The sequence below is a fragment of the Salvelinus namaycush genome, chromosome 3 (genome assembly GCF_016432855.1).
Source record: "Salvelinus namaycush isolate Seneca chromosome 3, SaNama_1.0, whole genome shotgun sequence".
Lineage (NCBI taxonomy): Eukaryota > Metazoa > Chordata > Actinopteri > Salmoniformes > Salmonidae > Salvelinus > Salvelinus namaycush.
The window spans coordinates 97,738,768-97,840,356 of NC_052309.1; the positions used below are offsets into that span (position 1 = coordinate 97,738,768).

Here is a 101,589-nt window from a genome sequence, read left to right on the forward strand (position 1 = left end):
CTCCAGGACCAGGGACGCCCCTGATGATGCCTCTACGACCAGAGATGCCCCTGATGATGCCTCCAGGACCAGGGGCGCCCCTGATGATGCCTCCAGGACCAGGGATGCCCCTGATGATGCCTCTACGACCAGGGATGCCCCTGATGATGCCTCCAGGACCAGGGATGCCCCTGATGATGCCTCCAGGACCAGGGACACCCCTGATGATGCCAGGAATGCCACCAGGTAAGGGCTGTCAGGTTAAGACACCTGTACAAGACTGCAGAAATCCACTCTAGCTTCACACACCATAGCTCTGCAATGAAACTTTGAAACCCTCTGGTCCTGCATCACAGATACACAACAAGAGTTGTGCAGCATGTTTAACCATTTATGTCTCACATCGCCACAACATTGACATTACGTCCTTAGTACTTTTCTTCTTCTGGTCACTTTGATCATCACAATCACTCAAAAATGTTATGCTTATATAATCTTATATGAGAATTATAACCACCTTTTGTTTCTGTGACATTACCTGTCCTGTGCTGGGGAACATTGGTTTGGTTTCATTATGTTACAGATGGGGACCCCTGTTCCGAGGACAAGTGCAGACTCTTCCCTGAACATTTCTCTCCTCATTTTACACTAGGAGATATTGTTGTTTTTCAGCTAAAGTTTTTAACAGGGTTTTCAAGCCTTTGGCGATGATTGTGGACTACAGGAAAAGGAGGACCGAGCACACTCCCATTCTTATCGACAGGGCTGTAGGGGAGGAGGTTGAGAGCTTCAAGTTCCTTGGTGTCCACATCAACAACAAACTATCATTGTCCAAACACACCAACACAGTCATGAAGAGGGCACGACAAAGCCTACTCCCCATCAGGAGACTGAAAAGATTTGGCATGGGTCCTCAGATCCTCAAAAAGTTCTACAGCTGCACCATCGATAGCATTCTGATTGGTTGCATCACTGCCTGGTATGACAACTGCTCAGACTCCACTAAAAAGGGTTAGCCGGTGGCCAAGCTGTGGCCACTGGGGCCAAGCTTCCTGCCATCCAGGACCTCTATATCAGGCAGTGTCATTGGAAGGCCCTAAAAATTGTCAAAGACTCTATCTATCCTAGTCATAGACTGTTCTCTCCGCAACCGCAGGGCAAGCGGTACCCCCTGTATATACAGTTGAAGTCGGAAATTTACATACACCTTAGCCAAATACATTTAAACTCTTTTTTTCACAATTCCTGACATTTAATCCTAGTAAAAATCCCCTGTCTCAGCTCAGTTAGGATCACCACTTTATTTTAAGAATGTGAAATGTCAGAATAATAGTAGAAAGAGTGATTTATTTCAGCTTTTATTTCTTTCATCACATTCCCAGTGGGTCAGAAGTTTACATACACTCAATTAGTATTTGGTAGCATTGCCTTTAAATTGTTTAATGTGGGTTAAACCTTTCGGGTAGCCTTCCACAAGCTTCCCACAATAAGTTGGGTGAATTTTGGCCCATTCCTCCTGACATACCTGGTGTAACTGAGTCAGGTTTGTAGGTCTCCTTGCTTGCACATGCTTTTACAGTTCTGCCCACAAATTTTCTATAGGATTGAGGTCAGGGCTTTGTGATGTCCACTCCAATACCTTGACTTTGTTGTCCTTAAGCCATTTTGCCATAACTTTGGAAGTATGCTTGGGGTCATTGTCCAGTTGGAAGGACCCATTTGCGACCAAGCTTTAACTTCCTGACTGATGTCTTGAGATGTTGCTTCAATATATCCACATAATTTTCCTGCCTCATTATGCCATCTATTTTGTGAAGTGCACCAGTCCCTTCTGCAGCAAAGCACCTCCACAACATGATGCTGCCACCCCCGTGCTTCACGGTTGGGATGGTGTTCTTCAGCTTGCAAGCGTCCTCCTTTTTCCTCCAAACATAACGATGGTCCTTATGGCAAAACAGTTATATTTTTGTTTCATCAGACCAGAGGACATTTCTCCAAGAAGTACGATCTTTGTCCCCATGTGCAGTTCCAAACCGTAGTCTGTCTTTTTTATGGCGGTTTGGGAGCAGTGGCTTCTTCCTTGCTGAGCGGCCTTTCAGGTTATGTCGATATAGGACTCGTTTTACTGTGGATGTAGATACTTTTGTACCTGTTTCCCCAGCATCTTCACAAGGTCCTTTGCTGTTGTACTGGGATTGGTTTGCACTTTTCACACCAAAGTACGTGCATCTCTAGGAGACAGAACGCGTCTCCTTCCTGAGCGGTATGACAGCTGCGTGGTCCCATGGTGTTTATATTAGTGTACTATTGTTTGTACAGATGAACGTGGTACCTTCAGGCATTTGGAATTGCTCCCAAGGATGAACCAGACTTGTGGAGGTCTACAAATTTTTTTCTGAGGTCTTGGCTTTTGATTTTCCCATGATGTCAAGCAAAGAGGCATTGAGTTTGAAGGTAGGCCTTGAAATACATCCACAGGTACACCTCCAATTGACTCAAATGATGCCAATTAGCCTATCAGAAGCTTCTAAAGCCATGACATCATTTTCTGGATTATTATAAGTGAAATAATCGGTCTGTAAACAATTGTTGGAAAAATTACTTGTGTCATGCACAAAGTAGATGTCCTAACCGACTTGCCAAAACTATAGTTTGTTAACAAGACATTTGTGGAGTGGTTGAAAAACGTTTTTTAATGACTCCAACCTAAGTATATGTAAACCTCTCACTTCAACTGTAGCCTCAGAATTGTTATTTTACTGCTGCTCTTTAGTTATTTGTTACTTTTATTGAACATTTTTTACTTATCTATTTTTTACTTAACACTTTTTTTCTTAAAACTGCATTGTTGGTTAAGGGCTTGTATAAGTAAGCATTTAACTGTAAGATCTATACCTGTTGTATTCGGGGCATGTGACAAATAACATTAGATTTGATTTGATTAGCTTCATGATGAAGCTGTTGTCAAGGGACCACCAAAAGAGCCACTACTCCATCAGCAGTACCCTTGAACAGCATTACCGGGAGTAAAAGACTTCAGTGTCTGATTACATTCAATGGGTGAGCACAGGCTTAATACAATGAATGAAAAAAGACTGGTAAACACATCCATGATAAGCATTAGCTGAAGTCTGCTCAGTGTGGTGCTATTAGTATAACCTGTGTATGGCCTGACAATTCTCATTATTTATTTCAAGCGAAAGCTGACGAAACTTTACTTTTCAGTCCAGTGCAGCGGATATCTGCCCACTCTTGCTTACAAATATTACTCTATGTTTTAATCTTTATTATATCAATCTAAGGCCTTGGTGATTTTGATCTGGTTGTGCAGTAGAACCAGTTGCTTCTGGTAAGAAGAAGCCAATTGTTACACATGTATAACTATTTATAATTTTTGCTTACCGTAAAACTTCAATTAAAATTGGGCATCGGAACACAAAGCTTGTTTCAAATAAACACTGGGTCTAAATGAATTGTTTAAGATGTTACCATGCTCTGATACTCCCACGGTCATGTGAATAGTATTATAATTGTCTCTTTATTCTGTCATTGTTGCTAGCCATAGCGACACTAAAAAGAAACAGGACATCAAATTCGCAGTGCAAAATTCAGGTTAGGCAATAGCCAGGTAAAACACAAGCAAGAGTTATTTGAGAGAAAATGAAGTTGATCAGTTCTGTTTGGTCAGGGTCATTCCTTTTGGGGTTCTCTTGATACATGGCAATAATCTCCTCTAGCTTTTTGCCACATCTCTCATTCTTCTGATCAGAGAGCAGGGAGAGGATAGTTGGGACATTACCACCACCCAGCTGGTAAATGTTCATTTGTCTTTTGAGTGGAGAGACCATTCCAGTGTCACTGCAGTCAGACATTGGACTGTCTAAATGTGAAACAACATTACAGAAAAATCCAGAATAAACAGCACTTTTCCTTGTAAGCCATTTTCTTGGATTGCTTACTTGTTCAGGTTCTCTTGTGTCAAGCTCCTCCTCTTCCTCACTTATATCTGTACGATAGTAACTGAGATCTTCAGAAATGCACTCAAGAGCATTGTAAATACTCTTCTGCATTCCTTTTAACTGACCATGGAACTTAATCCGGGGTTTTTTGACAGCATCTGGTATGTAGTCACTCAGCAAATACCTCATTAGTTCAGACTTTCCTTCTTTTGTTGAGAAAATATTCACTGATGATGAGTTGAAGCAGCTGACATCCAATGTCTACTTCCCCAAAGTAGGAGTTGTTGAGACTGACTGCCTCCGATTTCTGAACTTTTTCAGAGGCACGGAAGGCAGCAATTCCTTTCAGAGCTGTACCAATGGCTTCAGGGATCTCTTCGGGCCTTAGTTCAGCTTCCTCCAGAGCATCATGCTATTCATAAAACACTTCTTGTACACCTGCCCCTCCGTATCAAGGATGAAAGTGTCATGTGGAAGCTGTGCTTTTGCTTCCTCCGCCCAGTGTTGGGCTTAAATGAATCTTCTGTTTGTGTAAAGCAGTCGTGCAAGCTTCTGGGCTACAAATGCATTCTTTCCAAAGTAAGTGTAGGCTACTTCTAAAAGTTTTGTTGCTTTTTGAAGGCCATCCTTCTCTGTACAGACAGGCTCAATTAGAGGAGAGAACGAACTGTCGTCGGGATCTCCTCTGTTTATTTTGTTTCATCTGATGAGCAGATCTCGGATGAACTTCAAAAATTCATTCCTACCAAACCAATGATCCAACAGCACCTTATCTAAGAGAAGCTTTGAGGCTGAATGAGACAGCTGTTCCAGAATTTCCTTTGCTACGAGAGGATGGATTCTAATTGATGAGATTTGTGTTGTACTTTCTCTTAGGTGTATGAAAACAAGTTTAGCTTGGTCACTAAGATAATTCACAAATGTATGGTAATGGAACCGATCCATTTGGAGATGTTGGTCAATTTCTTCAACAAATGATCATGTCTATATAATTATCAAACATACATTAGTAATGGAAAGGAAATACAGAGTCGTTGTTTAATTATGAAAATACTTCTTCAGTAATTCAATTGTAGGCAGAAGTTGGTGCAGAGTACAGTATATAATAGCTCTCCCCAGGTTCTGCAAAATGTCTAAGACATCCTATAACTCATATAGCCTCTCCCAGTCCTCCTTGCATGACTCAGTCCTCCTTGCGTGACTTTCCCTGGCAACAACATTTTAATAAATCTAACCTCCCCCTGACTCCAGCAACCATCTTATCAGCAATTAAAAGCTCAGAAGTGGGTTTGACCGAAACTTGACCTTTCATCACAAGTATAGAGTCATAACAAGGTGAACGAGTCCAAGCATCTTCTGACAGGTGGCTGTTTTCATCAGGCCTGCAGTAGCTTGGTGTTCTCAGAAAACCAGTCGTATTCTCAGATCTTCAGATAGCCAGGTGGGGCCCAGACAGGAGGAGTAGGAACGTACTGTAAACGGTTTCCGTCTTCTGATAGTGTCTGAAGGGCACAACACTCAAAACAGATTTTAACACACACACAGAGGTCTCCTGGAGAGGAGACCTTACAGTTCATCATAACACAATGTATTAACCCTTTAAAAGGTATGAGGCCTTGGTTTCACCCTCTTCAGATACCTAAGCCCAGGGAGGCCTCACAGTGTGACACAGATATGTAGGAGTTCGGAACATAACAGTTCAGCAAGGCGACAAATCGGATAAGGCGAGTGGTGAAAGATGAGTGGTCAATATCCTCCAGTAGGTTCTTCACAAAGCCCTCAATGTAACTCTTTTGGTATTCCTCACTCATGAGTACAAAAGCTAGAATGGACTCCGGTTTAAACATCAGTTCCTGACGTTTCTTTTTGAACAGAATCTTCTCCTGGCTGTGTGTCACTGGTTCTGTCTGGGAAGGCATTGTTCTGCTCATCTTTTCTGGGTTGTGGCATCTTTTGCAGACAAGAAGGATAAAACATAATACAGAAGGATTGATCTTCATGGTTGCAATTCCGTTACGTAATTCACGTTGGAACTCATCTATTTACTCTGCATTAAAGTCATCCAGCAGCAAGAACACTGGGAGACAGCTATTTTTGTCTCTCTCTTCATATTCTCGAAGGCGTACTAAATGCTGACAAACAGTTTGAATTTGGATTGATTGCTTAAAAACTTCTTATGGCTGCAATCCCGGTAACGGGATGATATGACAATAGCCAGTGAAAGTGCAGGGCGCCAAATTCAAAACAAAAGAAATCTCATAATTAAAATTCCTCAGACATACATGTGTCTTATACTATTTTAAAGGTAATCTTGTTGTTAATCCCACCAAAGTGATTTCAAATATGCCTTTCAGCGTAAGCACTACAAACGATTATGTTAGGTCACACCAAACCACAATAAGCACAGCCATTTTTCCAGTGAAAGATAGCAGTCACAAAAAGCACAAATAGAGATAAAATGAATCACTAACCTTTGATGATCTTCATCAGATGACACTCATAGGACTTCATGTTACACAATACATGTATGTTTTGTTTGATAAAGTTCATATTTATATCAAAAAATCAGAGTTTACATTGGCGCGTTACATTCACTAGTTCCAAAAACATCCAGTGATTTTGTATAGCCACATCGTTTCAACAGAAATACTCATCATAAATGTAGATGATAATACAAGTTATACACATGGAATTATAGATATACCTCTCCTTAATGCAACCGCTATGTCAGATTTAAAAAAAACTTTACGGAAAAAGCAAACCATGCAATAATCTGAGACGGAGCTCAGAACAATAGTCAAATTACCCGCCAAATTGGAGTAAACAGAAATCAGAAATTACATGATAAATATTCCCTTACCTTTGATGATATTCATCAGAATGCACTCCCAGGAATCCCAGGTCCACAATAAATGCTTGATTTGTTCGATAAAGTCCGTTATTTATGTACAATTAGCTACTTTGGTTAGCGCGTTTGGTAAACAATTCCAAAGTCACGAAGCGCGTTCACTAAAACCTGACGAAATGTCCAAAAGTTCCGTAACAGTCAGTAGAAACATGTCAAACGATATATTGAATCAATCTTTAGAATGTTGTTAAAATAAATCTTGAATAACGTTCCAACCGGAGAATTACATTGACTTCAGATGAGCGATGGAACAGAGCTGCCTCTCATGTGAACGCGCGTGGTCAAAGAATGTTCACCTCATGGCAGTGGTGACTAATTCTCCTCTCATTCGGCTCCCCTTCACAGTAGAGTCATCAGACAAAGTTCTACAGACTGTTGACATCTAGTGGAAGCCGTAGGAAGTGAATACTCATTCATATCTCGCTGTGATTTCAATGGGATCTTGGTTGAAACTCGACCAGCCTCAGAATTTCCACTTCCTGTTTGGATTTTTTCTCAGGTTTTTGCCTGCCATATGAGTTATGTTATACTCAAAGACATAATTCAAACAGTTTTAGAAACTTCAGAGTGTTTTCTATCCAATACTAATAATAATATGCATATATTAGCAACTGGGACTGAGGAGCAGGCCGTTTACTCTGGGCACCTTTCATCCAAGCTACTCAATACTGCCCCTGCAGCCATAAGAAGTTAGCAACTGCACATCGCAGTTTTGTTCTTAAATTCCATGACTGGTATCATAAAGGTGTTATGACTGGGATAAAGGTGTTATGACTGGTATCACACAGGTGTTATGACTGGTTTCACAAAGGTGTTATGTATACCTCCTTCATGTAAAGTGTTACCCAAATATCAATATTTTAGGCTGGAATTCAATTTGAAGATAAGTTATTCCACACTGCACTTTCAGAAGTGCGTTTGCTCTTGCTGTTTTCGGTTTCCTGCATGCATGTGCTCACAGCCATTCAACAAATACGGTCCTGTTTCCTCTCAAATGTATTCATCTAGATTGTTGACAGTTGGGGCTTTCAAGTCTTCTTCCTGTGCTGAGCTCATAGGTGGTAGGACTATACATGTACACAATGCATAACCGCAGAGCTTCACAGGTTAGTAGCCTATAGGAAACAGTCCTCCTCACATGCTTCAACATTAGGGTGATATGCTAGAGCAGGTAATGTGGATCAATACATAAGTAAAACCATGAAGACCAGCTGGTATTTAATTTGGATATTCATTCTCACACTGATGATCAGCACTGGTAAGTGGTGAATTTCTGCTGCAGCACTTCCATTGAGGGGTTTCCTCCGGGGACTGAGGTTAAAAACAATGTTTTGTAGGATAAAAGTTGTGCTTGGCTTTGTTGGAAAATATATTGATGATCATTTATCCATTCAATCATATCGTCTGCAAATACCAAAAGGTGCTCATTAATATACAACAGAGGTAAAATTTTATGAGTAACTTGCATGAGTTTTAATTCATTACCATCACTAACCCACAACCGTCTCTCCAGCCCGTCAGGAGGTGATGTACATAAAGGGGTCAGAGGGGCAGTCAGTGGATCTCTCCTGTACACCTGAGCAGACAGGTGGAGCCCCTGTCAGTCTCTACCTGACCCACAGGTGTGTCCGGCCTGAGAGGGAGGTGCTGTTCATGGCCAAGGACCGGAGTCCCGGGACGGTGAGGGTTAACCGGAAGTACAAAGATCGTCTGAAGGTCACAGGCGGATTGAACTCTGACCTGCTCAACGTGACCATAGCCCGTCTACAGCGCACAGACACAGGCCTGTACATCTGTGAGTTTGTCTACACAGCGTACCCCTCTGGCCGAACAGTCTCTGGCAGTCTGGAATTCTTCCTGTTTGTTGAAGGGACAGGTACGTAATCATGATTTGGCTATAGCACTGAGAAGGAACTATCAGTGGTCACCAACCGTGGTACTGGAGAGTTACTGAGAGTGACGGCTTTAAGCCCTGTTCATCCTATGTGTCCACATTCTCATTGGAGGGAATTCAGACCCGAGTTAAATGCAAGTAAATGGAACGTAATTCCCTTTTTATGCACTGTTATCTTCATGTATTCTGACCTTAAATTTAAGCATGAGAAAAGAATGCTATTCACCCCGCTATTCGTTGGGGTGGAGATCAATGAAATGAAGTTGTGGCGGAGATGTGTCTACAGATACTCTGTATTCTGAACTTGATTTAGCGCTTTATTCAATTTGTAAAGTTGAAGTGTTACAGATTCCGCGATATAAATGTAAAGGTCATTTCAGATTGAGCCGAGATATGCAGTGTTTACCGTGAAGGCAGTCTCAAATCCCATCACGGGCAACTTTACAACTACTTACTACTTTTTAACTACTTTGCAAGTACTTAGCATGTTAGCTAACCCTTCCCCTGACCTTAAGCCCTAAACCATACAAAACATATCATACTAATTGGAGTGTCCCGGATTTACGTTTACTATGTATTTGGATAAAAGTGTGTGGGTGTTGATTGTGCAGAGAGCGTGTGTCAGTGCTCCAGCTACCCCCCACTGATCTACGCCATCTCTGCAGCAGCTGGCCTGCTTCTCCTCGTCCTCATCTGGCTGTGTGCAGCAGAGTGTGTAAGTAGCCTAATCAACCTGAACCTTACCACCATGCCACAACCAAGCATGTTAATGTGGAAATCTAAAGGAAGGGGCAGTCCTCACTGTTACTCTCAGAAGTACTTCAGTTTATTTTCAGACACATGATGAACATTGTTTCCACATCTAATTTTACTCAGGTATAAAGTCATGAGTACATTTGTCAGTATAATAGTATACCTCATATCCGTTTCAGGCTAAGCTGAGAAAACGTCATAAAACACAAGCCCCCATCCCCATCTATGAGGAAATGAACAGTGGGTGTCGAGGAGCTGGAAGTGCCCAAAATAACCATCCTGTGCCTACACACCTGGAGGAAACAGAGTCCCCGGTGTACGCCAACCCCCAGGCCAGACAAGCACAGGAGAACCACTACGCCAGCCCCCGAAAGATCACTCTGAAGCCCTGAGCGAACCACGCTGAGGGTGCGTGTCATGCCCCCCTAATGTTTTTTAAAAGGGGAGTGGACACTGATGGCAAAAATAAGAGTAGCAGAGTTTCAGATGTAGATATAAATGTTCTAACCCACTCTGACAGGTGGTGGGAAAGAGTTTGACTCTACCGGATCTGATGTCATTGCTTTTTCAAGTGTGTGCAAGATCATAAACTATTGGTCCCACCTCACCTCTCTTTTCTAGTGTCAAGGAGTCACCCAACTATGGTTGCTCAACAAACCCACCTACAGGATAAGAATGGAAAAGACTTACAGAGCTAGTACATAGGTCACCGTGCCTGTATAGTACATAGGTCACCGTGCCTGTATAGGTGTACTAGTGGTGATGCCCTTATGGCACAGCTGCCCTCAGAACAGGATCTAATAGAGAAAACTCCAATCTGCAAACTAATTGACAAACACCAACATCAAGAACTGACCACAACACCCTTTAACAGACCAGAAAAAACTGCAACTTTATTAATAGTTTGAAAGAAGCTCCATAGTTCATGAAAACATTGTTTTCGGTGCATGTCATTTAACAATCACATTCTATGAGGAGAAAGAGATACAGAGAAAATAAATCATTACAAGCCACTGACTTTTCTTTAAATCTCAGTAGACATTTTTCCTTAATATTTCAAAAATAAAAAGGCAAAAAGCAGCCCTAACCCCAAATCCCCGTCCCACCCATCATCCCAACAAAAACAAAATAATTGAATGACACGACAGAACATACAGATAGCCTTGGGGGTGACGGGCACAGTGCTAAAGAGTAAGACGCTCATTGGTTTAGGAATACACAGTATAGCAATGTAGCGCGAGGTCAATCTGAATACACAGTATAGCCATGTAGCGCGAGGTCAATCTGAAAACACAGTATAGCAATGTAGCGCGAGGTCAATCTGAATACACAGTATAGCCATGTAGCGCGAGGTCAATCTGAAAACACAGTATAGCAATGTAGCGCGAGGTCAATCTGAATACACAGTATAGCCATGTAGCGCGATGTCAATCTGAATTAAGGAAGCCGGATGTTGGGGTCTTGGGGTGGGGGGGTAGGCCTACCCAACCAAATAAAAACAGTGGATCCCAAAACCCCTGCATAAAATGTGCCTTGTACCCATCAAAGTCCCCCCCCCCCCAACGTGTGCATAGATCATGATCCTTTACAACCAGCTAGTTTTAAAAACATCCTCCAAATAAATGCGACGTCAGTTTTTTCCCCTGTTCTTTAATACCCGCCATAAGAGAGAATGACAGAGGAAAGACAGAGTAATGCACAATGGTCCTTATTCAGTCAGGACAGGACATCTAAGAAAATACAATAAAGATTCAAAACATACAGAATTTGCATGTTCTTTCACGGTATTTTTTTTGTAACAATCAAAATCAAATGATAATTTTGTTTTTAAATGTAAAGCAATTTTAATAAAATGTATATAAAGCACTCCATTTTTTTTAAAGTTCATTTAAAGTCCATTATTTGGTTAATATGTACAGTGCCTTCATAAAGTATTCACACCCCTTGACTTTTCCCACATTTTGTTGTTACTTAGTGGGATTACAATGGATTTAACTGTAATTTTTTTGGCAATGATCTACACATAATTCTCTAATCTCAGTGTACGAAAAATTCTAATATTTGTACAAAAATCATGAAAAATAAAACATGAATATATCTTGATTAGATAAGTATTCAACCCCCTGAGTAAATACATGCTAGAATCACATTTGAGTCTGAGTAAGTCTCTTTCCACACCTGGATTGTGCAACAGTTGTCCATTATTCTTTTCAGAATCCTTCAAGCTCTGTCAAATTGTTTGTTGATCAATGTTAGACAACCATTTTTAGGTCTTGCCATTCAAGCAGATTTAAGTCAAAACTAACTCGGCCACTCTGGAACATTCACGGTACGCAATTCCAGCGTAGATTTGGCCTTGTGTTTTAGGTTATTGTCCTGCTGAAAGGTGAATTCCTCTCCCAGTGTCTAGTCTAGTGGAAAGCAGACTGAACAAGGTTTTCCTGTAGGATTTTAACGATTACAAGCATACCCATAACAAGATGCAGCCATCACTGCTTGAAAATATGGAGGGTGGTACTCTCAAACATAACACTTTGTATTCAGGACAAAAAGTTTATTGCTTTGCCACATTTTTTGAAGAATTACTTTAGTGCCTTGTGGCAAACAGGATACATGTTTCAGAATATTTGTATTCTGTACAGGCTTCCTTCTTTTCACCCTGTCAATGAGGTTAGTATTGTGAACTAACTACAATGTTAGTGATCCATCCTCAGTTTTCTCCTGTCACAGCCATTATACGCTGTAACTGTTAATGTCTCCATCGGCCTCATGGTGAAATCCCTGAGCAGTTTCCTTCCTCTCCGGCAACTGAGTTAGGAAGGACGCCTGTATCTCTGTAGTGACTGGGTGCATTGATACACCATCCAAAGTGTAATTAATAACCACCATGCTCAAAGGGATATTCAATGCCTGTTTTTTTTTGTTTTTTTAACCCATCTACCCATCTACCAATTCCTTTGCGAGGAATTGGAAAACCTCCCTGGTCTTTATGGTTGAATCTGTTTGAAATTCACTGCTGACTAAAGATAATTGTATGTATGGGGTACAAAGATGAGGTAGTCATTCAAAAATCATGTTAAACACTATTACTGCACACAGAGTCCATGCAACTTGTGTGACTTAAGCACATTTTTTACTCCTGAACGTATTTAGGCTTGCCATAACAAAGGGGTTGAATACTTATTGACTCAAGACATTTCAGCTTTTAATATTTTATTAAATTTGTCAAATTTAGAAAATCATAATTCCACTTTGACATTATGGGGTATTGTGTGTAGGCCAGTGACCCAAAAAAATCTAAATTTAATACATTTTAAATTCAGGCTGTAACAACAAAATTTGGTAAAAGTCAAGGGGTGTGAATAGTTTCTGAAGGCACTGTAAACTGCTACGGATTTAAAAACAAAGGATATTTTCTCTCTTTCTGAAATCTCTCTTTCTGAAGTTTTTCAGTGCTTTTTTTCTTTTCTTTCCATACATTAAAATGGAGTGGAGTTGGAACCCTGGCCTTCCTGAGACAAGATCCACTTTATGTGTGCAAGATAGTGAGCAATTATGTTTTTTTTTTTCTTTTTACAAAGGAAAAATGTAATCAATAAAAATGCACAGGCTTTAGATAGTCCATGAAATCAACATAGAACAAAGATGTCAAAGGTCAAATATAACATGACAACACTGTTGGATCCCAGAGTTCTGAAAGTAGCACAATATTAAAATCTTCATTCTGTAAAGTGTTTTTGTTATTCTTTTTAAAATGGAAGTATTTGTCCTTTTCTTGTGTTTTTCCAACATTTTCATACAGTTAATTCCTTTTCCTCGAACTTCAGAAAAACAAAAATGGTTGTAAACCGTCAGTGGCCTTGCAGAAAACAAGCAAACATAACATGAGATTTTAACAAAAATGAAACTGAACGAAAGCTAACAAACCAAAAAGGTAGGCACCTCTGAAGTGAGCCTTGTAACCAACCCTCCTTCTGATGTCTTATCCTTCGGTTTCTCCCTGAATAGACAGGGAGAGCTACAAGTCTCTCTACCCAAACTATGGCCACAGGTCTTCAAAAATACTTTTTTTGTAATGTTTTTTTTTCAATATTTGTTTTTTTTGTTGCTTTTCTATACTTTTTAAGTTTATAATCTGAAAAAATGGTGCAATACTTATAATTAATAATCCATATTTTTTCTTGGATTATTCCACAATGAAAGCCACTACAAGGTAGATAAACATATTACAGATTAAAAACACTTATTTTCTTAAGTCCTTGAGTAAACATTTACACGTGAAGTCGCCGTCTGCCCCCAGTACTTTATCTGGCGTTGTTCGATTAGCTTGAGGGCAGGGCTGACACTCAGTGCAACGCTAGAGTCTAATAACAATAAACATCAGAATATACTTTTGATAAGCCAAAAATAAAACGTAAAACTAATATACTGAATAGAAATAAAATGAATAAGCGGAGATAATTCCCGCTGTAAATCACAGGCTCACAATCGTTTGAAACCTCATACACACTGTCTGTCAAACAGACACATCCATCCATACATGAACCATACAGTACAGGCAACCTTGTGCAAACACTCAGATACAACAGATGTCATTTAGCCTTTTTTTATACCAATCTTTGTTTTTAACAATCCTCCTTTTTCTAATTTAGTTCACTCAGAACAGATGTTCTCAAATATCCAGGAAGTGTATGAACGAGACAAAATGATTACAAAGTGTTCACATTACAATATTGGCGCTTCTTTTGATTCAAGTATTTGTATTCTTTATTTTTGTATTACTCTGATATGTTAATATTATATTTATCTTCTGTGAAATATACAGAGAAGGAGAATACATAGGGGTAAGGTTGGACCTGGGGCAGAGACAGCGGGCTTAGGGTCAAGTGGAAAGAGAAACCTAGTTGTATACATATATACACACTTGGATGTATACATGTATATAAACTAGCATGTGCATATTCAACCCAGGCCCTTGAGAAAGATACGTTGTTTTGTATTCCTCTTGAAATGGGGTCCCTACCCCAGAACCTACTCTGGTCCATGATTGACAAGCATACTTTGCTTAAACTCCAGTTGCCTTTGAGTGATTTAAAAAGGGAGATTCTCTTGACTTCCTACAACAGTCATCCATGGTGTATATTGGTGGGTAGGGGTGGGGGGGTAGAGTGACAGGTGGTCTCTCAGTGCTGGTGCTGCACAGAGAATCCTGGGACGCCTCTGAGACTTGACCCCCCAATCCCTTTTTTGTGACCCTATTCCAGTCTGTAGCCTCGGGAGCCCAGCGTGGAGCAAAACAATTCAGCTTTTTCAGAAACAGGCAATTAGTGATTGTTGCTAATGTCACACGACAACGACGAGTACGAAAAACAACTCTTGGAAGAGGGCCTTTCCCCTTTTAAGACTTGGTACCGAACAACAAAACTGTGAGGTGTGTCCTGGCCCTGCTGATGCGGTGGGCCCCACCTGGACCCTAACCCAAAAACCCAGATCTGTGGCAATGTTCTGTTCTGTGGGTGGTGCACTCGAGGCTGGAGGTCAGAAATGAACACCATCGATACAGTGTTCCAGAAGGTAGCCCCAGTCAGAGTGCCACAGTTGGGGGGGAAAAGGCTTGCAGAGAGAACGAGGCCTCTCAGCCAAGGAGTGCACAGCAAAAAACATACTTTAGGACTTTTTTAAACACTTTTTTTTGTACTTTAGTTTCTACTTTTTGTTAACCCCCCAAAAAAGATAACATGTTTTTGGTTTTATAAAAGGTGTACCCGATGTGACCCATCAACAGTACACACAGACTGCCTGTTTTCTTTTGATAGCTGGGACAAGGGACTGCCTCATATGTCCTGGCCCAAATATTACCCCCTCCTCCCACCCCACATTCCTCCATGACCATGTGCCTTTAAGTCTAGGATTCAGGCAGAAATGTAGTCTCAAAACAACTGAATCATGGGAATTGAAGGCTCATTTGACAGCAGATACAACTCAATGGTAAATGGCAGGGCTGAAGTATATATTTTAGTCCAGTTGGCACATGACACATGAGGAAGGACTCCCAGAAACCCCCATCCCCACCACTCATACTTCTCATACCACTCAGCAGGTCATTATTAGTGTTCTCTAAAAGCTCTTGAAATCATCACAATGAACAACTGTACTTTACAGATGTACTTTACACAATGCTAGAGCGCCAACAGGGGAACGCAGTCTACTCAGTGGTCCTCCTGAGGTGTGTATGTATGAGGGATATCAGTGAGACTGAATTACAAAGACACCACAGTGATGGAGCAGTGGGGAGGGTAGTTTGGAGTCTGCCTAGTGCTGGCTGGTATGAAAAAATGCCGGGGGGGGGTGGAAAGGAGGGGGTTAGACAATTGGCAGATGGTTGGTGGACTGATGGTTGATGGTTCTGAGCGCGAACCTCTGTCTTTGCATAGAAATCGAGTGCTGCGTCAGTTTATATGGTATTCAGGTTGACGGAGAGGGATAGTGGTATAGGAGTCTGTCTTTTCATTCTGCCAGAAAGCTCCTAGACAGCCTATGGAAAATAAAGCACCAGTGTGAGCGAGGCCTGACGAGTGGACGATGTGTGTGTGGAGAGAACAACATGGGGATGGGAAGGGAGAGAGGGTGGGCTGGGCAGCAGAGGCTGTGAGAGAGGGGGAGCAGGGCAGGCCGGGTAGATAGATACCCTCTGAATCTCACACCTGATCTGACTATACATTAGAACCATCAGGTCCGCTCCTGAACCAAAACACTGACTGTCCAACAACCACACCAAATGAACCACCCCCACTGAGATCTGCAGTGTCCGTATCCATAACATTCCTGTGGTGGGCTGCGTTTGCTGAGGTGCGCGTCGAACCAGAAGTATTTTAGTTTCTGCTTACGAGCAGTAAGAGCAGGGGACAGGAGAGCAGCTGAACACTGCATGGAGCCGTCGAAAAAACATCCATAAAAATCATTGTAATCATCATAAAACAAACATCAACAACAGCAAGTTTGACAAAAACTAAAATAACTCTGGCGATTTTTCCAGAAATGAAAATAATAAACCAAAAAAATTAAACCAAAGAAAACTTAACACGATTCAAAAACCTCTCCATCTCTGGCTAAAGTGATCCTTGCATGAGAGACAGAGGGCGGGATAGAGTGGAGGTGATGAACAACAGAAGAGAGAGGGATAGAGGGGAGGTGATGAACAACAGAAGAGAGAGGGATAGAGGGGAGGTGATGAACAACAGAAGAGAGAGGGATAGAGGGGAGGTGATGAACAACAGAAGAGAGAGGGATAGAGGGGAGGTGATGAACAACAGAAGAGAGAGGGATAGAGTGGAGGTGATGAACAACAGAAGAGAGAGGGATAGAGTGGAGGTGATGAACAACAGAAGAGAGAGGGATAGAGTGGAGGTGATGAACAACAGAAGAGAGAGGGATAGAGGGGAGGTGATGAACAACAGAAGAGAGAGGGATAGAGGGGAGGTGATGAACAACAGAAGAGAGAGGGATAGAGGGGAGGTGATGAACAACAGAAGAGAGAGGGATAGAGGGGAGGTGATGAACAACAGAAGAGAGAGGGATAGAGGGGAGGTGATGAACAACAGAAGAGAGAGGGATAGAGGGGAGGTGATGAACAACAGAAGAGAGAGGGATAGAGGGGAGGTGATGAACAACAGAAGAGAGAGGGATAGAGGGGAGGTGATGAACAACAGAAGAGAGAGGGATAGAGGGGAGGTGATGAACAACAGAAGAGAGAGGGATAGAGGGGAGGTGATGAACAACAGAAGAGAGAGGGATAGAGTGGAGGTGATGAACAACAGAAGAGAGAGGGATAGAGGGGAGGTGATGAACAACAGAAGAGAGAGGGATAGAGGGGAGGTGATGAACAACAGAAGAGAGAGGGATAGAGGGGAGGTGATGAACAACAGAAGAGAGAGGGATAGAGGGGAGGTGATGAACAACAGAAGAGAGAGGGATAGAGGGGAGGTGATGAACAACAGAAGAGAGAGGGATAGAGTGGAGGTGATGAACAACAGAAGAGAGAGGGATAGAGTGGAGGTGATGAACAACAGAAGAGAGAGGGATAGAGTGGAGGTGATGAACAACAGAAGAGAGAGGGATAGAGTGGAGGTGATGAACAACAGAAGAGAGAGGGATAGAGTGGAGGTGATGAACAACAGAAGAGAGAGGGATAGAGTGGAGGTGATGAACAACAGAAGAGAGAGGGATAGAGTGGAGGTGATGAACAACAGAAGAGAGAGGGATAGAGTGGAGGTGATGAACAACAGAAGAGAGAGGGATAGAGTGGAGGTGATGAACAACAGAAGAGAGAGGGATAGAGTGGAGGTGATGAACAACAGAAGAGAGAGGGATAGAGTGGAGGTGATGAACAACAGAAGAGAGAGGGATAGAGTGGAGGTGATGAACAACAGAAGAGAGAGGGATAGAGTGGAGGTGATGAACAACAGAAGAGAGAGGGATAGAGTGGAGGTGATGAACAACAGAAGAGAGAGGGATAGAGTGGAGGTGATGAACAACAGAAGAGAGAGGGATAGAGTGGAGGTGATGAACAACAGAAGAGAGAGGGATAGAGTGGAGGTGATGAACAACAGAAGAGAGTGGGATAGAGTGGAGGTGATGAACAACAGAAGAGAGAGGGATAGAGGGGAGGTGATGAACAACAGAAGAGAGAGGGATAGAGGGGAGGTGATGAACAACAGAAGAGAGAGGGATAGAGTGGAGGTGATGAACAACAGAAGAGAGAGGGATAGAGTGGAGGTGATGAACAACAGAAGAGAGAGGGATAGAGTGGAGGTGATGAAACAACAGAAGCTGGCGCAGTAGTAGTAGTTAATACGAATCGGACAGTTCTGACAGCTGCTCTTGGGCACCAGAGGCCCGGGAGGTCCCTGAGGGAACCAGTCTGTGAGGCTCCCCAGGGAGGGAGAGGGGAAGGTGGGGTGAGAGCTGCTGCAGAGGCCTGGTGTGGAGCTTCTATGAAATCCACCCCCTCCGCAGCAGGCAGGCACTCAATGGCCACACGATCATACAGGTTGGCAGGGCTTGTGAAAAAGGTTGAGATAGAGAGAAAATGGCGATCCCCCTGCAGAATCCATCCACAGAACATTGCCGCTGCATCTAGTTGCGTCTCCAGACAACAAGGCTAAAGATTTTCAGTCATGTAACAGTGATATTTACTTTGAAAGAGTGAAAGGGAAAACAGGCGAGTGCTTCGGGGTCTCACACCCGATAGTGCCCAAAGTCTTTCATTCTTTCTTTCCTTTCCATCCCTTCATTTTGCTACCATTTCAGAAACTTTCCTGGTACCACGAGAAAGGGAAGGTTTAAAATAAAAATAATATGAAAACTGAAAATAGTTTCACATCTGTGTTACAGTTCATAAAGAGTTACGGAGAAGCCACGTCGTAGTAGATTGCTTGTTTTTTTTGTTTGAGTTTTTTCTCTCGAGTTTTTCAGTGTCACACGCTTCTCCTCTTCTGATTCGTTGGCATTGAAGTGAAGGAGCATGCCGCTCTTTGCTAAGTGCTATGATAAACCACCTCTTTTTATAAAGCAGTTATATATTTGTTCCATACTTTTTTGTACCAAATACAACAATGGAAAGAAAAAAATGCATGGTTTCGTCTTGTGGGTAGATAAGGAACAAGTCTCGTTTTGGTATAATGCCCCATACACCCCCTTCCTTAGCCCTGTGCCCCTCTAGTCAGTCACTGTTGTGTGCGGCTGGATTAGAAAGACCTAGTCCAAGACTGAATAACAAGTGCTTGTTGTATATCCTTGTGTTTCACGGATAAGTGGGTCCAGCCAGCTCACACACCCAGGGGGGATGGATATAGAGAGTCCTTGCTGATTTTGTCTCTGCTCTTGAAAGAGGTTTGTGAGAGAAACCCTTTGAGTACTTGGGGTGGACGGTAGTAGAGAGTAGTCTGTGGCTTATATTGCACGTCACTTGAAATGGTGTGTTGGTGTAAAGGAGAGATTAGTGGACAACGGTAATGACTGAGGTCTTCCGCAGTCACAGAAAGGGGGGAACCAGACCACAAGTTCGTCCTTAAACGAGTTGAGGTGCATTTCAAAAGTGTTTTGTTACAGTTCCATAGAGCAGTGGTTACTAGACTTCAACAAGACGGTCATACACGCATGGAAACACACGCCCCCGGAAATATTCACACACTGGAGTCATATTTCTCTTCGCTTATTTTGCGAATGGTTCGGGGAAACAAAACTCCATGACAAAAATGGCTTTAAAATGAACAAGATGTTTTGCGTTTGCATCATCAATCCCTTTAAGAGTGGTGGGGACTGAATAATATGCTTGTGACCGCCGAGGCTTCCAGTTGAGAGCTGCTGTGGCCTCAGTCTCTTACAAGCACATCCTCTCCCCTCGGTTTTCGCTGGCTCAGAAATGAGTGTGCAATTCTCAGTACGTTTTCTTCAGTAAGTACAGAGTGAGTGAGAATCAGTGAATAAAGGAGGGGAACCAGGCCAGGAGGGAGGTTAAGGCTAGTAATTAGTGCCGAGAAAAAACAAACAAGAGAAATTTCGGACTGGTAGAAAGTTCTGGAACCTTCCCGACAGGAAGGGGATGGGCTTTGGGAATGATGTGTATATATGGTTTCTCTGAGGTGTGGATTGACTGCTGTCAGGCAGCAAGGGATTATGGGAGTTTTGAAGATGGCAGCTCGTTGTTTGAAGCAGTTAGTCTAAAATACACGTTTCACATGACAAATAGTTCTCAGAGTAAAGTTCAAATGTTTCTCTTCCTTTGTTGTTTGAGTCAAAGGCATACTCGTGCTTTTCCCAAAGTCCCAACTTTAAACACTGCAACCCGAGCCTCTCGCCGAACAAATCTAAAATGACATGTTTTCTTTTAAACAAACAGAAAAATTGGAAGAGGGTGAGCAGCGTGGACACAGAAGAGTCACCTTGTGCTCCTCAAGTCTGTCCCTCGATCATCCCACCCACACTGATTATCACCACATTGATCTGCTTGGTTTTTGCTCTTCTGTCTGTATACATGTATATATGTAGTACTGTGTAGTATTCCTGTGTAGTATTCCATTCCTCCTTTTTCTAGCATGGAGCTCTGTGACGTGGTCCTACATGGACTCCCCGCTCAGCAGGTCCCCAGGCAGCAGCGTGTTGATTGGAGTAGGACTCCCCATGACCCGCCCCTCCTCTCCGCTGGGCGGTCCCCATAGGCTGGAGTACTGGGGCACGCCCCCCCACAGCAGGTCTCCGCCCGTCTTGGCTCCACCTCCTCCCATGCCGCCACCAGAGTTCCAGTGGGGATGGCCAATGGGGTGCGAGGATCTGGGCCCGGAACCGCCCATCCGCGTCTGATTGACGCCTGGGTCAGCCTGCCAGCTGGTAGTTGAGGCTAGCTGCTGGCCCTGTGCAAAGAAGCGCTGGACCTCTTCCTCCCCAGCAAACTCTGCCAGGATGGTGGTGTTACCCAGAACGCACCTGGACAGGAAGAGAGACAAACAGAGAGGTGTTATTTAGTTAGCCTCATTGAAGTGGCCATTCTCATACACCACGTGTGATGCTATAAATACTGTTTTTTACCCTTTGTGGAAGCAGGCCGGGCACCCACTAAAAGATCTCTCTAAGTTCACATTTTTCCAAATTCTAAGCTTTCCAAGTTCTCCCAGTTCTAAGTTCTTTCACACCTGACAGTTGACATGACATAAGTGTTTCTGCCTACGAGCAGTGAGAGGGGCAGGAAAACTGCCAACAACATCTCCGTACATGTGCAGGGACTTCTGGGCCTTGGCGGCCTCCTCCTTGGAGCTGTAGCGCACCAATGCGTTGCCCTGGGTCAGGTTGAGGTGGAATGTGATGAGGGGGCCATGCTGCATGCATAGCGTCCGCAGGGTGGACCCGTCTATCTGGGGAGTGAGGTTCCTCAGGACCAACCAGCTACTGGTCCTGTTGGAGCTGTCTGTACTCCATGTGGTAGCTGCTATAAGGATAGAGGGGGAGGAGAAGGAGAGAAGAGAGGGAGGAAAGAGCTAAATAAATCTAAAATGCAGAATTGCTCTATATCTAACACCATGATGTCACAATGTCAGAAATGCTAGGAAAGTCAGTCAGTAAGATGGGTGGTGTATTCTAAGAAGTAAGCTCTGTAGTTTAGGTAAACCACAGTGTCAGTTGATCAAGAGAGGTGCGTTCAACCACAACAAGGCATTCTCGGGGTGTTGTCTAGACCGCCTTGGCTGTACCAAAAGGGCAAGAAGTCTCTGCCTGCCAGGCTACAACATACACGTCTAGAACCTGGCCTTCTCTTTTCTTACATGGCACATATTGCGCTTTTACTTTCTTCTCCAACACTTTGTTTTTGCATTATTTAAACCAAATTGAACATGTTTCATTATTTATTTGAGGCTAAATTTATTTTGTTGATGTATTATATTAAGTTAAAATAAGTGTTCATTCAGTATTGTTGTAATTGTCATTATTACAAATAAAAACATTTTTAAAAGTTATTTTTTTTATTTTTTATTAAATCGGCAGATTAATCGGTATCAGCTTTTTTTGGTCCTCCAATAATCGGTATCGGCATTTAAAAATCATAATCGGTTGACCTCTAGTCTGTATCACATCACCTCTAGAACCTGGCCTTTAGTCTGTATCACAACACCTCTAGAACCTGGCCTTTAGTCTCTATCACATCACCTCTAGAACCTGGCCTTTAGTCTGTATCACAACACCTCTAGAACCTGGCCTTTAGTCTGTATCACAACACCTCTAGAACCTGGCCTTTAGTCTGTATCACCTCTAGAACCTGGCCTTTAGTCTGTATCACAACACCTCTAGAACCTGGCCTTTAGTCTGTATCACAACACCTCTAGAACCTGTCCTTTAGTCTGTATCACCTCTAGAACCTGGCCTTTAGTCTGTATCACCTCTAGAACCTGGCCTTTAGTCTGTATCACAACACCTCTAGAACCTGGCCTTTAGTCTGTATCACAACACCTCTAGAACCTGGCCTTTAGTCTGTATCACCTCTAGAACCTGGCCTTTAGTCTGTATCACCTCTAGAACCCGGCCTTTAGTCTGTATCACAACACCTCTAGAACCTGGCCTTTAGTCTGTATCACCTCTAGAACCTGGCCTTTAGTCTGTATCACCTCTAGAACCTGTCCTGTAGTCTGTATCACCTCTAGAACCCGACCTTTAGTCTGTATAACCTCTAGAACCCGACCTTTAGTCTGTATCACACCACCTCTAGAACCTGGCCTTTAGTCTGTATTACAACACCTCTAGAACCTGGCCTTTAGTCTGTATTACAACACCTCTAGAACCTGGCCTTTAGTCTGTATCACAACACCTCTAGAACCTGGCCTTTAGTCTCTATCACAACACATCTAGAACCTGGCCTTTAGTCTGTATCACCTCTAGAACCTGGCCTTTAGTCTGTATCACACCTTAAAAACCTGGGCTTTAGTCTATCACCTCTAGAACCTGGACTTTAGTCTGTATCACCTCTAGAACCTGTCCTGTAGTCTGTATCACCTCTAGAACCCGACCTTTAGTCTGTATCACCTCTAGAACCCGACCTTTAGTCTGTATCACCTCTAGAACCCGACCTTTAGTCTGTATCACACCACCTCTAGAACCTGGCCTTTAGTCTGTATTACAACACCTCTAGAACCTGGCCTTTAGTCTGTATCACAACACCTCTAGAACCTGGCCTTTAGTCTCTATCACAACACATATAGAACCTGGCCATTAGTCTGTATCACCTCTAGAACCTGGCCTTTAGTCTGTATCACAACACCTCTAGAACCTGGCCTTTAGTCTCTATCACAACACATCTAGAACCTGGCCATTAGTCTGTATCACACCTTAAGAACCTGTCCTTTAGTCTGTATCACACCTCTAGAACCTGGCCTTTAGTCTGTATCACCTCTAGAACCTGGCCTTTAGTCTGTATCACCTCTAGAACCTGGCCTTTAGTCTGTATCACCTCTAGAACCTGGCCTTTAGTCTGTATCACAACACCTCTAGAACCTGGCCTTTAGTCTGTATCACAACACCTCTAGAACCTGGCCTTTAGTCTGTATCACCTCTAGAACCTGGCCTTTAGTCTGTACCACCTCTAGAACCTGGCCTTTAGTCTGTACCACCTCTAGAACCTGGCCTTTAGTCTGTATCACAACACCTTTAGAACCTGGGCTTTAGTCTGTATCACCTCTAGAACCTGGCCTTTAGTCTGTATCACCTCTAGAACCTGTCCTGTAGTCTGTATCACCTCTAGAACCTGACCTGTAGTCTGTATAACCTCTAGAACCCGACCTTTAGTCTGTATCACACCACCTCTAGAACCTGGCCTTTAGTCTGTATCACACCACCTCTAGAACCTGGCCTTTAGTCTGTATCACACCACCTCTAGAACCTGGCCTTTAGTCTCTATCACAACACATCTAGAACCTGGCCATTAGTCTGTATCACAACACCTCTAGAACCTGGCCTTTAGTCTGTATCACATCTAGAACCTGGCCTTTAGTCTGTATCACAACACCTCTAGAACCTGGCCTTTAGTCTGTATCACCTCTAGAACCTGGCCTTTAGTCTGTATCACCTCTAGAACCTGGCCTTTAGTCTGTATCACAACACCTCTAGAACCTGGCCTTTAGTCTGTATCACCTCTAGAACCTGTCCTTTAGTCTGTATCACCTCTAGAACCTGGCCTTTAGTCTGTATCACAACACCTCTAGAACCTGGCCTTTAGTCTGTATCACCTCTAGAACCTGGCCTTTAGTCTGTATCACAACACCTCTAGAACCTGGCCTTTAGTCTGTATCACAACACCTCTAGAACCTGGCCTTTAGTCTGTATCACAACACCTCTAGAACCTGGCCTTTAGTCTGTATCACCTCTAGAACCTGGCCTTTAGTCTGTATCACCTCTAGAACCTGGCCTTTAGTCTGTACCACCTCTAGAACCTGGCCTTTAGTCTGTATCACAACACCTTTAGAACCTGGGCTTTAGTCTGTATCACCTCTAGAACCTGGCCTTTAGTCTGTATCACCTCTAGAACCTGTCCTGTAGTCTGTATCACCTCTAGAACCCGACCTTTAGTCTGTATCACACCACCTCTAGAACCTGGCCTTTAGTCTGTATCACACCACCTCTAGAACCTGGCCTTTAGTCTGTATCACAACACCTCTAGAACCTGGCCTTTAGTCTCTATCACAACACATCTAGAACCTGGCCATTAGTCTGTATCACCTCTAGAACCTGGCCTTTAGTCTGTATCACAACACCTCTAGAACCTGGCCTTTAGTCTGTATCACCTCTAGAACCTGGCCTTTAGTCTGTATCACCTCTAGAACCTGGCCTTTAGTCTGTATCACAACACCTCTAGAACCTGGCCTTTAGTCTGTATCACCTCTAGAACCTGTCCTTTAGTCTGTATCACCTCTAGAACCTGGCCTTTAGTCTGTATCACAACACCTCTAGAACCTGGCCTTTAGTCTATCACCTCTAGAACCTGGCCTTTAGTCTGTATCACCTCTAGAACCTGGCCTTTAGTCTGTATCACAACACCTCTAGAACCTGGCCTTTAGTCTGTATCACAACACCTCTAGAACCTGGCCTTTAGTCTGTATCACCTCTAGAACCTGTCCTTTAGTCTGTATCACCTCTAGAACCTGGCCTTTAGTCTGTATCACCTCTTGAACCTGACTCGGTACCGGTTCCCCCTGTACATAGCCTCATTATTGTTATTTTATTGTGTTACTTTTAAAATATATATATATTCTTTACTTTAGTTCATTTAGTAAATATTTTCTTAACTCCATTTTTGTTAAAACTGCATTGTTGTTTAAGCATTACACAGTTAGGTCTATGCCTGTTGTATTCGGCACATTTGACAAATACAATTTTATTTACCTGAGGAGTAGGAGCTGCTCCAGCCTTGGGCCAGGCCCAGGGAGTTGCCTCCCCAGGTGGAGGAGTGCTTGGTGGGGTTGGTGAGGCCCGGAGGGGGCCGCGTGGGGGCGGTTGTGTTACTGCGGGGCCCCTGGGGGACCTTCCACAACTCATGGGACAGAGAGACTTGGGAGGGGTGGGAGATGGGCCCCGGGGACCAGGTGGACTTCATGTCCGACAATTTACCTGAAAGAGAGATAAGAAAAAAAACACATTGATTGCTGGGCAACAACTGGAGATACTTGGCATTCTTCTATCAACAACACACAGGGAACTAAACAACCCAAAACACTAGTCAGAATAATATCCTGGTAGAGGGGTTGTTGACGGTAGAGCAGAGCATTCATTCTGCTTTTCCTGTATGTGTTGAACCAAAAACAGACAGCGGTCTGGGACCACACACAGTCCCAGACCGCACAGTAAGGACTACAGCACAGGGTCAGTCTCAGACCATGCCTCACAGTATGGGACAGATCAGGCCAGGAACAGAGTTAGACCTCTTACTAGAACTATACTAAGATATAGTATATACACCCTCCTCCCAGTTCCCCCCCTATTCTCTTCTCTCCCCCCATGCTACACACAGGGGTGGGGATACATCAACACCACCAGAGGGAAGATGTATGAGGGGTACAACTAAAGAGGGAAGGGCACACAAAACAGATGCGATGGTAAGGATGGGGTCCTCCTCTGGACCAGATACTGAGCCACCAGAGACAGGGCAGGGAGGAGGAAAGGGTAGGGTTGGGACAAGCGTCAACACTGATGGGGGGCAGGGGGACAAACTAGCTCAAAGCGGAAGTCACCCCTACCCACAGATCTAGGACCAGATTATCATATCACCTGATCCTAAACATAACCACTCGGAATATGGTAGGATATAAGATTTGACCCTGTATCAGTGGTTAGAGGCGACTTCCGCCCTCTCCGACAAACTGTGTACCTGGGTCGTCCGTTTCCGGGGACGACAGACTGAACGAGCTAGAGTAGGCACTGACTGGCCAATCGGTGGAGGGGGGCAGGGCCTCGTTCTGAGATGAGGTGGGGGAGGAGCCTATGGGGGCATCGCATCCAGCAAAACAAAAACAGAAGAAGGGAATGGAAGAAAGAGAGAAAATCTAATAAAGAAACAGAATAAATGAAAGTGGATGACTGAATAGCTGTGGTGTTATGTGGCTGTGTGATATGGGAGAGTTCAAAGTGTTAGGAATAAGATGACCTAGTAGTGTAGATATACGAGTGTCAGATTGTACATGCAGTTAAGTGAAGAAGCAGCAGGACCAGAAGAAAAAAAGCAGGCTCCCTCCAGTGACTGAACTGTTACAGATAATCAGTCTCCCCAACCCATTGGGATACATTGCAGGCACAGTATCTGATTTGGCCTGCAGCAGTTTTCTTTGAATGATTCAGGTCATCTCAGACCCCCAGCTCTCCTCTCCTCTCTCAAGACCAAGTCTACCAGAGGGAGAGCACCGTCATTACGTATGTATAGGACTACTTACAACATGAACACTCCCCTCCCTCCCTCTCTCTCTCTCACCTGTCCTTCTCCCCTCCCTCCCACCTCTCCTTTCCTTCTCCCCTCCCTCCCTCCCTTACCTCCTCTGTCCCTCTTTCCCTCTGTTTCTCACCTCCCCGTCCCTCTCCACCCCTAACTCCCCCGTCCCTCTCCACCCCTAGCTCCCCCGTCCCTCTCCACCCCTAGCTCCCCCGTCCCTCTCCACCCCTAGCTCCCCCGTCCCTCTCCACCCCTAGCTCCCCCGTCCCTCTCCACCCCTAGCTCCCCCGTCCCTCTCCACCCCTAGCTCCCCCGTCCCTCTCCACCCCTAGCTCCCCCGTCCCTCTCCACCCCTGTCTCTCACCTCCCCTGTTCCTCTCTCCCTTCCTTCTCCACCCTCATCTCCCTTTCTGCTTCCCTCGTCCTCCGTCCTCACCTCCGCTGCGGTCTCTTTGCAGGTAGCGGTTGACGTCCTGGATGTTGGTGTTGATGGTGGGGCCACTGGGAACGCTCCCCGGGGTCATGTTGGGGTCGTTCTCCGGGTCGATGTTCTGCAGGCCCTTCCAGGGCACGCCCGGGCAGAACTCTGGAGGAGGAAGTGATGGTACAGGAAGTATTACAATTGTCATTCCTCTCATTCATTTATATGATTACCTGGTTTAGTAATGTACAAAATAAAAAAATACTAAATGTGGTGCTTGCAATGAAACTAAACCCTTCTGATAAATTCACTTGAAAACAGAACTCATTTGGCTACATCAGTCCCATGATCATCATATTAGGTGAATTGGTTTTTGGCTGGACAGTAAGCAGTCACTGTAGCTGTCCAGGACTGTTTTCCACCATCCCAGTCTAACTAGCCAACTAACTGACCTGGAGGCCAGGTGATGTTGGCGCCGTTGACCATCTTGTCGTTGGGGCTCTTGCCCTGGCTCCAGCTGTCTGGGGGCACCAGGGGGTTGGTGGGGGACTCGGAGCCAGGCATCATGCCGTAGGGGCTGTACCCATCCTCCATTTGGGGGGGCTTCCCGGGGGGGCCCAGGTTGGAACCTGCCAGAGACAAGAGGGGAACCAGGAAGTTGGTTAAGTAGAATATAAATTAGAACTAGAGAATGGAATACTTAGTCAAGTTTAATAGAAACCAATACAGGAGGGGTTGGGTTAAATGCGAAAGACACATTTCAGTTGAATGCATTCAGTTGTACAACTGACCGGGTATCTCCCTTCCCTTTCCTAGAACATATAGTAGCATTGAGATGGAAATTACAAGGTTCCACTTGGAAAACTACATTCTGAAGCTGCCAACTGAGTGTCATACACCATGGTCCTTTCATATTCCCCAGTTCTACTCAGTCCAGCTCAGTAGAGTTCAATAAATCTTTATTGTCCCAACATTGGGCAATGGTGTCAACAGTTTGTACCGTGCTTGTTCAGGTTGGGCTCCAGAGAGGATGAACCTCCAGAGAGGCTGTCCATGGAGTTGGGGTGTGTCCACTGGGAGAGGCGAGACTGGGGCTGGGGAAGCTCCTTCATGGACAGGCCTCCCACCTCTATGCAGGTTACATTCATGTTAGGATTCAGTCCAGCTGGGAGATGGGGAGAGAGAGGCAGGGAGATGGGGGGGGGGGGGGGGGGGGGGGCAGAGAGAGAGGGAGACAGGCAGAGAGGGAGACAGGCAGAGAGGGAGACAGGCAGAGAGGGAGACAGGCAGAGAGGGAGACAGGCAGAGAGGGAGACAGGCAGAGAGGGAGACAGGCAGAGAGGGAGACAGGCAGAGAGGGAGACAGGCAGGGAGGTAACACCAGACAAGACAAGTCAATAAAGCATTAAGGATGAATCACTCGTTTCTTGTTTTGCACTTTGTTGCTATGGTTCTTTATATAAATCCAATCAATCGTAATGCCTTTGCCACAGGATATCTGTTAGACACTGAGCAAGTCCCAACAGCTGTATTTGAACACAGACAGATATTGACCAGAAAGATGATCTGTTTAGCACAGAAAGGGCACACACAGGTCTTGGACCTGTAACAATGATGACATTCCCAGTCCTGCTATCAATCAATCAAATGTATTTATAAAGCCCCTGTTACGTCAACAACTCTCCCAAATTGACAAGAGCCCAAAGAGCAAACAGAAGCACAGTGGAACTACTATATGTTGTGCACATTGTGGAACAGAGTTCACACTCACAGAGAGGGTAGGGGCTGTAGGAGTTGGGGGACGACTGCTGCTCTTTGGTCTGCAGGTCGGGTAGGCCCGGAGCCTGGGGGTGGCCTGGGAACAAGTCCAGGGCTGATTTGCCTTGGCCGTGGTGCAGGCCGGAGGAGGAGAGGGAGCCGAGGGTCTGCTGCTGCTGCTGCTTCATCAGCAGGGCCTGGGCCAGCTGTCTCTGGTGCTGTTGGATCTGCTGCTGCATGTTATTGATTGTACGTGCAACCTGCAGGAAGAGGAAGTGACATCGGAGAGAAACACAAAGCTGGTGGTCAGTTTATCTGTGAGCCAGCAGAGACCACAGGAAAAATGTCAATGGGACAGTTGCTGGAGAGAATGGCAAGTATAGCCCCTTATACATACAACATCTGCTTCTACTAAGGATTAACCACCCAGGTTATCTCAAATTCACCAGGCTAGGAACCCAGGTATGTCTGCAAAGCACATACCATTCTACTATAGCAGAGGGGGTGTAAAACATTTGGGTTTTACCCCAGTATGAGGCATGGCCGGGTTCAGGATCAGTAGATATGAAAGGCAGAGATGGGTGAAACTAGTGGGCTGTATTTGAGAGGGAGGGACACAGAGGGACACTCACGTGCTGCTCTTGCTGTCGGATGGGAGCAGAAACATTACGCTGCGCCTGCAACATCTGCTGCTGAATTTGTAAACGCTGGTACGCCTGCAGAGGAATACACTTTTACACACAAATCCACAGACACATATGTACATAAATATGCACGTGCACACACACACCATTTTCTAGTTGCTCCAGAATGCGATCAGTCAAAAGCCAAGGGTTTTTCCCATCTCTAAGGCAACGAGGCAGTGGAGAAGGGTATGATATAAGTGTGTACAGAGTGTATCTGCATAGTGTTTTATATGGAGGAGTCCTAAAGTAAACTGAGAGGAGACCAGAAGAGGACTCACCAGTTGCAGCTGGTATAGTTGGTTCAAAAGGGTCATATGTTGAGGGTTTATTGGTGAGGTTAAAAGTGCAGGATTCAGACCAATGTTTTTTGCTGCAAATTGTAAGAGCTGTGCTTGAACCTAGACAAGAGAGAGACCAAAAGATACGGTTTTAGAAACCATAAACTAAGTACGAGAAAAAACGGTGGACAGGACTGAGGCGCTTATGCACGTAAACTATGCTGAGGGGAGCTGAAAAATGTGTGTGTGATTCTATATATGAGTGCAAGTGTGTTTGTGTGTGTGTGAATGAGTGAGGGGAGATACTTGGAGGGGGCTGAGAGGTGTGTGGTATTCCCCAGGTCGTATTCATTAGGCACTAAATACAAGACAATGAATCCTAACAAGGATCCCTCCCAACCTGGACTTGTCTAATAACAACCTCTCACGTTCGCTGTCCTTTGAAAACTGTTTTACACAGTTTTCCCATAATGAATACAACCCTGGTCCATGTTGTGTGTGTGTGTGTGTACCTGAGGGGAGAGAAACTGAGGCACTTGAGCGCGTAGACTAGGCTGGGAGCCGAGAGGCGGCACTGACGGCTGAGGAGGCTGCTGCATGGCCCGGGCTTGTGCTGCACCGCTACTGCCCAACATTCCACTCTGCATCTGGGAGGGAGGTGGAAACGAGGGTGGAACAGCATGATGATAGGGACCCACTATTCTGCACTGTTGAGGAAGAACTGCAAGTCTGCATGTCTCTGAACCGTTTACAGCCACGTGACCAATAAACTTTGATTTAGATTCATAAAAAGTCCAACAAGATTTAACAGGCTAGACAAAACCCAAACCTCTAGCTCTGTCTGTCCCCTGCCAGTCCGTCCGTCCATCCATCTCCCTCTCTGCCTATCAGTATGCCAACCAGTCCTTCCTCTTCTCACACTCCTATCTTTTCCTAGCAGTCTGTCATTCAACTCCACATTACCCCCAATTCTGCTTATGGCACCTGTCTGTTGCCTGTCTGCTGTCTAAACCCCACATAGCCGTAGACAGTGTGCTGCCTACCTGTCTGTTGCCTGTCTGCTGTCTAAACCCCACATAGCCGTAGACAGTGTGCTGCCTACCTGTCTGTTGTTCAAGTTTTGCATGGCTAGGCCCTGTGGGCCACCCAGGCCCTGGCTGGATAGAGGCAGGGCAGTGCTGGGCAGGGAGGGGAGTTTCAGGCCGAGGGGGCCGGGGGAACAAGGCATAAACGGTGAGGAGGTGAGGACGTCCTCCACCAGGCTACCAACACCGTCCTGCGCCCACACAGACAGCCACAGAGGGAGAGCGTCACCATTACACTCTCAATGGGTGGATACATAGAAAATGAACCTTGCCCGGCACAGAACAGAAACGGTCCCCTCATAACTAGCGAAGAATGGAACAAACACACTATTGAGTGACTTACACAACAGTGTGATTGATGTACAGTATTATACTGTTCATTTTTGAAAATCATTTTGGCTTTTTAAAAAACTTTTTTCCCCCTGATTTCCTTGATAAGCTATTTTCCATGGTTCCCCAGAATAATATGTCTGCCCTGGCTATACAGCATATTCTCATTGAAGAACCCATGGACAATATAGGAGTGTGTGATGTTGGGGAGGGGGTCAGGGGTCATTACCTTGTCGAGGAAAGGGGAGCGATCTGAGGAGGACTCTTTGGAGTGGAGGGGAGGCCGGCAACCCATTGGTCCCTTGTTGATCAGATAGTTGTTGTAGTCGGACATGCCGATCCCCCGCCTGTCCAGCTCCGTCTTCTTCTCCAACAGAGCACCTGAGAGAGACAGAGTCCCGAGAGTAGTGACAAAAAGAGAGCAGTGAGAGACAGAAAGAAAGAGAGAAAGAACACAGGGATATGACCAACACTGATACAGTCAGTGACAGTGATATGGAGTGCATCGGGAACAAGGAGTTAACAGAGTGTATTGAGGACTGGGAGAAGAGACTTACTCATGGCCTGGTCCAGGTTCATGTTGTTCCTCTTCAGAGCCTCCTCGGCTGGATCTCTCTGGACACACACACACACACACACACAAAGGAACGGCTGTCAGCAGAAATATCTCACAAACATGCATGTCTACGTGTGGTCCTGTGTGGCTCAGTTGGTAGGAACATGGAGCTAGCCACGCCAGGAAGGCGGGATTCCCGCGGGGGCTACCAAAATGTATGCATTCACTGTTGTATTAAAGTGTCTGCTAAATGGCATGTTATATTATCAGATTTCTATGTATACAGATTACATCAGTGTGGAGTTTGACCCCAGAGGTAGTAGCAGGTAGCAGCACTCACAGGGAAGCCCATGTCTGTCAGCTGCTTGATCAGGCGATTCATGATCCAGGCTTCCTCCTGCTTGCCCGGAATCTTCCCCTTGGGTGGGCCCTTCCTGGGTCTGTTGCCCCAGGAGTTGCTCTCCTGGGAGGCCTGGCTGCTCCACATGTCCCCGTCGTCAGGGTCCCACTGGCCCCCAGACAAACCCATGTCCTCCCCCCCACCGCCACCTACGCCGCCACCCCAGCCGTCTTGCATAGATTTGGGGGCTGCAGACGGAGAGAACGAAGTGTTTTGTTACTATCTTTTCAAATTCATTTTTATCCATCATCCTCCACAACGTTTTAAGTCACCAGCTGCCACTGATTATGAGATAATATATTTGTATTGGTTCTGACAGTGGTGTATTTGTATTGGTTCTGACAGTGGGGTATTTGTATTGGTTCTGACAGTGGGGTATTTGAATTGCCAGTTGATTTAGACTCCTTTTAGTATAGCACAGCCATGCACTGGTAAGAATGTGTATTCAGCCTGCCACCAGAGGTCAGTGTAGCTGCATACTAAATAGGGAGTCAATTTGTTTTCAGCAATTATATTTCCATGACTTCAAAACTTGTTTTCTCATGGCTTTCTTGTTCCTCTGCAGCAGACATATGGTGAGCAATATGTCTCGAACATCGAAACGCAATAAAATCACATTATCAATTCGTATTACACATAGGATATGTATTGCGATTCCCATGATTCTATCAGCACGCATTGTAGCCTGCAGGAAGCCTAGCGGTCCAGGCTACCTTGCGTAGGCTGCAGGTCGTTAGTTTGAATCCTTGAGGTCGTTGGTTTGAATCCTTTAGCCGACTAGGTGCAAAATCTGTTGACGTGCCCTTGATCAAGGCACTTAAACCTAACTGTTACTGTAAGTTGCTTTGGATAAGAGCGTCTGCTAAACGACTAAAATGTAAAACATTTTGTAATATCATGAGGTCCCAGCCCTAGTAAAAATATCATCAATTTCGCTTAATCAGGAAAAATCTGATCTAATCTGTAAAAAGTACTAGAGTCCTTCTCACCTGGTTTGCAAGGTGCAGATCCAAGGGGTGGGTTACCCCGTCTGTAGGGTTCGGGGCTGTTGTCACCCACACCCCAGCCCCCATGGCTCCCGGTGGGTTTCCCCCAGGCGGAGGTCCCGTTGTCCACGCTGACCGGAGGGGGAGAAGGCTCCCCCCAGGAGGGCTCTGGTTTGGGGTGGGCACTGGAAGGCTCCCCCCAGCCTAGGAACAGGATGACTTTGATAAGGGCACACATGGATTGGATAACAGTACAGAGAACAACAGACCCAAAACAAACTCTTGCTCTGGAACCGTAGGTCAATTTTGTTCTCATGCTACAGGTCCAAAAGGCTCCTCATCAGTTTCTACCCCCAAGCCATGAGACGGCTGAACAATTCATCAAATGGCTCCCCCCTCCCCCTGTTTATTATCTATGCATAGTCACGTTACCCCTACCTACATGTACATATTACCTCAATTACGGTACTCCCACACATTGACTCGGTACTGGTACCCGCTGTATATAGCCTTGTTATTGTTACTTTTTATTTATTTTTCTTCAGAAAATAGTTACTAAACTCTTATTTTCTTAAAACTGCATTGTTGGTTAAGCGCTTGTAAGTAAGCATTTCACGGTAAGGTCTACCTACACCTGTTGTGTTCAGCGCATGTGAAAAATATTTGATCCTACAGGAGAAACCCCTGGACTGCCATTCATACACCTAACAAAATGCATGTATTGTCAATTTCAACATTGTGTGCATCCTTGTTCTAAATCTAAGTTTAAACAGTTACAATGTAACAAAAACAATCTAAGAAAATCATATTGCTAAAATGTACCATTCCTAACCTTTCTTTTCCTGGTTTCTACAATGCCTCTTTAAGCAGGACAGGCTAGACCTTGGCCAGGCTAGGACAGAGGAGGCAGTTTAACTCTTGGCCCTCTCTGTAGTAACCAGTTGGCCTGGCTGAGAGTCAGGCAGCCCCATCTCTGCCTGTGCCAGTTTGTCTATCGCTCCAAGAGGTCTACTTCCTGGATCAGATTTCACTCTATCAGTTATGATTATCTCCTCATCTCCTTTCCTTCATGACCACTGACGTTAAAGAAATCAATAGCTTGTCATTTTAAGTATCAGGGTCATGTGGGAAAGGAGTGAAGGAAACTAAAGACATATTTCAGTGTATACTGTATGGACACAAAACTTGTATTGTATTATTTTGTTGCATGGTTGATTGTGGTGCATAAAAGAGCAGCATATGGGGCAGTGACAAGCCAGAACCAGCAGAGGGTCTAAACTCTCACTCTCTCCCCCCTCCTACTCCTCTCGCCTCCTCTAACTACTGACAGATGGTGGTTACTCCTATAATCACACACTTCCTCCACAGCTCAAACGTTTTGTGGCTCCAATCGCTATTTTCACAAGCCGGGTTAGTAAACAGCATTCTTGGGCTTCCTCCGCCACGTGTGCCCACGTGAGGTTGCCACAGTTACGCACACAGATGGGGGCGCCCGTGTTGTTGTTGTGAAATCAGAGGAGAGTGAGCTTCAGAGAAGTATAGGGGGTGGGGCCAGGGCGGGCTGGCATCGCTTTCGCCAATTTGGTTCTTCATTTAGATGGAAATCTAAGAGGCGAGGTTTTACCTTTAAACGGATCAACGTTTTGGAGCCAAGCATGTGTTCGCTGTGCGCCACCTAACAGGATTTGTGTTAAGTCATAGGTAGAACACACAACTATTTCCTTGTTCTTGTGTGTTCACAGTATAATAACAGTTGATTGAACTGTGACAACGGTTTTAAGCTTCCGCTTTTTAACAAAACGACTAATCTTTATCAGGCCTGGCACAGTGAATTCATTCTGCCTGTTAGGTTTGAGTAAAACCCCCAACACTGTTCTCCTCCCATGACTACATGTACAAAACGTAAGCCCAACACTGTTCTCCTCCCATGACTACATGTACAAAACGTAAACCCGACACTGTTCTCCTCCCATGACTACATGTACAAAACGTAAGCCCGACACTGTTCTCCTCCCATGACTACATGTACAAAACGTAAGCCCAACACTGTTCTCCTCCCATGACTACATGTACAAAACGTAAGCCCAACACTGTTCTCCTCCCATGACTACATGTACAAAACGTAAGCCCAACACTGTTCTCCTCCCATGACTACATGTACAAAACGTAAGCCCGACACTGTTCTCCTCCCATGACTACATGTACAAAACGTAAGCCCAACACTGTTCTCCTCCCATGACTACATGTACAAAACGTAAGCCCAACACTGTTCTCCTCCCATGACTACATGTACAAAACGTAAGCCCAACACTGTTCTCCTCCCATGACTACATGTACAAAACGTAAGCCCAACACTGTTCTCCTCCCATGACTACATTTACAAAACGTAAGCCCAACACTGTTCTCCTCCCATGACTACATGTACAAAACGTAAGCACAACACTGTTCTCCTCCCATGACTACATGTACAAAACGTAAGCCCAACACTGTTCTCCTCCCATGACTACATGTACAAAACGTAAGCCCAACACTGTTCTCCTCCCATGACTACATGTACAAAACGTAAACCCAACACTGTTCTCCTCCCATGACTACATGTACAAAACGTAAGCCCGACACTGTTCTCCTCCCATGACTACATGTACAAAACGTAAGCCCAACACTGTTCTCCTCCCATGACTACATGTACAAAACGTAAGCCCAACACTGTTCTCCTCCCATGACTACATGTACAAAACGTAAGCCCAACACTGTTCTCCTCCCATGACTACATGTACAAAACGTAAGCCCAACACTGTTCTCCTCCCATGACTACATGTACAAAACGTAAGCCCAACACTGTTCTCCTCCCATGACTACATGTACAAAACGTAAGCCCAACACTGTTCTCCTCCCATGACTACATGTACAAAACGTAAGCCCAACACTGTTCTCCTCCCATGACTACATGTACAAAACGTAAGCCCAACACTGTTCTCCTCCCATGACTACATGTACAAAACGTAAGCCCAACACTGTTCTCCTCCCATGACTACATGTACAAAACGTAAGCCCAACACTGTTCTCCTCCCATGACTACATGTACAAAACGTAAGCCCAACACTGTTCTCCTCCCATGACTACATGTACAAAACGTAAGCCCAACACTGTTCTCCTCCCATGACTACATGTACAAAACGTAAGCCCAACACTGTTCTCCTCCCATGACTACATGTACAAAACGTAAGCCCAACACTGTTCTCCTCCCATGACTACATGTACAAAACGTAAGCCCAACACTGTTCTCCTCCCATGACTACATGTACAAAACGTAAGCCCAACACTGTTCTCCTCCCATGACTACATGTACAAAACGTAAGCCCAACACTGTTCTCCTCCCATGACTACATGTACAAAACGTAAGCCCAACACTGTTCTCCTCCCATGACTACATGTACAAAACGTAAGCCCAACACTGTTCTCCTCCCATGACTACATGTACAAAACGTAAACCCAACATTGTTCTCCTCCCATGACTGCATGTACAAAACGTAAGCCCAACATTGTTCTCCTCCCATGACTACATGTACAAAACGTAAACCCAACATTGCAAGATGCTTCACAACTTCATAAGACTCCTGATCTAAAAGCTAGATGGCATTGTCAAAAGACAAGATTATCAAGGACACAATCACAGTAACACTATAAGCCATCCATTCATAGAGTATGTCTTCTCACCTGGACCCATGAGGGGTGGTCTGCTGTGTGGTGGAGGCGCAGTCTGGTGAGGCATGGCTGGGTCCATGGGCCCACTGTTCTGGCCTGGGCCCTGGGGGTTGTGGCCCCCATGGCTCTGGAGGGGTGGTGGGGGGCCGTGGTAGGTGTGAGGATGGTGGGGAGGGTGATGTGGTGGGTGGTTGTTGTTTCCAGGGGGGCATGCGGGGGCGTTCCCTGGGGGTCTACCTTTGGGTGGCCCTCCTCCCTCAGGGTTGTTCTTGTCCCAGAGGTTGACCGTCTTGTTGTAGGCGCCCGGGTCGCCCCAAGCCGAGGTGCCGTCATCAATCTCCATCTTGCGTCGGATGGAGGGTGGGGAAGGTTCCTCCCACCCTGTGGGCTCTCCTCCTGAGGGGTCCTGCTTGCTCCCTCCTCCCCCGTTGCCCTCCCGGCCTGATACACTGGGCTTCACGGGGCCAGGGCCTCCCCAGGATCCCATGCTCCCTTCTCCACCTCCTGCCCCGCCCATGCTCCCTCCTCTAACTCCTCCGCTGTTGCCGTTGGAGCTCTCCTGGGGCTTGCCGCCCCATCCTTGGGCAGGGCCACTTGGGCGCTGCTGGGCCATCGCTGGCTCTCCCCAGCCTCCACCAACATTTCCCCCCATCCCCGGACCAGGTTTCCCCCAGCCTCGGTTGCTCTCTTTCCAGCCTCCTGCTCCTTCTCCCTCCCAGGGAGGGTTGATGGTGGGACTGTTCTTCTTGCCATCTGCAGGCTCTCTCCAGTCTCCTCCTCCTCCATTGCCCCCTCCTCCAGCGCTGTTGCCCCAGCCGCTGTGGGGCGGCTTCGGCCCATCTCCCCAGCCCTGGGGCTTGGGGGCCTTGCCGTGGGAATCATCCCAGCTTGGGGACTTCTCCTCTGGAGCTCCCCAGGACTGGTTCCCAGCTTTGGGCATGTTGGGGCCTGACCCGGGGCCTCCTGGTGGGGGGTTCCCCCAGCCCCCAGGACCGTTGGGGGGATTCTTGCTGCTCGGTGGCTCGCCCCAGCCAGAGCCGGGTTGGCTGGCTGGAGGCATGGAGCCACCCCAGCCAGGGGCAGCCTGAGGACCAGGCCCGGGACCCTCGCTCTTGGGGTCAGCCCGATGAGGGGGGCCGTGGCTGGGGTTGGAGGGCCCTTGGGCTGGCTCGGTGGGAGTGTTGGGGACGGAGCCTCCCCAAGAGTCCGTCCCGGCAGCATCTGCCTTTCGTTGGGTGCGTGCCGCCTCCTCCATGTCCCAGGACGTGTGCTGGCGGACGGGGGTTTGGCCCCAGCCTGTGTTGCACAGCACCCTGGGGTCCAGGTCAGGGGCTGGGAGCAGGGAGGCAGGCTCATCCCTGGACGACCGGTCCTGTCGGCGGGAGTGTCCCGCTCCGTCCATGCCCTCGCTGCTGCCCTCGCTGGCCACCGTGGTGCTAGGGGCTCGGGCGCTCCAGGAGCTGGCCTGCTGGGGAGGAGAGCTGGGGGCATCCCAGCCCCCCTGGACCTCGCCAGAATGCTGCTTCCCCCAGGCATCTCCGCTGCTCTGGCCTCCCCAGCCTCCAGAGGTTCCACCACCACTGCTTCCATGGCTCCCCCAGCCCCCGGCCCCAGAGTCCCAGCCCGAAGGCTCCGCGGAGGAGGCGACTGACTTGGAGTCTCCATTGTTGCCCCAGACGGAGCTGCCATCCTCTCCGTTGACCAGCTGCGAAGCTCCAGGAGGAGGCCGGCCCAGGGAGCCCATTCCCCCGGAGGGGCCACTCCAGCCGGACATGCTGTGGATAGGGGGCTCCTGTTGCTTGCTAGTATGATTTGGTCCGTCAGTGTTAAGGTTCTGAGGTTCTGAGCTGAAAGACACATTCGTGGACGAGGATGGGTGTGGCTCAGATGATTCTCCCCAGGTGTCGCCTCCCCCTACCGGAAGGTTGCCGTTTGTGCCGCCCACCATGGTTCCTCCTCTGTTGCCGTTCCCCTGGGCGTGAGAGGTGCCTGGCGGGTTGCAGAGGTTTGGAGGGGGTTGAGAAGAAGGGGGTTGATTGGGGTTGGCTCCCCCTGAGCTGCTTTCCCCCGCTCCTCCGCCCCCGTCGTGCCCCAGAACGGGCCAGGCCGAGGGGTTGGCATTGGGGTTCAGGTTCAAGTTAAAGTTGGAGGTGGTGGAGGAAGAGGAGCCCCAACCCCTGCCTCCTCCTCCTCCCATTGGGCCATCACTCTTCCCCTCCCCACCTCCGACAGAGGAGGACTGAGGAGGGCCGTGGGGGGAGGGACCGGGACCAGATCCCCAGCCCCGATTGGCTGCTCCTTGGCTGGAGGCCATGCCGACCATGCCTGCCCCGGGGTGATTGGCTGAGCTGCCGGGCCCAGAGCTGGTTCCTTTGCTGCTGGGGTAGTTGGCAGGAAAGTGGCCTGTCTGGCCGTTGGCCCCCGTGGCCATGCTCATACTGCTGCTGCTGCTGGCCGGACCAACAGGGTCAGTGTCCGAGGGGCATCCTCCAGCAGGGCCCTGGCTCTGGCTGCTGCGGGAAATGGAGGGCCAGGCCTCGGTGTCGCTCTCGTCGATGATCACTGTATCCCAGCCACTGTGATTGACCGACGCTGAGGCGGAAGTGGCACTCCGATTGGCTGACTGGTGTCCCCAGTGGGGATTCTCATAATGGGCTCCCAGGCCACTCTGTGGGGGCAGCTCTGTTGGATGAGAGAGGATGGAGAGAAAGAGAGGGAGAAAGGGAAAGGTTATTATGTCATCATACCTAGAAGATAACATGACAACAGTTGGCATCTAAACATATGCCAAGAGTGTGCAAAGCTGTCATCAAGGCAAAGGGTGGCTATTTTGAAGAATCTCAAATTTAACATATATTTTCATTTGTTTAACACTTTTTTGGTTACTACATGATTCCATATGTGTTATTTCATAGTTTTGATGTCTTCACTATAATTTTACAATGTAGAAATTAGTAAAAATAAAGAAAAACCCTTGAATGAGTAAGTGTTGGAAAACTTTTGACCGGTAGTGTATGTTCCCAAACTGGAGATTTAACCGATGATGGAGGATCCTTCAATTCTGGCTTATGGATCCCACCAGTCCCCATCTACACAGTTCCCATCTACACAGTTCCCATCTACACAGTTCCCATCTACACAGTTCCCATCTACACAGTTCCCATCTACACAGTTCCCATCTACACAGTTCCCAGCTGCGCCTCACAAAAGGATAGTTTGAAATCAGCGAGTTAAAATTTGAATTTTGATTACAACGTGCGCATAGGCTGTACTAATAGCCTACAATGTTTATTCAGCTCCTCGGTTCGGTCACCACTGTGAACCTGAAATGAATACAGAAAACCAATAAAAACACTAGCCTATGCCATTTACTCACGAGGCGATGGCATACAACTCAGTGTAGGCATAGGCTAGTGTTTTTATTGGTTTTCTGTATTCATTTCAGGTTCACAGTGGTGACCGAACCGAGGTCCCCGTACAGAACAGTTCGGTACGAATACGCCACTGCTTATAACTAACTATAAGTTAAGTATAACTATAAGATGTCATTTGGTTTGCTAACTTGTTAGCTAAGTTGCTCGATGTTAAGATCAAGCTTCTTGGTTACAGCAGAGACATTCAAACCCCTCCTGGATGAAGAACCCTGTTGCCGAAATTATTTTGTGTGTAATTATTTTGATACCTAAATAGTTCCCCCTTGTGTGCACTTCTGGTAATATCGTATACCCCGGTATGGTACAGTATGATGTAAGAAAATCTGTCTACTGTCCAACCCTGGTTGAAATGTTGACTGCTGTGGGAGTTTTGTTTATTCTGTATATTTCGAAATACCCCGGTATATGGTATTCACGGTATATCGCCCAAGCCTAGTAATCGCAACAGCTTTACCCTAGTTGCAGCCATCTTGGAATAAAGTGGGAGCCTAGGTGGAGTCCACTGGCAGATCCGAAGACGCCCATCCTCAGTCCTAACCCTTGACCCCTGACTCCTGCAGATCAGCCTCAGTCTGGTCCTGTCACCAGGTTCACAAACATTTGGCTTGACTGATAACCACTCTGCCCTGGAGTGTATTCAATTAGATGAAACACTTCACAATGATGCCGGTACATGACAAACACAAGTACCTAATCTACACAATACAACATTTATATCTGAATGTTTTGTAACGTTGCACCCCTGCTGTACAGAAGATTGCCTCCCAGTCCAATCAAACCTCTATACTGCCTCTACTCTTCAAACAGTAGGATTTCTCTCTCTTCCAATAAAGAAACACCACTGCTGAGAGAGGCTTGGGTAACAACAGTTCTAGAACTATCCCCTGAAGCAGCTTGGTGCATAAGAAGTGAGTCAGTCCAAAAGCAGCAGCTGCTCTAGATGCGCTGCCGTGGTAATCACTCTGCCGCGCGTCAGTTCCCTCCTTGTTTTTGCTGTGCCTCCACATGCATGTGTGAGCGGAGCGGACCTCTGCACACACACAGCCTCTGCTTTTGTCTGACCTTTAAATGGGGAGAGATGCCGTTTGTGTGCAAGCTTTGGCTGTCTGTCTGTCTCTCACTCTCTCTCTGCAGAGCTTAGGCTTCTTCCAATGATTATAACAGAATGGGAGAAACAGAGAGAGAGGGGGAGAAAAGGGCAGTGTCTCAGACACAGCGGTGTGGTTTCTGTGGTGTAGTACAGGACGCCATTTTATCAAATCTGAACCAGAGCCAAAAAGGCTCAGAGCTACAGTCTGTATCCGTTTCTCTCTCTCTTCCTGCAGCACGCTGGCTCCTCTGAAAAAACACACTAAAACTATCCTCATGAAGATATTCATCAGAATGCCATCTGTCGCTGCTGGATGTTTTCTGTTGCAAAATCGGACTTATCTTAGTACTTGCATGCATTTAAAGGCAATCGTGCACTACAATGCACAACGCAGTGAAAGACGCCCAGCGAATAAAGAGAAAGAGAGGGGGGATCACGGGCGAAAAGCAGGAACAATACCTGAGGAGAGGTACCTTCCGACCATGGTGAGCGGGCGCTACGTTGGGAGCGAAGTGGTGGCGGCGCAGGCGGCCATCCCCGTGTGTCTCTAGTCTCAATATGTCTGCTCGGCTCGCCAGGGCTTTCAGAGGCTCATTTTTGAAATACTGCCAAGAAGCTGCGAGCTCTCGCGGCATGAGAGACACACACCCTCCCCCTCTGCTCTGCTCTGTTCCAGCCTGCTTTGGCTTGGCTAGAGCCATCCTGCCCCTCTCTCTTTCTCTCTGGCTATATTTATAACTCTATTCCTATCCATGGAGAGAGGATATTCTCTCTCTCTCAGAGAGAGTAGGGGCAGGCGTAGAGGGTTATGGTTAAAGCCGAGAGCATTTCATTGTGCACTCAATCCGCTCACGAGAGAGAAAACTAAACAAAAGGGAGATTCCTTTTTGCTCCCTCCCTCCCATGCTTTTGGAGTCACTAAATATTTAGCCAGGACCACTCCATTTACATTGAGCACAGCCTGGCCACAATGGTCACCCGCACACTCAGACAATAAAACACATCCAGACACATGCAGGTATGCAGAGACACATTCTATGCACATATGCATCCAGATACATATACACATCACACACACACACACACACACACACACACACACACACACACACACACACACACACACACACACACACACACACACACACACACACACACACACGCACACACACAAACACACCACACACACACCACACACACACCCCTCGCCCTTTCAAAATGATTTCCTATAGTATGCTGGCAGTTGACGCAAAAACTGCTGTTGTGTGACGTCCCAAACAGAGACAGACTAGTCTGCAGTGGGGCTACACAGCACATACCAGAGCAGCTCCCTGGAACACAAAACAGCCCCAGTTTGGCCCGGAGAAACACCACCACTTCAATGGCTGCATGGAAAACAGCATTGGCTGCATGGAAAACAGCATAAACACATGAAATGAAGCTCACATGGAGGTGGGCAGGAGGCCAAGAAGAGCTAAACGTCTGTCTTTACACAGTGTGGTCTGGAGTGACGGAGCGAGGGAGAGAGATAGAGGGAGGGGAGGAAAGGGAAAGCGTGGCAAGGAGAAGAGAGAAAATTAGGTAGAGAGACAGCAGTGAGGAGGGGTGAGAGAAAAAGAGAGCTAAAGAGGAGGTGCAGGCTGCTATCGGGCGCTAGCTAGAGGCAGGCCGCTATCGGGCGCTAGCTAGAGGCAGGCCGCTAGCTAGAGGCAGGCCGCTATCGGGCGCTAGCTAGAGGCAGGCCGCTATCGGGCGCTAGCTAGAGGCTTGCAAAAGAGAAGCAGTAACAGCAGCAGCTCCTATGCTAACTGAAGGTGGGTATTGTTTACAAACGAGCCTCTACTGCTCCAACACACAATACTTCAAAGTCCCACCAGAAGAACAGTGGTTCCTTATGTGGAAACCCAGGCCCCAGTCTTTTCCACCGTGTGTGTGTGTGGTGTGTGTGTCAACGTGCAGTGAGGTCATCAATGCCCCTCTGATTGGTGCTTTGTGTATAAATAATGCCCTTCATACAAACTGTCTGGATGGCGCTTACCCAAACCTCTAATCCACTACCTCCGCTGCTGTTTCCCAGAAACGCGGACGGATGGTGAATTGCAATCTCAGCCTAGACATTGCTGTTGTGGTTAAGGTTTTTGTTTAGTAGTTTTTCCTTTCGTTTTGTTTCAACAAGTTGGGTTTGTAGGGTGAGAGAGTGTGAAAGTGAGGGAGATGAGGAGAGGGAGAGCGTGTGAAAGTGAGGGAGATAAGGAGAGGGAGAGCGTGTGAAAGTGAGGGAGATAAGGAGAGGGAGAGCGTGTGAAAGTGAGGGAGATAAGGAGAGGGAGAGCGTGTGAAAGTGAGGGAGATAAGGAGAGGGAGAGCGTGTGAAAGTGAGGGAGATAAGGGGAGGGAGAGCGTGTGAAAGTGAGGGAGATAAGGAGAGGGAGAGCGTGTGAAAGTGAGGGAGATAAGGAGAGGGAGAGCGTGTGAAAGTGAGGGAGATAAGGAGAGGGAGAGCGTGTGAAAGTGAGGGAGATAAGGAGAGGGAGAGCATGTGAAAGTGAGGGAGATAAGGAGAGGGAGAGCGTGTGAAAGTGAGGGAGATAAGGAGAGGGAGAGCGTGTGAAAGTGAGGGAGATAAGGAGAGGGAGAGCGTGTGAAAGTGAGGGAGATAAGGAGAGGGAGAGTGTGTGAAAGTGAGGGAGGAGAGGAAGAGAGTGTGAAAGTGAGGGAGATAAGGAGAGGGAGAGCATGTGAAAGTGAGGGAGATAAGGAGAGGGAGAGAGAGTGTGAAAGTGAGGGAGATAAGGAGAGGGAGAGCGTGTGAAAGTGAGGGAGATAAGGAGAGGGAGAGTGTGAAAGAAAGTGAGAGCAGGAGAGCTGGCTAGTCCCAGTCAGCACAGAGAATGAGAAAAGGTGAAGGAGAGAAAGAGTGGAAGAGAGAGTGAAGAGATGGATGTGTTAGTCAGGTCTCAGCTGGGTTGGTCCAGGCATAATGAAGACCCCCGGGGGCAGGAGTGGAGAGGCTTGTAGAGAGAAAGATGGCTGCTCTTTCAATCCTTCCAACCAGACAAACGACACACACTATTACTTACCATACACACACACACACACTGCTGCACCCCCACCCTCAAACCTCCTCTACCATTCCCATGATTAGTCTAGCCTACAGTCTGATGACTATTGGCCCATAGAGAAACAATATCAGATGAAAACATGCGCAACTCAATTGTGTGCTGTCCTGTCAACACACTCACCCTGAGTAAGGCACAAGCCCAGTATGTCCTGTCAACACACTCACCCTGAGTAAGGCACAAGCCCAGTATGTCCTGTCAACACACTCACCCTGAGTAAGGCACAAGCCCAGTATGCTATTAGCAGATGTAACTCAGAAAAGCTGCAACTTCGAGTGGCAGACTTTATTGAACATCATCTTGATTATAGAAGAGGAACAAACATTGGGTCTGAGACGAAAACAAAGCAAAGCAGGCCATGCAAACACGGAGATTACCATAACAACAAACTGGCATTTGGGTAAATAACTGATAGCAGAAAATGGCAGCATTACATACAGCAGGGATGTCCTTGTATTGCTTTGACTACTATGAAATAGAGATAGCTGGATGTTTGTCTCAGTTTGTTCAAGGCCACCGACTCTCGTATTATTGACCATACCTGTTCTAATAGATTCAGTGGAGTGCAATTTATAGATAGAAATCTGAAGAAGTGCTGAGACAAATGACTATTGACTAAGCCCCAGGTGGCACAGGTCGTCTAATAATAAAGTACCCACCGTGCAAGTAGTGTGTGTGTGTGTGTGTGTGTGTGTGTGTGTGTGTGTGTGTGTGTGTGTGGAGCCCGTCACTGTACTGTTACAAAAAGTTTAGACGGGCAGAGGGGAGGGGGCAGTGTGAGGGAAGACAGAGAAGGTCTTACACAACAACCTCCACCGTGTCCCTGTTCTCCTGTTGCGTGTGTGTGACGACGTGACGTAAATGCGACAGGACACAATCTGGCGACACCACTGGCGGGCATTGGGCCACAGAGAAGACAGGCTGGGTCCTCAGCTCAACGAGAGAGGGAGACAACAACAGACAGACACTAGGATGGCAGTCTATCGCTGGGGTCCTACAGTTTCCAGTGTTATGCAGTGGTTTCAGCTTGCTCTGGATAAAATAAGAATCTGGTAGATGACTCCTACACTGTAGAACTGTATCTAGTATCATTGGGATGGAGCTTAGTGCAGAGGCGTTAATGCACAACAACCCTAATGCTAAAGGTAACACTTCTATGAATGCTGTTATGAGGACACAGCCATACTTTAAAAAGCAATGCAAAACGCCCTCATAAAAGCCAACTACAGATGTAGGATCTTAATTTGATCACCCTGTTGCAGGACAACTTTTCCTGCAATGCAGAACATTTCAAATGTGTATTGTTTTTGAGGTTTAAAATGGCTTCAGAAGTTTGTAATTTCCACAGAAATTTCCCCTACGAAAAATGGATCAACCGCTACGAAAATGTGCATTAATTATAATCCACATTTCCTGTTGCTGCAGGACTATTTTCCTGCTGTAACAAACATGCTCAAATATGATCCCTCGATTTTAGTACGTTCAGCCTTATTCTAAAATGGAATAAATCGTTTTTTCCCTCATCAATCTACAGACAATTCCCGATAATGACCAAGCAAAAACGTATATTGTCTTTAACATTTTTGCTAACTTATAAAAAAGTTAACTGAAATATCATATTTACATACACCACCGTTCAAAAGTTTGGGGTCACTTACAAATGTCCTTGTTATTGAAAGAAAATCAAATTTGTCCATTAAAATAACATCAAATTAATCAGAAATACAGTGTAGACATTGTTAAAGTTGTAAATGACCATTGTTGCCGGAAACAGCAGATTTTTAATGGAATATCTACATAGGCGTAGAGAGGCCCATTATCAGCAACTCTTATGTTCCAATGGCACGTTGTGTTAGCTAATCCAAGTGTATCAGTTTAAAAGGCTAATTGATCATTAGAAAACCCTTTTGAAATTATGTTAGCACAGCTGAAAACTGTTGTGCTGATTAAAGAAGCAATACAACTGGCCTTCTTTAGACTAGTTGAGAATCTGGAGCATCAGAATTTGTGGGTTTGATTACAGGCTCAGAATGGCTAGAAACAAAGACCTGTCTTCTGAAACTCGTCAGTCTAGTCTTGTTCTGAGAAATGAAGGCTATTCCATGCGAGAAATTGCCAAAAAACTGAAGATCAAGTACAACGTTGTGTACTACTCCCTTCACAGAACAGCGCAAACTGGCTCTAACCAGAATAGAAAGAGGAGTGGGAGGCCCTGGTGCACAACTGAGCAAGAGGACAAGTAGATTAGAGTGTCTAGTTTGAGAAACAGATGCCTCACAAGTCCTCAACTGGCAGCTTCATTAAATAGTACCCGCAAAACACTAGTCTCAACGTCAACAGTGAAGAGGCGACTCTGGGATGCTGGCCTTCTAGGCAGAGTTGAAAAGAAAAAGCCATAAAAAGAAAAGATTAAGATGTGCAAAAGAACACAGACACACTGGCAAGAGGAAGATTGGGGAAAAAGTGTTATGGACAGACAAATCTAAGTTTGAGGTGTTCGGATCACAAAGAAGAACATTCGTGAGAGGAGGAAAAAATGAAAAGATGCTGGAGGAGTGCTTGACGCCATCCATCAAGCATGGTGGAGGCAATGTGATGGTCTGGGGGTGCTTTGGTGGTGGTAAAGTGGGAGATTTGTACAGGGTTAAATGGATCTTGAAAAAGGAAGGCTGTCACTCCATTTTGCAACGCCATGCCATACCCTGTGGATGGAGCTTAATTGGAGCCAATTTCCTCCTATAACAGGACAATGACCCAAAGCACAGCTCCAAACTATGCAATAACTATTTAGGGAAGAAGCACTCAGCTGGTATTCTGTCTATAACGAAGTGGCAAGCAGGCACCGGAACTCAACTCTATTGAGCTGTTGTGGGAGCAGCTTGACGGTATGGTGCGTAGAAGTGCCCATCAAGCCAATCAAACTTCTGGGAGGTGCTTCAGGAAGTATGGGGTGAAATCTCTTCAGATTACCTCAACAAATTTACAACTAGAATGCCAAAGGTCTGCAAGGCTGTAAAAGCTGCAAATGGAGGATTCTTTGACGAAAGCAAAGTTTGAAGGACACAATTATTATTATTTCAATTAGAAATCATTATTTATAACCTTGTCAATGGCTTGACTATATTTCCTATTCATGTATGTATGTATTCATAGAAAACAAGGACATTTCTAAGTGACCCCAAACTTTTGAACGGTAGTGTAAGTATTCAGACCCTTTACTCAGTACCTTGTTGAAGCACCGTTGGCAGCGATTACAGCCTTGAGTCTTCGGTATGACGCTACAAGCTTGGCACACATGTATTTGGTGAGTTTCTCCCATTCTTCTCTGCAGATCTTCTCAAGCTCTGTCAGTTTGGATGGGGCACAATGCTGCACAGCTATTTTCAGGTCTCTCCAGAGATTTTCAATCTGGTTCAAGTCCGGTCTCTGGCTGGGCCACTCAAGGACATTCAGAGACTTGTCCCGAAGCCACTCCTGCATTGTCTTGGTTGTGTGCTTAGGGTTGTTGTCCTGTTGGAAGGTGAACCATCGCCGCAGTCTGAGGTCCTGAGCGCTCTGGAGCAGGTTTTTAATCAAGGATCTTTGTACTTTCCTCCGTTCATCTTTCCGTCGATCCTGACTAGTCTCTATGTCCCTGCCGCTGAAAAACATCCCCACAGGATGATGCTGCCACCACCATGCTTCACCGTAGGGATGGTGCCAGGTTTCCTTCAGATGTGACGCTTTGCATTCAGACCAAGGAGTTCAATCTTGGTTTCATCAGACCAGAGAATCTAGTTTCTCATGGTCTGAGAGTCCTTTAGGTGCCTTTTGGCAAACTCCAAGCGGGCTGTCATGTGCCTTTTACTGAGTGGCTTCTGTCTGGCCCCTCTATCATTAAGGCCTGATTGGTGGAGTGCTGCAGAGATGGTTGTCCTTCTGGATGGTTCTCCCATCTCCACAGAGGATCTCTGGAGCTCTGTCAGTGACCATCTGGTTCTTGGTCACTTCCCTGACAAAGGCCCTTCTCCCCCGATTGCTCAGTTTGACTAGGCGGCCAGCTCTAGGAATAGTATTGGTGGTTCAAAACTTCTTCAATTTAATAATGAGGAGGCCACTGTGTTCTTTGGGAACTTCAAATGCTACAGATATGTTTTGGTACCCTTCCCCAGATCTGTGCCTCGACACAATCCTGTCTCGGAGCTCTACAGACAATTCCTTCAACCATGTTTCTCTGATATGCACTGTACTTATGTAAATAAGGTATATTTATTTTTAATACATTTCAGAAATTTCTTTGAAACCTGTTTTCGTTTTGTCATTACGGGGTAGTGTGACTAAATGTATGATTTATTTTTATTTAATCAATTTTAGAATAAGGTTGTAACATAACAAAATGCGTGAAAAGTCAAGGAGTATGAATACTTTCCGAATGCACTGTAGGTAGAGTGAAAGAGCGGTAGGTAGAGAGAGTGTGAGAGCGAGAAACAGAAGCGGGATGGGATCTGGTTACGAGACCGCGTAGCACTCCGTATGGGCCGTTAAGTAACATCCGGCACAACCACAGCCTGGCGCATGTGCTGCCCTATAGGGTGAGGGGTAATACTGTAAAATCAATACATTGAGTGGGTGACACACTGCTTCAACAGGGGATATTTAACCCTGTACATACACTTGTGGGAATTGGCCTGTATGGATAGGGCTACATTTCAAATGTTTCTTACAGAAGAAATATGGAAAGCAAATGCATAACCATGGTAGCAATCAAAAGGAAACCGTATGGAGATTATGGGAAAATGATTCGTCTAAAAGTGAGGACAACTGTTCACCTGACAAGACGGAATCCAAACATTACACCGCTGATTTTGTGTAGGGCTGTGACGGTGTTGGAAGTTGAGGTTAGGGTAATCTGCCAAGTCAACCAGGATTGGAGCATAGACTCAAAAGAAACCCGTGTCTTTTCTCTGCAACTTCACTATTATCATTACACTTTATCATCAATAGCATTTCCTTTATTATTATTCAAGTTATTATTACCTCTAAATATAAGTCTACTATTCCAATTAAGAAATGTCAGACTGTCAATACCAAAATGTGACAATTTAACACACAGGCAATCAGACTCAAAAGAAATGTGCAATTTCAGTGTTTCGATACACTACGTTACTGGTTTGCGTGTCCATTTTGTTTCAATGTTACTGTTGTCTTAGGCCTAAAAAGCCCTATGTAAAAAGGGGAGGTCACAATTCTGTTTGTACATGGATATGCTTCTTAATTAATAAACATATCTGGAACAAGCCAATACACTTCATTATTATCCTGGCATTTCATTATTATTATTTAGGTTATTACTTATAAATATTAAGAGAAGACCACCACAATGAGAGAAATAATGGATCCTAAGCTACTGAAAATAGGCCTTTTACAAGATTAAATCATGACATGAGCATTTGATTCTTATTAGATGGATTCCAGACAGGCTACTTCAGCAAACTTTCTGAATGGACATATAGGCCAGTAGAGAGAATCAGCAAACTCACACACACACACACACACACACACACACACACACCCCTGTAAAAGGACCCGGCAATCAAAGCCACCAGTATATCAGTCAAGAGCAAATATTTCTCCCTTCCTTAAAACATATTAAAAAACCTAGGCGTACCATAGGCTTTCCGAAAGGAATGAAAATGTGCAGTGTAGGCTAGAAAAACACTAGCGCTGGAGCATCAAACAACCGTCGGAAAGAGGAGACGTAGACAGTTTAATAGACTAAGTTAGCAAAACAATTGCTTATAGTCATTAGTAAATAGTCCCGCTATTAAGCCAAGTTGATCTACATTAAAGTTAATCTTAAATATTTTTCCCCCAACATGATTGTAGGCCTATTTAAATGGTTCTGACGGTTATTTTATGTTCATGACGGTCTTCATCCATAACTGTCAGTTACAGGGTTATTCAATTACCCTCACAGCCGTATTTATGTGCATTTTACATTGACTGTTCTTTTTGCCGCATTTGTTGATAATTTGGGGTAGGTGCAACATAAGACAAAAAAAATGACAAGGTTTAAGTGAGAGGTCAAACTAGTGTCTCCAAGAGACCACGCCTCTGTAAAGTCTGCACAGTAAGTCATTTCAATGCACTTTTATGACTGAAAGAAGAGTCTTCTTAAAAAATGCACCTTTTTGTTGCTCTCCTAGCTGTGCTGTTGAGGAACTAGGGCAAGCACACTTGGTGTTCTGTTTGGAATACAGGCCTGCATCCCCGCCATCACACAATTACAGTTGTTGGTTACGTAGAGAAGCAGATCGTAATGTTGGTGAACATAAGTGTATTGAGATGTGTGGTCTGTGGCAAATGTTCTCCTCAATACAACAAACACAGGCTCATTGTGTCCAGCACAACCCAGGGTATAACGCCATGTCATCTTGTAACAGTACATCAAATACAATGATCATAAATGTTGACACTGTATACCGTTAGTTTTAGGACATGGAAATGTGTTGACACTGTATATCCATTCGTTTTATGATATGAAAATGTGAAGTGCACATTTAGACTCCCGGGTGTTTGGCTTGCTTGTATGACATCAAAGCAGTATTTATTATAATCCTTAATGTCTCATCTTTCAAAAATACTGTACATCGAGTCCTCTTTATTTACTCAGAGAACAAAAAAATGCGGGAGGGATGGGGCGGTGCGCGGTGCTCAAGTTCAGAACTTCTGTCAGTCAAAACCCCTACAGAGCTGTGAAGTGGAGACCCTGACCTCTGACGTCATGTATACTGTACATGTTACTGTACATGCCACTGCATTCCAATGTCTATGAGTGTAAAGGGCTACGGCAGACAGAGACAGACATGGGAAATAGTGGACCTCTCTCTAGAACCTGTAGTGTGGGCTCAGAGCTGCACTAATGGAGCCTGATGTGTCTGTAGAAGGCCAGTAGCCAGTGGTCATCCTCAGTACCATCATAAACACATGCAACAGGTGACAAAATGCATGGCTATATGTATGTATGTGTTAAAGAGAGAGCGGGTGGGAGGGAGCATGCATATGAGCTGTACGACTGTATGCTACGTGTCTGTACTGTAGTGTAGCGTGTCAGAGGAGATAGAGCTGTATGCTGGTCCAGCACCATCTTGCGGCCTACAGTGTCTCCCTGGCCTATCCCAGCAGCTCTGAGAAAGAGAGACAGAGAGCGCGTGAGTGAGCAAAGAAGTCTGCCAAAGGAGTGAAGTGAATCATGAGCTTTTACCGTAAGTCATGAGTCAACCCAGCCCACAGACCTGGGCCTCTCGCCCTCCCATTTCACTCAGATTTCCTTGCTCTCCGCCCCCCCCCCCCACTTCGCTCTCATCAACTCCCTATTACGTCTTTATTTAACCAGATAAGTCAATTGAGAAACAATTGTCATTTACAATAACAATCTGGCCAAGAGGCATAACATTGCAAGAGTTTACAGGACAACACACAATACCACTAAAAATAAATAAAAACACCTCTCAGTCCACCTCTCTGACCTGCACTCTCTCCCTCTATTCTTCCCTCTCAACAATTATTTCCCCTTATCTCCCTCTTTCCTTCTCTACCCTGCTCCCCCTCTTTATCTGTGCCAGATCAGTCCCACTCAGACCCTGCCAGGTCTTCATAGCTCCACCATTACAGGAAATAGCTCTGGTCAGCACAACTCAAAGCTCTTCAGACAGTACTAACACATAACAGAACTCCGTCAGAGACTCCCGCTAACCAGCAAAAACAAGAAAAACAAGTGCCAAAAATGTTACATTTTCAGAAAAAGGAAATGGACAAACATGAAATCTTAACAGGAAATGTATCTCGACTACAAACTATCAAATAGCTGACCTGCTGAATCACTGAACGTTTGAAACACTACATACAGACCAGTTTTTTCCGGATCAAAATGGGGCTTAGGTGGTGGGCGTGGCCAAACAAAACATTTAGAGGCCCTCCTGTTGGCCACAGTGACTAAATGTAACCGTTTTAATGCCAACTGCCTGCATTTCTAAACATTTTGCCAGGTGTCGGAGTTAAGATTTAGCAGTTTTTAACGCTAATCTCCTGCAATTCTACACATTTAGCCATGGTGCTGAGAGAAAAATGTGCAATTTTAAAGCACATTTCCTGCAATTCTACACATTTTGCCATGGTTTACGCTAATTGGAGTGACTTAACATTATAACAAAATCAATGGGGGCCTCATGCCATAACAAAAATACTCCTGAAGGCATCATTTTTACATTTTAGATTCTCCCTGACTGTCTAGCTTTTATTTTGTTCCATAGTTCCATTATCTTTTGGGTTTACCTTCGATTTTGTTTTAGTTTACACTGAAAAGGTTTTTCCATTCCGAACATTATTTGCAAATCTTTTTTATTTTTTTTACTGTTTGGACAAAAAAACTTAGGCGGTAGTGTTGTCACGATACCAGAATTTTGACTTCAATACCGATACCAGGTTTAGTATCACAATACTCGATTCATTCACGATACCACATCAAAAAAAGGCATGTTAGCCAAAGTCCCAGAATGACACTTGATCCAGACAGATAAACTCAGCTACTGCTCTGTTGGGCATCTTTAGAGTTTTCAGAGACAGCCATGTATGCATAATCCAGCGTTTCCAAAACTCGGTCCTCGGTATCCCAAGGGGTGCAAGTTTTTATTTTTGTATCTCTATTGATAATTTGGGTAAATCATGATGTGGCCTATGCCTATTCACAATACAGGTGAATGCATATTCAATAGGAGTGTTTACATGCATTATTTAGCATGTTGGCTGATTTTCAAGGAGCTACAGAAGACAAATGATCAGAGGAGGAGATGCACTGCAGTATTTAATGCAGCTGGTGGCCACACCAGATACTGACTGTTACTTTTGATTTTGACTCCCCCTTTGTTTAGGGACACATTCTATTTCTGTTAGTCACATGTCTGTGGAACTTGTTCAGTTTATGTCTCAGTTGTTGAATCTTATGTTCATACAAATATTTACACGTTAAGTTCGCTGAAAATAAAACGCAGTTGACAGTGAGATTACGATTCTTTTTTTGCTGAGTTTATATTGGTCATGGCTCCTGAGTGGCGCACAATGGGATTGCCTTGCAGTTCTCCAGCTGTATCCACTGAAATAGCGGTGGGCGCGCGAGGTTCAAGGCACGAGGGCAGGGGGCACGGGATGGGCCGTAGAGCCACGCACAGAAGACGGACCTAGCCCATGCAGAAGGGAGGAGGAGGAAGGGGGAGGTCCGTGTTGCTCTGTGCTACCCCGCCCCACTGGGTAGCACAGAGCAACACTTTAAGGGGCATTGCACTAATAATGGCGCTGACTAGGGAAACAATCCCACTGTTCTTAGTGCCAGTCTGCACGTTCAAACTAAAACAACGTAACTAATAATGGCGCGAAAAATTCAGAGGGCCTTTATTCAGATAACAAATCGCTCACTTTCGTTTGGGCCTACCGAGTGGCGCAGCTGTCTAAGACACTGCATCGCAGTGCAAAATGCGTTGCTACAGATGCAGGTTTGATACCCGTGCCGGCCGCCACCGGGAGATCCATGAGGCGGCTTTTGGTTTTAATTAATTAATTCATTCATTAATTTAGAATCCCCCAATATGTAATTATTGTTGGAGAGTTACGACATATTTTTCGATATACTGTAGGCCTATCATAGGCGACATGAGTCTCACTAGCGTTGAGTAATGTGCTGTTAAAAGTGGTGTAGGTCTTATTTATTTAAAGAGCATATTGAAGTTAGAAGCAATAGCCTCCAACTATTTTAGCACCATTTTGCGCTGCTCTGAGACAAGCATAGGGACTGGTCTTGATAAATTTCGTTTCGGTACTGGTTAGAAGACTACAATTATACAATTAGGGTGTAGAAATGTTGTGCTTTTAGTGTAACCTTTATTTAACTAGGCAAGTCAGTTAAGACAAATTCTTATTTACAAGGACAGCCTACTCCTTCCTCCCCGTCAAGGAATTGAACCCCAGACTCCCGCGTGCCAGCACGACACGGGGGTTCTTTAGCTGAATAGCCCAGTACTGTAGCCTACTCCCGACCGTCACGTTGTACAGCGCCATATTTTCCATTCTTATTTATTTAAAGAGCATATTGAAGTTAGACGCAATAGGATTTGAAGCAATAGCTATTTCAGCATCCTTTCGCGCTGCTATGAAATGGGGACTGGTCTTGACAAATCAATGAGATTTTTATTTTCACTGAATCTCCATTTGGGTTTTGGTTACACTACAATTAGGGTGGGGAAATGTTATGCCCCTTAGATATTAATTTTGAATCCTCCAATCCTCTTATGCTCTTAGTACTGTAGCCTACTCCCGACTGTCACATTGTACAGCGCCATATTTTCCGTTCCATCCTAACGGAAACCCTGAGGGTTTCATTTTTATTGGAATAGAAACACCATAATATTAATCAAATTAATTCCGCTAAATTTCTTAAAATCAATCCCATATACTATACTCTTACAGAAAAGGTTTTAAATTCTCTAGTAATGCCAATATTGAAAACTATCAAATGCTTCTCAAAGATGCCCTCTGGTGGTCAAACTAGCACCAACTTGCATTAATGGTAAAACTGGCTGACAATTAAATAACGTACCATAGAATTCTGCATCAGCCTGCAAGGTATGCTGCAGTATGACGGAACTTTTAAAGGAGGAACCACTGTAGCTTCAGCTGTAAGCTAGCAAGAAACGTTAGCCTACAAAGCTGGAAGCGACTGGTATCTTCTTGCATTGTAAAGTGCTGCATCATTCAAGTGTGTTAACTTCTGTGCAGCATGAGTGGGGAGCTAACATGATGCGGCCCAGACTCCCAGTGCAGCATGAGTGTGGAGCTAACATGATGCGGCCCAGACTCCCAGTGCAGCATGAGTGGGGAGCTAACATGATGCGGCCCAGACTCCCAGTGCAGTATGAGTGTGGAGCTAACATGATGCGGCCCAGACTCCCAGTGCAGTATGAGTGTGGAGCTAACATGATGCAGCCCAGACTCCCAGTGCAGTATGAGTGGGGAGCTAACATGATGCGGCCCAGACTCCCAGTGCAGCATGAGTGTGGAGCTAACGTGATGCGGCCCAGATTCCCAGTGCAGTATGAGTGTGGAGCTAACGTTATGCGGCCCAGACACCCAGTGCAGCATGAGTGTGGAGCTAACGTGATGCGGCCCAGACTCCCAGTGCAGTATGAGTGGGGAGCTAACGTGATGCGGCCCAAACTCCCAGTGCAGCATGAGTGGGGAGCTAACGTGATGCGGCCCAGACTCCCAGTGCAGCATGAGTGTGGAGCTAACATGATGCAGCCCAGATTCCCAGTGCAGTATGAGTGTGGAGCTAACATGATGCGGCCCAGATTCCCAGTGCAGTATGAGTGTGGAGCTAACATGATGCGGCCCAGACTCCCAGTGCAGCATGAGTGTGGAGCTAACATGATGCGGCCCAGACTCCCAGTGCAGCATGAGTGTGGAGCTAACATGATGCGGCCCAGACTCCCAGTGCAGTATGAGTGTGGAGCTAACATGATGCGGCCCAGACTCCCAGTGCAGTATGAGTGTGGAGCTAACATGATGCAGCCCAGACTCCCAGTGCAGTATGAGTGTGGAGCTAACATGATGCGGCCCAGACTCCCAGTGCAGTATGAGTGTGGAGCTAACATGATGCAGCCCAGACTCCCAGTGCAGTATGAGTGTGGAGCTAACATGATGCGGCCCAGACTCCCAGTGCAGTATGAGTGTGGAGCTAACATGATGCAGCCCAGACTCCCAGTGCAGTATGAGTGTGGAGCTAACATGATGCAGCCCAGACTCCCAGTGCAGTATGAGTGTGGAGCTAACATGATGCGGCCCAGACTCCCAGTGCAGCATGAGTGTGGAGCTAACATGATGCAGCCCAGACTCCCAGTGCAGTATGAGTGTGGAGCTAACATGATGCGGCCCTCAGTGCAGTATGAGTGTGGAGCTAACATGATGCAGCCCAGACTCCCAGTGCAGCATGAGTGTGGAGCTAACATGATGCGGCCCAGACTCCCAGTGCATCATGAGTGTGGAGCTAACATGATGCGGCCCAGACTCCCAGTGCAGCATGAGTGTGGAGCTAACATGATGCGGCCCAGACTCCCAGTGCAGTATGAGTGTGGAGCTAACATGATGCAGCCCAGACTCCCAGTGCAGTATGAGTGTGGAGCTAACATGATGCGGCCCAGACTCCCAGTGCAGCATGAGTGTGGAGCTAACATGATGCAGCCCAGACTCCCAGTGCAGTATGAGTGTGGAGCTAACATGATGCGGCCCAGACTCCCAGTGCAGCATGAGTGTGGAGCTAACATGATGCGGCCCAGACTCCCAGTGCAGCATGAGTGTGGAGCTAACATGATGCAGCCCAGACTCCCAGTGCAGTATGAGCGGGGAGCTAACATGATGCAGCCCAGACTCCCAGTGCAGCATGAGTGTGGAGCTAACATGATGCGGCCCAGACTCCCAGTGCAGTATGAGTGTGGAGCTAACATGATGCAGCCCAGACTCCCAGTGCAGCATGAGTGTGGAGCTAACATGATGCGGCCCAGACTCCCAGTGCAGTATGAGTGTGGAGCTAACATGATGCAGCCCAGACTCCCAGTGCAGCATGAGTGTGGAGCTAACATGATGCGGCCCAGACTCCCAGTGCAGTATGAGTGTGGAGCTAACATGATGCGGCCCAGACTCCCAGTGCAGCATGAGTGTGGAGCTAACATGATGCGGCCCAGACTCCCAGTGCAGCATGAGTGTGGAGCTAACATGATGCGGCCCAGACTCCCAGTGCAGCATGAGTGTGGAGCTAACATGATGCGGCCCAGACTCCCAGTGCAGTATGAGTGTGGAGCTAACATGATGCGGCCCAGACTCCCAGTGCAGTATGAGTGTGGAGCTAACATGATGCGGCCCAGACTCCCAGTGCAGTATGAGTGTGGAGCTAACATGATGCGGCCCAGACTCCCAGTGCAGTATGAGTGTGGAGCTAACATGATGCAGCCCAGACTCCCAGTGCAGTATGAGTGTGGAGCTAACATGATGCGGCCCAGACTCCCAGTGCAGTATGAGTGTGGAGCTAACATGATGCGGCCCAGACTCCCAGTGCAGCATGAGTGTGGAGCTAACATGATGCGGCCCAGACTCCCAGTGCAGTATGAGTGTGGAGCTAACATGATGCGGCCCAGACTCCCAGTGCAGCATGAGTGTGGAGCTAACATGATGCGGCCCAGACTCCCAGTGCAGCATGAGTGTGGAGCTAACATGATGCGGCCCAGACTCCCAGTGCAGTATGAGTGTGGAGCTAACATGATGCGGCCCAGACTCCCAGTGCAGCATGAGTGTGGAGCTAACATGATGCGGCCCAGACTCCCAGTGCAGCATGAGTGTGGAGCTAACATGATGCGGCCCAGACTCCCAGTGCAGCATGAGTGTGGAGCTAACATGATGCGGCCCAGACTCCCAGTGCAGTATGAGTGTGGAGCTAACATGATGCGGCCCAGACTCCCAGTGCAGTATGAGTGTGGAGCTAACATGATGCGGCCCAGATTCCCAGTACAGGTTGAGTGGAGCAGGCACGGTGCACTCGCACTAAGGTGGACATTAGCTGCACTGATAGACAGACTTGATCAATAAGACACATTTGACAGAAGTACCAGAAGTAAAATAAATTCTCGTAGCGAACCATTTCTCATGTTCTAGTATTGAAAAAGTACAGAAGGGTCGGTATACCATGCAACACTATTAGGCGGACCACCCAATACTTTTCTATGCAGAAAAAACCCTGCAGACACAGACTTTACTTATAGAAACTAAGAATGACTGAGTTGAAATCTTTAGACTGGTCTTCAGGTTGTTCAAATCAGATCAAATCTCTCTCTCACACACACGCCAGCTGTGTTTACTCTCCCCCCCTCCACAGTGGCTGCCTGCTGTAATTTACTCTATTTAGAATCCCAGGCCAGGTAGAGCACATTCAAAACAAACAACGCACACAACAACAGATCCTCCCACACAGCGGTGCACACAGCCCTGCAGGTGAACTAGACTGCAGTCTGAAGCACAGTGTGGTACACAGCAGACCCACGGAAACAGGCAAGGTAACAACAATGGCATACACTAAACATATCTAAAAGGAGAATGCAAAGTGGCAAACTAAACAAAATATGGGGAAAACACTTGAACTATCATCAATATAAGATATGAATCCCGGAAAAGCTCCACTAAATAAATGTACAACACAATCATAGAGAAAACAAGTTGGACTGTGGTATTGGACTGTCGACTGTGGTCAAGTTCAGGGTTGTGGAACATTCCCAGAGGTCAAAAGGTCACAAAGGAAAAAGCTCAAAGTAAAGTGCTAACCTGTGTGCGATGCACCAGAGAATTTCTGACTCGCGTCAGGTTCGGGGCGTCCTGGTACAGTTGAAAGGGTCCCAGGGGGCAGCGGCTGACCCCTCTTCAGCAGCTGCTTGTGCTCCTGCTGGCGGAAGCGTGGAGGGATCTCTCTTGGCGGGTAACGCTGTTGGGCGGGCGAGGGCTGGGACTGCTGCTGGGCACTGGAGGGGGCGCGCTTGCCATTACTGCCACTGCTGCTGGTGGGGGGCACAGACGGGGTGGCACTGGGGTTGGCGGGGGGAGGAGGAGGGGTGGGGCCGGGCTTGGCTGACTCTGGCACTGTGGAGGGAAGAGAGAGGAGGCAGAAGCTGATTTTGATTTATTCAACACAGACACACATTCACACATCCATATGTTTGCAGTCTATTGATGATACCGAGGCATCATCAGCTCACCATCCCGTGATCTTAAGCATTAGTAGGCTTAAGGCAAAGCCCACTAACTGACCTTAGATCAGTGTTTATAAAGGACAATCACATCCTAACCCTGGAAAAAGAGGCCAGTTTTAGAGCTACTCTTCCCTCTAACCCCCCACCCATCCTACTGACCTAGCCGTGACTTCTCCTTCTCACATTTACATTCCACCCTGACCGTCTATTATGTCTACGCTTCCAGCCCCTATGACAAACTCCACTCACCCACTTCCTCAGTCTAGCATTAGCATAAGCCAGCTAGCACTGTTTAGCATGGTATGCTAGCTAATTACTCAACTCATTAATTTCCTCAGCTCAGTAATAGCTAGCAAGCACCATTAAGCATGCTAGCTAAGTACTATATTCATGTATTGCCGCAACTGTTTTAGCTTCTTAGCAGCCTAGCATGCTAAGTACTGTACTCATTAATTTCCGGGCTAAATATTAGCAGTTTTGTAGGCTAGCACCTTAAGTATTAGCAATAGAGGGGAAGTGCTCAAAAATGTCAGGGCTCAATCCATATGAGGAGAAACCAAGTAGCAAGAGGATCATTTTGACCATGCTAGTAAATTATCATAATTTTATTTTCGGGCACAACAAAGGTCCACCTGAAATGGACACAAGCATGGGGCAGAGCGCTAACCTATTATACCAAGTAAAATAGAGGCTTGTAAGTCGCTCTGGATAAGAGCATCTGCTCAATTACCAATATGTCAATGTATGTGTATTGAGTAGAAAACATGGTGAGGGTAAAAGACAAAAGGGTTAAAAACACAGCAAAAGAAGCTATACCGTTCTGAAAAATTCCTCAGAAACAGCTTATTGATTCATTGTTTTGTTCCACTGTTTTATTGTTATGCTTCCCCAAAAAACAATTCAACAAAATTGTGATTGAAATAACTTGGGAATAGAGGAATGCTCACAGACACACATTGACAGTAGTGGGATGCAGTCTAAACAAAGACATGCCTGCTAAATCACACAGCCAGAGGGAGCAAGAGAGAAAGATCTGGCATGGCAACACCAGTAAAAACATCAGCAGGATCCAGCAACACAGACCAGAAGCCAAACAAACCAGCGTGAGATTGATTCTCTCGTACTGTAAAACACATCACAATGTGTGAGACAGGCAACAATCCTGTGGCTAAATATTCTCACATAGTAAAAAGCTCATTATAAACTGGGTGGTTTGAGCCCTGAATGCTGATTGGCTGACAGCTGTGGTATATCAGACCGTATACAGTACCATAGGTTTGACACTTCTTTTTTTTTTTACTGCTCTAATTACATTGGTAACCAGTTTATAATAGCAATAAGGCACCTCGGGGGGTTGTGGTTTTGCGTTGTGCCCAAGAACAGCCCTTGGTCGTGGTATATTGCCCATATACCACACACCCCCTCAGGCCTTATTGATTAAGTAACCCACAGAAAATCATGTGTGGGTTCTGCGTACGACGCTGTATGGGAATGGTGCAGCTCCATTGACCGCAGCCCAATGTTTGTGCAGTGAACGGTGAACAGCTCACACACACAGTTATGTAACCGGGAGGCCCAAAGTAAGGGGGAAGAGGACAGAACGGTGTCACACAAAAACATTTATTTAACCTTTATTTTAGCAGGGAGTCATACTGAGACCAAGATCTCTTATAAAGAAGAGGCCTGTAATTACAAAAATATACACATTAATACAACATGAAAAGCAGAGATACAAAACACAGTCATAGAAAACAAACATACATTTTTTCACAAGTAAGGTGCAAAAAAACTAAAAACAGATTTACCTAACTGTAGAGACAAAGGAATTTTCAGAGTTAGCCATCCCTGAGACTGGGGTAACCCCATTTCTTTGGCCAGAATTTCTGGCTACCCCACCACACCCCAAATCAAAACAACCTTAAAATAAAAAAATAAGTACATTTAGATTCACATCCACAAATAACCTTCAATTCAAATATCTTATCAAAGCACCAATAAACACATGTAGTCAATGATATTGTATTTTCCTAATAATCTTTCTCAAATACGTTTGCATTATGGATGTTACCGGTTAATCGGATAGCCCCCAAAAACACATTTGACCGCTCTTGCTTATCGGTCTATAGAGTAAATTTGCATAATTTTGTGGAATTAAAAATTGGCTTGTGTGTATTTGTTAGTCGTCATGCATTTTAATTTATCACACGCGCACAGCATACACAGCCTAGTTTGAGGCGCGGAAAACCCTAACATCTGTCAGACAGCGCAAGAGTAGCTCCTCAAAAAGCCTGTGTCGGCTACTGGAGTGAACTCAGCTGCATAGGCCTGCCTGTCTACCGTTGACTATCAGCACATCACCCACCACGTTGCAATGTGAGCTTGAAGCCTCAACGTTTTCACTTTACGTCAAATAAAATCAGGCATGTCTTACCTTGCTTCAAAGTAGCCTTGCCAAAATCCATCCGTAGAAACGTGGAGGCAATTATTTTATCGGTTTTCATATCAACTTTCTTTTGTTGTCCAGAAGCCAAATGCATTATCCTAGTCATATTAGCAACCCATCATAGTAGCTTGCTATTAGATTCCCCCTCTTTCTACGTTTCTAACAGAGATGTTCATCTCTGTCACATATGGAAGTGCTCACATTAGGTGCTCTGTTGAGAACGGTGTTTCCCGCTAATTGCATTTGGGTAAATGTTTGAAAATTACGTTTTATTAGCTACTTCATTATAGGAGTTGCATGTTCAATAACAGGCTATAGCTTTTTGACTAAGACGATAAGCTTGCTATTGTTGCATGTTTCCATTAAGCTCTTAATGAAAAATGTCCGGTCCTTGTATGCATGCATAGTATCAGAGAGGAAGAGGCAAAGCGTGACGTTTCACTCTCGCCAAAATCTGTCCAAAATAATTCCACTGCGTTTCTATGGGCTTGTTTTGGGCCTAACCTCATCGCCTGCCTTTCTGCCGTGGGACGACTCCCATTGTTAGGGTGGAAACATAAGCATTTCGTCATTATATACAGATCTGAGATAGTATTTTCTGTTGGTCACGTCAATTTTATGGTTTGGAAAAAATGTAACCATTTGTTGACCGGTTAATGAGGGTCAGTTAGTCGGCAGCAAAATTGACCGAAATTTGCATCCTTTTTATATTTGTCCCATACAATAATCTCCACTCTTAAATTAGTTATCCGCCCCACCCCCAAAACTGTTTTTTGTTTGGTGACCCCACTGAAATTCCCACGTGACAGCACTAGCGACCCCCGAATACCATTGATCTAGGAGACTTCGGAGGGCCATACTAGGCCTAATTTCTGATTAAGAATGCAGTGATGTGTACTGAACCTGTCGCCCGTAATAAAGTGTAGTGCACGGTGATACTATTACGGTCTCCATGTCCGAGTCTGTAATACCAACATGTTTCAAGCAGACCACCATAGTGTTCTTGGGCACAGGGACAAAGGTAACCTGCCTAAATGACTACCAACCCATAGCACTCATGTCTGTAGCCATGAAGTGCTTCGAAAGGCTGGTCATGGCTCAATTCAACACCAGTATCCCAGAAACCCTAGACAGACTCCAATTTGCATACCGCCCTAACAGATCCACAGAAGATGCAATCTCTATTGCACTCCACACTGCCTTTCCCCCCCTGGACAAAAGGAACACCTGTGTGAGAATGCTGTTCATTGACTACAGCTCAGCGTTCAACACCATAGTGCCCTCAAAGCTCATCAATAAGCTAAGGACCCTGGGACTAAACACATCCCTCTGCAACTGGATCCTGTACTTGCTGACGGGCCGCCCCCAGGTGGTAAGAGTAGGTAGCAACACATCTGCCACGCTGAATCTCAACACAGGGGCCCCTCAGGGGTGCGTGCTCAGTCCACTCCTGTACTCCCTGTTCACTCATGACTGCACGGCCAGGCACAACTCCAACACCATCATTAAGTTAACCGATGACAACAGTGGTAGGCCTGATCACCAACAACGATGAGACAGCCTATAGGGAGGAGGTCAGAGACCTGGCCGGGTGTGGCCAGGACAACAACCTCTCCCTCAACATGATCAAGACAAAGGAGATTATTGTGGACTAAAGGAAAAAGAGGACCGAGAACGCCCCCATTCTCATCGACGGGGCTGTAGTGGAGCAGGTTGAGAGCTTCAAGTTCCTTGGTGTCCACATCACCAACAAACTAACATGGTCCAAGCACACCAAGACAGTCGTGACAAAACCTATTCCCCCTCAGGAGACTGAAAAGATTTGGCATTGGTCCTCAGATCCGCAAAAGGTTCTACAGCTGCACCATCGAGAGCATCCTGACTGGTTGCATCACTGCCTGGTAAGGCAACTGCTCGGCCTCCTACAGCAAGACACTACAGAGGGTAGTCCGTACGGCCCAGTACATCACTGGGGCAAAGCTTCCTGACATCCAGGCTGTGTCAGAGGAAGATTTTCAAAGACTCCAGCCACCCTAGTCATAGACTAATCGCTCTGCTACCGCACGGCAAGGTACCGGAGCACCAAGTCTCGGTCCAAGAGGCTTCTAAACAGCTTCTACCCCGCATGCCATAAGACTTCTGAACATCTAATGAAATGGCTTCACAGACTATTTGCATTGCCCCTCCCATCTTTACACCGTTGCTACTCTCTGTAGTTATCTATGCATAGTTACTTTAATAACTCGACGTACATATTACCTCAACTAACCGGTGCCCCCGCACATTGACTCTGTACAGGTACCCCCCTGTATATAGTTGCGCTATTATTATTTTACTGTTGCTCTTTAATTACTTGTTACTTTTATTTCTTATTCATATTTATACTGAATTGTTGGTTCGGGGCTCGTAAGAGAGCATTTCACTGTAAGGTTTACACCTGTTGTATTCAACGCATGTGACTAATAATGTTTGATTTGATTTTTAAAATGTGATTTCCCCTCTGGTTCGCCCTCTGCCCCCGCAGCAGAGCCTCATTGTGGGCTACAGCTCTTGCCACCAGCCCCCTGACCAGCTCCAGCTCTACCTCAGCCTGCCTGCAGCATAGGAACCAGGCAGGAAAGCTCGAGCTAGAGCGCGCCTCGCATCAGACTTCTCGCTCTCTACCTCTCCTCTACTCTACTCCCTACCCCTCCTCGTTCATCCATTCCTCATTGTTTATAGCCAAAGATGGCTACATTAGGCCAAGCAGATGGAAGGCATATAAATTACGCTGGCTAATTGTCCCTGCTGCTGATTCAGAGGGGATTTTCCTGTTAAAACTGGGAGTATTCTACGTCCCGCCTTTAAATAGAACAGTATTAGAGTGATGGCGGTCTCTCTGACGTAGGAGGCTTCTAGAAGTACTGGGGACGGATGGAGGGAGCAAAGAGGCGGGGCTAGCGGTCTGTTCTCTGGCTACACCAATCACAACATGGTGCAGAGAATAGTGTTTGTCACAGCCCCCCCCCCCCCCCCCCCCGTCTGTCTATCTGTGTCTCTCTCTGAATCCAGCCCTCCCTCTAATCCACTTACAATTAGAGCACTATTCTTCCTCTACACCCCTATTCTTCCTCTAAAAACAGAGTCCATGAAAACAGTGAAAGAGATGGAAAGAAGTAGGAGATGGAAAGCGAAAAAAAGAGATTACACAGTTCTAAGCTGTGCGACGAGCCTGTTTGGTAAGATACACAGTCGTCAGCTGGAGAGCGTGGTGTGGATTCCCAGTTCATCAAAGATGCACATCAAACTACGACCCTGAGACCCTACAGCCTCACGCAAAGGAAGGGAATGGATCCCATTTTACGATCTCACACACACCCACCAGGGGTCACGTTAGAGTTAAAAAATCTGCATTTTCAAAACACAATCAAAAAAATATAAATAAAGAAACATTCTGTGTTTCAAACCATTTCACCTGCGTTTTATTTTGAAAGTCAGTGTTTTTTGCTTCAATAGTGATCGGGGGTGCAACTATAGTTTTCCTTCACAGAAAAGACATTAGTGCAACACATTCAGCAGAAAGTAGCTTCATTTTCATCAGATGACATAAGTGCAAAGCTATTTGGCTCGTAGCCACACAAGTAAAAAAAAAGGAGGCCAAATGTCTGAAGTTTGAGGTGCCCTTAATCTGTCTGTCTCAGTGTCTGCGTGTGTTCGCACCATGCAGACTGCTCTCCACTCATCAAATCGGGCCCCACACACACAATTATAGGCTTTTCCATAGCTTACGTCTTTAAATCGGCCAGAGAGAGGAACTGAATGGAGAGCTTTCATACCCGAGGCCTCGACAACAGCTCACACTGCTCTAAACAGGCTACTATTGCCCAATGTTTGGGGGGAAACACATGGGTAGATCGGAGAGATTAATTACTAGGTCTTCTCTGTTATAATGGGCTGCGTTCAGGAGGGAAAGTGTTCAACTCCATTTCACAGCAGTGGCGGGTCTTGGAAAGCAAGTCACTACAAGTGTTGACTTTAATACTGTGGCATATTGGGTTCAGGGAAGCTATGGATGTAAAAATAGAATGCAGCCAAGAAAAGGATGGGATGTGTCATGGCCTTACCAAGATGGCAGCGTGCAATAGAGATGAATACATTGAATAGCTTCACAATGCAGACCAATGAATGACAGTCAATGTTGGCAACAACAAAAAAAACATCTGTTGCTTACAGGCAACTTCAGTCATATAGATACCAAGCCTAATCAGAACCAGATCAGCTAGTCGATTAATCACAGAAGCATACTGTGTAAAGATACTGATCTGATAATAAGATCAGATGAGAGACTGAGGTTAATAATAATCATAAAAGAACGAGAGTGTGTGTGCATTTACACGCATGTATCCGTCCATGTTTGTGTGTGGAGTGTGTGTCTCCCTTAGGGTCTCTGAAGGGCTCGTCTGTCTCCCCCTCCTCAGCGTGTTGAGCTGAGCTGCCATACTGAGCAGAGGGCCTCAGAGGAGGTGGAGATGATAGGGCTTAATTAATCCTGATTTAATACGGGGCTGTAATTTCAAGGAACAGCTCTCTCCCAAGTCTCCTGATCCCTCAGAGGTCAGAGGCAGGAGTACTGTAGTTTAGAGGAACAGCTCTCTCCCAAGTCTCCTGATCCCTCAGAGGTCAGAGGCAGGAGGACTGTAGTTTAGAGGAACAGCTCTCTGAGGGCTCCTGATAACTCATATAGAGGTCTAAAAGGCAGGAGGACTCAAAACACTTGTCTGACTACTGTATATTGAAATGGCACTATACTTTTTTTCAACAATTGAAAACATTTTAAAGATGCACTATGCAGATATCACCCCACCATTTCCTGGTTGCTAAAATTCTAATAGTTTGCCTAATTTCAGTTTGTGACAAAACAAGCAAGTATAATGTAGAGAATCATTGTACCATTTCAACCGCTATGAAATATATTTTCCATAACCCAAAATATTGTATTTTCAGCTGGTGTACAAAACCGAAAGTAAAATATGCCAAAACGAAACTTAAGAACGGGAACCATAGAAATAGCACACAGAACAGATACAGTATACCGCTTCTTAGACTTGATTTAAATGAGAATGACTGATCTATAACACACATTTCTATGTACATTTATTCAGGTCGCCCAAAACGTTACATATTGCAGCTTTACGGCTTTGAGTGTTTGTGTGCACCCAAGATGGAGGCCAGACAGACAGGATGAGGGCACAGGGACTGGAGCTGGTTCAGGTTAGCAGGACAGGAGACTTTTCTTTCACACACACCATTTCCCCATCATAAAACATTGGTGGAATGTACTGGGGAGTAGCTGCAGCTGGTGGCTGGGAGAGAGAGAGACCTGTTCAGAGGTAGACCTCTCAGTCACACACAAGTAGGAGTGTGTGTGACAAAGTGTCAATGTTATACAACTGACTTAATGAGAGAGATCCAACTGGCCCACTGCGTCCCCTATTCCAGTAACCCATTAAGTCCAACTCCTCTACCTGACTGCCCAGTTTCCTACACTCCACTGCTACTTTACCTGCCGACTCAACCCTGCCTGTCCACCCCATACATCATCCCACCACAACTCCCTCAGCAGCCAGCGCAAGCCTTACACTCAGCCTGCTCGCCTCAAGTACACAGCTATAGATGAATGTCTTCCTGAAGGTAGTGTGGGTTATGGAGTGGTCGCTGGAAGTGCCGGCTTTGGCTTGGACAACCCAGGAGTAGGTATTAACATGGATAACTGGGATCCCAGAACTGGTCATAGTTTCCCCAAAAATAAAATGACAAGACCCGGGAAATTAGCCTACAACATTTCCCCCCCAACGTCGCATTAATGCAATTCCACAAAATACACAACATGCGCAGCAGCAGGTTAGCACAACATAACAGCACATTATCCAAACAGGTTGTCGCTTGGAAGCCATTAGCCTAGTGGATTTACTTCACACACAGTCACCATGAACTCAAAGCACACACATAATTGACACTGGGGGGCTGCACACGCTGCCCGCACACAGTTAATAAACCCTACAGGAAACCTCTACAGCAGGCATACAAAATAACATGGTCCTCTTTGCGCTGTCATTTCGACAGTCACACGTTTCACAGGCCTATTCACAATTCACTAAACAGGTATCGCTGTCACAGAAATTAAGTCTGTTACCAATTCAGAGAGGCATGAGAGAAAATTATTATATTATACATTTTCCTATCCAGTCCCAATCTCACTGAAACCTAAAATCCTAACTCTTGTCTAGCATGAAAATTCCTAACTTCATTCTGTAATCTATAGGTTACATGATCAAATCTTGTCTCTGGCCTACGCATGTGAAAATACTGCTCGCACATCTCCTCCGCGATGTCTCGTACTTGCTGCCCATATGAGAGCGTCTGTAGAGAATCAACAAACGTAGATACGGATATTTATAAAACAGAGTTGGTCCCCATTAAGATAACTTGATATTTAATCTATTTCCACTCTTCATCTCCCAGTTACTGATGAGCTGATCTGCTGTCTGTACAATCATCAACTCCATTTAGCCAAATATAGGAGATATTCTGTCATTTGTTGAAGGAGGTTATCTAGCAAGTTTAGCAAAGTTGGTAATTTTACTTGTTTGACTGCCGTTACAAAGTCTGTATGATTGGACAACGCTATTCTGCGGGTGCGCTGTGTGTCAAGATGTGCTGAAATGCGCTCAAATAATTGAGGGACATGATACCGGTCAGAATTTATGAACAACTTGTTCCGCAATTCAACACAATGTCATTGGCGATCAAAGATCGAGTAACTATCATTAATAAATATCAGTTTCATTTGCGCTGAAATCTTTACATAGTGGCGCCGACAAGGTGGCACAGCGTCCCTCTTTTTGGGGGAGAAACCTGGCATAGTGACCATATCTTGGTTTTAAACGCTTTAAAGTGGGCACTGGAATTATTCCTGGTATTGAAACTTGGCATATTTTCAGGAAAATATGAATCCTTACCCGAGAGTGTGTGTGTGTGTGTGAGAGACTAAAATAAACAGGCATCTATCACTATGTGATGCCTAATGACAGCTCTCATATACAGCCGCTGTCCTTTGTATAATTCACATCACATATGTGATTTGCGAGCCATTCTGCTCCACTGTTGGAGCTAGTAACATAAGCATTTAGCTGCACCTGCTAATCTGTGTACGGACCAATAAACTTTGATCTGATACAGCTACATACCAGAGGAGGCTGGTGGGAGGAGCTATAGGAGGACGGGTTCATTGTAATGGTTGGAATGGAATGAGTCAAACACGTGGTTTCCATGTTTGATACCATTCCATTATTCCATTCCAGCCATTACAATGAGCCCATCCTCCTACAGCTCCTCCCACCAGCCTCCTCTGCTATATACAATCCCAAAAAGACATATCAGCTCTAACCTAAACATACTCCGAGACAATACAGCATAAACAACTGAATGAATGCCTCCCTTGCCTCTGTTCAGTGATTGGCTAATATCCATGTCCACTGTATTCATTCTCATAGCGTTTAGCCACTAAAGACACAACATGACAGCGACGGCAGCGCGTGGAATAAATAAATTCCCTCCGGAATACACTGCAATTTATGGCTCTGCTGCGACACAAAGCGCTGGGTGTAATTAAGTCAATGTGAAACGGCAAATTAATCTTATGAAATGACAGCGTTGTGTCGCCGCAGATTTGGAATAACAATGTGATCTTATGGAGCTATGTAAATGTGGTGGCTGCAGCTCCGTCTGGAATGGATGCTGCGAGTATGCTCCCTCCTACTCCTCCTTAATCCATCCATCCCTCTCATCCTTCAAGGTCTACCGCAGACCTATCCATGCTAACAGGGTTACCGGGTATGTAGCCCTATGTTACACTATCCCCTCATCATGCAGCGCCAGGGAGAAAATGCCTCCACATGGGTGATGGTCCAGTAGACAGGGAGGACTGGTGTCTGATGGGGTGGGGGCATGCTACCTGCCATAGACAGGAGAGATTCAGGCACGGCTGTGTTGTAACACCAGATGGTAGTGGTGGTAGAAACTAAGACACGGCTGTGTTGTAACACTAGATGGTAGTGGTGGTAGGATCTAAGACACGGCTGTGTTGTAACACCAGATGGTAGTGGTGGTAGGATCTAAGACACGGCTGTGTTGTAACACTGGATGGTAGTGGTGGTAGAAACTAAGACACGGCTGTGTTGTAACACTGGATGGTAGTGGTGGTAGAAACTAAGACACGGCTGTGTTGTAACACCACATGGTAGTGGTGGTAGAAACTAAGGCAGGGCTGTGTTGTAACACCACATGGTAGTGGTGGTAGAAACTAAGACACGGCTGTGTTGTAACACTAGATGGTAGTGGTGGTAGAAACTAAGGCAGGGCTGTGTTGTAACACTGGATGGTAGTGGTGGTAGAAACTAAGACAGGGCTGTGTTGTAACACCAGATGGTAGTGGTGGTAGAAACTAAGATACGGCTGTGTTGTAACACTAGATGGTAGTGGTGGTAGAAACTAAGGCAGGGCTGTGTTGTAACACTAGATGGTAGTGGTGGTAGAAACTAAGGCAGGGCTGTGTTGTAACACTGGATGGTAGTGGTGGTAGAAACTAAGACACGGCTGTGTTGTAACACTAGATGGTAGTGGTGGTAGAAACTAAGGCACGGCTGTGTTGTAACACTAGATGGTAGTGGTGGTAGAAACTAAGGCACGGCTGTGTTGTAACACTAGATGGTAGTGGTGGTAGAAACTAAGGCACGGCTGTGTTGTAACACTAGATGGTAGTGGTGGTAGAAACTAAGACACGGCTGTGTTGTAACACCGGATGGTAGTGGTGGTAGAAACTAAGACACGGCTGTGTTGTAACACCGGATGGTAGTGGTGGTAGAAACTAAGACACGGCTGTGTTGTAACACCAGATGGTAGTGGTGGTAGAAACTAAGACACGGCTGTGTTGTAACACCACATGGTAGTGGTGGTAGAAACTAAGGCACGGCTGTGTTGTAACACTAGATGGTAGTGGTGGTAGAAACTAAGACAGGGCTATGTTGTAACACTGGATGGTAGTGGTGGTAGAAACTAAGGCAGGGCTGTGTTGTAACACTGGATGGTAGTGGTGGTAGAAACTAAGACACGGCTGTGTTGTAACACCAGATGGTAGTGGTGGTAGAAACTAAGGAATGGCTGTGTTGTAACACCAGATGGTAGTGGTGGTAGAAACTAAGACACGGCTGTGTTGTAACACCACATGGTAGTGGTGGTAGAAACTAAGGCAGGGCTGTGTTGTAACACCACATGGTAGTGGTGGTAGAAACTAAGACACGGCTGTGTTGTAACACTGGATGGTAGTGGTGGTAGAAACTAAGACACGGCTGTGTTGTAACACCACATGGTAGTGGTGGTAGAAACTAAGGCAGGGCTGTGTTGTAACACTGGATGGTAGTGGTGGTAGAAACTAAGGCAGGGCTGTGTTGTAACACCAGATGGTAGTGGTGGTAGAAACTAAGGAATGGCTGTGTTGTAACACCAGATGGTAGTGGTGGTAGAAACTAAGACACGGCTGTGTTGTAACACTAGATGGTAGTGGTGGTAGAAACTAAGACACGGCTGTGTTGTAACACCAGATGGTAGTGGTGGTAGAAACTAAGATACGGCTGTGTTGTAACACTAGATGGTAGTGGTGGTAGAAACTAAGGCAGGGCTGTGTTGTAACACTAGATGGTAGTGGTGGTAGAAACTAAGGCAGGGCTGTGTTGTAACACCAGATGGTAGTGGTGGTAGAAACTAAGGAATGGCTGTGTTGTAACACCAGATGGTAGTGGTGGTAGAAACTAAGACACGGCTGTGTTGTAACACTAGATGGTAGTGGTGGTAGAAACTAAGACACGGCTGTGTTGTAACACCAGATGGTAGTGGTGGTAGAAACTAAGATACGGCTGTGTTGTAACACTAGATGGTAGTGGTGGTAGAAACTAAGGCAGGGCTGTGTTGTAACACTAGATGGTAGTGGTGGTAGAAACTAAGGCAGGGCTGTGTTGTAACACCAGATGGTAGTGGTGGTAGAAACTAAGGCACGGCTGTGTTGTAACACTGGATGGTAGTGGTGGTAGAAACTAAGACACGGCTGTGTTGTAACACTAGATGGTAGTGGTGGTAGAAACTAAGATACGGCTGTGTTGTAACACTAGATGGTAGTGGTGGTAGAAACTAAGACACGGCTGTGTTGTAACACTAGATGGTAGTGGTGGTAGAAACTAAGACACGGCTGTGTTGTAACACCAGATGGTAGTGGTAGAATACCTCTCACTCTATAGAGACAGAGAAATGGCTAAGAACCAGAACTGCATGGAGAGAGGCTGATGAGCTGTAACTAGGCCACAGCCAGGAAGACACTGTAGAAAGGTAGGAGACGATCACCAAAGGCAATACGTGCTGCTTTCACACTAGGGACTGGCTGATGGAACCATACATAAGGACACGTGTGTCTGTGTGTGTACTTGTCAACTGTTTTATGTGACAGTCTAGACCCCTTCAAACTAACCTGTGGACTTCAAAGCCAGTTCCACTGCGTTGTTTCCATTGTTTCCCTCTAATCAGGGACTGATTTAGACCCGGGACACCAGGGGTGTGCAATTCATTATCAGGTAGAACAGAAAACCAGCAGGCGACAGACCTCGTAGGGTGAGTTGAATATCCCTGGTTTATACAGATGCACTAATGTATTCATAAAAGTCTGTTGACCTATGCATTGATATAATTGTGTTTGTATGAGTGCCTATACTACATACACAGTCCCAGTGGAGGTCGGTGAGGCAGAGGGAACTTAATTATATGAATGTACTGTATGCCTTAGCCGTGTGTGTACACATGTGCCTTTTATGTTGATCTAGATGTGCACTGCATGTGTAAACTGTAGACAGGAAACTAGTGTGTTCTCGCTCACTTTCTCACACTACTCAGTTTCTTTCATGTACTTTGTTCCTGCAGTCTCTTTCCTTCAGACCCTTTCATTCACTTCTGTCATTTCCTTCTCAGGAATATATTTGTGACAAGCCAGGTGAATTTCCTTCTGCCCTTTTCACCCCAATCTCTCTATTCCTCCATCCACCCGCATATATATTCTCCTCCTCCCGCCATCAGACCCAGGTTGGGCCTCCCCATTCCAACCACAGTAGAAAGTTCAGTATTACGCTGGTGGCCTCTCCCTACCTGTTGTTACCCCTATCCTGCACCTTCACACTAACCCTGCTCTCCTCAACAGTCAACACCACATTCTAATGTGTCACAGCCAGCTTTCAGGGGACTTTTCAGCCATACAAAATGGCTTGGTGGAAACATGCTAACCAAGAAAACTAACCCAGATTACTGCTAACTGGATGGAAACAGGCTAACAAAGCTAACTGGATGGAAACAGGCTAACAAAGCTAACTAACCCAGATTACTGCTCAGTATTGCAGCTCAGCAGCACAGACAGGCTCCAGTAGATACAGTCCTGCAGCCTACTATACCCTGTAGGGTTATTACACTAAGTGTCCCTTCCTCATCTTGACCTTTAAACCCCCCACTTCCCCAACCTCCTGTTAAGTGCTAGAAGGCTGTACAAGGACCATTAACAGATGCCCTAATGAGCTTTCCTAGCGACTATCCCTCAAAACATAAGCCCCTCCCGGCCCCATCTGGCCAGTCACGCCACATAACAGGTCCTCTCTCCAGTCCGTCTGTCTCGCTCATTAAGAGCTTTGGCACAGAGGGAAGTGAGAGGATGTGTTCTCTCTACAGTGCTCTGGGTTCAATTCACTTCAATCCCCTGCCAGCTAAGCGCACACACTGTGCATACTCTCACTTTCTGTTGCTCCAACTGTGTTCTCCCCCATCCCCCTCTCTTTTCAATCAGTTAGTCAGTCTAAGGTAATAGGAGGTAGGAGTGGTTGCAGAATGTTGAAAAAGATGAGAACACACCTTTGGTTTTCTGTTCAGTGACCTGGAAAGAAAGAGGAAGAACATATTAGCAACAGATTTTTTTTAAAGAGTTCATGCAAAAAACAGAAGTACAAAGGACTACAGATGAAAATGAGCTGGCTGGATAAAACTGCCACATTTATTGAAATGTTGATGTGTAGGCCTATTGTCCCTGTCAAATACACATAATAAAGAAAGGAATCCTAACTGAAGTATGTGTTTTATGTCAATCTTTAAAGCAACACAGACAATCAATAGGTCTCCTCTCTCGGAGTTAACCTGCTAGCGTTAGCATGCTACTGGGTTGGCTGCCTGCACTTCAGCCTTGCTCTGACTGAAGCCAGCCCATTCCATTGGAACAGAATGTTCAGGGGAATGTTCTTATAGGCCTATTATAATGCTACATGTTTTATGTTCATCCCTCCACCGGCTGAGCTTAGGGGCTATTGCCTGGTGGGTCATGTGGTTTAGTTAGCCAGAAAGTGAAATAAGAGGCAGACAACACACACAGGTACAGTGGCATATGCAGGAACACACACACACACACACACACGGGACAGCTCCCCCCTTCAGCTCTGCTTTCCTCAGCCTCACAGGAGGCTGCATGTGATAAAGAGAAGCAGCATGACACGTTAGCCTGTTTAGCCAACGGAGTGGAAAGGGATCACTTACTAACACGGTTCAGAGCAGAGGGAGAGAGGGAGCGAGGGAGGGTGAAAGAGGAGAGGAAGAGAGCAGGGCACAGGGTAGAGGCTGATATCATCATCTTGCTTTGTGTAAAGCTACACCATTAAAAACAGGGGATAGTGCTTGTATGAGGTAGTACGATAAAAACAGGGGTTGGTGCTAGAGGTCAACCGATTATGATTTTTAATGCCGATACCGATTATTGGAGGACCAAAAAAAGTTGATGCCGATTTTTATTTAGATATATTTGTAATAATGACAATTACAACAATACTGAATGAACACTTATTTTAACTTAATATAATACATCAATAAATGTAGTCTCAAATAAATAATGAAACATGTTCAATTTGGTTTAAATAATGCAAAAACAGTGTTGGTAGGGCCTCCCGGGTGGCGCAGTGGTCTAGGGCACTGCATCGCAGCGCTAGCTGTGCCACCAGAGTCTCTGGGTTCGCGTCCAGGCTCTGTCGCAGCCGGCCGCGACCGGGAGGTCCGTGGGGCGACGCACAATTGGCTTAGCGTCGTCCGGGTTAGGGAGGGTTAACCAAGGGGGGCGGGTGCACGGTGTTTCCGCCGACACATTGGTGCGGCTGGCTTCCGGGTTGGAGGCGCGCTGTGTTAAGAAGCAGTGCGGCTTGGTTGGGTTGTGCTTCGGAGGACACATGACTTTCGACCTTCGTCTCTCCCGAGCCCGTACGGGAGTTGTAGCGATGAGACAAGATAGTAATTACTAGCGATTGGATACCACGAAAATTGGGGAGAAAAGGGGGTAAAAATAAATAATAAAAAAATAAAATAAAGTGTTGGAGAAGAAAGTAAAAGTGCAATATGTGCCATGTAAAAAAAGCTAACGTTTAAGTTCCTTGCTCAGAACATATGAAAACTGGTGGTTTCTTTTAATATGAGTCTTCAATATTCCCAGGTAAGAAGTTTTTTGTTGTAGTTATTATAGGACTATTTCTCTCTATACCATTTGTATTTCATATACCTTTGACTATTGGATGTTCTAATAGGTACTTTAGTATTGCCAGCCTAATCTCGGGAGTTGATAGGCTTGAAGTCATAAACAGCGCAATGCTTGACGCACAGCGAAGAGCTGCTGGCAAATGCAGGAAAGTGCTGTTTGAATGAATGCTTACAGCCTGCTGCTGCCTACCACCGCTCAGACAGACTGCTCTATCAAGTATCAAATCGTAGACTTAATTATAATATAATAACACACAGAAATACGAGCCTTAGGTCATTAATATGGTCAAATCCGGAAACTATAATTTCGAAAACAAAACGTTTATTCTTTCAGTGAAATACGTAACCGTTCCATATTTTATCTAACGGGTGGCATCCCTAAGTCTAAATATTGCTGTTACATTGCACAACCTTCAATGTTATGTCATAATTATGTACAATTCTGGCAAATTAATTACGGTCTTTGTTAGGAAGAAATGGTCTTCACAGAGTTTGCAACGAGCCGGGCGGCCCAAACTGCTGCATATACCCTGACTCTGCTTGCACAGAACACAAGAGAAGTGACACAATTTCCCTAGTTAAAAGAAATTCATGTTAGCAGGCAATATTAACTAAATATGCAGGTTTAAAAAATATATACTTGTATTGATTTTAAGAAAGGCATTGATGTTTATGGTTAGGTACACATTGGTGCAACGATTTTTTCCGCGAATGCGCTTGTTAAATCATCACCCGTTTGGCGAAGTAGGCTAAGACTCAATGATAAATTAACAGGCACCGCATCGATTATATGCAACGCAGGACAAGCTAGATAAACTAGTAATATCATCAACCATGTGTAGTTAACTAGTGATTATGTTAAGATAGTTTTTTAGAAGATACGTTTAATGCTAGCTAGCACCTTACCTTGCCTCTTTGCTACACTCGCATAACAGGTAGTCAGCCTGCTACGCAGTGTCCTCGTGGAGTGCAATGTAAATCGGCCATAATCGGTGTCCAAAAATGCTGATTACTGATCGTTATGAAAATTTGAAATCAGCCCTAATTAAATCGGTCGACCTCTAGTTGGTGCTTGTATGAGGTAGTACGATAAAAACAGGGGTTGGTGCTTGTATGAGGTAGTACGATAAAAACAGGGGTTGGTGCTTGTATGAGGTAGTATGATAAAAACAGGGGTTGGTGCTTGTATGAGGTAGTACGATAAAAACAGGGGTTGGTGCTTGTATGAGGTAGTATGATAGAAGTGTGTCCAAACAACAAGAACCATATGACGTCACACCTTTTTCTGAGCAGCTTCCTTCTTTTTCTTTTCTTCTTGCTTTCTCTTTTTCTTTTCTTCCATCAAATGGTTCTGGTCTTGTGTTCCCTGCTTCTTCTCTCGGCTGGAACAGAGGATCAAAAGACAGACATGTTTTACAACGCGGTTGCTGACGAGGTGAGGACTCTGTCTGCACGTGAACACCTGGAATCTCCCCGTCCCATGAATTCCATTCTGAAGCAGTTATAACTACTCACTGCAGCTCTTTACTGAGGGAATGTACAGACAATAGAAACACCATTAACAGATTGACCTGCGTGTGTGTGTGGCTTGGGTTGTATTGGCTCAGGCTGGCTTGTGTGGATGACTTGTGTGGTCTGGAACCTATTAGGAGGCATTGCGGTGCTGGTGGAGGCCAGAGCTGTGGTCCTCTTAGTGTTACTGAAACCCTTGATATGAGGCCCCATTCTTCAATCACCAGACATCCAGCCAGTACCTACCGCCACCTCCAAGACAACCCAGACTCAGTAGGCTGAGTAAGGCTGCATCTCAAAAGATACCCTGTTATTCACAAAACAGTGCACTGCTTTTGACCGGCTGCCTGACATCTCTATGACCAGTATTGAATGGCCCAGGTAAAGTGAGGCACAGCCACACTCAGTACAAACTGCCACTCCCCAGATCCCTCAGAGTACTGCATCTTACCTGGTAGGTACCCAGCTCTCAGAGACAAAGGCCTGCCAAGCCTCCACTCCACAAACATGCTCCAAAGCCATAAAAAAAAAAAAAAAAAAAAAAAAAAAAAAAAATGACATTTCCACATCCTTTCACGAGCAGCAAGTTGTTCCAGAGGAGAGTCGGGTATTCAGCGTCCCAAATGGCACCCTATTCCCTACATTGTCCACTACTTTTGACCAGAGCACTATTAGGGAATAGGGTGCCATTTGGGATGCATCCCAATCCTATATTTAGCCTTAATAAGCCTAGGCCTTTTCTCTAATCACTTAAAAAGCTCCGGCATTTAAGGACAGAGATGGGAGAATTATAACTGCATGGAAAAATACATAAATTGGAATCCGGTTTCCTTGAACCGGAGATGAGAAATTGCATCTAAAAATGTGCTGCAATGCCGTGCCATCGCCTGGCAACAAGAGCTCCCGAGGCCTGATGAGTGTGCAGCCAGGTGGAGAGGTGGTGGTGGATGTTGGCCCTTAAGCACTGATCCAGAGTCAGTTAGGTTTTTAGACCATTGCACAGTGCACTGCATATTAGCCACCGGTCTTCGGGGCATCAGGGTTGACAGTCTCTAGAAAGACCAAATTTGATTAGTTTAATTTTAAATTTAAACTAGGCAAGTCAGTTAAGAACAAATTCTTATTTACAATGACGGCCTACCCCGGCCAAACCCGGATGCCGCTTGGACAATTGTGCGACGTCCTTTGGGACTCAATCACGGCTGGTTGTGATACAGCCTGGAATCGAACCAGGGTCTGTAGTGACGCGTCTCGCACTGAGGTGTAGTGCCTTAGACCACCGCCCCACTCGGGAGCCCAAATCAGGTGTGCTTTTGTTGGAATTCAACATGTCTGGAGGAAAAGGTTTGAGAAACATGACTAGCCTATAAAAACTCAACTACCATAACCAACACAGTCTGCTCCCCTTCTTCCATTAGGATACAATATAAACAGAAGGCAAAGAAGCAGGCTGAAGCACAATAAGGCAAGTCTACCACAGACTTCAATACAACAGAAGGAGGATCAGTTGATCACGCAGACAATTAACAACCTAGCTAAAACAACTGACCTGATAATAGTAATGTGTGTAGGCTGGCGAATGTCTCAAAGAAATCACACACAAAACACGCCGTATCTCACAAATCCACGTATCTATGCACTGATTGGCCAGCCGACGGGCGAATCAGCCAATCTCGGGGGCTAATCTTGGCTTTGGTCCTCTTAACACTTCACCGGGAGTTACCTCACAGTATGGGCCACAGACTAGCTTGGAACAGAGCCGAGTGCTCCATGTGCTCCATGTGTTAAGTGAAAAACTGTTGACTAGCCATAAGCCGCTGCAGCGTTCTTCATGTTGGCCTATTTGGTTACAAAGAGCAGCAGTAGGAAAGAACAGAGCTATTAATAGGCAACTCATATCGTCTGGCTGTTTTTAGGGTTGAAGACCTGAGATTATGTGGATGGAAATTTGCCTCAGAACTCCGATGTGCTTCCATACCACGGCTAACCCATTAGAACCATAAATATTTATTTTTGTGGGGCCCACCGCGCAGCTATGAAGCCTAGCTACAGCTGCTGGCTAAATATAGCCACGGTCTCCATTCAACATTGATGCACTGTGCTAGTGTCACATAGTATCAGAGGAATGGAGTGATGGCCCAGTTGATGTAAACTGCTGTCTGTCTAGGCACAGGCTGAGCCAGAAAACATAGACCTAGGCTACACATACTGGAAACTGTCCAGAATCAATTCTGTTCGGGATCAGTTGGCCCTTGTATAAGACGACTCTGGTAAAAGGACCGTGAAACAAGGACTTTCGTTTTTTTTTACCAAATATTACGATTGCAATTTGACGTGGAACAAAGATCAAATCACTTGGATGAACTGTCGGAATCATAGAAAGAGAATGACTTATTTTAAGAAGGTAAGTTGAAAGCAGCATCGTTCTTGTTTGGAACAATTGGTTGACTGCATTTGACCCAACAGAACAGCATGCAAACATATAGTAACTAACAGCGAGGAGGAAGAACTGTGCTGCTTGCGTGACGGGGCAGCGCGTGGTGTGTGGGGGAAGCTGCTGCAAGAGGAAAAATAACTATAAAAACATATAGTAACTAACAGCGAGGAGGAGGAACTGTGCTGCTTGCGTGACGGGGCAGCGCGTGGTGTGTGGGGGAAGCTGCTGCAAGAGGAAAAATAACTATAAAAACATATAGTAACTAACAGCGAGGAGGAGGAACTGTGCTGCTTGCGTGACGGGGCAGCGCGTGGTGTGTGGGGGAAGCTGCTGCAAGAGGAAAAATAACTATAAAAACGTCCGTTACACTGGGCTGAGATGCCTTTCAAAATATCACGTGACATGGATCTTACCAATATTGCGATTTCAATGTGAATCCGATTAATTGTGCAGCCCTAGTGTGTGTGTGTGTGTGTGGTCTAGGGAGATGGATCCCCAAGAAATGCCTAAATAAGTTACCTAAATGAGAGAGACATTGAACAAATTAGTTGTTTTGACTGTCAGAGGGTTGAATGACTGACATGGACATTGAGGCAGTGCCAGCCAGCAGTCAGTTTGGAGCAGGAAGACAGTGATTGATAAGCTAAACGTACAGCCTTGAGCTGGATGCTGCTGGTGAGGTAAACCCTTTACAACAATGGTGCTGAGGATAGAACCACTAAAACACAACAAGAGGATAAGAGAGGTGATGTCTATTAAACCAGACTGCTTCTGGGAACAAATGCGGACAAAAGGCAATCAGAGAGAGGGTAGAGGAAGGACCGTACAATAAGGAGGGTAATGGTATGATGGGGTGGTGCAGGTTGCTGTTGATATCCAGACACTCTGGTGTATGTGAGAACACATACAAGGAAGGGGGGAGGTGGAGGGTGTGTGTGCGGCGCGCAATGAGACCGAGGGGCTGTGTGTGCGCGGTGGGGGGGGAAGGGGGCTTGCGAGACGATAGTCACTGGGCACAGAGCCAGGAATGCCAGCGCAGCAAGACAAATAAGAGCGAGGCTGCTGAGCCCCCGGGAGAAGGATTGCTCGCTAGCAGCCGCAATGGCGGAATCAGACTGCAGCCCCTCTGCTCGGAACGATCGTACATTAGGAAGACAGACCGCACTTCCCAAAACGCTCTGGAAAACGAGATCTGATGTGCCACATTTGAGCCCTTTCAGGTATCCCAAAACACTGCTTAAAATTCTCCAGCCATCTGCAAAAACAAAGACAGTTACATTTTAAAAATCTGGAACCAGGCCTGGTATTCTCAGCGGAATTTGAAAAAGGCTTTTGATAAAGTACGACTGTAATTTATACATAAATGCCTGGAATATTTCAAATTTAGGAGAATCTCTTATACAATTATATTATACAATTATATTATATTTTATTTGGAATGGCAAGCCAGACAAAATTATAATGAATATTAATTTGGAGAGCATAAACGATTCAATAAAAAATCATCTCACTAAAGGCTTCAATCATACAACTACACTTAAATTCAAACAGGTTCTCTAGCAGCTCAGTAAGAATGGCTCACCCCATGTTCAAGAATGGCCTTTTCCCCGATTACAACCGCTCTCTTCCTGTTATTTGAAAATGAAATGATCTCCAAAATATCGCTTTTTTAAAAACAAGCCATAGAAAGTTGGTTGCAATTTCAGTTTAATCCACCAGAAAAGACAGAACAAATATTCCAACAAATACTATGGTTAAACTCAAATATACTAATTGATCAAAAAAATATATAATTTGAAAATAAATTATAAAATTATAAATTATAGGACTGGTTGACTTGTCACACATGCAGCTAACACAAATGTCTGCTCAATCTAAAATTAAAACCAACTAATTGCAGCATTACCGCAAAAATGGAAGAAGCAGTTGGAAGGGGAGAAAGTAAGGAACTTGTCTGTCGGCTCTGCATTAAAGACCAAAATTGGTTTTAAAAAATTGTGATAAAAAGTATACCAGTTTCATTTCAGGACAAAAAAAAGTGATAGCTGTGCCATATTGATTGCAAGATAGTTGAGAAGAGATTTTCGATGTACCGATTCCATGGCACATGGTTTATGAACTGATACGCAAAACGACGCCAGATTCAAAACTTAGTTCTTCAATTTAAATTGTACAAAATTCTTACAACCAATTAAATGTTATATTAATGGGCGATACAACCATCCCAGCACTGCAGATTTTGCTGCGAAGAGAGAAAATCATTAGATCACTTGTTTTGGTACTGTCAAATATGTAGCTTGTTTTTGGTCGCAAGTTCAGGAAAGGCTGAAGAATTTACCTGGAGCCAACTCTGCAAATAGCACTGCTCGGTAATTTGAAAAGTCATAGTCAATTCACCAATAATATAATAATACTCTGAACAAAAATGTTTCTTTAATTTACAATCTGTAGAAACTATGAGAATAGAAAGGTTCAGAACTTTTGTGAAACATCACATCTGAAAAATATATGGCAAATAGAAATCAAAACTGGATGGTGTTCAGAGATAGATGGCCGGGGTTGATGGTAGCTGAAGGGTGGGACTTAAAATTACTAAATGTGGCTGTTCTCAGACCATCCCACAGGTGAAGAAGCCGGGTGTGGAGGTCCTGGGCGGTTACACGTGGTCTGCGGTTGTGATGCCGGTTGGACATACTGACAAATTCTCTAAAACGACTTGAGGCAACAACTCTGGTGGACATTCCTGCAGTCAGCATGCCAATTGCACACTCCCTAAACTTGAGACATCTGTGGCATTGTTGTGTGACAAAATTGCACTTTTTAGAGGGGCCTTATTGTAGCCAGCACAAGGTGCACCTATGTAATGATCATGCTGTTTAATCAGTTTCTTGATATGCCACGTCAAGTGGATGGATTATCATGGCAAAAGAGAAATGCTCACTAACGGGGATGTAAACAAATTTGTCCACAAAATTGGAGAGAAATACGCTTTTTGTGCGTATGGAACATTTCCGGGATCTTTAATTTTAGCTCATGAAACAAACACGTACGTGTGTGAGATATATATCTCTATCTATACACACACACAGTACCAGTCAAAAGCCTGGACACACCTACTCATTCAAGGGTTTTTCGTTATTTTTACTATTTTCTACATTGTAGAATAATAGTGAAGACATAAACACTATGAAATAACACATATGGAATCATGTAGTAACCAAAAAAAGTGTTAAACCAATTAAAATATATTTTATATTTGAGATTCTTCAAAGTAGCCACTCTTTGCCTTGATAACAGCATTGAGTAGGTGTGTCCAAACTTTTGAGTGGTACTGTATAAGGAAAGAGAAAAAACAACAACTGGGCAACAGTTGATGATATTCCTCTAACATAGTGAAGAGGATCTCCCTCTTCCAACAACTGGGCAATAGTTGATGATATTCCTCTAACATAGTGAAGAGGGTCTCCCTCTTCTAACAACTGGGCAATAGTTGATGATATTCCTCTAACATAGTGAAGAGGATCTCCCTCTTCTAACAACTGGGCAATAGTTGATGATATTCCTCTAACATAGTGAAGAGGATCTCCCTCTTCCAACAACTGGGCAATAGTCATTCCTCTAACATAGTGAAGAGGGCCTCCCTCTTCCAACAACTGGGCAATAGTTATTCCTCTAACATAGTGAAGAGGGTCTCCCTCTTCCAACAACTGGGCAATAGTTATTCCTCTAACATAGTGAAGAGGGTCTCCCTCTTCCAACAACTGGGCAATAGTTATTCCTCTAACATAGTGAAGAGGATCTCCCTCTTCCAACAACTGGGCAATAGTTGATGATATTCCTCTAACATAGTGAAGAGGATCTCCCTCTTCTAACAACTGAGCAATAGTTGATGATATTCCTCTTACATAGTGAAGAGGATCTCCCTCTTCTAACAACTGGGCAATAGTTGATTATATTCCTCTAACATAGTGAAGAGGATCTCCCTCTTCTAACAACTGGGCAATAGTTGATGATATTCCTCTAACATAGTGAAGAGGATCTCCCTCTTCTAACAACTGGGCAATAGTTATTCCTCTAACATAGTGAAGAGGGTCTCCCTCTTCTAACAACTGGGCAATAGTTGATGATATTCCTCTAACATAGTGAAGAGGATCTCCCTCTTCTAACAACTGGGCAATAGTTGATGATATTCCTCTAACATAGTGAAGAGGATCTCCCTCTTCAAAGAACTAGAAGTTATTCTCTATGAAGTCCTGCTAATGCTCTGGCCAGGGCTGATCCACAAGGGCAGGAGACTTTTCAGATGCTACACTCCTCCTGGCACTCTTAGCAGGCCGCCAGAAATAAAATCTATGGATCGGCTCCAGCAGTTGAAGTTCCCAATGACTTTCATCCTCTCCGTCAGTAACCGGAGCAGCCGTTTCACGAGCCCGGTCAAACAACTTATTGCTCCAATAGATCACAGAACGTCCCCAACAAAATAACTTATTAGACTCCAATCACGTAGCACTTGCTCTGTTTCCACATTCATCTTCATAAAAAGCCATTATCCAGCAGGTCTGAAAAGGGAAAGGGCTGTATGTGAAGGGAAACTCACGTAGCAAGAAGAATAAATTAAGACCGATCAAGGAAATAAATGCTGTCTTTGTGCAGGGCTGGGGAGTCAGGAACAACTTTTACTGAAGCAGGTGAAGAAGAACTCCAGAACTTTGTGTAAATCCAATAAAACAACTTGCTGAATGTCCAACTGATGAGCTAACTTCCATTAGCCTAGTCTGCATTTCTTAGTGTAATTAAAAATATATATATATTATACAAAATATTTTTACATACAAGGCTAAAGGATATAAGGTATATTGAAGTACTGACACTGGGCTTGAGTGGCCGTTAGATAGAGAGTGGAATCAGTGGATGACGCACAAATTGGTCACCTCAAGTGGGCCTCTCTTCAGAAGTCTACGAAACCAGAAAGCCAAACCTTCAGTCAGACCTCAGGGGACAAACCCTACTGTTCACTTCAAGGGCCTTTCAATAATCTCCCTTTTGCCTCATTTAGGTCTACTTGGAGAATGACAAGTGTTCTGCCCCAGAGCTCGGCCCCTCTGGGAGTGAACATGCGTTAGCAGAGAGAAAAGCCCCAGCGCCAGCTTCATGGCTCCTTAAACCTGGCCTAACATTTACCAACATGGTGCCATTGAATGACTGCTGCCCGTAATAGGGAAAAAGTAAATAACATTATAAGGGGAATGAGTTGTTTATAAGGAAACAGAAGGATTGTGCTTCAGAGGTCTAGTCTACATCTTATCAAAAGAGATGGCGTCCATTCCGTTTCAAGTCTGGTAGCCTAGTTAGGAGGATGGACGTCCATATCCATTCATGAATTCACTAGGATATCTTGGAGAATCTCTCAAAGTGGGGTTTGCAGACTGTGATATTTCCATTGCCAGCTTGCACAACTCTTTGAATTTGCAGTTATAAAATCACTAGGATATCTCCCACTGAGATCGATGTTTAATCTAGAACAGAGAGATTCTAATAGTGGGTAGTGGGGAGAATATCTTCAAGTGTGGTTCCTTCCCAAACTGATATTTCCCTTGCAAGTCTGCACAACTTTACGAATTTGCAATTCAGTGTGTGAGCTGAATGCAAACGACAATCTATTGCAAGGCTATCTGTCAAATCAAACAGACTGGCTGTTGAGTGCTTAGTTACACTAGCATATGAAACCCACAACAAAGAATGAAAAGGTCCACTCTTTAGATCATCAACAAAAAGATGTTTAATAGAGTTGAGCTAATGATTAGTTAGCGACAGAACCTGCTGGGTGTTGGCGGTATTCAGAATCAGATTAAATGATTCATGTGAAGAGGCTGTGGATCAAGGCTTTTCCTCACTTAGGCGTACACTATACTTCATATTCAGCCTAGTACATCCACTTGTTTGGCACTCAATTATAAAGAATGAATTTGCCATTCTGGCTGCTTGGAGAAGGCCTGAGGACCAAATTGCTGAGTTGGGACTAGGAGAGTGATAAGCTTTAGTTATGCTGATCTGTGCTTCGATGGCTTTGTACTTATTCAGACCTGATTAATAAGAAGTTTGGATTCTTCTGACAGTTCTTAAGTTGTTGATATTCGTGTGTTCTTCTTCTAGGCCTTGCCTGGCAAATCTCTGAGGGGCAGATCAGGAAATAATTTGGGACTATCAACAACGCTAACTTGTAAGAAATAGAGCCAATCAAACCCATTACCTCAGAGATCCTGTCCTGGTTAGCCAATAGTGTGGCATGCAAAGTCAAAACATGTAAACCCATCTCTAAGAAACAGTTTGACAGAGCATTTCACAAAGAGCAAGGTTAGTCATTTCAAAGGCAAACAACTACCCTGTAAGCCAAACTGCCAGAGCTGCCACAGAAACCTAACCTAGCTATCAAGCCACTGTGTGTATGGTGAGCTGAGGAGAGTAACTGAGTGCAGGCCTAAGACCTGATCTGTATAGTAATCAGAGCATTAAGAGTGTGGGGTGGTCGATGTCAAGTGACTGTGAAGACAGTGTAATGACAGATGTCACAGGGATAAGGGGATACAGGAAGAGAAAATGTGTTTCAATTAAAAGAGATTATGACATCTTGACAGTTCAAAGGATTCCAACTGTAGAAGAACAGCTCATTGTGCCATGGAGTCCCTCTCGCTGAAATAATGGTACGGGACATCTTCCTATAAACACATCTAGGGACGGGTGTTGACTAGCATAAGCTAAACTGCTGCAACTTCTGATGGGTCTATCCATTTTCTCAAATAACCCTGTGCTTGTATGTCTCCATTGAAATAAACAGGCCAAATAAACAAAGCCTTGTGAACAATAAAGCAACCTTCCTCTGGAGCTCATCCAACTCTGGCAACATGGCCCATCTTTCAGCCAGGCAAGCCGCTTCCTCTCTGGGAGACAGACTCATGCCAGGGCAGCACAGCCATTATGACTGCATGCCCAGAGCAGGAGGCAGTTACCACCAACAATAAATGTGTATTCATGTCAGAGGAAGCAAGAGGAGGAAAACGCTTGCTAGTCGCTACCTTTTAAGAATCAGCAACCAACAGAAACCTGGCAGGCTGAAGCAGAGAACCAAGCTTGGAAGTGTGGACCCAGCTTCAGCCATGTCGGTTTGGTTAGACTAGAGAGATTTGATTGGCTGTATTCCGACCACACAAGGGCCAAAGGTTATGTCTAGATGGGATGCAGCTTGTCAAATTTGACACCAGAAGTTGTTTTCCTAACCTGCAACGAAAAGTCCATTTGGACAAAAACTCTATCCCTTCTAGACAAGACAAGGGACAAAGCAGTTAACCAGAAGTGCCATGAGAATGGGAAAGGATCCAAGATGGACTTCCAAACCACTCTAATCTCAAATGTGTATAACCTCACAGATAGAGCCCACAATTGCTTGGCTAATTTGTTTAACCACCCCCATTACTGTACCGGTCATTGGATAGTAGTCCTGCTTGTGACCCCAACCAGCTAATTTTGTATCTGTATTTGACTACATTGTCTATTTTATCACCACAGCAGTACCGAATGCCTACCTGCTTACTCTAGAATAGATCTATGTGCTTAGCATTTCAAACACATGCCAGTCTGCATGCGCATGTGGGATGTTGTTGAAGCCCATTATGAATTTCATTGGTCAATGCAAATGTCACGGTCAAAGTTGCATCTTTCTAGCTATACTGATAATTTTCCTCCCAGTGTGCATTATATGTTTGCATTTCAGTTTTGTTTCATTTTATGAATACATTTTTAAAATGGTTATTACAATTAAGTTATTTAATAAAAACATGACCTTGGTAGTCAAATTTAGAAAATTACCAACAATGTTGCAATGCTCAAACATGAAGGCATTAGGCACTGTTTTGATAAATTGATGCTGTTTATCAATCGGAAGCTGCAGCCGCATATCAATTGCTTGGATGCGAATCCCCGCCCCTCTTTAAATATTTCTCTAAATAAATCATGTTAAAAGATTAGAAAATTCAATACGTCTTACCTTATTTCTTACTGTGGGTTTTAGTGAATTTGAATTCAATTTGAGGCGTAATTTGCATGACAATATTCGATGTTCTGTCCTTGATACCCGTATCACAGACCAAGAATTCGGTCGCAGCAAGAAGATACAGAAGCAAAGCAATACAGTTAACGTTAGCTCTCTGTAGTCCTAACCAGTTGGCAAAGTTTTAGGTTCAAAACGTGTTTTCTAGTCTCGAATTTAATTGCAAACAACCAAAGCAAAATGTTGATTATCTCGGAAACAACGTGAAATAGAGCAAGTGTCAGAGAGAGGAAGAAATGACAGCAAAGTGCGATATTTAAGCAAACAAGCTAGCTAATGTCCAGCAAGATAAAGTATATCGGTGCAACTTGTGTAACGTTTCAGCTAAATATAAAAATGAACACCATATGCAATTTCAGTAACCTACCTTGTCTTTGATGAGCTGACATTTTTAAAAGTGCAAAAAAATGTTTTACAGAACGCGACTGTGAAATGCTCGAAAATAGAGGAATCCAAGAGACCAAATTCTTGCAAAATCCAATATTTGGAGAAGGTGTATTTCCAAGATATCCATTAAAACATCGTCGATGATAATTCCTACCGTTCAGTGGGCTTTCGTTAGTGGTGCCTCTGCAGCCATTTTGTTCAAACTAGCGATAGCAGCAGCTCGCAACGCTACAATCCGAGGTACAGGACGTGCCTCTGTCCCTAGCGACTGGCCACGTGACCTCCAATAACAAACTGGTCCCACTCAAAAAGCCTCCCCATGCTCCGCCTCGACGTTTCCATGACAACTACAGTGGCCAACCTCTCTCTACCTCCTTGTTTCCTTGCCTTCCTTCCTCTCCCTTTCTGACTTGCTTAATAAGAAAGCAATGCAATGCAATAGCTATACACTGTTTGAGCTCACAGTTCTGTAGCTTTTGAAGATTTAAAATGTTTAGTTCCTAATGTGTTATGTGAGCAAGTGCAATGTTTATGCTTCGCTGGATATGTACTTTTCACCTACAGAGGGCACAATTTCAACATCTTATGTTGATCATACACCAGCACTTACAAACATGTTAGTGTCTCTGTGCCAGCCCAGCATTCCATTCCTATTTGCATAACACACACATACACACCAGCAGTACTCCACACCATGCCTTCTTTTTTATATTATTTTGGGTTGTTGTTGCAAACAAAGAATGAAATAGATTTTTAAGTGGACTCCACAGGGTTCTCTAGCAGCTTAAGGTGATGATTCCAATTCCAATTCAATTCAATTCAAATCTACAAAATGAGACTCAGCATGGAAGATTGGAGGCTACAATGGGCTTGTATGCTATCTACTATCTGGTCGGGTAGGAAAACACAATTACCTCCACAAGTCAATATTTTTGTCATGCTGGAATGATAACGATACACTTCTCTCCCACTTCCAGTTCATCTCTGTCATCCTTCTCTCGCTCTCTCAAGAGACAAACAAATATGATCAGAGTGCCGGACAAATATTTCACTGTGCAACGAGCCAAATCTGGATCTCACTAAGGACCCATATCTCTCTCTCATTAGCTCTGATCTACCATTCACACCCAGGCTAAGCAAACCCCATCTGATACTGTTGCTTAGAGGCTTAGATGAATATGTGTCTATTAGAAGACATCATATACATGACCATAAAACTATGACTCTGATAATAAAATGGGATGACAGCCCCCCATGAGTACACACAATGAAATAACCATCTGGACTCACGTCACCCACATGGATTATGGCAGAGATATGCGTTACGGCGACAGTAGCAAAGCACAATGACTCAGCCTACATCATGATTAAGTACATGGTGAGGCGTGGAGGAAGAGAGGGAGGGGGAGAGAGAGACACTAATCATGGCTTATGGAAAATACTCCTGGGGGTGTCATAGCTTCTACAGACGTTCATAATTCAATGTCCCCTGTTAGCTACCAGGCTGTCTGTGTGTCTGTGTGTCTGTGTGTGTGTGTGTGTGTGTGTGTGTGTGTGTGTGTGTATGTGTGTGTGTGTGTGTGCCCAGTAGGATCCTATAAAGGGTTAAGTGTCATCTTAGGCAGACTCAGGGGGCCAGACAGGGGTTGTTGAACTTGATGTCACCAGAGTGGACGTTAGTATCGATCGCGGTCACAGGGAGTCAACGTACGCCGTGGAGCTGGTTAGAGATTCAATTATGACCCCTGCCGACCCTGCGACATCTGTCTGCCAGAGATAAAAGGTCAGGCTGCTAACGTGTAACAACTTGGCCCCGTGGCAAACACAGGAGGTAAATTAAAGGAGGAATTGTCACTGGGGAGAGGAGGGGTGGAGGAGAGAAGAGTCTCAGATAGGAGAACTGCTTTATAGATTCAGTTAAGGGTATTATCTGTTTAATATACAGATACAGACAAACACAGACAGCGATAAACACAGGGACAGCCATAAACACAGAGACACAGAGACAGCCATGAACACAGAAACACAGAGACAGCCATAAACACAGAGACAGCCTTAAACACAGGGACAACCATAAACACAGAGACAGCCATAAACACAGGGACAACCATAAACACAGAGACAGCCATAAACACAGGGACAACCATAAACACAGAGACAGCCATAAACACAGAGACAACCATAAACACAGGGACAACCATAAACACAGAGACAGCCATAAACACAGGGACAACCATAAACACAGAGACAGCCATAAACACAGAGACAACCATAAACACAGGGACAACCATAAACACAGAGACAGCCATAAACACAGGGACAACCATAAACACAGAGACAGCCATAAACACAGAGACAACCATAAACACAGGGACAACCATAAACACAGAGACAACCATAAACACAGAGACAGCCATAAACACAGAAACAGCCATTAACACAGGGGCAGACGGATACACACAGATGCACACACGCTGGAACGCACAGACTCACAAAAACGTTTTAAAAAAGTAAATAAAATACAAATATTTTTTATTGTCAGATACACCAGATAGGTGCAGTGAAATGTGTTGTTTTACAGGGTAAGCCATAGTAGTATGGTACATTGACCTTGATAATTAGATCATTTCGCTAAGGTTACCTGAACGTTGTTACAAATTATCTTTTCCATATATTTAAGGTAGAGTCAGCAAAATTATGTTGCACTAGCAACATTGAGATGAGCGAGAAGCAAGACTTCATTCTTACACAGTCACACAGAGAATCTGTGGCTCAATTGTAAGATAGAGAGTCACAACCACACTGTTTATCAGATGTATTACACACAAACATAATTGGCTACCTTTATGGGATTCAAATGAACAATTAACTACCGGCAAACATTGGCTTGTGATTGCTGTCTTTCTCTTTCGCTCCATTTCTGTGTCCCTCTCGCCCCCCTCCCTCCCTCTCCCCATCAACTGGGAGACACTGCAGCCAGGTTTAGACAAGACAAGATAGAATGACCAGTAACACTCTCACTGTATCGTTTCTCAGGAGATGACCTCTGCGCTCCAGACATGTTGACATTTTTTAAATAATTGTTTTAAAAGTCCGTGTCCAGATTTCAGTTTCCATTTAACCCATCTAAACAGTACACAGAATTATACATTTATGGATTTTATTAAGGTATTGTTTTCTCTTTATTCCATTAATAAGGAGAAAACAATACCTTAAAAAATCTATAAATGTATAACAGGAGTGGAGGAATATAATTTCTTTCTTTCGGCATCTTGAGAGAATGCAATGTTCAGTTAGATCTGTAGAGGTGCTGTCTTCATCATAAAAGCTGATAGTAGGCTATTTCAACCACATAAAATAAGCATCGAAGCCAAACTGAAACCTTATCAGAAAAACATTGGGTCGTTTCACAGCTTTCTTTTTTCTTACAGCCGATCTAACTGATGTCATCAAAAAGAAAGGAGGACCAACGCACTCTTCATATAATTCATTAAAATGCCTTTATTTGTATGGCACGTTCAATGGAAACAAAGTGTAATAACTCTGAAGCGTTTCGGCTGCATGGCCTTTGTCAGGGAGGCCATGCAGCCTCCCTTTACACGGAAAATCTTTCCGTTTCTTTGTGATATTGCATTTTCTCCCTAGTCCCTAAAGGTCTGCTCCGCCACAGAGACAACTTTACCGACGTCAACTAGATTGAAGCATTCATTCTATCGATCTATTACATTATTCTGTTGAGAAAGTGTTTATTTATTCTTCTGGGGCAACATATAATGACAAGAGAGAAGCGACATGTAGGCCTATCTAATTATAGACAAATAGCCTACCCAAAAAATCCTGCACCCCCTGTCAAAAAATTCTTCTGCGGTCTTTGACTGTAGCCTACAGCTATTTTCTATATTCTTCGGGTTAAGGTTAGGTGGGGGCATGAGATTTTCACATTATCACTTATAGTTGGGCGGTTGTGGATGGGTTATTTGCAATTGCGGGCGGGTAGCGTGAAGAAACAGCTGACCTGAAGACCACTAACAAACACGCACGCACGCACACACACACACCACTAACAAACACGCACACGCTCTGTTTATCTACACTTGTGATGAGCATGTCCTTCTGAGGGGCTGGAAGTGAAGAGCAGCGCAGCCATCAAATCCTCTTCATACTGTTATCCTTCAAAACCTGCTGGCGCCTCAGCAGCCCCACGCACCTGACATGTTCACTCACCGTTGTTTCGGAGGAGGTGCGCTAGCAGCGCTAAATGCTAACGTCTGCTAGCTCAGCACCAGATTTTTTGTGGGCTCGAGATGAGATTGAAGATTGTGGGGAGATGGGAGGGACAGGGAGATATATCAGTCATGGATAACATAGTGATCTGTTTCTATAGGGCAAATACCCACTTGATCACTGTCTCTGCCGATATGTGTCAGGCATTGTCATTAGAAAGAGAGAACATCTCTTTATATATGTGTGTGCAGGGGCACAGGATGTACCCCCTACATTTTGAAATTGCATTTTTGTCCACATCAGTTTTATCATTGGAATGTGATACAAAATGAGGCAATTGTGTGCTTTAGGACCATGCGGACAACTCCTAGCGTCGGGTAGGCTGTTTGGAGGGTTTATTTGACTGGATAAAAAATAAATATATACAAATAATTATGCACCCCCCACTTGGGGAACAGACTTCCTAAATGAAACTTATTTTTAGCCGAATTCCTGGTAATTAGATTTTTTGCTAAAAACATCACTTGTAGGACGGTTTTGGCCCGCGGGCCGAATGTTGCCAATCCATCATTACACTGTCTGTCTGTCATTTTGGGCTGGGGAGTCAGACAGAATAGAGGCTGATCTTGACTTCACTCTGATCAATACTCTTGAGACGCTCCCTGTGTGCGCGTGTGTGTGTTATATTGATGAGCAGGACATGAGTGCAGTTGGAGCCATGGACCAAAAGGAGATGTGGATGAGTTAATGAATGTGATTAGGAACTGGAGGTTGACTAGGAAGACAAACAGCTAAACTTGATTCCCATTGCCAGTTGTTATCCTTTAACCTAGTATGCATATTAAAAATACTAAAGACAAAGCAAGAAGAAGAGGTCACGGCATCCATTGAATATTCTATTATGCATATTTTAAGCTATTATGAGCCCAACAAAAGTATTGCCATAACATAAAGTAAACTCTTCATTTAGTGTTATAGAGGGGGAACATGAGGCTGTGTTTTCAATCTGCAATCTGAGGTGTAACACTGCGTTTTCTCAAAGGGTTGCTGGAGTGTGTTGTGGTGGGGACAACAGTCTAGCATGGGTGTTGTGGCTATCAGCCTCTCTCTCCTCCTCGTCTCCCTTCCTCCTCTCGCCCCTCTCTCTCCCTCCTCTCTCTCTCCCTGCTCTCTACCCCAGCATACATGTGTCACGGTGATGAATGCGTCCTTCCTCCAAATGACCTCCAAGGTCACGAGAAGCAGGGAGAATGCAGCCAGCCTCATTTCCCAAGAAGCCTTAGCAGGTAACAGCAGCTTGACCTAATCTGAAATGTAATGGAACGGGCTCTCACACAATGGGCTCTCCACTGGGCTGGAGGGTTGGGTGTGTGTGTATTTTCTCTCTCTCACAGACACACACTGGATTTATATCAGTTGGTAACCATTATTCTGGTACCAGACTCACTCTGCCTCACTGGTGTCTATCTCGTCCACATATCAAACCCAACCCCAACCACTCTACATGCCACACTGCAGACACCCCTGCACACACACACACACACATGCACATGCACACACACCAACAACAAGAAGATCTCTCTCCACAAAGGCCAAGTTGGAATAGAAGGAGAAGAACAGTAAGTGAGTGAGGTGGTATGGGTTAGGGTGGCCAGAACCAGGCAGTATTAACCTGGTCTTGAAATCAAAACACACAGTCATTCAGAAATCAACCAATCAACCAATCAACCAACCAAACAACCAATCAACCAACCAATCAATCAACCAACCAAACAACAAATCAACCAACCAACCAATCAGCCAATCAACCAACCAATCAACCACCCAACCAAACAACCAACCAAACAACCTAATCAACCAACCAATCAGCCAATCAACCAAACAACCAATCAACCAACCAAACAACGAATCAACCAACCAACCAATCAATCAGCCAATCAACCAATGAATACATCTGAAAATCCCACAGATTTACACAAAGCTGGATACAGCAGCCAGGCCAAGCCACATTGGCCCTCACATTTACCACACTTCTGCAGTGGGATTAGCTTGGTAAATAATATATGAGTGTGTAACTACAGTGGTGAGATGATGGTACCAGGATGAATATAGCCAATGCGAGGCAACAGCAACAGCAGTGTCTTCCTCGCAGTGGAGAAGGTCTTATCTAGGCTATACTATCAATCTCAATGCCACGTCCCGAGATCCTATATCCACACATTATTCATATATTATTCATGAATTAACATTATCGTTCACCTAATTATTTAGTATGTCTTAATTATCTCTTAGATAATCTATGCACGCTAGGTCATGGGGAACGTAAATTAGAAATGATGATGTTGTTTCTGTGGCCTACATGAGGAATGTAGGGTATTTTCTGCATATGAATCACCATAGAGTTGTAATAATAAATGTCCCTGGTGCATTGTGGGGGTTGTAGTGTCTGTGTTGCTGTCTGTGTTGTATCTCTCTTTCTCCTCCTCTCCTTTCCATTTCCCAGTCAGGGCACACACTCTACAGAGCAAAATGAATCATTCATACATCTGTGTATAATCCCGTAGGCCTGCTCCCCAGACAAACAGAGACAGAGAGACAGAGAATAGGAGTTAAGATAAAAGAGATTAGGAGTTAAGTCCTCAGTCCCCTTCATCACTCTCAGTCCTCAGTCCTCTTCATCACTCCCAGTCCTCAGTATCACTCCCAGTCCTCAGTATCACTCCCAGTCCTCAGTCCCCTTCATCACTCCCAGTCTGTAGTCTCAGCTCTGCCTACCTGCCTGGTGTTATTGACCACCCCAGCCTGTGGTGCTGTAGCTCAGTAGGTCTCCACCACTGTTTGCAGCCTCCTCTATGGGCCTGGATGCCTCTGTCTCCACCACTGTTTACAGCCTCCTCTATGGGCCTGGATGCCTCTGTCTCCACCACTGTTTACTGCCTCTATGGGCCTGGGAGGTCTCTGTCTCCACCACTGTTTACAGCCTCCTCTATGGGCCTGGATGCCTCTGTCTCCACCACTGTTTACTGCCTCTATGGGCCTGGGAGGTCTCTGTCTCCACCACTGTTTACTGCCTCCTCTATGGGCCTGGGAGGTCTCTGTCTCCACCACTGTTTACTGCCTCTATGGGCCTGGATGCCTCTGTCTCCACCACTGTTTACTGCCTCCTCTATGGGCCTGGATGCCTCTGTCTCCACCACTGTTTACTGCCTCCTCTATGGGCCTGGAGGCCTCTGTCTCCACCACTGTTTACTGCCTCCTCTATGGGCCTGGGAGGCCTCTGTCTCCACCACTGTTTACTGCCTCCTCTATGGGACTGGGAGGTCTCGGTCTCCACCACTGTTTACTGCCTCCTCTATGGGCCTGGAGGCCTCTGTCTCCACCACTGTTTACTGCCTCCTCTATGGGCCTGGGAGGTCTCTGTCTCCACCACTGTTTACTGCCTCCTCTATGGGCCTGGAGGTCTCTGTCTCCACCACTGTTTACTGCCTCCTCTATGGGCCTGGGAGGTCTCTGTCTCCACCACTGTTTACAGCCTCCTCTATGGGCCTGGAGGTCTCTGTCTCCACCACTGTTTACTGCCTCCTCTATGGGCCTGGGAGGTCTCTGTCTCCACCACTGTTTACTGCCTCCTCTATGGGCCTGGAGGTCTCTGTCTCCACCACTGTTTACTGCCTCTATGGGCCTGGGAGGTTAGTAGGGTGAGTTATGGTCCAAGCAGAGGAGGATATGGAAGGCAGCCACACACACACACACAGGATATGTTACATACGTATGGTATTTCATTCATTCATCGGTTCATACAAGTTGAGTGGATTGGCCCCTCAGTAGAGAGGAGAAGCACGGTGCTTTCCTACTCTGGCCTTACCCTGCCCTGTTCTACCTGATTAATCCTCTGATTAAATGAGCTGCCTTTCTCTGGAGTATCAATAACCCTCCTGTACAGCCGCTAGCAGTGATCACTCCCTCTGTCCTGTAATGGGATAGAGGTTGTCACACACCTCCGCAAACAGGCTTACTGCTCCCCAACCCACTGTCTCTGTGTGTCTGTGTGTGTGTGTGTGTGTGTGTGTGTGTGTGTGTGTGTGTGTGTGTGTGTGTGTGTGTGTGTACGCTAGCAGGGAAGTGTTGTTAAATGTTAGTCAATTCACACCACCCATCCTCTCAAGCTGACAGAAACGGATTGAATCTCATTACAATTTCAAACATCCAGATCATTATTTTCTTAATACATGCACACCTCCCCTCACTCCTCCTTCCTCTCTTTCAGTTACACATAGCTTTGATGTCTTCATTTGAGGGGCTGGTAGGGAGTGTGTACCGAGAGGAACTGATTAAAACTGCGTGCGTGTGTGTTTGGGTCGGAGGCAGTGTGTTCATGTGGAGCTGCTGGTTAAAGGGGATAGCACAGGGTTTTCTTGGGAGTGTTTTGTTCTTAGGGTCTAAAGAGCTCCCAAGCCTTAAGAGCCAAAGGGACAGCCTCTGGCTGTGTTCCAAATGGCACACTATGCACAATGTAGAGCACTACTTTAGGGAATAGGGTGCCATTTAGGAGGCATCCTCTGTGTCTGTGTTCTCTGCCTACAATGCAGAGTTCAACGAGAGAGAACGATCGCAAACCTGAAACACACCAGAAAATTGTATTGACCCATATATGGAATACAGCCATAGCCTCTTCCAAATTATTCACATCTCAACATGAAATGAATGATTCCCTCCACCTTCATTCCCTGTGACTGTTATCTCATCAAAGAGGAGATGACAGTTCATTCAGAAGCCAAACTGAAAGATCAGGGGAATGGGTGAAGGAATTGTCGACTGCAGGAGATTCATACACATACGCGATAAACAGTTAAACTGTCTCCATCAGGAACACAATAAACAGTTAAACTGTCTCCATCAGGAACACAATGAACAGTTAAACTGTCTCCATTAGGAACACACATTAAACAGTTAAACTGTCTCCATCAGGAACACAATGAACAGTTAAACTGTCTCCATCAGGAACACTATGGACAGTTAAACTGTCTCCATTAGGAACACACATTAAACAGTTAAACTGTCTCCATCAGGAACACAATGAACAGTTAAACTGTCTCCATCAGGAACACAATGAACAGTTAAACTGTCTCCATCAGGAACACAATAAACAGTTAAACTGTCTCCATCAGGAACACAATGAACAGTTAAACTGTCTCCATTAGGAACACACATTAAACAGTTAAACTGTCTCCATCAGGAACACTATGGACAGTTAAACTGTCTCCATTAGGAACACACATTAAACAGTTAAACTGTCTCCATCAGGAACACACATTAAACAGTTAAACTGTCTCCATCAGGAACACAATGAACAGTTAAACTGTCTCCATCAGGAACACAATAAACAGTTAAACTGTCTCCATCAGGAACACTATGAACAGTTAAACTGTTTCCATCAGGAACATACATTAAACAGTTAAACTGTCTCCATCAGGAACACACATTAAACAGTTAAACTGTCTCCATCAGGAACACACATTAAACAGTTAAACTGTCTCCATCAGGAACACAATAAACAGTTAAACTGTCTCCATCAGGAACACAATAAACAGTTAAACTGTCTCCATCAGGAACACTATGAACAGTTAAACTGTTTCCATCAGGAACATACATTAAACAGTTAAACTGTCTCCATCAGGAACACACATTAAACAGTTAAACTGTCTCCATCAGGAACACACATTAAACAGTTAAACTGTCTCCATCAGGAACACTATGAACAGTTAAGCTGTCTCCATCAGAAACACTATGAACAGTTAAACTGTCTCCACCAGAAACACTATGAACAGTTAAACTGTCTCCATCAGAAACACACATTAAACAGTTAAACTGTCTCCATCAGGAACACAATAAACAGTTAAACTGTCTCCATCAGGAACACTATGAACAGTTAAACTGTCTCCATCAGGAACACAATAAACAGTTAAACTGTCTCCATCAGGAACACACATTAAACAGTTAAACTGTCTCCATCAGGAACACAATAAACAGTTAAACTGTCTCCATCAGGAACACTATGAACAGTTAAACCCTCTCCATCAGGAACACACATTAAACAGTTAAACTGTATCCATCAGGAACACTATGAACAGTTAAACTGTCTCCATCAGGAACACACATTAAACAGTTAAACTGTCTCCATCAGGAACACACATTAAACAGTTAAACTGTCTCCATCAGGAACACACATTAAACAGTTAAACTGTCTCCATCAGGAACACTATGGACAGTTAAACCCTCTCCATCAGGAACACACATTAAACAGTTAAACTGTATCCATCAGGAACACTATGAACAGTTAAACTGTCTCCATAAGGAACACACATTAAACAGTTAAACTGTCTCCATCAGGAACACACATTAAATAGTTAAACTGTATCCAGCAGGAACACGATAAAAACAGTTAAATACAGGAGGTCTCCCATTCATTAGCCTTCAGCCCACTCAATACCACTCAAAGTGGCTCTAATTCAGCTAAAACGAAAGATTGCAAAGATTTCACTCGAAGAGGAGGGAAGTGGGAGAAGATATAAAAAGCCTAAGAAATCATGACATTACCTGGGTGGACTTGATGCTATAAAATAAGTTGATGTTATTTTTCCTTATTTGTTTTTTAATGGTTGTGTTTATTGTAAAAACGAAATAAGATATTCATTTAATAACCATTAAAATATCTCATTAGAATAACCATTTGGCTAAAATAACAGTAAACAGATGTATTGTAGCAAGAACTGAATATTTTGGTATTTGCATATTTTTGTTCACCGCTAAGTAGCTCACCGGGCAATAATGAACTAATCCCAAATTGAATTAAGATGTTATTACTGGCTACGGGCGATCTGATTATTTGCCTTATTAAATCTGCTGTAAAAGGCCCACTGTGCTTCTGTCAGGTTTGGAGCGACTAGACGGCCCGGCCCACAGGGCAACTCGCTCACTCCACCAGCTGAGGCCCCCGCCGATCGTTACCAAGGCAACGGCATAGCAAGAAGATATAGAGCCTGCCAAATGCAAAATGTCGATGACAGTAGATATGTTGATAGAGTGTTGTAGTGTTAAGGCAGGGGGCAAACAGGCTGGGAAAGAGGAGGAGGAGGGGAGAAAGGGGGATAGGAGAGGGGGCTGGGAGAGGAGGGTGTTCAGTGTGTGTATGAGTGTGTGTGTGTGAGAGACACAAGTTAAATGTGAGGCTGAGTGTAATCCGGCAGAGCTGACAGGGAGAGACTGCCTGCCTTCATTAGAGTACAATTCCTCTGGATGCAGTCAGTGTGTGATGGACACACACACACACACACACACACACACACACACACACACACACACACACACACACACACACACACACACACACACACACACACACACACACACACACACACACACACACACACACACACACACACACACCCCTCCCACCCACACACACTCAACACCTCTCCCAACCTCCCTTCACACCAGTCATCCAACCCCTAGTCTCCCCTGGTAGACAGTGTGATTGTGGTTAGGTGATATTGGGGAGGAGTGAGACATGGAGTGTAGTGGAGGTAGTGGTGAGAGGTACTCTGTTCTAATCCACATATTGATCCCCCTGCACGGGCAGACTGACGATCGATGCAAGCAATAAAACCAAGCTGTATCGCCTCTAGGGAGAGGTAGAGCTCTGACCCGCAGGCAGACTGATAGGCTTGAAGAGTTTGTGGGAGGGGGCGAGGGTCTGTGTGTGTTTGAGGGGGGCTGGCAATATGTATAATTCCAGTGTATGATTCACTAGTTGGTTTGTATGAGCAGGGGTGTTAAGCTACTGCTAAGGAAGTCTCTAGATTTTTCTCGCCTGAAGTAGAGTATATTGTGATAAATTGCAGGCCACACTACTTGCCTAGAGAGTTTTCAGCTATACTTTTCGTGGGTGTTTATTTACCACCACAGACAGATGCTGGCACTAAGACCGCACTCAGTCAGCTGTATAAGGAAATAAGCAAACAGGAAACCACTCACCCAGAGGCGGCGCTCCTAGTGGCCGGAGACTTTAATGCAGGGAAACTTTAATCAGTTCAACCAAATTTCCATCAACATGTTAAATGTGCAACCAGAGGGAAAAAAATTCTAGATCACCTGTACTCCACACACAGAGACGCGTACAAAGCTCTCCCTCGCCCTCCATTTGGTAAATCCGACCACAACTCTATCCTCCTGATTCCTGCTTACGGGATTCTTCAGATGACATTGAGGAGTACACCACATCAGTCACTGGCTTTATCAATAAGTGCATCGAGGACGTCGTCCCCACAGTGACTGTACGTACATACCCCAACCAGGAGCCATGGATTACAGGCAACATTCGCACTGAGCTAAAGGGTAGAGCTGCCGCTTTCAAGGTGCGGGACTCTAACCCGGAAGCTTACAAGAAATCCTGCTATGCCCTGCGACGAACCATCAAACAGGCAAAGCGTCAATACAGGGCTAAGATTGAATCATACTACAGCAGCTCCGAAGCTCGTCTTATGTGGCAGGGCTTGCAAACTATTACAGACTACAAAGGGAAGCACAGCCGAGAGCTGCCCAGTGACACGAGCCTACCAGACGAGCTAAATCACTTCTATGCTCGCTTCGAGGCAAGCAACACTAAGGCATGCATGAGAGCATCAGCTGTTCCAGGCGACTGTGTGATCACACTCTCCATAGCCGACGTGAGTAAGACCTTTAAACAGGTCGACATACACAAGGCTGCGGGGCCAGACGGATTACCAGGATGTGTGCTCCGGGCATGTGCTGACCAATTGGCAGGTGTCTTCACTGACATTTTCAACATGTCCCTGATTAAGTCTGTAATACCAACATGTTTCAAGCAGACCACCATAGTCCCTGTGCCCAAGAACACAAAGGCAACCTGCCTAAATGACTACAGACCCGTAGCACTCACGTCCGTAGCCATGAAGTGTTTTGAAAGGCTGGTCATGGCTCACATCAACACCATTATCCGAGAAACCCTAGACCCACTCTAATTTGCATACTGCCCAAACAGATCCACAGATGATGCAATCTCTATTGCACTCCACACTGCCCTTTCCCACCATGGACAAAAGGAACACTTACGTGAGAACGCTATTCATTTATTACAGCTCAGCGTTCAACACCATAGTGCCCTCAAAGCTCATCACTAAGCTAAGGATCCTGGGACGAAACACCTCCCTCTGCAACT

At 45.1% G+C, this 101,589-nt stretch overlaps 2 protein-coding genes across 2 annotated transcripts; one reads left to right on the plus strand and one right to left on the minus strand.

Annotated features, from left to right (window-relative positions):
* Positions 1–8,017: 8,017 nt before the first annotated feature.
* LOC120044164 lies at positions 8,018–9,885 on the plus strand. Its single transcript, XM_038988746.1, has 4 exons — positions 8,018–8,104; positions 8,360–8,722; positions 9,352–9,455; positions 9,673–9,885. Exons 1-4 carry the CDS (start codon positions 8,047–8,049, stop codon positions 9,883–9,885), a joined length of 738 nt encoding a protein of 245 aa, XP_038844674.1. The 5' UTR covers positions 8,018–8,046.
* An 8,100-nt stretch (positions 9,886–17,985) lies between these two features.
* LOC120044165 (trinucleotide repeat-containing gene 6C protein-like) lies at positions 17,986–88,381 on the minus strand. The gene is made up of 20 exons (XM_038988750.1): positions 88,108–88,381; positions 76,967–77,069; positions 74,032–74,053; positions 59,194–59,505; positions 37,169–39,838; positions 33,455–33,655; positions 32,406–32,653; positions 32,067–32,124; positions 31,739–31,890; positions 31,197–31,370; positions 30,607–30,741; positions 30,095–30,214; positions 29,763–29,846; positions 29,144–29,390; positions 28,373–28,537; positions 27,825–28,001; positions 27,388–27,537; positions 25,415–25,639; positions 21,263–21,476; positions 17,986–20,977 (listed from the first exon to the last, which is right to left on the minus strand). The coding sequence occupies exons 2-20, from the start codon at positions 77,027–77,029 to the stop codon at positions 20,611–20,613; spliced, it is 5,784 nt and encodes a 1,927-aa protein (XP_038844678.1). The 5' UTR covers positions 77,030–77,069; positions 88,108–88,381; the 3' UTR covers positions 17,986–20,610.
* Between the last annotated feature and the right edge of the window lie 13,208 nt (positions 88,382–101,589).

What these genes read in the sequence shown, in the direction of transcription:
- LOC120044164 (XM_038988746.1), top strand. Translation starts at nt 8,047, where the DNA reads ATGAAGACCAGCTGGTATTTAATTTGGATATTCATTCTCACACTGATG. An exon ending in CACACTGATGATCAGCACTG is followed by an intron (nt 8,105 to 8,359) that starts GTAAGTGGTGAA and finishes CCGTCTCTCCAG; the next exon opens with CCCGTCAGGAGGTGATGTAC. An exon ending in GGCTGTGTGCAGCAGAGTGT is followed by an intron (nt 9,456 to 9,672) that starts GTAAGTAGCCTA and finishes TATCCGTTTCAG; the next exon opens with GCTAAGCTGAGAAAACGTCA.
- LOC120044165 (XM_038988750.1), bottom strand. Translation starts at nt 77,029, where the DNA reads ATGGAAGAAAAGAAAAAGAGAAAGCAAGAAGAAAAGAAAAAGAAGGAA. An exon ending in ACCACCCCTCATGGGTCCAG is followed by an intron (nt 33,656 to 37,168) that starts GTGAGAAGACAT and finishes TCCTGTTCCTAG; the next exon opens with GCTGGGGGGAGCCTTCCAGT. An exon ending in TGACAGACATGGGCTTCCCT is followed by an intron (nt 32,125 to 32,405) that starts GTGAGTGCTGCT and finishes GTGTGTGTCCAG; the next exon opens with AGAGATCCAGCCGAGGAGGC.